A 135,785-nucleotide genomic window follows, 5' to 3' on the forward strand; every position below is an offset into this window, starting at 1 on the left:
CTGATACACCCGCCCTTCTGTTGCAACAAGCGGCGAAGGAGTTGGGGGATTGCTGGACCCGACTAGAAGTACTAAAAATACTCGCCGTGACCGGCACATGGGTCACGCGCATCGCGCCAGTGCCAACGCTGAGCGCAGCCTTGTGGCCGTGGCAGAGTGCAGTGGCATTACCGGTACACGTGCATTGCTTGCAAAACACTCATTCGACCGTCGGGGACGCCTTTATGCAGGCAGATTTGCTGTTGCGGTCCTGGCAGTAGAAACGCTCACAACACACATGTATTGTAGGTATTCGGCAGGGACGGTTAGAATACTTCGTTGTACACGTAATTTCGTTGTTGTGGTGTTCCACCGTGCGCGATGCTCCCGCTCGATCTCTCCTTTTTTTGCGCTCTTTGGTGTTCTTAGCTTAACCCTCCCAGAGGACATCGCCATCTGCCCAAGTTTTTTGGCCCATTGGTTCTGTATTGCACCATCGGCTTCCAGCAGAACGTTCTGACATGGATAGGAAGAGATGGTCTTCAGAAGAGTATAGGCTTGGGCTGGTTGGTAATACACAGTTACACTGGAAGCAAAGCGCGGGAAGGACGATCTACAAAAACAAGACAGGACAAGCGCTTGTCCTTTCTAGTCTGTCGAATGTCCTCTCCGCACTTTTCTTCCACAGGAAGAGACGACAACACACGCTGGTGTCATCGTCCCTTCGCCAGCATGTGTCTCATCGCCAGCGTGTGTTGTCGTCTCTGCCTGTCCGTGTCAGAACGTTCTGCTGGAAACCAATTGTGCTATGTCCAACCAACGAGCTCAGACAAGCCCTGTTCTTCGGTTCTATAGGATACACCACAAGCCACTACGGCTCCATTACGGTGCAACATGTCGGAGCCTTCGCCCACTTGCATTGCACTCACACGAGTCGGCCGCTCTCCCAGACTCCGTAAAGATTGCCAAGCTTCAACGCACTCTAAAAAAACTGCTTTGCTGGGCCACAGAGCTCAGTCTTAACCTTAAACGACCGGATCGATATAACCGAGTCCCCTGCCGAGTCTCCGCAGGAAAACCACATATGACAGCACGATGCTGTACCCGAAAAACGAAAGGATCAGCCTAATCAATGCATCTTACCAGAAGCACCGGGATGGTTGCCTTTCACTGATGTTAATTTAACGTTTCCGTTTCTTTCTCTCTATCTCAAAGTTGAGTGAGAGCTCAATGGTTAGTGCATCCGGAATAAAACTGCGCATAGTGTTAGGGGCATGAATTCAGCCCCCAGAGGCAAATATTAGGGTAAGTTTTCGTCTAAATATGGTTCATAACCATTGCACGGGATTGGCCGATAATAACATTGTAAGCATAAAACAGTAAGTGAATAAAAAAATTCGGTAAGCTGAGACCAAAAGTAAGATAACGTGTTGGGTGGTGGGCAAATGCCTTTATTTCAGTAAAGAGGAAATTGGGGCTAGTTACGCGGGGCAAAGTCATCAACTGTGCTTCCGTCCGGACGGCGAACCCCGAGGTGGCCGAGCAAGTGGCCATTTCACTCGCCATGCAAGATGGTCGTAGAGAAAGGGTGTATAGTGATTCGAAAGTGGCCGTCAGGGCATTCCAGAAAGGACGGGTAGCTCAGCAGGTAATTCAAATTCTGAAAGGCGCCAAACACGGCGACACCTCCATACACTCCATCCTTGGGTTCCCTGCCCACGTCGAGGTGATTGAGGAGGTTCCTCTCAACATCAATGAGTCTGCCCACGAGGCTGCGCGTGTTTTACCGACCGCGCTGCACTCGGATCGGGCGACTCTCTCGCCGGACACAGAGACCCTCCTATCACGCACAATGAACTTACAATTTTTTTTTTACTTAGAGAGAAGGGTTTTCCCGCCGCCTCACTCCAAGCTAAGCAGGCCGCAGGCGGACTCGCTCAGACTCTTGCAAGAGAACTCCTACCCAAATCCGGCGTCCCTTCACAGAGTATATCCCGAGAATTATCCGAATTGCTCTTGCGCGGCCTGTAGTGAGGTTGCTACTTTGCCTCATACGCTCTGGGATTGCCGGTCGCTGGGCCCGAAGTTCACCAAGGAAGAGCCGGACGCGCTCCTGCGGATTCCCGTCTTTGAGGACCAAATCTTGGCCGTCCAGCGCGCCCGCGATTGGGCCGACAGACTAGAACTGTCAGTCCCGTCGTGGGATTAGCTGGGTGCGCGTTTTAGCGTGTTTTGCTGGACCCAATAAAAGTTTATTCACTCACTCACTCTGGCATACTCGATAAATCAAAGCGCACATAGACATGAAAAGACTGTAGGAACGAGACAGGCTGAGTGTTTTTTGTTTATTGGATTTGTTTTGTGCCAAATTACCAGGAAGAAGCTATGAATGATGATGACGTCCTGGCGGCGTCAACATGATGACGACTTTGCAACCATGGCGACTTCAAGGAACGAAAACCATGTTTCCAGATTCTGGAACCTGTCGCGTAATAAAACATTTACTTACGCTTCATATATATATATATAGATATATGCATATTGCGCTGCAGTTTAGCTGTTTCGGTAAACTGAAATGAATCCAGTACTTTGGCTAAAGCGTCTGATGTGACACGCTGCGGCACTTTCCATACTTTCCTTTATAGAGGAGAGCGAATGGAGCGGTCGTTTGGCATAATTCTATGCACAATATCTTATAATTGCTGCTGTAATAATAGGTGCTTCTTTTATAGGCGCTTTGCCTGGGGTTCGAAACAAGAAGGATCAATGCCGAATTATAACTGTCCTCCGCAGAAAATGACTAGTGCGCCAGAGACAGTTGTCTAACGTCGTAATGAATGAGCGTCAACTCGCTGAAATTTCGATTGCAATGATCATGGAATGCGCTGCTGAAGTCGTTTGAGGTTTGAGGTTTATTTATTGATTTCTTTCTGTACATCAACAGAAATCGAAGCAAAAGCAAAAGGCTATACAGCCTGACAGAGGCTTTTGACAGAGGCTGTGTTAGGCTGAAACCCGGGTTGGAAAAAGCAGCCGCGCGTAATTATCTATATTTATGGCACACTTTAATGCAGCATTGGTTAACTACTCTCGCTTATTTTCTTCCCACAAGAGCCTCGGGAGTGACACTGACGGGCAATCAAAGCTTTAGCGGCTTGTCGCCTGGTGAGTCGGGACAATGCGGACCCGAAGTTCTTGCAACTGTGCCCCCGAGCGGGTGCCTCGGGCGCAGAACCTCCACTGCCGTCGGTGACACACCTCGCATGCGATTACACAAAGGAGAGTGGGACACAATGTAGGGGTGCGCCATATGCTCACAGCCCGGCGACCTTCTGCTAAGGTAGCCTCGTTGAGGTGGCGTTACGGAATAATAGCCAGACCGAGTCGTGGTACGCGCCATTTCTGGGCTCGTACCCATCATTCCACAGGCCCACGGGGAGTGGCCTGTCAAGGTGCCGTTGCGTTTGGCGGATAGCTGGTTCTCTTCCGAGTGGCTGGTCGCAATCATTTGCGTGGAGGCGTTGGAGAAAAACTGCGAGTCAGTTCGTGAGGGCGGCGCCAATCGTGGCATGACGGACACTGGTACGGGAAACGGTACGGGAATGACGGCATGCGATGGTGAAGGCGGCAGGGATGGCATGAATATGACGGGTTTCGATCGGCGCCGACGTCTTTTGGGTTGTATTACAGGAAACGGTTCCGCGAGCACGATATTCAGCTTCGCACCTTCCGATGGCGTCGGCTGTGGTGGCGTGCTGGGCTCGGGAGGCGGAGCGGGTGCAGGTTTCCGTGGTGTCGGTGTCTTCTCTTTCTTCTTACGCTTATATTTGTTCTTCTTGGTACTTCGAACCAATTTCTTGCGCAACGGCTGTCTGACGCTCTTCTTCTTCACTGGTTCACCCAAGGCCATGAAAATGATGGCGATAGCGGCAGCAGCGAGAGAGGTTACAAAGCCGAAGAGTGCAGCGAGAACCATGGCCATCCAGTGTGCCAGCAACTCGTCAGTAAAAAGCGGACACACCGATACCATGTCCGTGCTGATGATCTTGTACGGGTAGAAGCAGTCGCCGATAGGCTTTTTCTTGGCCGCGCCTGATGAGGGGCGGACTGCTTTCGGGCTCTGCGGCTGTTTCTGCCCCTGGAACTCTATCACGGCGTCGTTAGGAACGATGATCATAGCCTTGGCGGCGTACTTCAGTGTCGCGCACGCCCCCAGTTTTGTCAGAGGCGTCTGGCCTTTCACCGTGCACGTCTTCAAAAGGGTGCTCGGTATCAGGCGACAAAAGGGATCCGGCCTATTTGCCGGCGGCCACACCATGCGAACGCCTTCGTCTAGTATGGTGTACGAGCCGTCGCGGTATGGACCGCACAGGTATGTGTCGGCCAGGACGCAGACGGGCAGCCAGCGCGCGATCATGGGAAGCGCCACGGACAAGTGGATGCAAAGGAGCACTGTGGCTACAATTGCACTGAGTGACGCGAATATGGGGCTGTTGCGCCCTTTAGCCAGGTTAGACCTCCGCCTCGACCAGGCGCCGCAAGAAATCAGCGCCGCGGCCACCGCGGTCGCCAGTGCGAAGCCGAGCAATCCTATCTGGACCACGCTTGTAACGCCGGTGAGCATGGACTTCAGGTTGGAATAGCAGGAGAACTTGCCTTCCCATTCGGAGAGGTTACTACGCAGCCATTTGATGCCCGCAGCGGTCGTCGCTAGGGTCCTGTCCAGCTCCGGGCGGGTGCTGTTGGCCTCCTTGAGCATCTGCACGGTCAGCGCGGTGTAGTTCCGCAGAAACTCGAAGGTCCACTCGTACGCCAACGGTGCTTTTTCGCCGAGACCGTCAGTCATGCCGTGCCAGGTGCTCAGCAAGGTCAACATACAGAAGAGCTGGACGCCAGCGGAGGCCAGCAGGACGAGGACGCAGAATACCCACGGTACAAAGCCCACACTGGCTGCGTAACGCCTCAGGCCCAAGGCGGCGAGGGGCAGCAGTAGGAACAGCACGAGCAACACCAGGCCGAGCAGGGCGTAGCAGAGTGAGGCGATGCTGCTCACTGACGACGAGCTCTCCGATTCGATGTAGCTCACGAGCGTGTCCATACTGCCGTCCAGCGCTAGTGCGCGGAAAAGACCAGCGGTGACGGGCCCGGAACTCAGGCTCGCCACGAATGAGCGGCCTTTCCTGTTGAACCATGGACTCGAACCGCCTTCGGTATACTCAAACTCCATTACTACAAGGCTGGGTTTTTTGGCTGCGGCGGGTGCCGCTGGCCGAGCCATTGCGCCCAAGGACTGCCTCTTGAAAAGCGATCGATGGCGTACTTTCGTTCTTCTTCTTCTTCTCCTTAGCCTATCAATTAGGCACGAGCCGCGGGTCTAATATTAATGCTCTGCATAAGTTCATTGAAGTGTACAGAACATTATGTTGCTAAATTTGGTTTGGTGCCTATGCATATGGCTCAAGCCACTACGGGGGATCGGCCGTGAATCGGGAGGCAGTAGGTAAAGAAGGGAAGAGTATTTTAATCGAATTTTATAATTTAAAAATTATAATAAATAATACTAATATGTAATATTAATTTTCACGTTATATTGTCTTAAAATTATAAGTTAATATGTTTGTGTTGATATTGAGGAAGGTAAAACCATAAAGTTAACAACGGCAGTCTATTTGTTTCACTTACAAAATTAAATATGGCATCACATAAATGCCCATTGCAATGTCCTAGAGCCAATTCCTCAAGAAACAGTATCACAGGAAGCGTAATGGCCAATCCAAGTAGACGAAGGTGACCTTGAAGCAGTCATTTTCTGTGCACGCCGAAATTCCGATGGTCTATAATGTTCCATAGTTTCACGTTCCTTGCTATAGAAGACATTGAGGGGAAAGCGCCAAACCGGGCCAGTTGGAATAAAAGTTAAGGATTGGTATTCAGCAGAGAGAGAAGAAACTTTTATTGTCAAGGTTAAGGGAGTTTTCTTTCCCAGCGGTGTGGGCTAGCGTGGCGTCTGCTTCGCCGCGACACTATCAGCCCATTCCGCCAACCGTGTCTGGTCTTGCGGGTTGGAAGTTTTCGGCTTCATCTCCCACTCTTCGTGTGAAGGAGCTCGCCTAAAGAGTTCTCTCGGGGGAGGGTTCTTTTGGCATCCCCACAAGATGTGATCTTGGTCAGCCAGGGGGCCGTTGCAATGTTTGCAGTTTCGTGGATATTCATCACCGGTCATTGCAGCTAGCCTTTTTGGACTAAGTACACATCTAGTCTGTACCCTCCTGAGGTTAGTGGCTTGTATTCTTGTCAGTGTCTCGTGCGGGGAAGGATATATTCGCCTGGATTTGCTGTAATTAACGGTCATTTTGTTAAAGGTGTAGATACGTTCATGGCGGTCAACTCCGTCGGGCGAGCCCACCTCCCGGTTACTAGCTGCTTGGGTGGCTAGGTGGGCGGCCTCATTGCCAGGGTTGCCCGCATGAGCGGGTACCCACACGAACTTCAATTAATTGAGTTTTTTGTTAACGTTTCTGAATGCTCGAGGGGAAATAAAACCTGAGGTGTGGTTACGAATCGCTGTTTTCGAGTCAGATATAATAATCTCGGTGCCCGGGATGGAGGTGCCCATGGAGATGGCGGCCTCTTCCGCCTCCACAATGGAAGATGTGTTTACCGTCGCACAGCTGATGGTGTGTCCGTCGCCAGTAGTGACGGCTATGGTGTGTCGATCATCACTGGTGCGAGCAGCATCCACGTATATGGCGGGTTGGGTTTTGTAGCATTGCCAGAGTACCACCGCCCTGGCTTTGCGTCTACAGCTGTTTTCAGTGCTCATGTTTTTCGGAAGCGGGGAGATAATGATCTTGGTCCGGATAGTGTTAGGTATCCGCTATCGTTGCGGAATGTCTAATGCTGGGCGATACCCCAAGGTGTCCAGGATCCGCTGTCCCACGTGTGTGCCGGATAATCGAACTGTTTGAGCCCATTTGTGGGCCTCTATGATTTCCTCAACGTTGTTATGCACCGCTAGACTCAAGAGTGCCTTCGTATTAGTCCATTTTGTTAGCCCAAGAGCCTGTTTGAATAACGTTCGGATTAGACCGTTAATCCGTTCCAAGTCCATCTTCCTGAGATGAAAGTGAGGGCAGACATATGGCACTCGACTCAGAAAAAGAGCCTGGATTAGTCTGCAGGCATCTTTCTCCTTAACTCCGTGCCGTCGGTTGGAGACCCTCCTGAGAAGGTTCTGTAATTGCCCAGCTGTAGTTTGGAGTCGTGCTACGGCCACTTGGTTGTGCGTGTTTTGCTGGACCCACAATACCAACACTCTGATTTTAGAAACGGGTGGGACCGGTTGCCCAGCTACCTGCGCCTGAATGTGTGCGGGCATATTGGCAGCCGGATTTGCCGCGTTTTTGTTTCGGACTATAAGTAGTTCTGACTTTTTCGGTGAACAGTTGAGACCATTGTTGCGAGCGTGTTTCTGCACTGCGTCAGCCGCTGCCTGCAGTGATTCTGAAATTTCTCCATTCGACCCAGTGCACGTCCAGATCGCCACGTCATCGGCGTAGATGGCGTGCCTCATATGAGGAATCGCTTTGAGCTGTCGGGATAAGCCACTCATGGTGGTATTAAAGAGGAGAGGAGAAAGTACTGCTCCCTGTGGTGTACCTCTATTGCCGAGCTCTATGGTTCTGCTTTTAATATCGCTTATGTTTACGGTGGCAGTACGCACCTCGAAGAATGTGGTAATATAGGTATATGTTCTCTAACCTACGTTCATGTTGGATACGTTTTTTTAGAATGGCTCGATGTGGGACATTGTCAGACGATTTTTGTATGTCTAATGCTAACACTGTTCGAGTCGCGCGTATAGGCGCTGGGTTAAGGATATCATTTTGTACTCGCCACAGTATGTCTTGGGTGCACAGTTTGGGTCGAAAGCCGATCATTGTCTCTGGTAAGAGGTGGTTGGTTTCGGCATAGTCAACCAGCCTATTGAGAACCGCATGCTCTATAGCCTTACCAAGAAAAGGGGTAAGGGATATGGGTCTGAGGTTCTCTAGACTGAGTGACTTGCCCGGTTTAGGAATTAAGACGACGCTAGCGTGCTTCCACACTAGTGGGAGTGTACGGTTTTGCCAGTGCTGATTTAAAAGCTTGGTGATCATTGTTATGGTAGGGCTATCTAGATTCCTGAGCATTTTGTTGGTGATCTTATCTTTACCTGCTCATGATGTCGTGCGTAGGCAGCTGAGAGCGGCGCGTACTTCGGCCTCGGTGATGTCTTCGTCTAATGTTGTGTTTTCGTCTCCTCTGTGCTCTATATATGCACCAGGCTCCCGTTCTGTATTAAGATATTACCCGAGCAAGAGGTTTACGAGATCAGAGTCTGTTCCCGGGAAACTGTGTACGATTTTCTGAATTCTTTTATGAGCAGCACTTTAGAGTGTTGTGGATCTAGCATGTGTTTAAGCAGGGTCCAGGGGTTCTTTTTGCTCAACTGGCCATTCATGCTCTCGCATAATCGATTCCGTTGCATAGTGCTGAGCTCGCTAGAGTAGTCCTGAGTCTCTTTCTCTAGGGCGGCGAGTTCGTGGCAAAGCGTGCGGTTGATCTTATTCTTTAGCCATCTCTGCTGAAGGTCTTGATGCTTTTGCCATAGACTTAGGAGTTTTGAGTCCGGCACGGGGCCTTCCTCTTCTATCGGCGCCATGGTTGTGGCATTGTCCACATCCTCGATAAGCTCATTCGTCCACACAGTGAGGTCTGCTATATCGGTGATCTGTTTGCGGTTTCTTATGTATCGGAATACATCCCATTTGGTATGTGAAGTTAGCTTCATTTTCCTTTTATGCCCTTTGGAAGGGATAGTGATAACAACGAGACAGTGATCGCTCCCAAGACTAGTTTCGGTGTTATACCAAAAAGCCCCATTGGCATTTTTGACGAAGCATAAGTCGGGTGTGGTCTTCCTGATTACACAGCTGCCGATACGCGCGGGCCTATCTGGGTCAGTGATGAATGTGAGTTTTAAGTCACTTGTCACTGAATATAGCGCATTGCCTATCCTAGTGCAGTTTAGGTATCCCCAGATTGTGTGCAGAGCGCTAAAATCTCCTACAACAACGAGTTGTTCCTTCTCTGCGGCTTTACATGCTTTTTTCAGGAGGGCAATAACTCTGCGGCTTTTATCTTTCGGGTAGCTGTACAAGTTAAGGATGAATACACATCTTTGTTCCTTTTTCCTAGGCAGTAGCTGTACAAACGTGTGAGGAATTTTGTCTTCGTCCAGATGAATTTGCATTGCCGTAGAAGGTTTGTTGTTGGCTTCAGTTAATTCATTGAACGTGGTATACCCAGTAATTTTGACTTGCGTGCCTGTTTGCTGTAACGCTACAACATCTACCTTGGGATCAAAGCTAGCGAGTTAAAACTACAGTGCTGCGCTCTTTTTCTTAAAGGATCTGCAATTCCATTGTATAAACTTAATAGTTTCAGCCATCTTTTTTCGTGTACGGTTTTGCCGTTACCGGCAATACACATGTCATTTTGAATCCCTTTGTGTTGAGCACTTTGGTGGTTGGGGTGGCAAGGGGGAGAGAGAGAATAACTTTATTGAATTGGGGAAAGGAGGATGAAGGATTAGGAGCTTGATGGGTGGCCCCCAAGTCCAGGGCTCCACACTCTAAGAACAGTTTACACCCTTTGGAGTGCCCCTTCTGCCCCACAACAACAATCGTCATCTGCCGGGATGCGTTTCCTTTCTTTAACGCTGCGAGCCCGGCACTTTCCAGTAACGAACGGCACGCGCGTTATCAGCATGATAGCATTGCCGACCGGAAATGCTATATTAGGTGCCATTGCTTCGTCACTTAGTCCTACCTGATGGTTTAAAACTGATTGCAATGAATCTTGAAGTTTTCTAAAATTAACACAGCTGCGGACATGCTTACTGACCAAATTAGTTTGGCACGCGATTTCAAAAATTACTCGAAGACTGTCAATAGCCCCATAATACGTGGTGAGATTTGAAATCACCAGCTATGGGTATATGCTTTCTGCACGCTGCAACCATGGCATCAACAGAATCTGCATTCATAACTTAAATAGGAAAATAAACATTGACTATCGAAAATGGGGCCCATCCAGCTAGCATTACGTCCACTGCCAAAATTTTACTTTCTGCAGAGAATGACTGGTGACTAATGTTAGCTCTATTACAAATTTTCGATAAATGAAAATACTAACCACCTTTACGAGAAGGGCGATCCAGATGAAAACTAAGATTATTCTTTAAATGAAAGCTCTTTTAGTGGATAACCACGTTCCTTGCAAAATAATCAAATGAGGAGAAGGTTGTTCCCAAAGATATAACAAATCAGTGGTTGCAGCCAAGTGGAGCGACATTTCCACTGCAGAACATTTAAGGTCCCTACGTTAACAATATACTGGATTATTAATCGTAGTTTGTAGAATGCTATCTTTTAGGAAATAATCCTTTCATAGGTTGTCATTTTGCCTCTCTTTAGCCTTTAGTTTATGAAGGATAGTATTCGTCGGGGAGTACGGAGAAGCAAAACGGTTGTACGTTCGAGCATCCAAATCCGTGTTCTCAATGTTTCTGAACAGGACTCGTAACTGTTACCACCCTCGGGTTAGACATCAGATGCGGAAAGTTCAGTGTCGTCAGGACTAAGGGGCGAGGCATCTGGGGATGGGCCTTTGTTTATATTCTCCTGAAACGCTTTAATAGCAGAAACGACACTTGGTCCCGCAACAACCTGTAGAAGTGTTGACTTATGAGCAGTGAAAACTTGCCCAATGGTCCCTGAAACCTTTGAAAAAAGACGGCCAATGGCTCGACATAATTTTTTCCACAGCAGCAGCTACATCACCAAGAGATGCATCCATTGCTTTCGAGCGACAAGCAGCAGCTTCAGCGTATCCACATTACTTCTCAAATACAATAGCTCGAGCGACACGACGGGCACATGGCTTCCTTTCTAAACCTCGTAGAATTTGAAGCTCTTCGCCTTTCGCAGGAGATTTCGAACAGTCAGCAACGTGGGAACCTTCGCACAAACAGCATCAATCGCACTGAGGGGGACACATCCTTGCATCATGGCCTTCTGCGGACATGTTGCACCGCAGATCTGATGTACATCCCTTAATGCAATGCAAGTGTTTACGCTGTGTGTTAAAGGCTATGTCTTGATCTTTGACGGCCTAGTTGTCGTTGTAGAAGTGACAAAAGTGCTCTGTGGTGACTGACTCGCAGAGACCCGTGAACGTCGGTGGACGGATATGACACTTGCCGTGGAAAACATCTCCAGCACCTCGGTAGCACACGGACTTGTGTCGACTCTCCTAACTAGTCCCTTAACGCAACCTGCATCAGCAGGAGTAAAAGAGATCACGCGGGGCATCCTAAGCACTTCGCCGGACCAGACCAGCGGTACTTGGCGTCTCTGCGTTGAGCGCGTAATTAGCCGCACGGTGAACTAGCCCTGGAGGTAGTTGGTAATAGTGGCGGCTGTTCGACGCGTTGTCACTTTGATTTCGGCTGCGGAGTCGAATCTCGGCAGAACAACTTCCGTGGCATTATTCACTCCGACCTTCTGATGTGTGGAATGTTCGCGGATCACCGGGTGATCCGCGAACATTCCACACTTTAGAAGGTCGGAGAAACAGGTCTCATCCGGCCAACTGCTTAGAATGCCCCCTCTTACAAATTTTTCGACATCGGTTATGCTCTGGAAGTGCGCAGTAGCTTTCGACAGCTTTCTTTGAATTGTCTTTGGATTTTTCACGCTGATTAATCCCCCAATTGTCGGCACTAGGGCAACTGGAACGCTCTGAATGACACTGCGCAAGAAAGCCTCTATAGGGATATCATTAGTGGTAATCGAAGCCGTCCACAGAAAAGACCGCTGGCCACGAGAAGAAAGATACATTAGGGACTCACTGTGAGATCAACGAGGTAATAAGAGGAAAATACTCAACAAAATTAAGGATAAGAAAACCACCCAATACTTGACCAATACCCGCAACCCGATGCCTGGGGATCGAGGGCGTCCGTATAACTACCAAGCCATCCAACCAACGAAGAGGGGCCGTAAGAAAGACCAAGGAGCGTTCGAGATTGAACCCGTTCCGCGTGGGAGTTGTTGCCGTGCTCTCGAGTGCCGCACAGTACCGACCGTGCTGTATTGTATTCTACTTTTTTTTCTAGGCTAGGAATGAGCCCTTCCTAAATCCTTGTTATGCTTTTTTTGCGTCATGTTTCATTTTGATTGTTTGCTTTTACTTTTATTTTTCTTTTGTTGGGTGCACTTTTCGGGAAATTCACGTAGAAACTGGTCTTGTAGTTATCTAAGTATGCGTAAGCATAACCCACTTGCTAATCTCCCCGCAGACCTGTGTCATTGTCAATGTTATGAAACTTGATACAACCAGTACAAACCCTTATGAAAGCTCATCGACCGTTATCAACCCTGACTTTTATCTTTTATTTTTTTAACCTGACTTTTATCAACATTTATCAGTCCTAATGAACATAGATGTCGCGAGTAGCTGTTGCAAAACTACCACTAAATTTGCCCAGGTGGGGGCTATGCAATGTTTTATTGGCGGATCGAATGCGTGTATTGAGCTTGTTATTTATTGAAATGGATGATGTTCTTTGCGTTGTATGGGTAATTTCAATTAATGTATGCTCTGCTAGCTTAATATTGCTGAGCGCTTGTAGCTTGCTTCCTATTTACATGGGTCTGAGCAATTGTATATTTTACATGCTTATGGCCATATGAGCCATTGAGTTCGTCTTACGTGATAGATGCAATTCTCGTTGGGTAGGCATAGAAATGCTTACGCATTTAACAATCCATTGCGTATGAGCCTTGTGTTGAGCCTACACTACAACAACATTATCACTCCTTTGCGGTAGCTCGAACTCAAAGCCGATATCGATGATCTTGAACCCTTGCGTAGATACTACGGGAGACTGGCTATGCAGCAGGCGCTAATGACTTGTCAGATAACAGAGATTATGCTTAACTGAATAAGGGGAAAATAAGGCCTTCATTTAAGCATTAGAGATCTGGCGGAAAGGATCTCCCTACGAATGTCGACGTCAGTGCGATATAGCATCGAAGCAATGTAGCGACGCACAGCCGTGTTGCCCCCGCCGGTATGCGTATCGCGCTTCCCCTCTAGACACGCTGCGCCATGAAGTGATGCCGCCGCCATGAAGTCCACGCGCGGCACTTTTGCGAAGTGTTCCCAGTTTCACATACCCAGAGACTGAGGTTGATCCGGCTGTTGGTTTCGAACGCGGTTTCCACACCGTCGCTGCCCACTGAACTACACATTGCACTACGGACTATCAAGTGACCAATATAGCGAGAAATAAGCTAAACGTTTAGAGGTGTAGACATCGAAAAGTGCGTGAAGTATCCCAAGAATGCTCATCGCAATAAAATTGGCAGTTTTGCCCGTACTCCATGTATTTACTGTGACAGCAAGGTTGAGTGCTGCGCTTGAAGCGCCTCGCACCGCGTTTTAACTACATGCGTTTCCTAGATCTTTGCGCGAAGCAGTAGGCGAGGCGACTTCAGCGGGCCCGAAGGGGCACAGCCCATGGCAGCAGCCAGGAGTCTCACAACGCTGGCGTATACCGGTGCTCGAGCGCCGAAGGCGAGCGCGTAGAAGCACCCTACGCTGGCATGATGAAGGGACATCTTCGACCGCACCACTTTTGAGAGGAAAACTAGCGCAAGAACACAGACATTTGCTGACTACTGGCGAATTTCATTACAAGGAAGCAGGGACTTGCATATTCTACAAATGTCACGCGTGCAGCCCGCACATGCACACACACACGCACGGGCTGTAACGAGAGGCCAGGGGCTAGGATTTCTTTTTCTTATTAGGATTGCAATTAAGCACCAAACGCCGGCAGAGGGGACGCAGGCGTCTCAGATCGATGGCGCACGAACTGGTACCGACGGGACACTGCCGGCGTTAATCAGCGCCGGGCGAAATATTAAATTGCAACGTTAGCTTTACGTGTACTACCTGCTCTATTCAGAGCCGTGCGTACACACAGCTTTTGAACAGGTATACATGCCCATACAGTGTGTCTGAGCACAAAGCTCAGGTCAGCAGCGCCAGACCGAATTCTGTCCTGGTTCCCCCTCCGAGGTAATTTGAGTGAAGCGTTGTTCTCTTCCTTGCCGTTTAGTGTGGTGAATTCCTAGGAGGTGGAGTCACAACACTAAATACGATGGAAAGTTCACATGAGAATGGACAAAAGGGAAAAAGAAGCAAGTGCAAAAATAAAAAAATAAATATTATGCAACTTTTGGGAGGCCTTATTCACGCACACACACACAAAAACAAGAATAGGCAGATACAACGCACATTTTCGAATCTGTAAACCGAAGCTTTCATGACCCACTTAATGAAATGTTGCAAATTTGCCCATTTCATTGCTGTCTCTTTCGCGTAAAGCAGAAGGAAACACGCGCATACGTTCTCGCGCACCCGTACTAGGCAATGTCACAGCTCTTACCGACGTAACCTAGAACTTCCCTCCACTCGACACTCCCGCTCAACTCAATGATGATGATTATATTTATTGGCATCCCCTTTGAAACGGTGCGGAGACCATTAGCTGCCTAGCCTGCTTGATTTATAGAGTTTTTACCACATTTATAGATATCTGTAGTTTGGCCTATCTGATCTGAGTATTAACTTTATTATATGACACCTCTACCCCTACGTCGTACCATTGTCTACCCTTGCAATTATTCCGATTTTATCAATCTCTTCCCTGATTATTTTTTCCACCAATACTGTAATCGCCTCAGACTTATCTCGGCTGCTGATCAGTTGTATTCGTCCATCTTCTGTGAATCCCCCAATTTCTGGAAGGTTGACACTAATTTCGAAGTTGTTGCCAACGCCGTGCCTCGGCAAAAGAGGTTACTGCGTTTCTTTGACACTTGGCGTCATGTTTAAGAAGGGTAGCGTCTATATAACTAGACGGGTGGCGTTGTGCTCATCTACGGAGAATTTTATACGGAAAGGGTTCGACAAAATGACTGGGTCAAGGAAAGACAGGCGTAGGCATGATAATTAGGACAGGCATGTTGGGAGCATTTATTCGTTAGCTGCATATGACAAAAAGAAAGCCGTGGCTGGGAGAAGCTTGGCTATGCGCTAGTAGTGATTGCATCGATCGACATGGGGAATTGATTGACCGTACTAGAAACAATATTATCGAGTTCAGAAAATCAGGCCAGATGATATTAGTTGGAGATAGGAATGCGGAGATGGAAGCTCGTGGATATCTTCATTACAATCGTTCTTTTGCGCTGGATTTGTTTGAGGAACAGAACGTGGTAGCAGTTAACGGGGAAAATAAATGTCAGGAACAAGTAACGTGGCTGTGCGTAAATAGGCCGTCATATATCGACTACGCCTTGGCCTCAAATTCGGTTTACGAACGACTATAAACTTGTAAGACCAGATCACAAAAGATGAGCAAAGAGCAGATAGCCTGGGTAGCGATCATAAACATATAACGCTTACTTTTGGGAAACACACCGACGCAGGACCGGAAAAAACAGCTGCAGAATACATAAAACTAAATGACAAGCCAATAGCAGAAATAGTAACAAGCGTAGACAACAAAATGAAGACATTTTCTACAGCAGTTTGAGATTACAAGGAACTCGTAGATCTCTCATGCAGCATTAAATGCTATAAACACATCTAAAAAATTGTTTGAGTTGAAAGGTAAAGCCATGCAAACGGTGAAACAATGAACGCAACCAAGCTCTAGAAGTGCATAAGCCGCCGTCTAGGGATCATCGAGAATCCAAAGAGTTGGGATTACACAAAGCGGAGGCACTGCTTAAATGGAACGAGTACCTAAAAAGAAGTGTCCCGAGTGCGCTAGTGCAGCAACAAATTGAAATATGCAAGTGAAAGTTTGCTGCATAACGTTCGCGAAAAAAAGTTAAAGGCACACGAAAACGTTTATACTACAATGTAGAATCATTCGAAACTCCCGACTAAGAATTCCCAAATGACTATAAGGGATGAAGACGGTAACCTATGCGAAGGAGACGACATGCTGCGGTACATCAAAGACGTTGTTATGGATATCTTAGACTCAAACATGTTGATCAACACAGAAGCCTGAGAGAACAGATTTTAGCGTAGAAAGGGTTTAATGAAAAAAAAAGAAGCTCAAGAAAATGTCCCTATTAGCAACATGACCATCATGTCCCAGTGGAGCCTATCAAACGGCTGGGTCAAAAGAACATGAGAGAAACAGATGTAAGCTTTAATGACATGCTATAACTTCAAACTGAACTGCTGACTAATGCCACGGAGCGACTGATTAAAATGAAGAAAACTTTACTTCAGCGGTATGGCATTAGGATGAACCTTATCTACAACGGTAAATGTGATAAGGATAATACTAGCACGTACAGTCGACGGTCATCGTGAGATTGATTCTATCATATATTTTAAATGTATGAGCTCTTCAGCAAGAAAGCAGCAGCAGCACCAATCGAGCCAGCAGTAACGTTTAAATATTTTCAAGAGAGTTTGCAAAGTATGCTTGGCATAAAAGGGAAAAACGAAATAACTCACATTTAGTTAGCCACACCTAACGACGTAACCTTCCGGACGCTTTAATAAAGTTATGCACGATAGCTTTATTAGACCTGTGGCTTGTACGTAATTTACTGACTCAAAAGGACAATATGTCTGATGCTGTTATAGTAAAGCTCGGAACAATAGTCGGAAACACTATAAAAATTCTGTGTGGGGAGAAATGGTGGTAGGAAAGAAAGATATGATCAATTGATTTTTTGGTCGTTACAAATAGAGCAGAGCTTAGTTATAAAAAAAAGAAGAGGCATCTATGACGGTAAAAAAAATTGGAGGCTCATCAAGGTTAAGCCCAGTGGAAGCGAAGCGCCGCCGCGTCGCGCGCGACGGCGCGAACCGAAGCGTGGAATCCTCCGCCGGGCGACGTCCGACGGCGCGATATGAGGCCCCATCTGCAGCCGGTGTGACGTCATCACGTTACGTCACATCATGTGATCTCACTTCAGGGTCAATGGTGGCCACCGCCGGGAGGCGACCGACGGCGCGATATGAGGCCCCATCTGCAGCCGGTGTGACATCATCACGTGACGTCACATCATGTGATCTCACTTCAGGGTCAATGGTGGCCACCGCCGGGAGGCGACCGACGGCGCGATATGAGGCCCCATCTGCAGCCGGTGTGACGTCATCACGTGACGTCATGTCACGTGACCTACTTGAAGGTCACTTGAAGGTCAATGGTGGCCACCGCCGGGAGGCGACCGACGGCGCGATATGAGGCCCCATCTGCAGCCTGTGTGAGGTCATCACGTGACGTCATGTCACGTGACCCCACTTCAGGGTCAATGGTGGCCACCGCCGGGCGTCGCGCGAAGGCCCGAAACCTACGTTAATATGCTTCGCATAAAAGTTTGACGCTGAATACTACCGCGGAAGCTTCGTAGCGGCTCCTCGCATTGTGAAAAGCATTTGCTCATATTCCACGGGAATTTTAGGCTCTTAAAATTATTAGAGGCCATAGGAGAAGGTTCATGGCACTTTACTAAAAACAGGCGTTCAACCCATAAGTGCCCAGCATAGTTCTAAATGTTCCGCATCACTTTACTTTGTAAATGAATAAAAAGATATAAACATGCTATTTTTCCTTAGCATGCCTTTTCGCTAAGAGTCGTCTTCCCAAGACAACTTCGCAGTTGTCTTTATGTGTGTGTACAAGCTGCAGCGCGTATTTCATCTAATCATCGCCATACTTGGAGAAGTACGGAACATAGAAGCGGCTGGCGAGCGCGCACTTTCTCTATCATTTGTCGTGCTTATTATGTGCTTCTCGAAGCACAATTTTGTATGCGGGTTTTCAAAAAAATGATGGCGTAAATGATTATTGCGAGACATTTAATGTGAAACGCACATTTGTGTCGTCTTAAGAAGATGAAGGCAGGCGTACATTATAAATTACGCTGAAGATGTGTATGCCAGAGAAACTTACTTCTTCAGAAAGTACATACGATGCTTTCGTTTACGCGTCTTGCGTCAAAATATTTTTGCCGACTGCAAAAGCTTGAAAGACTGTTGTAGGTAAGCCATACTCGTAGAACATTAACTTCATAAGCATTGTAATTGCTGCTACCTGTTACTATATTGGCACCGACAAAGATGACGATGCTCTTGTCTTCTCTCTCAATAATGTAGTTAACAGTGGTAAAGAAAATTTAGATAAATAAAAAATAGACATCGTATGAAGATGATTTAAAAAAGGAAACCATTTAAGCACGATTTTATTGCAATTTGGAAAATAAGTGGCGGGAAACAGAAAGCAACAAAGTCTGTGCACGCTGCTCTGGCATACGACATGAGCGATACACTCAAACTAGAGTAACTCGCATGGTGAAACCCGAGGTAAGCCCTGTCGCCTAATATATCAGAACGTTATAGCGAAAGTTTCACAGAGCAAGTTATACAACAAGATTCTAATGCAGGAAAGCGATTGTCGTCAAGGGAGAGGTCCTTAGTAGGTGGAATGTTTCAACTAACATTCAACCAAATGTTGAATGCTTCAGATTTGGATGCCTGCATCCTTTGCGAGATGTCTCCGACTTCATTTATATCATTGTTAGCATTGCCCGCGGCTCGAAAAGCAGGACCAAAGCCTTTCCCCGTTACCTGCTAAAGTCGCATGCCACACACTCTAATAGTGCAAACACATCCTTAGCGAGAAATATTTTCCACTAAAATTGTAATTTTGCCATCTGAAAGCTAAGCGGACTGCCTCAAGTTTTGTTTCACTCCTCATTGCAAGAATTTTTTTGTTTTGTTTTAGGAACCGCCACAATGACGCACACGCCTTGGAGAGCCTGTATACATGATGTATCGCTCGCATAATGAGCCAGCGCGTTTTATGATACAAAACATCCCAGCATTCGGCAGATTAAAGCGACATTCATGGAACTTTCGCACTGCGCTTACCATCTGAAAGGATCATCGCGCACCAAATCAATAAAATCAGTCTGGCACCTTTTTCTTCAGCTTTAATGGGTTAAATGTAGTTGCCACAATAACTGAACAAACTACGAATATTTAAAACCAGACCGCTTAGTGGTGACAATGCGAGACAGTCAGCAGACTCATTTACGATATCCCGCTTTGTATGGGCTCCTACACAAGGCGAATTTTGTTTTTGCAGCGTGACCCACTTCATGTGCCCGAAGACCCCTTTAGCCGCTCTCGCGCGAGCAATGCTTGCGCCGTCGAAAGCAAGATAGCTCGACGGTAGCAACGCCGACGGCGGAAAGGCTTCTCGAGCGTCCATATTACTGTTATCGCAATAGAACATTGCGCTATAGGAGCTGATGTCAAGTCGTTGTTGCTGTTGTGTTGAATAATTGTAGCACATACCCACAGTTCAAACCCAAATGGACGGAGTACGTTTAACTTCTTCTTCTTGTACATTGCGCATGTCAGTATCGCTGGAGTGGCCACAGGACAGGAAAAGAGATTTCATGACAATCACTGCACACGTGGTTGGCTTGTTGCTGAGTAATTAGTTTGTACGGATGTGTCCCCTACAATATCCAGCGGAATACATTTTAGGAAATGAGGAGTAACAAAACAGTACAAGAGGAAGAGTGAGCCCTAATTTGTGGAGTCGCCGCGCCGGTCTGCGGATGTTGAGATTTGCGTACTGCACCACGCCTTACTTCTACAGTCTTATATACGGGCTCACTCAGATAGGCACATTGATGTCTATGAGCGACTGCCTCAGGAATCCTGAAGCTCTTTCCGGGAAGCTCATGGAGGCTCATGGAATATCATGCGGACTTTGTCAGATTTACAACCATGTCTACGATATGCAAAACCTTGACCTGTTTTTGTTTTGTTTTTCATGTGGAGTAAAAGGCTGGCTAATCAATGCGAAAACAAGCGTCATTACCTGTACTATCTCTATAACTTCACGCCGTGGATGTCACAGTAATTTCTCAGGTTCGGCTCACTTTGCACACGGTAATCTCTCAGGACGTCATATATTTTCCTGAGTCGCTTCCATTTCATTGTAGTGCAACACATTCCGTATTCACGACTAAAGAGCCTTGACTCCAGCAAATGTCCTGCTCCTGCTGAAGATTTAGGGTTGTCTGGCCTTCCGCCATTCGTTTCTTGCGTATTTTCTGGCCCAACAAGGCTACTCGCAAGATAAAAGTTCAGGAGTTGCTATAAAATGAAGCACAATTAATTAATGCGACCATGCTTACAGTTTGCCTTTGCTGCTATTTTGATGCTGTCTCTCGAACAACTTCAAATTTACCTTATTTATTACTATTAATGTCTCAAATTTAACACTTGGCAGTCTAGACCAAATAGGAAATCATTGACTGCCATAGAAAGTTTTAGTTTTACACGCAGGCTCCTCAGCCGCTATTTTAGCGGTGCGCGAGGCAAATGCTTCTACGTGGCAGAAACATCGCCCTGAGGTTTCCATGAATTTCAAAATGCCGATTTCACTGCACGTTAACAACCCCAAATGGTCTAAATTTCCGGAATGCCTCACCACCGCGTGCCTCATATTCAGATCGTGGTTTTGGCATATAAAACCCGATAATATAATTTTTGTAAGGACGGTGACCTGAAAGGTACACCACGGTGCACCGACAGAAAGGTATCGGCGTACGTCAGCGTTTATCGAAATGAATATTGATTTATCTCGACGTTTACTATCAGTTCCGCTAAGACCAGTGCATGCAGCCAGGGTGTTGTACGCACGGACCTGCACAACAAGAACGATAATGTATGTGCGCACAGCGCTGATTCCCAGCAGTGGAAGCCAAATATGCTACCTCTGCTTCGACAGAACCCCCTGAGCGACAGAGTAGAGCGGGACATTGCGTTCAGCTTGATTTGTCAATTTTGCACCCAAATGCAATACGCGTCGCTCGATCCTCTGAAAATTCAACCTGGACACGCAGGGGCCCGCCATGTGCCGTCGATACAGCAAGAGCACGAAGGCCCCGAGGGTGTCCACGCACTTCAGATGATCACGTGATTCCCTATCGCTGCAACAGTACTTGTTATCTGATCACACAAGCAACGAATTGTTCAGGCACGAGTTACCAAACAGAATTCACTGGTAGTAGACTCTGCGGTGAAATTTTGTAGGTAAACGCATGACAAAATTGGACGTGTGGAGTTATGAAAGTTCTAATTTGTGCTACAGGGACCTTGGCTTAGAGGAACGATTGCTCCATGTATTCGCAGGAGCAATCAGTAAGCAACTAACCAAGAGTTTTTCATAAAGCACGCATAGAAGACTACAGGTTAAGATTTCCAGTTACAGCCCTTTCTTCGCACATAGAATTCCTAATCATTTAGTTTAGTGGATAATATTGCAGTTTGGCTAAATATTACTTAAAGGAAACGTGCCTGGCAACATTAGGTTACCAATACATTTACAATAAGTGAACAATAAAATTTATTTGTGTCGCTGCACATGCCATCTACTGGAAAACTTTCTTTTGTAACAGTTATTTTTTCCTCCTGGTGAATGTTTACGAAACGTAGGCTAGAAATAAAAATGACGTTTCATTCAATAGGGGGGGAACTATAGATCAATGTACAAAAATTACTAGAGGTAAGTGACGCTACGATTGTTTTGCTATCACGGGAATAGTGGTTAGTGCATCGACATTCCATATCTTCGTGTTTGTGGCTTCAAACATTCCTGTGATGTAATGTCATGGGCTTCATCTTTCTTAATTTCCAACTACTCATAGCTGTCTAAACAAAGCAGGAAAATTAGAACAGGGGTTAAACAGCGCGAAAAAGACGAGGACACAAGGAAACAAATACCACAGACAAGCGCTTATCTGAGGTATTTGTTTCCTCGTCTCCTCGCCTTCTTCGCGCTCTTTAACCCATGTTCTATGTACGAATCAACAAGCCCTCATCAAGAACTTACCAATGCAAGGAAATTAGCCTGCGGCCATAAGCGCAATCATTGTGAGTTGGGAAACTTCATAGGAAATATTTTGTCGAAAATCATTACTTTTCAAAATCAGAAGGGCATCTAAAGACGAAAGGACAAAGTCTAGGAAAATCTATGTGCTGCCCATTATTGCAATATGCTGGCCAAACTGTAACACTTGGAGCAGCTGTAGAAAACAAGTGCAAGAGTTTCCTGCAGTAATACTTGTATTAAGTGCTATGGGCAAATGAACTTGGCTCTTTCTACCAGCCGCCATTGACAGTTCCTTTCATGCAAACTGCTTAAGCGAGTGTTTTGGTTCGAAACAACGATTACAAAAGAAAAAAAAAAAGAATAGTCCTTGAGTTCTACAGTTAAGCAATAACAAAAGCCCAACACGCGGGAAACGTCGCCCACTGTGAGCGAGACAGCTTCACCCTACAGACAACACTACTGCGTTGCTTGAAGCTGAGAACCTGCTGCACTTCGAGATTTTTCTCTCTTGCTGCCGAATGAGAGCGGAGAATTTCATATTGTGTTGGCGTTTCGCCAGAAACCTCCGGCTGGCAGGAACGCTGACAGAAAGGCGCTGTCGGCGCAACGCAGACCTAATGTACATGAAGGTCACGTAGCGAGCCAAATTTTCACTGCGCTGGCACCAAAGCTATAGGAGGTGACTTAGGTGCCAGCATTCCGGTCACGGAGAGCTAATCATTACTGTAGGAAAGGTGCTGGAGAAATACTAAAGAAGCAGTGTTTGCGACTCCTGCTCAGAACAAATAATAATTCGGATCCTATGAACATATACTTTCTCAGACAGTGGTTATTACTGCGCTCCACTTCAGGCTGTCTTTATTATACTGCAAATAAGAAGTAAAAAACCAGTCGTGCGCTGATGAAGTTTCTTGAGAAAAACGTTGTGCGCGAGCAGGCATTGCTAGTTTTTTTTTCTTTTTTACGTCCTTTGTTATTTTTCTTCTCGCGTGTCTAGTCGACTAGCATCAGTCTAAAAAGCGGTACCTCAGCACTTCCAAATAATTCAGTGGGTTATTCTCTAAATATTTTTTTCGTAAATATTTTCTTATGCTATTAGCATTCTTCGTTTGCTTCAGCCATATTGAGCCTATCCATTCGTTCATCCATCCTTCCGTCCGTCCTTGGATGGATGGATGGATGGACGGACGGACGGACGGACGGACGGACGGACGGACGGACGGACGGACGCACGGACGGACGGACGGACGGACGGACGCACGGACGGACGGACGGACGGACGGATGGATGGATGGATGGATGGATGGATGGATGGATGGACTGATGGACGGACGGACGGACGGGCGGACGGACGGAGAACTACATGGCCTCGGTGCTTTGACGTGTAACTTCAAATATATCACCCCAATTCAGAACTGGCACTGTAGCCAACGTAGTTTGTCAGATTGTCATTCTGAGCTGCCGATAAATTCTTTTCCTCAGAACCCACGCACATTAAGGTATGTCATAGGTGACCTACCTGTGAGGTAGGTCGGGATAGCTCATCACAATACACAAGACGGCTTCATTAAGCTTCGAGCTGAGGCTTCCGGTGCATTGACCAGATTGACTTTATATATGACCGTGCTCTGCATCTCCATGTGTTCGTGCGGTGCTGACTCCCCCCCACCCCCCTCCTGCATCTTTCTGTTGCCTTTCTGTTACCTGTAGTGTAAAGTAGCACAGCGGAAGTTTGTCTGGTTTACTTGCCTACCTTTCTCTCTTGTTGCTTTGTCTCGGTCTCTCTTTCGAGGTGCGGACTTCAGTACAAATATGTTGAACTCAGGTTAATGTCAATTCAGTTATTTCGACTCCTTCCCTAATTCAAACACACTGAAAAGTCCCGGCGAAAAACCATACATTGAAAAACTTGTTTCGTTGGGCGCTAAACCTTACCTTGCCGGTTAATTGAACCCCCACCGGCGCCTCTTCATACACGGAGTGGTTGCTTCATTTAGGCTGCAGTATGTATAAATAAATAGTATAAATAGTTAATTACTAAATAAATAAATAAATATAGCATAGTGCTACGACTATATAGATATTTGTGACATCTTTGTGCTTATAATATATTACGGCTGAACCTTCATTACGCCTTTTGAAAATTAATTTCAATTGTATTTTCCAGGCTCCACCGTCGCCGGTTACTAGACGGGCCAAATGAGGCTAAAAACTAGCCTTTCCTCAAGTAAAACTCTTGCTTGGGCTAGTTGGTTCACGCTACTAGCCTACTAGCCCAAGCAAGAGTTTCACTTGAGCATATTTCTTCTACATTGGGCCCTTTCTTTCAACAAAGCTTTCGCACCAATCCTGCCATTTTGTGCGTCAACTTGATCGCTGTCTCAGCTTGCCAGTCTCAAGTAGCGCCGGTCCTGTCGTTTGTGTCCTTCATCTTCAGTCCTAGTCTTCTGCGCATTACCTTTACTAATTCTAGCTTTCCTCGCTCTTTTCCTGGGAAGTGAAATAGCAGGTGACCATGCAGAATGAACTTGCACCATGTAAGCAGTAGCCAAAGCTCCATACGGGTCATGCTGGTGGTGTAATGCTAAGACAAACCGCACTATTTATTTGTTGACTTATTCATACAATATTTATTTATTCATGTCTCATGAATGCTTTGCAGGTTTTCAGCATACAATAAGGTAAAATGAGGAAATATCCTTCCATCAAAGCAAACATGTTATTCGAAAAAGCATAATTTACGTAGCACAGTACCACGATGAACATTTTTTAGGCAACTAGTCTGCTTTTATATGAATTCATGAAAACAGCAAAATTTTTTTCACCACAACAGATATGATTTCATGAAACAGCAAAATTTGTTAATTTTGTTAATTTTGTTTTGTTAACCTCACAGCAAAAGCTGTGGGGTTAACAAATCTTACCAATGAGTAAAAAAATGAGATCACATTTCTGTTGGACCTAATACCATAATTTAATCTGGCAAAGTTGAGATACTATATGCTTCTCTAATATACAATCCCAAATTTCTGAGTAGATGCGCAAAAGTCTCCAAAATTGCAACAATTTTATGTAAGCTGTAAATTCATATATCAAATTTGTTGAATTTAGACATAGCAGATGGAGTCTGCAGAACTGCGATATCTGTTTCTGGCACAGAGACGTGGATTATTAAGGATCGTGATGTTATTTTTCTTAAACCTGCTAATTTTCCATAATTTTTACCTCTAGGTTCTAAATAAAATAGTTCTTCCTGCAACGAGTAGAATTTAGCTTTCTCAAATGTCACACACCTAATTCAAACCAGTCCTGTGGTTGTCTCAAAAGTATTTCTGTATTTTCGATGTATTTGAGTAGGAAAATTGACAGAATTAACGGAATTGTGCTAGTTTTTTTGTAATTTACAGTTACAAACTGAGTAAGTTTATTTCTTTTTTCAAGTTTTGCTATCTTCAGCAATTTTTGATTAGAATTGGTGGCTTTAATGTAAAAACAACGCTTCTAATTTTTTTTTTAAAGAATCAATGATAACCTCAACATATGCGGTCCCATAGTTGCCGAGAAAGACGATCTTACTGTTCGTGTGCACTACATAGGAGTTCCCGATTTCAATATTCTTTTAGGCATTCCATGTGTCGGTCTGGTTTGTATTTCTCACCGTAATTCTAGAATATTGCCTCTTATCTCAAAATTCCTTCCTTTACAACGAAATTCAAGCTTTTAAAATTTGTACAGCATATGGTGTACTTATCTATGAAGACCACGATATGCCACATTTTTGCAGAGACCACCAGTGTTATTTTTGCACTTAAACATATACTAAGGTGCTATGTGGTTTCGTCAGGCTGACACAGCATAGCAACGCACGTTCATATCAGTACTTTCAGGCTTTAGTATCCAACGATTTACTGTGCCCTGTTGGAACAGGTGGTCCTTTTTCTTTTTTTAATGGTAAGGTTTCTGGTCCTAGTCAAGCCTGCTATTGCCAGGTGTCAACTGTAATCAAGTCTGCCACTGATTTTTTTTTTTTTTACCTCATGTTTCTTGCGTTCGCACCACCAGCTTGACCTGAGAAGCATGTTGGCAGCTGTATGTGTGTTGCAAGTTGTGGTATGCAGCGTGTATGTAACATATATGAAGCATGTATCTAGTCTGAAGTGCAATTAACATTTCAAACTGAATACTTTGTGGCTGTAGCGCCAACGTTTTGCCAGTGCATTTACTGTAGTCCTTATTTCCTACAGCACAGTTCTTTAGAACCTTGGTAAGTTGCAAGCACTTTACACACATCGGCCTAGCTTCTATAGGCATTTTCCTTTGGGGACTCGAAAGCAACTGCATAGAAATTTTCGATATAAATTTGTCTTTAGCATCACTGAAGCAACTCGATAGAAATCTTCTATAGAAATTTGTCTTTAGAATCTCGAAAGTAACTCGATAGAAATATTCTATAGAAATTTGTCTTTAGCATCTCGAAAGCAACTCGATAGAAATGTTCTATAGAAATTTTTCTTTAGTATCTTAAAAGCAACTGCATACAAATGTTCTATAGAAATGTGCCTTTAGTTTTCCTATACGAATGCGGTGGCCAAATAACTTTTGTAACTCTATAGAAAAATTATATAGGCTATCAAAACAAACATAATATAATTCTATAGAACAAATTGAAAAGACTTTCTAAAAAACGCATTAAAATCTTTTGTAAGGGATATGCGCTACCTGACTCGCACAATTTCAGCTCACACGCTCGAAGCGAGATTTCAGCTCGAACTGAGCAGCCACAGTGTTCAGTAGTTGCACGCATGGAGCTTTATCAGCTTTCACTAACAGAACTGCTACCGGAGGTTTCAGTTTTGAGACGCAACGCGTTTTTCTCGCGGTCGTAAAGAACCCGGGGCGTTGTACTCCAAGGCAGGGTTGCCTTAGAGGCTTGCTTGCGTAGAGGCTTGCTTAGAGGCGAATGGTGGACGTTATTCACATTTGTACTAGTAAGGCACCCCCCCTCATTTGCATAGAAGTTACCTTGGTTTACCCCCCCCCCCCCCCCGCCCGAAAAAAAGTCCTGCGTACGTGCCTGATATATATATATATCGGTAGTGATGCGTGCTATTGAATGACAGACGGTGTCCTGCCTAGCAGATGCAACCTGCACTTCCAGTGAATTTTCACTCTTCACTTCCAGCGAATAGCGCATGCGCTACTGCTGCTGAGCTCGTCGCTTCGCGCCGTTATAAGGCACTGACCGGACGGCCAGTCGACGCTGGCGCGTTAATGCGAATGTAAACTGTACTGTTCTACGGTGATGTGTAAGTTGGCTTGCCTGCAGCGCGTTTTCAGTCTTCAAGAACGAATCAGTGAGACATAGAAAGCTTTGGTTTAATAGGAAACGCGCGGTCGTTCGCAGATTACGAATGCCGAGGCCGACTGACCCATCATTCGGGCGTGAAGAACGGTGTATCGTGCCAGTACTCGGATTCCTGCCATGAGTTCTGCAGTGCTCATTCCGGTGTGAGGACATTGCTGACGCCTCTGGAGACATCGTCCAGGGTTAGTATATTGCCTTTTACGTTGTGGTAAGTAAGTTGGAGCTCTACTCTGTTGATGCTGACCTGCATCTTGGCGTATTCATTGTCGGCCGTGCGTGCAATGATTAAATTTTCGACTCTCTGCACTTGTACGGGTACTTTGTTATTTAAGTTTTGCTGCGATAATACACTCGGCTCTGCCGATGGCATGAGACGGTATTCCATTTAGCAAGGTCGAGACCTGTTGGGGGCGGTAGACGATCTTAAAATCGTCGAGTCGCAAGGGCGGCATGCTGGGTCTGCGTTGTTGCTGCGGCGGGGCTGGATTGGAAGCTTGCTGATTGCTTGGTTTTATTGCCGGCATCTGTGCATTCGCAGCGTTCTTCTTGAACTTTTTGTTTGTTTCGATCCAGGCGCTTTCCCCTTCGATTGTTCGGCCGCTTTCAATGTCATAGTTCCACATAAGGTTCCCGCTGTTTTCTCCCGTCCAGTCCGTTTGCATGGCATTTGCTTCATCTGCTTCCTGGTTATGAAATTTCGCTTACTGCAACTGCCTCTCGGCTCATCGTAGGGGCTCTTTGCCGCCGCGTAGGCGAGTGTTCGTGTGCTGCTCCTCACGCGGCGCTTCCGATAAGATTCCAGGGCCTGGTTTCAGCGTAAGGCTTAAGTGGGCATACGCGCTGTCGTCAGGAATAAGGTTTGATATCCTGAGATAAGGTGCGCTCACCCGAAAGTTGCTCGTGTCTGCCAATTTACCTCGTCTTGCCGGTTCTATTGGTGCAAAACTTGGGTTCGTCATTGGCCCTCTGCTAGGTTCAGAAGCCCGAAAAGCGGGAGCCCACGTGAGACACGTCAGCTCTCCACGTCACCCATGCGGATTTCTAAAAAAAAAAAATAAAAAAATAAAAATAAAATTCAGAACCTACAGTTCGGCCCGCTCAAAGGCAATAAAAAGAACAATCGTCATCACTGCCGTAGAACTGCCTTGTCATAGTTGGGAACACATAGTGGCAAAAAGCCTGCAACGACAAGAGGAATGCCTCAAGAGGTTCGGTTTCCTAGGGGAACTCCTCGGCTCGTTGGAGAAAGGCCTCCAAAGGAAGACAAAGATAGGCACGTACGGTGAAGAGAGACTTGTCTCTCAAGTGGGGGGACAGTAGCACTGCCAAACTTTCCCGACTTCTGCCCCGCCAAAAAAAAAAAAAGAGATGTGACCTTCAACTGTGCAATGCCCATTGTTTGCTCATCACGTGAAAAGTAGGAACGCGTTTTTCTGAGAGCCATTGGGCGCAAGTTCAGGAGAGCCTGCACAAAGAAGCACGCAGAGCCTGTTTTGCATGGACGAAAACGCGCTCTACACATGGTACCGCTTTTCCGCGGTGGGTGACACATCGGTCAAACTAGGCAGTCGATTGTGGTAGCACCGCGCATCACTTGAGGCGCCGGCAGTGGTGGTATACTTGATAAATCCCTGTCGTTAGTGACTGAGCATTCCGGCTTTCGTCACTATGCATGTACTACGCAAAGGCAAGCGCAGGCAATCAGAGAAGTTGTCCAATTCATAGCTATCAGCAACCACCAAGACAAATGCTGTAAGTTTTTGTGACAGGGCTCTGTAGTAGCGCTGTCACGAAAGACAGTTACAGAGCTTGAATATACGCTTTACACAGTGCAGTCGGAATGCTTTCTTTTTCGCTCTGGTTTCATTTCTCTTAATTGTTTCCACGACAACAATATCTCCTTGAAAAAATAGTCGTGGTAGCCGTTCTCAGACTCGCTCGTATAATGTTAACTGCTGCGTGAAAGAAAAGTAAAACAAACTGGTGTGATTTCCATAGCACGTCCCGTCTATTTCTATACGGCACGCTTTCTTTCTTTTATCTTGTCTCCAACTTTGAGGGGCTAATATGCATGGAATCTGCAGCAAGCAACTATCAGGTATCACTGACTCGACACCCTTGCAAAGCTATGGCTACTCTGCGCATATGCAAAGTGACTCGAGGGCACCTATTTTTAGAGCTTTCTTATCACTGAGCAAGAAAGAAGAATATTAGGCCGGGAGCTTTTCTGACTGAGAAGTATACAATAGGCAACTTGCTCTATGTGGTAATGAGCATGTTTCCCGTGAGAACTGTGAAATGCTGATTCAACGAAATGCCACATCTACAGTGCGGAATACGTGCTAGACGTCTTAGCCTGTAACAGAGCTTATATGTAGGCGGTTTTTTGTGAGAGCGTATGGCGGAGATTGCTATACGGAAACTCTTTCGTCGTCATTAGGGAGTTTTATTTTTGTCCGCGTAAACATCCTAACGATTGCGTCATAAGGGGGTACCGAAGCTGTTGACAAGTGTGGCTTATCTGGTAGCGAGATGTTGTGGCGTTTTGTCCAACTGCAATGCCCGTGCTTTCTCTTTTTCTGTCACGTCCGTGTTAACGCGAAAACTTCGTAAAATAAGTGCATGGGAACATTTTGTCACTGTGAACGTTTTCCGCAAGTAACAACTTCGAATATTTAGGTCACTGCAGCATTAACTTAGTGTGCTCTCCGGTTGGACACTGCGTCATCAGATGTCGTTACCAGTGTTGTTGCTCCGTATGTCTCTTTCGGAACCCGTCATTACGCAAACGGCATTGCATTTACGGGCACGCACTACTTCAGCCGGAGTTCTCATGGAGAATGCACGGTAGGTGCGACATCAGCTGCCAAGTGTCTGATTATTGTCAGTAGTCTAGCCAGACCAGCCTCCCGACCTACGTATAAACATTAGGCGACAAAATTAACTGCGTGCTTAATTTTGGCGCGAGTAACATTATCGCAGCAAAAACGGTAGTGCGTGTTTACCTTGTTTTTGAGTGGTGGACACAGTTGGTAGGCTTGACTTTTGCGCCGAATCGGTTAAATCGACGACATCTTGGTGCAAAATTCCGCGCTTTTCTACTCAGCTTTTATCAGCAAACGCTGGGTAATGGAGATACCTCTTGATGACCTCTGCCCAATGTAGTCAGTTGCCGACACACTTTCGCGGTGCTACTCGTTCAGGTAACTGCTTGTTTCGCCAACACATCACCTGCCACAGAAATACAGAATGCGCTATATCGCTCCTGTTTTGCATCTAATCAGCTGGGCAACATGTAACGCAGTTCGCGAGCGATCTCAGCGCCATCTGTTTTGTCGAAGAAGGACTTTGCGGCAGCCGACTGCAATGCAATAAACGCGAGCACTTCGTTTTTCACTTCGGGATATTAGGTTCAAGCCAATAAATCTACTAAAATATATGCTAGGGGGGTAATGCCGCTGATCATGTATCCGAATCTACAGTGCGAATCATGCAACAAGCATAAGTTCTAAGACAAGATTAACAGCAAACAAATCACCATACCTAAATACTTACACTAAATCATAAACAGTTGATACTTTGTAATGTGAATATACGTTGTTTTAAATGAAGTATACAGAGGAAACTTACGTTAAGTTAGCCTAGGACAACCGACTCTGCAAGTATGCCTTGATAAGCAAGCGCTTGAGAATATTGAGATCTCTGTCTGCACTCTGCCGGTAGAGGTTAATGATCAGCACGTTTCCGCTGTGTTCACTATGCCGTTCGCCAACGCAGCCAACTACTTAACCACAAGGGGACCTGCCACAGGAGATAGTATCCGACAATCACATCTCCATTCCACTCCATCGTATATACTATACACATAGGCCAGTGCCACATACAGGAAAGGATTCATGAATGATCACAAGGACAACACATTTTTCAGGCCGTTGATACAAGTTTATTATGTTGATGTGGGGGTAGAAAATGCATATTGACGTGCAATGAAGTGTTTATTGAAAATATGTGAGCTGCTAGTAAGTCCATTGAAGAAACACTGGAGCATTGAAGTCAGTAGTTTAACTCCTGAAAAAAATTAATGAACAGATCTCAATGAAAAAGGTATTGTAACTTTCTTTTATTTGCAGTAGCACTGGCATAACATTTCTTTCGAGTTATTTTTTGTGATGCGATTGACGTGCAGAAATGAGCTGTGCCATAGTCAAAGGAAGCCCTACACAACGAGAAGCATACATCCGCGCCGTTTTCTGTAATGTCGAGCAGACTGTTCTTTCACTGGTCTCCGGCGGAAGGCTTGGTTTAGAATTTTTTCTAGTTGCTTATGTCAAAGAGGCGGAAATTGTATGCCTTCATGTTAAAGTGCAATGTATATGTGTTCAAAAAAAGACATTTACTAAAAGTTTTTACTTATTCACTTGCGAGCAGAATTTTCAATAGTGAAATTGTGGTACCGAAGTATGGCGGAATCAAATTTGCTGCGCCTCAATAGTCTGACCAACACAGATTTTGAGGTAGCTTGCCTTAAAGGCACAATAAAGTCAAACATAATTTGAGCTGCAAAAATTTGTGGCTACAGAAAGAGAAAAAGTTTTGAGGAAGAGAAAAAAGAACAAGGAACTGTATACAATTGCTAGAATCAAAAGCATGCCTCAATAACTCAAGCAGGCTAGGTGACGAATATTCGCCGCCCCTTTCAAAGGAGAGACCAATAAAACATCATCATTCATCCCCTCCTGTTGCAGCAAAGATCTGGCAGCAAGTCAGAACACCCTAATGTAATGCGAAGCTATTCATCGAGCGAGACCAACAGGTAACGTACACCTTCCAGAAGTGATTGGATATCAAGTGAATGGAAGCATCCACTGTTCCGCAGTTGAGATACACAGGATACGTTTAGAGTATTGGTGGAAGAAATCAGAGAAGGGATTGATAGAACCAGATCGGTTCCAGGCTTAGTATAATGGTATAATGCACCAATAGAAATTTTAGGCAAGAGAAAAAAGATTAAGATGCAGAGAAAACGTTATAATTAAGAAAACTTGCAATAGCATTCCTTATTCACTGAAGCAGGCTAGGTGAATATTTGTCACCGCCCCATATTAAAAGAGATGTCAATAAATAATCATGAACAGCAACACTGCAAATATTGGCAGGAGGCTTTGTGAGTGCGAAAACGACAATCAGCTGGTGACGGCCCCTTGAAGGTCCCGCGCCCACACGACGTGACGTCATGGATATTGATTAACGCAGAAAGGTGGGCTAGTAGGTGTTTATAATGTTGCTCTGACAGAGCTACTAGCATGAACATGACTAGTGGGGTAAAAAAGGGGGGAACTGGACAGCGCGCTCGATCCTGTGCCATCTTTTTTTTTTATTCGTTAGCCTTGTTCACGCTAGTAACCATGCCACAGCAAGTGGATTTTGATGACGTCTGATCGGTGCTATTTAAATGTCATTGGTAATTATACAGTACATTGTGTTCTATAAGCGGGAAGGATTGAACTTAATTCCAGGAAATTTCAGCAAACGTAGGGAAAAATTGTTTTGAAATCTTTGACTTCACACTGAAGTAGTGCCGCTAGGTACAGTTGCGGAGTTTTAAAGGATGAAACTGTGACCCATCATTCTCTATTGTATTAAAACCTCTTACCGCGAAATAAACAACAATAGGATTTTGAAACAATGCGCAGTCTGAAGGCGTTTGCTTTTTCACATTTCTGCTAAACGGATGTGCCAGGAGCCTCCTTGGCCTCAGTTTGCAAAATATAGTAAAGAAGACTTGCCCACACATAAAACTTGCCATACTCAAGTTCGTCGCGTTCTTTTAGTACATAACTGGAAAAGCTGAGTGATTTTTGAAAAGTCTGACGGCGCGAAGAATGGAGAGTGACAAGGAGGGGGAAACTATGTTGAGATGACAACACTGTGATTTATAGTCCTCTTAGTGTTGCGGTTTGAAGGTAGGGGATATCCTTAGGACGGATAGGGGACTTGGAGCATTTGTCTGCAGGCAAAGCACACCCCTGAAAAGAACGAGCGCCAGGCACGGGGTGCCTTATGCATCGGACGGTGCATGGTTTCCTCTTTAATAAATTGCTGCTGTCTAACGCATATACCTTCTAAAATTGTGATGCCTGTTCATTGCCCTATGTTGCGATGTTAGCGTTATACCTGATTTCTTTTTTTTCGTAGCTGAGTAATTCGAAGCTATATTCGTCAAAAATATTAACTTATCTACACTTCACTTGAAACAATGGGCAGAAGACATCTTTCTTTTCCAATTTGTTCCTTTGCCTACCCTACTTCACCCTGTACGCAAACGCAAAACACGCTTACATTATTGAAAACATCTAAGTGATGTGGTTCCAAGCCATAGCGCGTTGTGAAGTGCCTGGAAGCACTACCCATGCATACGCAGCAGTCGAAAACTTCGCAGAGGAAAGGAAGCCTTTGGCTTCGCACTTATTGCTGCGTCCAAAAAGCATCTTGGGTTATGCAAGGGACTTGCGTCTCATACCCAGTGTACTGAGCACGCAAGTACCAACTATAGTTGCTTAACTTAGCTATTTTTAAAGCACCCCATTTCAACACTGAATAATAATAATTTTAGTTGCCAGTAATCAGGCGCTTAAAGCTAGCGACATGGGAGTTCATGAGTTCTTGTTCTTCTGATTTCTTTTCAATGTCCGAAATAAAAAAGGGTACCCATTTCTCTACCAATAGAGCTGTCGTGTTCACAAATTGTCAACACTGGGTCTGAAGCGCATTTGCAAGACTCAGCGTTTTGTAGGCCTAGAATATTTGTACGTAGGTCCACGGGGGGGTTAGAAACGTTCGCGATGTAATTTCGAATTGACCCAGGACCGGAGTTTTTCCCGCAGGGCGAACCATTCCCAGTGATAGCAAGGTTTATCCTAGGATTGGAACTCCCAAGACAGGGCTCTAACTTTACGCCGATCCGACAATACACCGGGTGCGATAGCAGATGCGCCGAAGCTTCTTTTTTCTTTATATGTGTGGTTTTTGCATGCCAAATGCTCCATATGATTATGAGGCACACCTTCCTGAGAACTCTGAATTCATTTCGACCACCTGAGGTTCTTTAACGCGCTTGCAATGCAAGGTACACGGGCGTCTGTATTTTTCGCTTTTTTATTTTTTTTTTTATTTTCTTTCTCATTTGGTCCTCATCGAAATGCTGCCGCCGGTGCCCCAGTGCGATACCGTGTTCTGGGGCTTAGCAGAGCAACGCCAAAGCCACTACGCTACCACGGCGGGTACGCGCCGAAAAGTTTCTGGCACCCTTGAAAACTGCAGGACGCCGGGAAAAAGGCGTATGACGTCATCACTACTGCGCCACTGCCTGGTCCGCGGAAGACACTTCTGCCGGGTACAATGACAATGAAATTAGTGCAAGTTGAGATTGTCATCCAAATATTGTTTTGCAATTGATATTTTTTATTATCCAAACATCTTTAACATAAAGGGCATACGCTGTGGATGAAATCTCTGAAATGAAATGCGTCATCCGAAACGAAAAACCGTGATTTCAGGCGTTTTGTCATTACAGTATTTCAGCGTCTACCTAGTATATAGGTCGTGCCAGTAGATATAGCGCGTATATAGATATATATATATATATATATATATATATATATATATATATATATATATATATATATATATATATATGTGTGTGTGCGTGTGCGTGTGCGTGTGCGTGTGCGTGTGTACGTGTGTGTGTGCACGACATACGCTGCATATATGAGCGTCGTCACGGTTATTCGGCCGCGACACGTGTGCAGGAGAGTTCTAATATGCGGCGGTCAAACATCCAATTGACCCGTATACTTGAAACGTGCAACACTGTTCCCATCAGAGGCGTATCAAGTGTTAAGCGGCGGGATTTATGCAACAATATACTCTCAAAAGTAAGATGTGACTCATATGTTGGGACAAGAGAAGGACAAACCGAGGTGATATACATATGGCATGGCGCGTTGTTCCGTCGCGTCTAGTTTCGGGCCGCTTGTCATGATCTCTTTGTCAACAATATTGCTAATTATCACGGGTACTTATTTCTTTCGATCCTGCTCGGATTGTGCACACACCACCTGGTGTAACTAAATATACTTGGCAACTCAAAGCACCGCAACCCTAATTCGCGAATAGTGAGCACTAGGTAGCTCGATCGCTTCTTTAGTTTAACATCTGTATTAAATGCAAAGGCATCAAATGAGGCTCTACACTTACGTGCACGATCCGTTTCATTATGAAGTTGTTTGAAAATTCAGGCATGCCGCCGCTAGTATCGGCTATCGAAACCACCGTGTCGTAGTTGGTGACGAAGATGACCCTGCTGATGGTCACCTGTATTGTGATTGTGACCTGCGATCTTGGAGGCTTCCCGAGGTTTTCGTTCTTATTGCCCTTGATTACACGTATGCTGGAAAGAAGGAAGCGTATTATTAAAAAGATTCTGCGATCACTTACTCCATACTTTATGTATGCAAGTAGGTAAATAATAAAGGATATTCGAAATTTGCCTATTAATCTGGCAACGCTTTGAAATGAAAATTTTTGTTTAGCGTTTGTTTTAATTTCGTGGTGACGCGCGTCATCCTTCACATTTGAGGTAATAGCCCTGTACGCACTCATATTTTTGACTCTGGCATATAAGGCATGCTCCTGTTGCACTACAAACCCCCGGGTTCGTTGCGTCCGCGAGAAAATAGGTCACGTTTCAAAAGTGAAAGCTTCGGTAGCAGTGCCACTGGTGAAAGCTGATCAAAGCTCAATGGAAGTCACTACTGACCACTGACCACTGTTCGACTTGAATTCGCGTTCCGAGTGTGTGAGCTGGAATTGTGCGAGTCGGGTCACGCATACGCGAGACAAGTGGAAACGAAGGAGAAAGGCGATGACCATTGAAGTGCAGGTCAGCAGTTGACTTACGGCCGATCGCAGGCCATCCGTGCCAGTGTCATGTTTGAGCAGGGTAGGTGGTTGAGCTATGTTCTCCATCCCTCGCTGTTCCATGCACTACCGAGCTCTGGCACTGCTTTTGTGTATCAGGTGCTGATAAGTGTTGACGAGTTCGCTGTTTACAAACGCACCGCCTTCAAGCGCATTGACATATATATATATATGAGGACCCCTGGAAACGCGCGTTTCGGAACACTAATGAAGTAGAAAACCAAAAAAACGCAGCCTCTTGAGCTCAATCCTCGCACGTCTTGTCGGTCTCTGCCGCTGGTGCAGTTTTCTCAAGATGTGTACAGCGGTGCGCACCGACATTGACCACTGTGTCAAATATACTTTTTTTACAATGAAGCTGTTTATGGCTAGGGTATTGTGCATTTTTTTTGTGTCCGTGGGCGATTTGGCGTGGGCAATATCACCGTCTTCTTCGACAACTATCTCCGTTGCCACTCATCCCTCCGGGGTAGAATTTCAATTCTTTTTTGTTGTAATGGGCAGGCCACCCATTTTCGGGGCTCCCTAAATGTGTGTGTGTGTGTGTGTGTGTGTGTGTGTGTGTGTGTGTGTGTGTGTGTGTGTGTGTGTGTGTGTGTGTGTGTGTGTGTGTGTGTGTGTGTGTGTGTGTGTGTGTGTGTGTGTGTGTGTGTGTGTGTGTGTGTGTGTGTGTGTGTGTGTGTGTGTGTGTGTGTGTGTGTGTGTGTGTGTGTGTGTGTGTGTGTGTGTGTGTGTGTGTGTGTGTGTGTGTGTGTGTGTGTGTGTGTGTGTGTGTGTGTGTGTGTGTGTGTGTGTGTGTGTGTGTGTGTGTGTGTGTGTGTGTGTGTGTGTGTGTGTGTGTGTGTGTGTGTGTGTGTGTGTGTGTGTGTGTGTGTGTGTGTGTGTGTGTGTGTGTGTGTGTGTGTGTGTGTGTGTGTGTGTGTGTGTGTGTGTGTGTGTGTGTGTGTGTGTGTGTGTGTGTGTGTGTGTGTGTGTGTGTGTGTGTGTGTGTGTGTGTGTGTGTGTGTGTGTGTGTGTGTGTGTGTGTGTGTGTGTGTGTGTGTGTGTGTGTGTGTGTGTGTGTGTGTGTGTGTGTGTGTGTGTGTGTGTGTGTGTGTGTGTGTGTGTGTGTGTGTGTGTGTGTGTGTGTGTGTGTGTGTGTGTGTGTGTGTGTGTGTGTGTGTGTGTGTGTGTGTGTGTGTGTGTGTGTGTGTGTGTGTGTGTGTGTGTGTGTGTGTGTGTGTGTGTGTGTGTGTGTGTGTGTGTGTGTGTGTGTGTGTGTGTGTGTGTGTGTGTGTGTGTGTGTGTGTGTGTGTGTGTGTGTGTGTGTGTGTGTGTGTGTGTGTGTGTGTGCACGCGCGTGCGTGCGTGCGCGCGCGTGTGTGTGGGTGTGTGTGTGTGTGTGTGTGTGCACGCGCGTGCGTGCGTGCGCGCGCGTGTGTGTGGGTGGCCGATAAAGACCTACCCATCAAATGAATGGTTGTGGGCGCGTCTACCTCGGGGATGACCGGCGCCACCCGTCAAGAGATAAAAATAAAGTTTGCTTCTATCTAAATTCTTTGTGACCTTTATGTATTGTGCTCGTCAGCTTTCCTTGTAATGCAGCGCCACAGCCGCAGAGTGGCGCTTGAATTATTTCGCATGGCGAAACCTATCCTGTTTAATTATGCTGAGCTGGCTGCTCTTTTCAATAAGTAAATCGCTTTAACAAATTAAGCGCTTCATCTGCCTGCTTATGCGGACTTAGGAACTTTTCTTACAGTACGAATGAAATCAGATACTTGTGAGAATCTCGCGGGATTGTGAAAGGTTCCTTGCATTTTAACTTTGTCAGAAAAAGTATGTAGAGTAAAATGCTTACGTGGCCGCTGCTTACCACTGGTTTACCATTTTATTCGCCGATTTGCATATGCCTTTAATATAAAAAAAGAGGCGTGACCAGCTTGTGGCCTGCGATGTCACGAAGCGCTTTTATCTCATATATCAAGAAACCGCAAATGCGAGTTTGCTGCAGCTTCTCTTTCTGAAGGTGCTACCCTCTTCTCATTCTATATTAGCGGAAACCGTCCGCGATAACCTGGAGAGGTTCCAAGAAAACTATAGACCCTATCAGTGGAGTAGTTTGCTCTAGAGGAAGGAGATGGCGCTACCGGCGGTGAGCCGCGCGTTGCTGCAGGCGAGAGCGTGAACAAGGGGGCGCTCAGACGCGAAGCCCATTACCGCTTCTACCCTGTCACTGCACGATCAGCCGTCACAATTGTAACTGGGTGATCGGTTACGCACAATACTCTATTGATGCCGCATAATGTGGGAAGACTTGTGGAGTTGGGGTCTCCAAAGAACAGTAATTGGCATATAAAAAGTATGGAAAGAGTCTGTGCGATTACGTTCGGGGACCTAAGCTGCAGGCCACTGCTACACAAAGACTGCTGCTTTCGCTGGTCCTTGGCGATACACAGCTTTTCTCGAGAATAAAGAAAAAAAAATCACTCATCTGCCAGTGTTGTATCGATAACCTTCAGAGAAAGGACTTCAAACTCGGAACGACGGCAAGAGAGAGTACCGCTCGTCGCACAGTGACAAAGGGACGAGCATCGTCTGCCTGGTTTTGTATGTTTCTCGCACGTTATCTGCACACATCCACCCAGACACACATTCAAATTAACGCCAGTCATATGGCATGAGAACCAGCAATAAGTGCATGAAATCAATCCGCTAAGACTGGACGTTTCGTGGTGGTTAAACGAATAAATGATTGACTAGCGATAATAAGTTTCTGGTACTCGCTATTGTAAAGTACAGCACATCTATGTTCCAAGCTTTAATTGTGCGCACCAATAGAAAATGTGTCGTAACTCAGCACTCTTCTGAGCGGCAATCATCATCATCATCATAATCATTATATATTTATGTCCACTGCAAGGAACACGGCCTCGCCCTGCGATCTCTAGTTGCTTGTGTCCTGGGCAAACTCATTCCAACTTGTACCTGCAGAGTTCCTAAATTAATTCAAGCGCGTGAGTTTCCCGGTGCTTTCATTAATACCCCGGGCTGTGGCATAAACTCATAAAGAAGGCGGGATTGATGAGGTTTCCGGGCGTCGTCTGAGCGAGAGCATGATTCCAATACTGTCCCTTTTAAGTCATTCAAAAAGTTACCAGGAAGGTTGACATGTTTGGCTACGGGGAAATTCAAAAGAGTTTTTGCGTGTAACTGGCGGGCATTGCATTGTATCCTGAAAAGTGCCTCTGAATGACCAATATACTGTAGATTACTGATATTACGTTCAAGAAGGTAGGCCACATTGGCTGTGTCACAGCTAAAGTTTCCTTTAATTTGGACAGAGAAGTTAGACGCGGTGCTGATTACTTTCCGTGTATTTGTAGTTTCCGGATAGACCTGGTAATGTGATTTGTTTCAAGGCATAAATCCGGTGCCACGGCTTAGGATTAAAGTCGGTTCGATCAAAGTATGGCGTAAATATTTTTTGCGATAGCAAATATATGGACACTCGGGGCGCATTTCTGCCTCCGTTGTCGCTGTGACGTTACGTATAAAGTCCATAGGCGATAACATCGTAGCCGTGCGCTGTATGCTGTATGCGCGAGCGAAAATGTGCGAGCGTGAGCCGACGATGGAGGCTAAACCTTGCGCGCGCAAGGGAGGAGAGATCGGGGAAAGCGCGCCGTATTCCGTCGCTAGAAAGGCACTAGGAGGAGGGGAGGGAGGGAGGAAAGAAGGGAAGAAGGGGGCATCTTACCCTGGGGCATGCCGCGTATGGCGTGGCCTCGAGGTGCCTATTTTGAATGTGATCCGCGATGAGGACATATATAGTGCGCCGACTGCTAATGGTTTCGTGTGCGCTGTGTTTCCACCGCTTAGCTCCTTAGATCCTGTCCTTGAGCTCAGGTTTAAAATCTTCAGTAGTTTCATAAGTGAGTGTTTGGTAGAATACACAGTAAAAACAATGGTCTGTGGACCTGCTTAGCATAGTCATCCTTGTCCATTATCACCCAGGTGCTTTCCCCATCCGCTGCCGTGGAAAGCATGTTTTGTGTTGTTGTTTTCTTGCGCTTTTTTCGAGGTTGAGGAGTAGGCTTCCTCTTCCGTGACTCATCGCCACTACCCTTGTGCTCCGTTTTGCCCATGTGTTATTCCAGCGTGAAAGAAAAAAAAATATCCGATTTGCGTTGCTGACGTTTTTCGCTAGCATTTTCTTTTTTGAAGCCAAATGTACTTCATACGTGTGTCTCTTTCCTCTTCCGACATTTTGTGAACGAATTGGTTCTGTAGTCTCCTTCACTTCCATCAAAGCGGAGTTCTATTACGGTTCTCGTTAAATATGTGAATATTTCATTCGGGACAGTTTTTGCACCGAATCTATATATATATATATATATATATATATATATATATATTGACTTCACGCAATGCACTGAAACATCTCTTCGCATGAACTAAAATGTCTACTTGGCTGTGCTATCCGAAGCCAACAAACACTGACGCCAAGGCCTACTTAAGGGAAATTACTTGTGCGTGATAAATCAAGTAAAAATTTTCTTTACTTCATTTATTACACAAACGTAATTACCCCTATGTTGTCCTTGCTGTCAGTGTTTGTTGGCTTCTTATGATATGACATAAAAATAGAGCCCCTCTGTTAACTTCCTTTCTTCTCGTTTACGTCGCTGCGCTTTTTTCCTGCAAAAAAAATTTTTGTAGATTTTGCGAATTTTCATCGAACGCGTAAGTTACCAGCCGTTGTAAACATCAGAAAGCCCTTATTGGTGTACAAAGGGTGCTTGGTCTATCTCATTGCATTCACGCTAGCGCTTAAGGGGTGAGAACCAATCATTGATGCTTAGGAGTAAATAAAAACGACCACTTTTCATGGGTAGCCCACACGACGTTAGCCGTCGCAGCACAACGAGAACACACAGCATGAAATAATTTCATGCTTGCACTTTCTAACTCCCGTCAGATATGTCTGCGCAAAAAATAGGTTCCTAAAATTATTAAAGAACTTTTCAACTATTTGATTATTGGAACTGTTTTCACAGGTGTAGTTTGAGTTAGCCGTCATGAACAATATTTCTTTCTTTTTTACAGCTCTAAGAGTTGACTCTAAAAGGAGCTACGCCATTTGAGGCGTATCTTCGTTCCAGAACCTAAAACGCTGGCTTTCCTTTAGCGATGCGTGCCCGGTAATCACTGGTCACGAAAGACATGCGCGTCATCGGCGTGACATGACATTCTCGACAAGAAATTAGCGAGCGCAGAGTTTTCAAGAAAATGCAAGCAAGTATGATGGCAAAAACTGATTTCTACCAGAAGTACATACCAAGGAGAGCATACCTTTTTAGATTGCAAGAACATTAGTCATTGTACAAACCAGCCCTCTAAAGGGTGCAAACTGTTTGAAGTACATGGCCAAGTGATTGGACTAACATAGACTTTAGCTCATAAGCCATCCAGCTAACTTCTCTGCACTTTTAAATGGAAAATAAAATAAAATAAAGAAACTATTAATTCCAGCAGAAAATTTCTATCTTACGGGTCTTTTCCGGTGTGAACGCCGATGCAGAGAGTGAAGGTACCAGGGCTGAGCTCTACCCGTTGTTTCGCCAAAAACTCAAAACGGTGCTGAAAGAGTGCGAGTGAATCGGTCAATGCTACGGCAAAATTTCGTAAACATTTACCATAATGCTCAATGAAGTACGCTCATGCAATTCATACGACATTGTTTGCATAGGAATTGCTTAAGCTTACAGTATGAGTATAAAAGTGAATGAAATTACCTTCGCCATGCTGACGTACCAACTCAACCCAAATTTTCATTTTTGCTAAGGTGAAAAACCTCATTGGGCAGTACACAACAATGTTACATAAGGTATTCCTTCTGTTGTCGCATAAGTGCCTTCGCATTGAAATTTCTCGATGCAAATTCCGTTAATTAAACATAAGAAATGCGAATCATGAAGTGGTCGCTACGACTTACCTCTATTCAACGAGTGGTGAAGTTTAATTCCACCGTTTAGCACTCACGTTATGCAGGTAATTGCCTCTTTGGATATGGAACAAACTGCATGCAACGATGAACTGCTGATTCGTATGCATGTTTATACCCACAAGCAATAAAAAGATGCTAGGGCGGAGCAAGTCCCGGCATGCCTCTGCAAGGCTAGACCCGTTTGTAGCTTGCACCATCCTTTTCCTACTCCCCCACTTCCTCCTACCATTACTACCACTACGACTTTCCCGGCCTACATCATCCAGTGACAAACCAACTCCTCCGCCCCGTGTCGTCCCAGAAGTGTCTGCGTAATAACATCAACAAGGATATTTTGGGCTTTCAGTGTTGACTTTGCCGCTCTACAGTAATGCTGTGCAAAGAAGCATATACAGCATATCGTACTGAAGAGGTGGTAATTTGTGCAAGTACTAATGGTACAGCACGTGTCCTAGTTTTGCATGCTTTGACGTGGCCCCCGTCACACCGAAGGAGCAACGGGGACACGAAAATTGGTACCCTGACTGGTCAGTGGCTTAAGAGAAAGAGGGGGGGAGGGGGTCACTGAGGCTTCCGCGCGCCCCATATGCATAAACCTAGCCAAGCGATGAGTGCATGCAAAAACACGCCCCTGCCGCTCCTCTTACAGCCCGCTGCTCCTCAATCGGCGACCACAATCCATGGACGACCCAGGCTCCATCTTTGAGACCCCCGCTGCCCCTTCGGTGCAAGTAAGATCCTGCGCCGCCCGGTTTATGAAAACCTGAGCCTGACCGGAGTACATATGTGCGTTCCATAAAATCAAATGTCCCTTATAGGCTTGGCCACAGTACCGAAATGCACAGCAGTGAAACTTATAAAAGCACATTCGCTGATTATGCAGCGCACAGAAGAGCCTTCCCCAAGTATCTTTGTCAAGGTTACGATACCACGATACGCACATACAAGGTACATTCGACAGCACATATTCTGAGTCCCGCACATTGAGTGGGACGAATAAAATATTCATTCATTCATTCATTCATTCATTCATTAGGGTCTTTTTTATGTTCACATCGCTGTGCCTGCGCTAAAACAGTGTAAAAGATGTGATTTTCCAACAACTACATACAGCCACCCTAAGTGTATTAGCAGTTCCAAAGCGTTGTATCTCTTTTGTATCAGTGCATTCACTTCGATGATCGTAAGTTCAGGCGCAAGTGCCAGGCAAATGTAGCCAATAGGATAACTAAATTGAAAGGACACTAAAGCAAACATTAAGCCAAGCAAAAGTGATAGGTCTACGCTCGAGAATCTCTAAGGCTTTAATGTTATCCCGAACAGAGCCTTAATAATTCCTAAATTCAGGTAAATGCAGAACACGATTTGAGGTTCCCCTAGGAAATTCATATAACCAGGATTGCCCAATGGCAAAGGCAATCCTGGTTTAAATTCCGACACTACTACTCAGCCACTCGTTATAAAAACATCATTCTACTGCATTAGAAAAAGATGGGAGATGCTACTTGTCCGGTTACATTTCGTATTTCTAGAACAAAAAAGTTCTTGACATCACCCTTGTCAATTATGCGGGCTATCGAAAGGTATCATTCTCGCTCGACTCTGCGCCAACCGTGCTTTCGAGTTTCAGTAGTTCCGTTATTGCGTAGTGCTGTGCTGGTTCTTCCTGGCTCGTGAAACTCGCGCAAGCTAAAAAAGGCATAGAATTCCGCGTCCATGCGATGTCGCAGGATGCCCGAACGTTCCACCCTACTTGACCAAAAGCAGCTGCAACTGCAACCGCTTTGTCTTGGCTCGGTTTACATTTTCAGCAAAAAACCGTGCCGCCGTCTGTCGGGCGCTGTATTACTCACCGACTGCAGCAGACGGCGGTGATGGCGTATAGAACGTCCCACTCCCTGGTTGGGTGGCGGGACATATGAATTCCGACAAAAGCATTCGGGCACTTTTGATGTAAATTTTTCGTAACTAAAGTCTTTTCCTTGGCATGAAACAAGCGCTGCGAGGTTTCTGTAATAATATTTAAACATATACTTAGTGTTTGCCTTCAGTGTCCCCTTGCGATTACTGGAGAAAAACATTCGTTTACGTTGTCCTTACGAGCTCCTAGAAAGTGGTTATCGAAGCATGGTAATGACAGGTCGCGCTATGTCATAGTGACTGTGGGCGTTTGGGTGTCTTGTATGAACAGTCTTGAGCGTAGGGCGAATAGAAAACGAATCGGTTAAACTGGGTGGTTACGAAAATATTAACATGGAAAGTTGCATTATTCAATGAATATGACAACAAGATGCACTTGTCTTGGCTAGAACTATTTAATATGCGCCCTCATGCCCATAGCCACAACCCGCAGTTTACAATGTGTCTAGCCATGTATCCAGGGCGGCTATAACGTAAACCTATTCGAATATGTTTCTATTAGAATTCTGCCGCTAGCCCTCTACAATTGGTTAAACATTTTTCCAGGTCACCCCCACATTGCCTTCCTATCACGTGACGTCACGAAAAGAACGTAAATTCCGCATTTGACATGACGTGTACTGACTGGTTATGCGTGATTAGACCGAGAAAAAGAAAGAAAATAGACCTTGCCGATGATACGTCACTTTTGCCATTAGCCCTCCCTATTGATAAAAAATTTTCGGGCTGCCCCCACCTCACCTGTCCGTCCAGCGACGTCACAAAACTGAAAAAAACTGACCACGTCGAAGCGATGTATACGCACTGAAGGTACATTAATATGCCGAACAACACATGCCCTTCTATTTTTTTTTTAATTCTCGGAAGAGCCGGTGACTTTCCCGTTCCGAACAGAACAAGTGGTGGTTTCCCACTGATCGCCTCCCACCGAACATGTGTACAGCTATGCTCCAATTTTGCATTAGGGAGTATCGTAATCGCCGGAGGAGGAGGGATAAACGTTTAGTGTAAGAAACACCGAAAAGGTGTTCTTTCTTCGCCCTAGGTGGGCGGCTCTCTTAGTCCAGAAAGCCGTTGGCTAATGCCGCACCCCGGGCCCGGTTCGCCAGACTTCGCTGAACTTCCAGGCTCTGTGCCTTTAACATTGCCTCCCACGTTTCTTCGATCGCTTGTAGCGGTTCTGAGGCATCATCTTAACTGTTTTTCTCGCGGCGTGGGCACACTAACACCATGTGTTCGAGGGTGTCTGGTACATCACAATATCGGCATAGGTATGAGAATTTGGTGGGGTGCATTCGGTGCATGATAATTCCATGGACATACATATTCGTTTGTAGTCTGCGGAGGGCGGTGGCTTCTTCCTTGCTAAATTCTAGAAGTGGTAGAGGATATTGTCATCTTTCCAGTCGGTAATGTTGCAATATTACGGCGTAGTTGATGGGAATGTCTTCCACCCTCGTCGCGTTCCGGAGACCGTGCGGAAAGAAATCCCGGCTGCTATGCTTTCGGGCGACAGCATGTGCTGCTTCGTTTCTTGCCAGGTGTTCGTGACCTGGGTTCCATGTGACGTTGGTTTCGGGTAGTTCTTGGCGTCTTGTTATTTCTCTCAGAATCTTTACTGCTGCGGCAGAAATTCGGCCAATTCGTAGGTTTCTACATGCCGTTTGCGAGTCGCTCAAGATGATTGCTGTGTCTTTGCATGTGGCGATGCCGAGGACGATGGCCACTTCCTCCGCCATTTTTGAATTCCTGGCCGGTACGGTGGCAGAAATTAGCTCCTTCCTTTGGTTGTTGGTCACGGTAATTGCGTATGCTCTTCTACCTGTGTATTTGGCCGCATCTGTATATCTCGTGTTGAGGTTCTTTGAGTATTTCTTGCTAAGCGCTCTAACTTTTGCTTTGTGGTATGTTGCATGCATGTTGCGAGGTACTGGAGCAACTGAGATAGAGTCACGAAGAAGTGGCGGCAATCTGGCTTTCGCGTCTGAGTCTGCTATGAGGTTTTCACTATATGCGAGTTTGCGAAGTACTGCTCTGCCTGTTTGAGTCAGCTTAAGGCGTTCCAGCTGGCTGGCTCTGCGCGCTTCACTCATTTCTTCCCAGGGGTTATGGAGGCCAAGTTTGAGGAGTGTCGTGGTTGAGGTCGTACTGGGGAGTCCTAGTGCGCCCTTGATTGCTTTTCTAATGATGATGTTGAGTTTTTCAATTTCAGCTTTCTTGAGGAGTAGATACGGGGTGCCGTATGTAATCCGGCTTATAAGGAGTGCTTGGATAAACTGGACGGTTTCTTGCTCTTTAAGGCCTCTTCTTTGGGTGGTTATACGCCGAATGAGATGGGTTACTTGTGTTAAGGTCTTCTGAAGCTTCGGAAATGTAGCTGCGCCAGAACCATTTTTATGTATTATGAGGCCACGGACGCGGAGGGAGCCAACTTGAGGGATATCGATTCCATTCAGTCTGACGCTGGGATCTGGAGCGACGTAGGCGGGTAGTCTTTCCCGGGTCCTTGCCTTGAGTATACGTAGCTCTGATTTTTCAGGGGCGCACTGGAGACCGCATTTTGAGAGGTCGGTTCTATCTGATCGATTGCCTCTTGGAGGGTAGTTTGCTGTTGGCCTGTTGTGTACGCTTTTGTCCATAACGGTATATTGTCAGCGTATATTGCATCGATAAAATCTTCGATTCCTTCGAGTTGTTGTGGGAGCTTAATCATGGCGAAATTGAACAGCAAAGGTGAAATGACTTACCCTTGCGGAGTTCCTTTGTTGGGCATTTCGAACTTGTCGCTTCGGATGTTGCCGATACACACCGTAGCCGTGCGATATTTGAGAAAGTCGTGCACGTATGGGTAGGTCCGGATTCCGCATTTTGTGTGTTGGAAATTTTGGGAGATTGCTTCATGCTTCACATTATCGAAGGCTCCTTTACGTCTATTGTTAAAATAGAGAACTTTTTGTGGCGTTCTAGGTAGTCGAAGAGGTCTTCCTTGAGCTGTAGTAGTATATCTTGTGCTGAGAGGAGCTGTCGGAAGCCAAACATTGTGTCGGAAATGGGTCCTGAGTCTTCGAGGTATGTGGAAAGGCGATCGTGAACCATGTGTTCGTGAAGCTTTCCAGCACAGGAAGTAAGGGAGATGGGCCGTAGGTTGCTGATTTGTAGTGGCTTGTTGTGTTTGGGGTCATAATGACTTCTGCGTGCTTCCATTCTGCTAGGAGCTAACCTTTTTCCCAGCAGTTATTCATGTAGTCGAGAAGTCCATTTAGGGCCTTGTCTGGGAGGTTTCATAGGATCTTGTTGGTCACCTTGTCATTTCCTGGTGATGTGTTACGGGTCAATTTGGCAAGGGCGGCATGGAGTTCAGGAAGCGTGAAAGGGCTGTCGAGGCTGAGATTTGGTTCGCCTTTGTACGGTCGGGGATCGGTAAACTTGGGGGCAATGTCTCCGAAAAGTTTACGCTTGATTTCTTCCAGAATTTGTTTATCAGTTCCTGGATGGGAGTTAATGATTTTCTTGACGTCACGTCTTTGCTGGGTCTTGGTTTCGGTGGTGGCTAGAAGGGCTCGCAATATATGCCTGGTCTTCTTCGTGCTGAGTGTGCCTTGAAGTTGGTCGCACAGCTTGTGCCAGTTCTGACATTAGAATTGATCTCCGTATTCTTCTGCTTGCTTTGTTATGTGAGCGATTCGTTTCTGCAGTTTGCGGTTAAGTTGCATCTTTTTCCACTGTCTCAGTGGTCCTCTTCTGGCATCCTAAAGATGTAGGAGGTGAGACTCTACGGCCGGCGTGTCCATCGTGAGTTGGATGACTTTAGTGTGCTTTTCCGCCGTCTTGACCACTTCGGTGCGCCACTCTTCAATATTTTCGATGTTTTCTTCTATGTCATGTTCTAGGAAGCCCTTCCAATCCGTCAGCCTTGCCGTTCCGGTTCTGCTTGGCTTCTTATGGTGCACGATTTCAAGCTGAAGGATGTGGTGGTCGCTGCCGAGGTTTTCTTCCAGTCGGGTGCATTCCGCCTTGGATATTCCTATTGTAAAGGTGAGGACGGGATTTGTATCCCTGGACACACTGTTGCCTATTTGAGTTGTTTGTTTAGGATAATTCCAGAGGGTGAGGTGAATCTGTGGCGCCGAATCGTGCACTCGCGCTCCTTTCTTGTTCGTGTGCTGGTAACCCCATGCTGTATGGGGGGCATTAAAATCCCCCCTTATTGCGACTTTATAGCCTTTAGATAGTCTTCTGGCTTGCGTGATGAAGTTTACAAAGTCGGATAACGGACCCCTCGGTGGACTATATAAGCATAGTACGTATAGTCTTTGGTGTGTCTTCTTCTCAGGTAGCACTTCCACTAGGGTGTGTTCTACGGTTGTTCCCTGGATTGTGTGATCTTGCGTGGTGAGATTTTTCTTCGTCAGGATGGCTGTTCTCTGAGATCCGGTATGTGTATCATATCACTGTATGCGCAGATTCGTGTGATAAGTTTCTTGGATAGTGATGATATCTAGTTGTTCCAGTTTGGTCAGTTCTTGCAGGTTTGCTCTTTTGGTTCGGATAGAGCGACAGTTCTATTGCCACAGCTTCATTGGGAGTTGTGGTAAACTCTTCTTGGTATTACTCGCCATTTTGTTCGATATCGTTCTCTTCGCCCCGGGTCATGGATTCCGGTCTGGCTGTATTGTGGAGGTCTTTACGTGCTTTCTTGCGAGCCCTGTCGGTGTTGTTGAGTAGCTTTTCTCCAGTGGCTTTCGTTACCTGGTTCTGCTTGACATAGAACATGGAGCTGCTGAGGTCTTGGAGGGTAGCATGGATAGGGGCCAGCTGAGCGGTGATGTGTTACTGGAGTTGTTGTGTTATCTCCTTTGCAACAGTGGTCATGGCCTCCTGTATCTGCTTCCACACCTGCATTGTTACAATTTCCTTGATTCTTTTTTCCCTAAGGGGTGGTGGGATGTTTGGCATTCCTTGAGGTTTCGAGGCTTGATTTGCGGTGTTTTGTTCTTTGCACCTTTCTATGAGCTCGTCGATGAGGGCTTGCTGATTTTGGAGTTGTGCTCGCAGATCGCGTTGGTCTCCGTGGGATCTTGTGCTCGTCTATTTCCTCCTGCAGCGTCTGTATACGTGACTCACTTTTGTGGGTTGCGTGCACGGGATGCAGACCGTGATCTTGACCGGGGTCGATCGTTTGCTTGACCACCTGTTGATTTGGAGTCACTTCTGGATCTGCGTGGACAGTTTAGTGAGGTTCTGCTTGATACGGATAGTGCCGGGAAGTCTGAGTCTGAATTTGAGTTCCATCTGCGTTGCTGCTCTTGGAACTTGTTTTCCCATTGCAGTCTTATCTTGTACGGTGGTGGATTTGGTTTCAGTTTATGTCGGCACCCCTTTCCTGCTCTCTCATGGGGTTGTTGACAGATTTTACAACTGGGTTGGCAGTCACGTTCTTCCAGTTGATTTTCCATCCTGCATATGTAGCAGAAGTTGATAAGGGGTTTCGGGCAGCTATCTTGCCGGTGCCCTAGTTCTCAGCAGGTTCTGCAGTATTGAAACGGATTTCCTGTATGGTTTGCCACGGTAGTCACAGCATTTATATATGATGTTGTATGGGAAGCGCGGTCCGTTGAAGTAGATGAGTGCTGTTGACGATCTTCCTATCATGCGTGCTGCGAGAACCGTGTATCTTGCGGATACTCGTAACCCTTGTAATAGTTCTTCTTTGCTAGTTCCTGGCGGTATGTTGTACATTACGCCTTTGCTGATGCCCTCTGGTGTCCTGACATGTGCTTTACCTTCGTAAAAGGACCCTCCAAGCTGGATGCTTGTGATCTTGAGGAGCATTACGTAAGCTATGTATTTGTTTGGTGTACTTGCGATTATTATAATCTCGGCATGTTGCACTTGAATCCCGATGTTGTCATAGAAGTATTTTTGGGACAACTTGCGAGCTCGGCCGATGGCATGTGTCACTGCCACCAATGTCCAATTGGAGAGTTCCAATCCCGCCTTAGGTCTGTAGGTGATCTTCGTGTCGTCCACTGGCAAAGGCTGAAGTCTCGGTTTTCTATAATGCGGCATGGTTCCTGCAATAGGTATTGTTGCTCCGGCTTGCTGCGCTCGTAGTTGATCTGCTTCGTCGGCTGTGGGTTTTTTATGCACCTGATCCTTCTTGCCTCTCCTCTCCCAAGTGTGCAATTTTTCTGGATTCTTATCACTTTTCCGCTGCTCTCCTCATACGTCCACTCCGCTTCCAGTTGCTGCTGCTCTTGTATCGTATCCACCTGCATTTCAATGCTGTTGTTTTCCTGGTTCAGTTCTCGTGAACTTCTTGCTGCGTTCCTGTGAGTTCCTGTCAGGAACTCTCGGAACGACCAGTACGTGGCGAATACTACCAAGCATGCTAGACACGATGAGCACGCGTACTGAGAATAACAAGAAGCTCCAAATTATAGCAGACAACTTCGAGGGTACAGACCAAGATCTCGTTCATGCGCTTCAGAAAAAGTACATAGGACCCTCACCTGCCACGGGATCGTCGTACGCGAGGAGACAATACGCGGGGGAGGCGAACCCTAAGTTAGACGAAGATATAACGCACGCGGAAGTGTATGAGGCGGCACAATCCGCTGTTAAAAACTCGGCACCGGACCCAGACTCGATCACAAATGCAATGATTCGAAACATGGATTCGGCAGCCCTAGCGAAAGACTTGCCCCAAGAGTGGAAATTGGCTAAAATAATCATGATCCCCAAACCAAAAAAGAATCCCTCGATTGATACACTACGGCCGGTGTCGCTCACGTCCTGCCTAGGTAAGCTCTATGAAAGGGTTATCCATAGCAGATTGCAGCGATACCTGGAAGAGCGGAGCTGGTTCCCGGACTCCATCATAAGATTTCGCACGGGTTTATCTTGCCAGGACGCGTTCCTCCTACTTAGAGACGAAATTCTAACTAATATACCGTACGGCGACGAGAGACTAGTCCTAGCACTGGACCTTAAAGGAGCCTTCGACAACGTCTCTCACGCCGCAATATTGGAGGAACTCGAACTCGCGGGTTGTGGTGAGCGCACATTCAATTACTTAAGAGCGTTTCTTTCCAACCGCGAGGCGAGCATTAGTATTGGCCAAATCACTTCGGATTTATTTAAAATGCCTGACAAAGGAACACCTCAAGGAGCTATATTATCTCCTCTTCTCTTCAACATGGCGATGTGTCGCCTCGCGCGCGATCTGGATCGGATACCCGACCTAGGTTACACGCTCTAAGCAGACGACATCACGCTGTGGACGAGCAGAGGTTCACTAGGGGAGAAGGAATATACGCTCCAAAGTGCAGTATTAGCGGTGGAGAAATTTTCTAGATGGAGTGGCCTGAAGTGCGCACCCGAAAAATCTGAGGTTATCCGGACACACGCGAAAGGCTACAAATCCAGAGGATCGATTAACATCGTGGTTGACGGCCAATCAGTCCGAGAGGTACCCACGATGCGAGTCCTGGGTTTGTGGCTTCAGAGCGACGGGAGAGCAGTACAGACATTCAAGACGCTCAAATCCACAGTCAACAACATAGCCCAAATGATACGTCGCGTGACGTATCGAAAAGCGGGAATGCGAGAATGCGAGAAGACGATACCCTAAGGCTCATACAGGCTTTAGTGGTTAGTCGAATAACGTATGGCTTACCGTACCAAATCCTGAACAGGGAGGAGGAAAAGCAGGCTAACACAATAATCCGAACCGCTTTCAAAGCTGCTCTGGGCCTGCCTAAATGTACTTCAACGGAGCGCATGTTAGCTTTGGGAGTGCACAATACTTCCGACGACCTGAGGCAAGCCACCCTGATGCGACAGAGGGAGCGCCTCAGCTTCACAAAAACTGGTAGGGCAATATTGGCTAGACTCAATATCCCAGCATACCCCATTTATATCACAGAGCAGGCCGTACCTCCCCCTCCTTCGATGAGATCCAAAATTACAGTAGCCCCAATTCCAAAGAATATGCATCCCGAGTACAACAAAGAAAGGCGCAAAGCACGCGCACAACACATTCAATCAGCCTACTCTAATAACCATAGGTACAACACGTACTACACGGACGCAGCTGTGTATGCAGAAGCGACCGGGCAGCGCTACCAAAGGAGGTACGCCCTGGCAGTCGTGAACGCTATCAGCCAACAGCATATTACCGCGTCGGCCACGGCGGGATCCCCCACCTCGGCTGAAATATTAGCAGTGGCGATCGCACTTGCTCACGCGGAGCGTTCGAAAAGGGACTCAGTCGTGGTCACGGACTCCCAGGAGACATGTCGCATGTTTCTCAAGGGGCACGTGACTGCGGCTAGCCTCGCCATAATCTCCAAATCTTTCAACCACCATCATCACCTACTCTGGTGCCCGGGCCACGCGGGGGTACAGGGGAACGAAAAGGCTAACGCGTTAGCTCGAGGGTTCACTAACCGAGCGACGGCGTCCTCTTCTAACCCCAACCACCCGCACTACCCCTCACACAATTCCACCAATTTAAATGCCAAAGACATCCTTGCTTATCAGCGTGGAGTCCGAAGATAATACCCGCCGCCTCACCCACAACTTAACGGGGAAGAGGCCGCCGACTGGCGTAAAATACAGACAGGGGTGTTCCCCTATTTAAAGTTGCTAAACTCCATGTATCCCACTCGTTATAGGGCCAACTGTCCTTGGTGCGGTGGCATACCTACCCTAGTACACATAACCTGGGAGTGCACTAAGCACCCTCATAGGATTAGTACCAGTAGGACAATGGAGCAGTGGGAGGCACAGCTCACCAGCTCCGACCTGGCAGGACAAAAGTCCTTAATTAGCCAGGTCAGGCAGGCGGCAGAGGCCAGTGGGGCCCTGGACTGAGAGGCTCCGACCACCCCTCCTTCAAATCTTTACAATTTCAATAAAGTTTCTCTCTCTCTCTCTCTCTCTCTCTCTCTCTTGCTGCGTCGGATGCGTCAGCCATTGGTACTCAGCGGCAGCGCCGAGTCGCTCTCGAAGAGAGCGAGCGGCGGCTCACGAGCGCTCACGGGACACGCTCCGCGGGTCACGGGTCACGCGCGTTCGGCTGGCCGCTTAGCCTTGTAGGGTTAGCTAAGTTAGCGTGGCGCGAAATTTTCAAACAGCAAAAAATGATGGTAATTCCACGTACCGAGCTCATAAACTTGATATCCTCCGGTACCACTTCCGTGCCGGTTCCGTCGACGCCACAGTTTTCGATGAATAAAAGCAGGTGTCCCGAAAATTGCCGAAAAATGCAGGAGCCCATGCGAAGTGCGTCAGCACTGCTTAGCCCCCAAGGGGGCATTTTCTAATCGTCGGTGATTTTTTTTAAATGCTAATCCTTATACCAACGGAGTCTGTAGACACCAGTCTGACAACGTCCATCCCATTGTTTTTTACCCTAAGATACGACTGGGCAAACTACGACTGCTTCTACGTGTTGGCCATGGAGGCATGGTTGTCGGCCTAGTATGGCACATTAGTACCTGAACGACTGTTACTCCACCTACAACCCCAGCTGTCAACGTCAGACGCTTCGTAGAGACCTTACCTGTATAGGCTCGTGCGAGTCGTTCGACTGAGTGAGCTAAAGCGAATGTGGACGCATTCTGAAGCTACTAGAAGGAATCGGCAGCAATGTTGAATTGAAACATGATTACGGATTGTTTCAATATATTAGTATAGCGGGATTGTCGACGCATTGCCGGTGAGGTACCGGTGCACCATGTTTCTTAGCGCAGCCTGGTACATGTAGACATGGGAGCTGGTGAGGGTGAGAGGAAATTTGAGAACATAATTCTACGAACAGAGTTCGTATAAATGAGTGCCTGCAATTTTCCTAACCCACTTTGTTTAGGTGTTCGCGGTTTTAGGCTTTTTTTTTAAATTTGTCTAATAACTTGCCGTGTCATGTCCTTTCTAGCTCACAGTACGTTGCGCGCGACTGCAGGTATTCTTAATTGCACTATAAGCACATACATGACACATTTAGTTATCACATTACATGATACACGCATGACAGTAAGTCAGTATTGTATGCACCATGAAAAAAAAACCAGAGCCTACTGAACTATTCGGAACACTGGTTCCTTGAATCGCCACAAGGGAGTGCTAAGGGCTGTCATGCCCTGCCCTGCCCTGAAGCATCTTGTATACCTAAATGAACATTTTAGAGGTTCAATTGATCAATTGCTACATATTTGAGCAAAGCAGGACGCCTTATGATGTAGCTTAGTAATTTTGAATTTGTTTAGATAAGAATTTCCGCAAATCGTAAATTACATAGAGGAAAATTTGCTACCAAGGGTGCTTGCTTGTGCCATTTCCAACACCTTTGAACTTTAGGTTGTGAAAAAAGATTCTGTACACGACAGCGTACTTAATCTACATCTGCATTGAAAAACCCTGCAGTTGAAAACTGTATATTAAATTCGACTACCTGGTGCACGCTAAAATAACTTATACGAGGAGAGTTTGACGGTGATCGCTATGAAAATTAATTTGATGCAGGTATTGCGTTGGCTGTTCCCTGATTTCTGCAGTTTCTGTGTCGTCAGGTTTGGCTCAGCAAAAGAATGGCACAATAATTCCGAGAGAAGTCATCTCACGATGAATGTCGACGTTCCTGTGATTATCATTGAAGAAGTACAGGAACATCACCTTTGCGGGCACACAGTATCGCCAGCTCAAAACGTGTCATGTAGGAGACTTGTATGCACCAGGGTTACTCTCTCTGGTGCCTCCCAATCGGCGTGCTGCTCGATGCTGCTGTGCCTCAAAGAAGTTCACGCGCGGCCTCTGCGATGCATGGTGCGTTGGTGCGCGCGAGCTTTGACAATTCTCGCCTCGCAGCCCGCGTGCATTTGTCGGCCGCTGCACAAAAGGGTCGGGCTGGGGAGCTTCAGGAACTCCGGCGACGCGGGTTTATACGGCGCTGCACTGCGGAAACTTTAAACGACTTTTTAACAATGTTGCGCGGGCCCATTATGGGGGTTTGAGTAAAATCAGCACACACAGACCAAGTGGTAACATACTTAGTAGCATTTATCCGGTGATCACTATGAGAAATATAATACCGGACTGCGAGCGCCAAAACGCTCATGTATAAGGTATGTAGGCGGCAGGCTTCTCTCTTACGCTTTTCAGTGGAGAGGCTGTGCAATCTAACGCTGAAAACGCGCTTCCGCGAGGTCTGCTAGTGGGTCGTACGTGAGCATGTATTGAAAGAAAAAATATATTTTTTCTGCTAAAGTGTTAAGTGGCTCTTGAGCGAAAATCGTCAGTAGGAGCGAAGCGGCACCTAACTTTCTATTGCCTGCGGCGTCAAGGCGCCCTCTTGGCGCTGGCTCGCGCTTGCTGCGTCGGGCCTCGACCGAGCAGAGCAGGCGTAGGTCACAACCTGCTGCCGCGCTTTTGGGTGAATGGACAGGGCCGCGACAGCACGTCACCCTCACTCTCGCCCTCGGAAGCTTGTGTTATCCGTGCCTTCCTTGTCCGCGCAAGCTCTGGCCTGCGTTCCAACTGCGCCTCGGTAAGGCCAAATGAAAGCATGGCGAGCGTATCAACGCATGAGCTTTCCCGCAAGGAGTTCGTAGCTCGAAGGACGGCTCAGCGGCTTTCAAATAAACATTAATGCTTTTTCTTTCGTAATTCATAGGAGAGAGAGACAAAAGGGGAGGAAGGACAGGGCAGTTAGCCAGTGTAAGTACCGGCTGGCTGTAGTCGCCGGTCAGTGTGGACGTGTCCGCATCTAGCTCTGACAACTTCGCCTATGCGTAGTGTCACAAACCTGGACACGTGATCCAAACCATGCACATCGGATTCAGCTAAGTGTGTTGCATCTGCGAATGTCAGTCTCGCCTGTAAGGACCGCCTTTTGAGAATTTTACGACACCTTTTGCACCGACGACGTGTGAGCGAGCCTTAAGCCTTGTGGTAGGCTCAGGGCACAAACCATCTTGCCTGTGGTTGCGGAGGGGGCGTCCGTGTGTGCCGTGCGCTCGCCGAGCTTCGCGAGCGCACGGCACACCAACGATCGCGCACACGGCTCTTCAAGGGGCCAACGAGAAGAAAATTGTGAGCAACAGACATGAAGAATTCTACCATGGCGGCCGCGTAGCAAGGAGCCCTTGAAGCGCTACCGCCGCCGACCGAGTTATCGAGCTCGCCCGCTGACAAGCCACCAGGCAATGGCAAGTACGTCACCACTAGGAAGAAGAGAACCGATACACATAAGACGCTGCCCAACCCACGCTTATCACGTGCCGACCACATGATTGTCGTCAGATGGCGTAATTTCAATTTACGCACCATGCCACCCGCCACAATGCCGGCCACATTGTGCTCGAAAATTCTGCCACCAACCTGGACTACTGGGCAGGCCATGGTCCCACGGTTAAAGCATTGGGCTGCTGGGCTGAATGAACAGAGTTCAAAAGCAACAGCCGAATCTAATTGAGTGAGATAGTATGTGGTATGCGTACCTATGCGCCGCCCTCCAACGGACCTCTTTGACGTCGATATAAGTGACTGAGGATGCGGAACCGGATACGTGACACAAAGTATGTACGCGATCTTTAATAAATCTTTTTCACGCCAACTTGGAGCAATCGGTATGTGCCTATGGGTATGCGAAGCTTTTCAGTGAACATCTTGAACAATTACTTGGGTCGCCGGGGTGTGATCCACTGAGATGCGCCGGGCTTCAATAAGGCTTCTTTATATGTCAGCTTGTGACACTGGGTGTGCGCCCCTGACTGTGTGCAGCTTTTGAACGAACCTCTTTGTCGCCAACTTGGGTAACTCTGGGCCATTTAGAATGGCAAACCTTGTGCGATATCAAAACTGTAGCATGATATTTCTACACTGCTTTAACGGTATCGAACCCGCGTCACATCCATTCAGAGAAATTTTCCTGAATATCTATTCGCACACACTTCGTGGCAGTGCCGTCGAATGACGCGACCTGTTGACGAGTAAGTCAGAAGAATGTGGTTCCACACACCTCATACACAACGCACATCTGCGGTAGCAATACGGTCTGTCACTGCATTGCTTCAGTGCTAATTGTAATAATATCAACAATATTCATATTGAAGTGGTCTCCGCCTGACTTTTCGGTTCCGTTGAACAATTTTATTGCACACTATGCCGGTAAGATTGTTAGCCATGGCAAAAGCCAGAACCCTTGAGGGCGCGAAACATTTTACTGCAAGTCAGTGTCGTAACTACAGTAATAAGTGTACTGTAATCTGTGAGAAAGGTATCGGTGGGTTGCCCTCGCTATTCTTCGTGTCTGATGTTCTCAGCATTGAAGTAGATCAGTTTATCACGAGACATTTTCATCATTAAATTATGAGGTTTTACGTGCCAAAACCTCTTTCTGATTATGAGGCACGCCGTAGTGGAGGACTCCGGAAATTTCGACCATCTGGGGTTCTTTAACGTGCACCTAAATCTAAGTACACGGGTGTTTTCGCATTTCGCCCCACCGAAATGCGGCCGCCGTGGCCGGGATTCAATCCCGCGACCTCGTGCTCAGCAGCCCAACACCATAGCCACTGAGCAACCACGGCGGGTACATTTTCATCATAACGACACGTTTGCTCGTTACAGAAAAACAACGTAGCCTACTACAGTTGTAATTACGTCATTGCAAAATGTAGTTCCATTACTGTCCTCGCAACCTTCACTACGTTGCACAGATCCTGTATATATAACGAGCTAGCACAGCTTTATTGGCACGTCCATTACAAGCCCTTAGATGTTGTTCCAATTCACTAAGAATTCCTTTTCTAATTTTTCGTCCGTCATATTCTCTCTTGCCAAGACTCCACCAGTGGCACTGTTAACTCCCCTTATGCGCACGCGGGAGTGTTGTGTTGTAACGCAATAGAAGCTAGTGCACAAGCTTGTCGTTACTGAGTGCCAAGATGCAGGCAATTAGGTTCTTTAAGAAGCACGTCTCTGTATTGTTGCCGGATCTTGGTGAATGCGCTCCCACTGTACGGGTACTGACAAGCTCGAATAATCGTCACCAGGTGACTTCCACCTTTGGAGGTCACAAGTGGCTGTCACTATCGAGCCACTGCTCGACAGTTCAAGCCCACTGCCCACCCATGGCGGTGGTTTATCATGAAAGAATTACTAAGCACACAGCTTTTAATCGTGTCTGAGCATGGCCGTCCGCGTGACACTGACGCAGTCTTTCGTCAATTGCCCCCGCCAAATCCAAGTACGCAAAGCAGCGTTTCCTATAACAAGCGCATTTTGTCGGTATAATAACGCGTTATGTGGATTTTACTGCTCACAAAAATGTAATTGAATTAGCGTGATAGTTGCTCAGTAAAGACAGTAATCGATCAGTCACAAGAATAGCACATATGTAATTGTTCATGTATTTAAGTTTGTGTAATTCGTTACATGCAAGCCTGATAGACGTTATCCGTTCCACTAATAACATTTGGCAGATGCCGCATTAGCACATCACAGCTGAACTGCATGGAGCCCTATGTCTGGCCCGAATTAGCTCGTTCGCGCAAGTCTGTCAGCCGACGGAGACAGAAGTGCTGACAAACAGTGGCCAACAGCGTACGTAACCTTTCTATAGTACTTAGCCGAACTAATTTTTTCTAACTTACTTTATTGTTGGGATCTGGTCCACTTAGATCGTAAAAGTGAACTGATGTCAGGATGTACTTGTCCTCAGGACAATAAATCCAGAGCTTTGCATCTGCACCGGAAAGACACATTATTTCATGTTAGGAGTATGTTAGCAGACATTCTGATTGAGGTGAGAAAACCCTCACGCTACTTCACCACATGAAGGGACGCTAAAGATAGTCACTGTACGTTATCTATTCTGGCCCTATCTTTAGAAACCTATCCCAGTACGTGTACTACTCTTGGCCGGGCAACGGATTTCAAGAGTAGTAACTTGTGATCGAAAAACCAGTAGGATTGCCTATGAGTGTGGATGAAAATGTGCTTTAATCGATTTCAATTTCTGTTCCTTCAGATCAATAGCATTCAAGACAGTTCATGAGTGAACACGCGTTTGTGAAGCAGCACGCGTGGTGTGGGGCACTCACTTCGAAATACACTTCAGTTGTAAAAGTCATGGCCAGTCAACCAAAAACAAATTTAGCACATCCGATCGAAATTTCTGTCTGCCTTAGCCGTTGCTGCATAAAAACAACAATACAAACTCTTCAGAAGCTGTACAATATGGGATCGCGCATTTAAGGGTTTCTTGAACTATAGACACATCAAGGTTTATCTCACCTTGCGGTTTAAACCGGATCACTGTCTCGTACAGTGCGCAAGTCTGGTTAGTGCCATCGAGGTTAGTTGCGATACCACAATGGTTCACAACAGCATCAAGGCGACTTCAAGGCAAAACTACCTTTGCGAATCCCACCATATATTTTTTCTGATTCTGGCTGCCGGCTGGTTGGGTGGTGATGTTGATTTACGACCCCCTAGCTAGCAAGCAGAGCAGCACTGCAGCCTTTACAGCCTGTGTAGTCTCCCTGGCTGCTTGCGTCGTTCACTAGGGAGTTACTCAGTGACAAAACAAACGATACCCAAATATCACCACTGAAACAAGCTTAGTTTATCAAGAGCACAATTCATTCCATAAAGCAAACCTTTCCAGCGTTTTTACGGCTATTTTCCTAATCATTAAATCACATCTGCTAGTATACTTCTATGTAATTTCTAACTACTTCTTTGCTATATGATCGCCGTGCACTGATAATGATGATGACGATTTCCGTACTATGGCACGTACCCACAACGGGGCATTGGAAGTGTACTGGGGCTCTATAACCTAAAACTAGTCGAAACTTTTCTATTCCAGTTCTGCAATCTGCCCACCGCAATTGGTCAAAAAGGTTTTCCGACCACCCCTACTTCACCTCTCTGTCACGCGACGTCACGAAAACCGCGATAGCTCCCCATCTGATGTGACGTGTCCACAGTGATTACGCACAATTTGACCGAACAAAACAAAAATAGTTATTTGTGATTCGAGGCCTTTTTGCCATTAACCCTCGGCTATTGGTCAAAAGTTTTCCGGCTGCACCCACTTAACCTGCCTCTGACGCGACGTCACAAAACCGCAAAACCATTCTGCGTCAAAGTGACGCGTACGCGTTAAACATACATTAACATTTTGAACAAAACTGAATTTTCTTTGGATAGCCCCATTCTGAAAGGAGTAAAGGTGGCTGCCGCTGATCGCTCCTGCACTTGCTACTCGCACCTGCCGGAGAGCATAGGTTTATTTGCGTGTAATAAAACTTGTTGCGTGGCCATGTCACGTTTTCGAGAACTTTCAGCACGTTTACGACCTCGTTCTGCCAACTCTTCTTTGCTGAGCATCCGTTTTAGCCCCATTCTTAAGCTTCGGTTGCATGCCATCGCGATTGTCGACGAGCCACTGCAAGCTAAGTAAGAAAAAGCGGACCAATCGTCCACGCCGGCACCACCCTTTTCATGCGGTTATCGATATTCAGTGCGCTGGCTCGGCCCCATCGAATCCCTCTCCACTTGAGCATGCTCCTCGCCTCTTGTGAGCCAATTAGATAAGCCAAGCCGGTCAGTGCAGGCAAGGTTATTCGCTTCTCAAGCAGACAAAAGCGACCCCCTATGAATGAGGGGAGCATTTGATTGGTTTGTTCAGACAACACTCTGGGTGACCGCCCGATGCTTGCGTGGGCGGTTACGAAATGTTGACGTCCGGAAATTGGAATAAAAACATATTGGAATAGTTTTACGTTATACGGCCCCTGAGCGGTAGGTTCAAAATAAGGAAGAAAAAATGAGACATATCAGGCAGGGTAAGGGCTGTCCTGTTGCGTAGTACGAGTGCGCGGGAGGACAGGCACACACGCCAGTATTTTTTCTTTCTATTTTTTACGCCAGTGAGGCCGAAACGAAATGAGCAAATATATCGCATATTTATTAACCACTTCACCAAAACCTTCGCCTCATGTAGATACTAAAGTGCTCGTTGGACCTGCAGCCACACCTTCCCTTCCGCAGTTCTTGTTAAGCAATCAGAAGAACAAACTAAATGCTGCAGCCCACATTAGCACAACTTAAGCAAATATTTTTAACGTTTTTAGAGTCACCAGGAATTGCTTCTTTTTTTACTCGGGAAATATATCTTATATGAACACTTTCTTTAGCAAGAAAATCCCACAGAAGCAGTTTTATACGTTTTCTTCTCTTTATTTAGCGTGAATAGCTTTCTTTCGCTCTCTCGGCCGTTTACATGGTCATCGGTGGAGAGACGTCCCTCACCGATATAAGGGCGTCGATGGAAATGGCGTTCACCCTACCGCAAGCTATAGTTTACAGCTGACTTCGCCGCTCTTCGCCTCCTATTATAGCTCTTTGCGAAGCGTCTGCTGTGGTGCGAGAGCGTAGGTGCCCCTGAAGGTATACAGAAAAGGTTTTCGATGGCGTACTAGCAAGAGTGTGAGCCGCGGCGCTATTCGCGACACCACGAGCTACCTTGTGAGCTTACCTAAACGAGACGTTACGTAAGCACACAAGATTTCATGCATAGCAAGAATCCTTGAGCGGGTCTTTGTTTTTGCTGCTGTTCAGTACGCGATAGCGTACGTCCTGACTTGCTACGCTGTCAGCGTGCCATGACAGTACTATTTGCGGCCTTTCTGCGCGTGTAATTGGGGTATGATTGGCTCAGTCTCCGGACGAAAGGCGAACGAAGGTAAACCAGTACCGAAAGTTGCGCTTCGGACATGGAAGAAATGTGATTAGACAGTGATCACGCGTGAGCCTCGATTTCGTAACTTCCGCAGCAATTGTTCAGTTGCGGCAAGTGCAACGAGGCTGCACCGAACTTGACGGCCTTTATGACTTGTGTAACCAGGTGCTGTGACACTTCTTTCTGCGCAAGCTGTGCAACAGAGTGGCCTGAGGAAGCTCCGAATTGTTCCCTCACTTGCTCCCCACTCAGTGACGCATATTCAGTTAGCCAAGTTGGCGAGGGGTGCATTAAAGGGAAGCACATACCAAGTGCCTGTATGGCGCGGCCCACTAAGGGCGCGCTCCAATTCCGGCGAGTACCGGAAATTAAGCAGATAGCCAAAGAAAGACAGCGAGGGTTCAAGACAGAAGAGACAATAGGCCATAGAAGAGAGGAATAGGCCATAGAAGAGAGGAAAGACAGGGAGGTTAACCAGACGCTCGTCCCGTTGAGCCCACCGGACGAGGCAAAGTAATGCAACACATTTCCTACCGTGTGTAAGACATATGGAAGAAGCTTCTGCGAAGCGAGGCCACCTCACGGCGACAAAAAAAAAAAAAGGTGGGAAAAGGACACATTCCTTCTGTATTTGAAGTCTTTCCCCCTGCGAAACTGTAAAAAATGTGACAGTCTCGTTCGAAAACCGAAGCATCTATTGCGATAGCAAATTGGTGGATGGCTATACAAAGTAAGCACGGTAGTTTCATCAGCCGTTTAAGCTTAAAAAATAGGCATACTAGCTAAATTGAAAAGCATGGTTCTCACGCGCGCACAAGCGAAAAGCAAGCATCTCACTCGACAACCTCGCAAACCCGCTGTCGAAACGATGCTGTTAGGAAGCGCGGCGGCAGCAGCGGCCGAATTGACCTTAGCGCTCCCTCTCGCATCAGCGCCAATTTAACAGCGAAAACACAGCGCATAGCGGACTCTCTCGTCGTCGTTGATTGCTCTCGGGATAGAGGGGTCCCGCTCGGCGCGCCTTGCCGCCCGCGCTGCCTGGAGTAAAACGATACCCCCCTCCCCTCTCCATACCGACGATGGACCTTGTCCGCGTCGCAGATGGTTTGCAAGGCCCAGCGGCCTGCGCGCGCGCTCGCAACCGTCCGGTGTAGAATGCGCCCACCCTACTAAGCCGCGCGAGATGAAATACGGCGCTCTTCCTCCCCGCTTTCCTTCCTTTCGTGCGCGAGATTTAGCCGTGATCGCTGGCACATCCTCGCCCGCTTTCACTCGCACTCACTTGACGATTTTATCGCCCTAGGCCTTCCTACTGAACCTGACGGCGACGCCGACGCCGACAGCAGATATGCGCTTGTAGTGTGCATACAATTGCTATCGCAATAAAACGCTATGTGACTTGCATTAGGAGGATAGGAAAGCGTATCTACATTTTCTTGTGCGCGGATAACGTTCCTGTCGAGTTTTCAAGCGTCCTGGTTAGCGGACATATTGTTTGGACTCGCAAGTAGCCTGCATCGTTTTCGACTCCGATGCTATCTTCTCGAAGCCTTCTACTTTGACGTCGACGTGAGAATTTGAAAAAGTAGACGGCAGCTGTCCGCTTAGCCGTCTACTTTACCCTTCATTCGATAACAGCCTAAAGCGTTGGACTGAAGGACGTTATTTGACAATCCGAGCATACCCGATGCATTTGTGGCAGAGATTACTGAAGCGTCGAACACCGGGTCTGATTCCGCTCAGCAAGGGAGCAATTTAAGGGTACTTTCTTCCAAGGTATTCAATCCGCATTGTTTGCAAGCTGTTGGAAAAATATTTACTTTTCGATTTCATTTGCTTTGTGGCATTAACGGATTCGTGTTGTACTGGACCTCAAGGAATATTATTCGCATATCAGTAGTGATATCGTTCTTTTAATCATCATCATCATTATCTTCATGATCGCCTGGTCTTTTCACTTGTTAAAAGTCAGGGCCCTGAAATTTAATTAACGCTACTATGATTCAGAACTAGTAATCTATATTTAGACGATTATGAATGCGTTTTTGATGATTGTGTTAGTATCGCAAAATAAACGTGCCAGCTCACCAGTGTAATCCATATCAACACCACTGAGATTCGTTTCGAAGAAATAGTTCTGAAATGGAAAAGAAAAATCAGCGACAAAGAGTATTTTGCTATGGTCCTGGTGAAGTATTTTCTGTTGTTTAGTAACGTCTGTACCGAGTAAAGAGCTTCTGAAACTCTTATTGCAACTGCTCGAAGAAAATACCTGCTCTGGAAAACGTGCTATAATATTGAAAGGTTGCACAAGTCGGCTGTGTTTTCTCAGTTCCCCGCTGAAGCTCCTCAGTATCAAATAAAGTTCACTGTCTGTCTGTCTGTCTTGAGCATCTTCTCAAGCTTCCGCGCTGTCCCACAAATTTCAACCCGAAACCTAAGTACTGGAATAATAAACGGATTTCATTGGCAGGATATTATATATATATATATATATATATATATATTGTGAGACGAGGTTTAGGCAGCCAGCCTCTTCTTCATTCCCTCCAGTGAGAGCCCCACCACCAGGCCCCAAAAAATCATGAGTATGTGCAGGTGAGAATATGAAGCGTATGAATAATGCTCGCAATAATTTTCCCGCGCGCGCAAGCGGCCAGCCAGGCCGCGACTTAGCCAGGAGGGTAAAGCCGAACGAATCGTTTGAGGCGCGAAACGTAAGCAATCTCCGAATCACGATAACGATGGTCTGAAGAAACGTCTACGGGCGTAACGCGATAGTTCACGGGGGATGTTTGTTCATTAATAATGTAGGGTCCAAGGAAGCGGGATTCAAACTTCTCACACAAACCGGGCGTACGAATGGGCGTCGATAAGAGCACTTCGTCTCCAGGATGAAAGGAGACGTCGCGACGAGAGATGTCCTAACGTTGCTTGCGATCTAGCTGACTGACTTCTGTGTTGAAACGAGCACGTTGATGGCATTCCTCAAGTCTCGAGACGAACTGCTCGGGTATACTGGCCGGGGTATTCGTTGGGGCATTGAAGAAAGCGGCGTCGATGGTGAATGTTGGTGAACGGCCGTAAACTATGTAGAAAGGTGAGCACCCCGTAGTTCGTTGGATGGCGGTGTGCAGAGCAAACGTCACAAAAGGTAAATATTTGGCCCAGTTGTCCTGGTTTGGCCGCATATACATGGATATTATAGCTACTAGTGTGCGACGAAAACGCTCGGTTAAGCCATTTGTTTGAGGGTGATATGCATATGTCGCCTTGTGAACTGTGCCATGCCACAGGCTCCGAGTATTTCTTTGATCATTGTTGACAGGAATGTATTGCCTAAGTCACTGGGCCGACTAGGTCTATCCCAACGATGGCAAGAGGTGTCTCGGGACATGGGATAGGCTGTAAAAGCCCAGCAGGAGGCGAAGTCGGCCGTTTCCTTTGTTGACTGTTGACATTGGACGCACGAAGCGACGTACTTGGCCACAAAGGTAGACATGCAGGGCCAAAAGAAACGGCTCCTAACGCGTTGGTATGTCTTGTGGAAGCCCCAATGGCCAGCAGAAGGGCCTTAGTGAAAGGCTTCAAGGACTTGTGTACGCAGCGAACGTGGAAGAACAGGCACCCAGCGGTGTCCGTTGGAGTTGTAAATGTAGCGGTGCAGCACATCGTCGTCGAGCTTAAACAGTCGCAGTTGTCGACGTAATCTGGCATTTGGTGCAGAAGTAGTTCCGCGCAGGCGTTGGATAATACCGTTGCAGTAGGGATCAGAACATTGACACGAGGCGAGCTGAGTGACGCGATTGGAAGATAACGTGCCAGTAACCGCTAGAGGTAATAACGAGAGTAGAGACTTCGTCTCATCGTCAAGCGGCGAGCAATGGAGAGATGTACTCCAAGGTAATAGTTGCAGGGGGCTGCGAGAGAGAGCGTCGGCATCTTGATTCTTTTTCTCAGACTTGTAGACAACGTCAAAATCGTATTCTTGTATTTGTGCAACTTGTGGAGCGGCGACACCATGGCAGCAAAATGACTGATGAAGCTTCGGAAGTAGGATGCCAGGCCCAAAAAACTTCTTAATTATTTGTTATTTTCAAGAACGAGGGAAATGAAGCACGGCAGCAACCTTGTCGGGATCTGGTCGAACGCCATCTTTGCTGATGAGGTGGCCCAACACTTTGATGTTTTTCTGGCAAAATGGCATTTCTTTGTATTGAGTTGCAGTCCAGCGTTGGAAATACATGTAAAAACTTCGTCCAAACGCTCAAGGTGCTGACGAAAAGTTGTAGAAAAAATAACAATGTCATCTAAATAGCACAGACAGGTCTTCCACTTAAGGCCACGTAAAACCGTGTCGATCATGCGTTCAAATGTTGCAGGAGCATTGCATAAACCGAAGGGCATGACGTTGAACTCGTAAAGTCCGTCTGGTGTTGCAAAGGCTGTCTTGTCCTCGTCCACTTCGTGCACGGTGATCTGCCAGTATCCGGATCGGAGGTGTAGACTAGAGAAATATTCTGCACCCTGGGGGGAGTCAATGTCGTCGCCGATTCTTGGCATCGGATATACGTCTTTGCGCGTGATCCTATTAAGCGCTCGATAATCGACGCAAAAGCGTACAGAGCCGTCTTTCTTGCGAACCAAGACAACAGGAGACGACCACGAACTGGACGATGGCCGAATGATGTCTCGTTTGAGCATGTCATCAACGTTATCCGCAATGATTTTCCGTTCTGCGGAAGACACGCGATACGGGCGGCGGCGTACAATCGAACTGCCTTCGGTTTGGATGCGATGCACTGCGATGGAAGTGCACCCCAGAAGCATGGAGTGAACGTCAAATAAGGCGCTGTGTTGGTGCAGGAGTTCCAAAAGGTCTTCTTTCTGCGCAGCGGTCAAATCAGGATTTATCGCGGCCTTTAAAGCAGCGGCAGGAGTATGATAATCAGTTGTGGTAGACAAAGGTGGTGATTCGTTGTGAAGCGGTACCAGCGAAACAGGTTCGGTGTCAGTAACGCAAGTCACAGTAGTGCCCTGGGAGAGCACAACTGGCGAAGAAGTAGGGTTACCAATAACGACGAACGCTCTACCGTCCTGAAACCGCACCAGGCTAGGAGTAACGCTAAGCCCACCACATATGCATTGACCGCTCGGCGCAAGGAACACATCATAATTAATAATAGTGTCGGAAGTCAGTGTGAGAATATGTTCATTGCCCACGGGAGTGAAACAGTCGGTAGACGTGACCAGACGTAGGCTATGAGCATCGATTGCGGATGAAGATTCAGTGTCCGTCAGATGAATTCGCTGACGGCAAGAGATGAAAGCTGAGGCGGAGGACAAGAAGTCCCATCCCAATATCATCGCGTAGGTACACGAAGACAGCACGACCAACTGAATGTGGTGAAGGATGCCATCAATGAAAACACGCGCAGTGCAAATACCGGCGGGCTGAACATGAACTGCATTAGCACAAGGAAGGGGAGGGCCATTATACGGTGTCTTAACTTTTAGCAATTGAGAACACAAGTCAGTACTAATACTGGAAAGCGATGCACCTGTGTCAACCAAGGCTTCGATTCGGACACCTTCAACACACACCAATAGTACATTTGACTGGCGCTCCGGAGGAGTTTCACGTTGTCCAAAGGAGGCAGCTTTCCCTGCTGAAGTTGCGGTATTTAGTTTCCCGGGCGGTGATCGGAGGACAAAGTAGCCGGTCGAAGAGGAAAAGAGGAGCGCCGCATCAGTGATGGAGAGCGACGACGCGGGGAACGCAATGAATCGGCAGTGTTGGAGTCCTGTAAAGATTGGGAACGTCGTGGATAGTAATCGTAGTAAGGACGCCGACGTTGGGGTACAGGGCCATAAAACTCATCCCTTTCAAACCCGTCATAGCCACGTCTTTCATCTTGCTGACGGCGTTGGCAAAACCTTGAAATGTGGCCACGGATGCCGCAGTAGTAGCAAACCGGTCGAGCTGGGCTCCATGTGTTGTAAGATGAATCAGGTGGCTGTCTTGTAGTGATGGTATTCGGGGACACGTGCGGTGCAGGTGCCTGTTGTGGTGGCTGCTGGGAGGGTGGCACTATAGAGGCAACCTGAGCATATGTTGGTGTAGCGATAGGGTGCGGGATCAGGACTTGCGAGCAGGTCACGGCAGCTATCACTTCCCTCACAATATGGCGTAGGCCGCCACCAAGAGATATCAGATTGATCTCAAGAGGGTTTGCCGAAGCTTGGGCATGCAGTTCCTCATGGACGATGGAGCGAATCAAGGCACGTAGCTTGCGGTCATTGGACGGCTTGAAATCAGATGTGTCAGGGTGTAGGCTGAGCATGTGAAGCTCATCGAGACGCTGACACGTACTGATTATGTCTACGACGGTGGTGGGATTCAGCACTAAAAGAGCATTGAATGCCACAGTCCCAATACCCTTGAGCAGGCGGCGTACACGGTCACTCTGTGCCATCGAGGTGTTCAAGCGGTGGCAGAGGGCGAGGACGTCTTCTATGTACGAAGTGTATGACTCGCCCGAGTGCTCAACACACGCAGCAAGCTTCTTCTTGGCGATATCGGAGCGGACAGACGAGTTCGCAAAAATCTGGCTTAAGTTGGTTAAAGGTGCTCCAGTTGACGAAACCCAGCTAATGATTGTAAAACCATGTTTTCGCAACGACGGTTAGGTAGAAGGCGACGTGAGCAAGTTTTGTTGATTCGCTCCAGTGGTTAAAGTCACTCACGCGCTCGTATGGCTCCAACCAGTCTTCAACGTCGTCACCTGGAAGCCCAGCAAATACCGGTGGGTCTTTCTCAGGGTTGGTGACTGTCCAAGAAGTGGTTCCCGCAGGAGCAGGCAAGGTGGATGTAGTGGTATTGGTCTGATGGTCTTGCGACATGGTTCAGTGCAGTTGGTAGAGGCGGCGACCCCAGCGGAGCTCCAGGGATGTAGCGCAGGTGAATCTGGAGAGAGACCGGGAGCGAGAGGACGAAGGAACTGGACCGCACACTCCACCACTTGTGAGACGAGGTTTAGGCAGCCAGTCTCTTCTTTATTCCCTCGAGTGAGAACCCCACCACCAGGCCCCGAAACGGTGCTACTGAGTATGTATCACTGAGCATGTACAGGGGAGAATATGAAGCGTATGAATAATGCTCCAACTATGTATATATATATATATATATATATATATATATATATATATATATATATATATATATATATATACATATATATCACACGTATAATAGATTGACAGGCTATGCACAGAAGGAGGCTTCTGATGTCACTCAAGATGGCTACCGAACCACGTGAACGACACCGAGCGTCGTCGCCTTCTCTCTGTTCATCATCGCTGACAGAGCCTGGTAGCATGACCCCCCGGCTTCGAAGGCGCCGTCTCTGTGCTTGCTGGGTTCATGTAATATGGCTTTAGTCTTGTGAGGTGGACGATGTCAGAGGCAGATTGTGCCATGGTGACATCGAGAGGTTTGATTGATTGATTGATTGATTCTTTATTGGTTTATCACATATACATGTGATGGGAGGCGAAGGGAAAAGCCATTCAAGGATGGCTTGAGGGAGTCCTTCGCCCCCACGCTGGCAAAGACAACAGCAGAGGCACACACGTCCTGTTCACATGGTCGTACACTTTTACAAAACCATCATATTAAGCACAAAATTGCCATAAACCTTGACAAAAACATAGAATTAAACACATTAGTTACTGTCCTACGTAGGGCATCATTCGTTAACATACTTTACTTCACCTCAGCATTGAATGACAGCACATTTCATAACAATGTACGCTCAGTAATAGTGACATTGAAACAATATAATTAAATAGCAATCGTAAACAGTTCTAGTGGTCAATGTTAGGCTAGAAAGAATGTGTACAAGTCAGATAATGTTGCTTAGCGAATATCGATTTGTTTTTTATTAAAATCATTTAGTAGTCGTGGAAGTTTGTTTTGGAGCATTTGCCGACTATAGCCAGTGTGACAATATGGAACATTCCATATTTCTGTTGTTCTAGTGGCATATCATGCTTCCTTCAAACGGATATTCACCAAACCCATCAAGATAGAATTATGACAGTCATAGTTAAGGCGATATTCACGCAATAATTTATGCTCATATGTGTCTTGTACTCTAATTATTTTAAATTTTTTAAAGATCTCCACAGTAGAATGCCGGAGTGGCACATTCTCAATTATTCTCAAAATTCTTTTTTGCATTACTAATAGCCGCGAGAAATTCGATTTTGTTGTAGTCCCCCAGACCAAATGACAATAGTTTAGATAGGAAGCGAAGAGCGCGTTATAGATTAACAGTCTTATTGACTTCGGAATTAAGTAGCGGTTTCTGTTCAGAATTCCCGTTATTGCACCTAACTTTTGTAATATCGCATTGATATGCTCATCCCACTGCAGTGATTCTAAAAAATGCACACCAAGTACTTTAATAGACCTAACTAGCTCTATCTCTGAGCAGCGATAAACTAGGTTACGTACTGCTGAAACCTTCCTGCCTATAGAATGATACATCACAGCCTTTGTTTTTTTTGTATTTATCTTTAATTGGTTATTATCTGCCCACGTGCTTAGTTCCTCTAAAATGGCATTACCTTTATGAAAAAGTTCGGCATCTGATGAAGACGAAACAAATATGCTAGTGTCGTCAGCATAAATTATAAATTTATCTTCTGAAGATATATGGACTATGTCATTTATATATAAATTAAAGATCAAAGGCCCGAGAATGCTACCCTGCGGTACTCCTGAGATTTTTTGCTTTCTGTCAGATACCATTTCATTCATCGGCACGAACTGACGTCTTTCCGAAAGATAACTTTTCAGAAGCATCAGGGGAAGCCCACGAATGCCATAGTGACTTAATTTGTCAAATAAAATTTTATGATTTATGTAATCAAAGGCTTGCGTAAAATCAACAAAAACACCAAGAACAAATTGTTTTTGTTCAAATTTCTCCAATATATGTTCTTTCTGGTCGAGAAGAGCTAGTTCTGTTGATCTATTTTTTATAAATCCGTACTGGCATTTCTTTATCACGTGCTTGTTACAGAAAGGATATAGTCGATTACAGATTATTTTCTCGAAACCTTTAGAAAATACGGGCAGTATCGACACTGGTCTATAATTTGAGACGTCTTTTTTGTCTCCTTTCTTATATAAAGCCACTACACGAGCCACTTGCATTTTGGATGGAAAAACACCGGTTGAAATACATGAGTTATATATATATATGTCAGCACAGGAGCAATTTTATGATGAATTTTATGAAACATATGATTTCATATGTCAGGTCCGTCAAATTGCGCATGCCATGATACGGACCAGAATATGGTAAGATCAACTTCTCAGAAAGACCACCACGTCTTAATGGTGTCTAGAGGAGGACCATGTCACCCTGGCTGAAATGGGAATCGCGGGGGCGAGCGTCTAAACACGTGGTTTCTTTTTGTACGAAGCGTTGAGAAGCCAGCGGGCAAGTTCATGCGCATCGACAGCTCTAACAATGACATCACGGGCGCATTCTCACGTCGTGTGAAGAGCAGCGGGAAGGAGCGAGCAAAAAGTGTGACGTCTCGACCGTATGAAAGAAAAAGTGGAGAGTAACCTGCATAATTATGCCGGTATGTGTTGTAGGCAGATGTTATAAAAGGGAGTGTGGCATACCAGTCCTTATGGTGAGCGGACACCTAGATGGCGAGCATGCTCGTGATAGTTCTATTAAGACGTTTTGTAAGCCCATTGGACTGGAGTGATACGCCGTAGTAAATTTGTGTTGAGTAGTGCAGGGGTGCAAGATGTCCTCGACAACTTGTGCGAGAAAGTAGTGTCCTCGGCCGGTAAGCAGTTGTCGTAGAGCGCCGCGGCGAAGTATGACACCTTCGAGGAGCAAACCAGCCATGTCGGCTGCACAGCTGCTAGCGAGAGCGCTTGTAATTTCATAAGGGTTTGCGTAGTCTGTAACAATTGCTATCCCTTTCTTTTCATTGACTGAGACAGGAAAATGGCCGAGTCTGAAGACCGACTCTGAAGAATGGTTCTTCTGGTGATTCAACGGGCTGAAGGCGCCGAGCTGGAAGAGCGGCTGGTTTCTTGCGGTGCTGACAGCATTTGCAGGAAGAAACGGAGCGGAAAACACAACGGTAAATTCCGGGCCATGAAAAGCGAGATCGAAAGCCGTCATAGGTCTTTGAAACTCCTACATGACCAGCAATGTGAATATCATGCAACTAGGCGAGGACGGTCTGACGCATGTTCCTAGGAAGGACGACACGGAGTTCAGGTGCGTCAGGGTGCATGTTGTAACGACATAAGATACCGTATTGGAGAGCGAACATGCGTAGAGAAGAGTCAGTTGTCGAGACAGAAGTTTCCAGCTTACGTATGATGCCTCTTACGTAAGGATTACGCCGTTGCTCGTTTCCGACGTTGGCAAATGTGGTAAGTGAAAGCACACAAGCAGACTCGTCGCTGTCGGGAAGTTCTGGTGGATGAACCGGATGACGCGACAAGCAATCAGTGTCCTCATGTAAATGGCCTGACTTGTACACAACTCTGTAAAAGTACTTCTGGAGTCTGAAAGCTAATCGCCCAAGACGACCAGGTGGATCTTCTAGGGACAAAAGCCAGCATCAAGCGTGGTGATCGCTCACAACTGTAAACTCTCTTCAATACAGATAGGGGCGAAATTTGTCCAGTTTCCAAAGAAGTACGAGACATTCGCGATCCGTGGTCGAGTAGTTGCATTCCGCTGCGGACAGAAGACTGCAAGCATACAAAATGACACGGTCGCTACCGTGCTGTCGTTGAGTCAAAACAGTGCCGATACCGTAACCGCGGTCATCGCTGCGCACTTCTTTTTGAGTGGATATCTCAACATGGTCGAAAACTGGTGGTAATGTGAGTGGCTCGGTCAGCTTGGCGATTGCATTAGCTTATTCATGACCCGAAGCAAAAGGCGCGCCTTCTTTTACAAGTTCTGTGACAGGGCATGCAAAGTGAGCAAAATTGCTTACGAATCTGCGAAAGTAGGAGCAGAGGCCAACAAAGCTTCGAACGTCATTGGCACAGCTCGGCACAGAAAATCCTTGACTGCACAAACTTTATCGGGCTCAGGGCGAACGCCAGAAGAATCGACAAGGTGGCCGAGAACAGTAAGTTGCGGGCGATCGAAGTGGCATTTTGAGGAGTTCACTTGGAGACCGGCTTTGTGGAAACCTGAAAGAATTATCGAGAGACGCTCGAGATGTGTTTCAATAGTCGGCGAAAAGACAATTACGTCGTCGAGGTAGCACAAGCAGATTTACCACTTTACACTGTGAGGAAGAGCGTTCATGAAACCTTCGAATGTAGCTGGGGCATTCCATAAATCAAATGGCGTTATATTGAACTGATAAAGGCCGTCAGGTGTAATAAAGGTGGCCTTTTCACGGTCCATGTCGTCAACAGTAATCTTCCAATATCCCGAACACAGGTCTACTGAAGAAACATATTTTGCACCCTGGAAGCAGTCAAGGGCGTTATCTATCCGTGGCAGCAGGTACACATGTTTCTTCATTACCTTGTTAAGAATCCGGTAGTCTATACAGAAGCGCCGGCTGTTATCCTTATTTGTTACAAGAACGACAGGGGCAGCCCATGGACTTGAAAAGGTTCAATGATATCTCGGGCAAGCACCTTGTGGACTTCCTTTTGTATGACTTGGCACTCAGTAGCGGATACACGATAGGGTCGTCGGTACATCGGGCTTGAAACGTCAGTGCTTATGCGATGCTTCAGAACGGATGTCTGGCCTAGTGCTCGGTCACTGTGTTGAAATATGTCCCAGTACGATGCAAGAAATCGACAGAGCACGTTCCCGTGGGAAGCCGGAAGGTCTGAGGCGATCTTTTTGTCATGCTTCTAACACAGTAGCATGATCCGAATTGGGACTGGTAGTCGACGGTGCAATACAAGTCAAAGCGCAAATATTGTAGCCACAGGCTGGTTCACTTCTTGCAAGGCAGATACCCTGAGGCAGCAGTTGAGGACATAGGCCACAGCAAGATTGCGCAGGCGAATGCATTCGGCAGAGCATTGCCGACTAGGCTTCGGATCAAAATGCTCAGCGTCATACGGGAGGGCAAGTTGAACAATGCTGCCGAAGCAGTCAATAAGGGCCGAATGTGCAGATAGAAAATCGAGTCCCATGAATATTTCATGTGGGCACTGTTCCAAAACATAAAACAAAACAGAAGTACGGCCTTCAGCAACAGTAATACGGGCGGTAGACGTACCAGTAACAATCGGAGTTGCACTCTCATTTACAAAACCTACAGTGATCGCAGCTGGGGTGACAACTTTGTTAAGACGAGCTCTGGGAGGATGCCGATGAGGTTGGTCCACGTCTATGTTGATGAGGTTGGAATGTCTAAGTAGCGCGCGCAGAGCAATTTCGGGTCGAGTCGTCATGCCAGGCTCACCTCTCGTAGCTGCGAACGTTTATAGTTTTACGAAAGTCGGCGGGGGTGGGCGGGAGGAGAAAAGCGACGCGGATGGGGCGACCGGGACTGGCCTCGTGATGGCGACGGAGGGCGGTTCGGTCGCGAGGGCAATGAGGGCGGAGCATTATCGTAATGAGCATGCGTCGGATGCGAGAACCGTCAGCCGGACGTCGAAAATTTGAGTACGGCTCGCGAGGTTGTGAGCCCCAAGGAGTGCGGCAATGGCGGGAAATGTGTCCGACTCATCCACAGCAGAAGCAGATAGGCCTATCATTTGAAGTGCGCCATGTTGCCGAGTTGGTTTAACGAGGACGAGCGTACGTGCGTCGGTATGGATCAGTTGATAGAGGTGGCTTGTAGTGCGGTGTGTTGACTGGGCAAAGCGACTGTTGGAGTTCGTAAAATTAACTTGTGCCGTTTCCGCAAGGTAAAATATTAATGTTGGCTAGCATGAGTGCATGGTCCCAGTTGTTGTCTGCTTACCCGTTCTACATTTGCAGCCAGTCTTCGACATCGGTGTTGTCATTGCCAGAAAACACAAGTAGGCTACGCGATTGCATGAGCACAAGATGGCGGTTGGTGGAAGTCGGTTCAGGAACGGTCGGTGAAGTGTCTGAAGTACAGTCATCATCGTCTTGATCAGGCATGGCAGACGGAGCCAATGACGTCCACTGCGTAGATCCGCCTTGAGTGTTGAAGATCCCGCACTCTCCATCAAAATATTACCGGGAGCAAAAGACGTATAATATATTGACGAGCTATATACAGAAGGATGCTTCAGACGTTGCTAAATATGAGAACTGAACCACGAGTATTGGATTGGATTGAATTGGGTTTCCATTTTCGATGGCGCGTACCCACTGCTGGGGATTGGCCAAGATTTGAATTGATTAGGGAGATGTTGGTTGTACAAAAACTGGTAAAACTGTCATGTGGAAACGGATAAAAATAATGTTTGAAGAACTTAAGAATAATGTCTTGAAACAAGTATGAGTTCCTCCACGGCTGAGCACACACCCCTGTTGTAGTTGCCAAGAGAGGAGGGTCCTACGGAAAGGATATTGAAAATGGAGAAACGTAAACCAATTTCCGTGAGGGTGCGTTGTAGAAAATTTTTCCTTAAAGCGAAAAAACGGCGGCAGTATAAGAAAAAAAATGATCGGTGGCTTCATCTACTACAAAGAATGCGCACAGAGAGGAGGATCCCAGACCCGCCCTGTGACGGTAAAAGTTTAATAATGGTGTTCGACAGCGTAACCTGGTAAAAATAGCTTCAGTTTTTTTCTGTGTGAGAAAAGATTTTTGGGCCATGCGAAAACAAAGTGTCGATATTCTGAAACATTTGCTATCGCTGGATTCAAAAAGTCAAGAGAATTTCATGTTTTCTGTATCTAGTAGTAAGTAGGCAAGCTGATGCCGCAAATTATGATAGTACAGGGCCATTGAAGGCCGCTCTCACGAGACTGTCAGCCATCTCGTTCATTTATAATCCCCTATGACCAGGCGCCCTAAGTAATATAATTAAATTTATGTGGTCAGGCACTAGAAAATGAAGTGTACGTGAAAGGTTAGCACCATTACTTGTTGTGAGCTGTGTACATAAAAATAAAGAATCCGTTATTGTCACTACCGCCCATATTGATGAATTTAGCTTACGTAAGGCTAATACTACAGCTAGAAATTCAGCCTGAAATATGGATAAGTAGTCCGGAATCCTAATTGAGCATGACCAGTTTAGAGCGGGAGCGAAAATGCCAATTCCACATTTTATTTCACACTGTGAGGCGTCTGTTCCAATGACCGTATTTATACCTAAGCTCAATAAATGATCGCGCAGTTGTTCGTTTAATATATTTCGAGAGAGAAAATTTGCATTGTTAGGGTAGATGTCATCACAAATGATTTGTAGACTCTCTGGCACATCCCAAATAGCTGGCGCCTACTGAATACGTATATTTAACGGGCTAATCAGTGCTTCTACAAAGACCACCTGTTGTGTATGAAACCGAGGCCAGTGTATTCCTAAAATAATTCAGGCTGGCAATTGAATGTTTTCCAATCGTCTGATTGGGGATTCGTACATATTTAAATATGTTTGCACCGTCAGCAACCGAAATTTGCAGAATATTGAGGGTAACAGGACTTCTTGATTTAAGACAATATTAGCCACAAATTTCGGCAATCCGCAACACAATCGCAGGGCTTCCCGCACAATCAGTACAAGGGGACGTAATTTATAAGCTGGCGCACCAGAAAAGAGCAGACATCCAAATTCTATAATTAGCCACACGTACATCTTATAAATAATTTGTAGTGGGTCTCTCCGCATCCCCGACCAACTGTTGCATAGCTTGCTTAGCATGCCAAATGCTCTCACTCCGTTTTTAACTATATGGTCACTACGACCAAGCCAACTGAGGGAGCCGTCATAGGCTACACCTAAGTATTTCACCGACTTCACTTGAGACATTGTCTCGAGACGGTAGAATAGCGATATATTAACGGGGTTGTTATGAGCGAAAACCAATGTCGAGCATTTTTTCACATTAAGTGAAAGGCGAATCCATTTTATCAGCAGGTTTCTATGGCGAAAAAATATTTCTGAGTACATAATGTAGAGAGTGAATATCACTGTCCGATGCATAGAAAGCAATATCGTCTTCAACCTCGTCATTAGACGGTTCAACCCCGTCATTAGAAGGGTGGGTACCAGAACTCCTATCCCTAGTTTGTGGCTTGAGATCAACTGTTTAGATCATTGTATGACTAAGACAGGTGCCTTGCATCAAATGAGATAAGTTAATAGATGACTTGCGATACACATTCACCAATGTTCATTGCCAGCCATTCCGCAGCTTTCTTACCTGCCTTTTCCACAGCGTCCTCTGTAGTTGCTGTTAGCGATGCGTCCGAGGTAGGAATTTGCCTTCCAATAACACCCGCGTAACCAAGCGCCCTTTCTTTCACGATGCCTACCACCTCATTCCTGGGACAACGTTGTCTGTCAATTATTTCTACCACCGGCAATTCCGCAGCTCTAACAGAGAAGTTAGAATAATTGGTCACTTCCATCACAGAGGCAGCATCACTCATCTTCGGCACTACAGTCACCTTGATCGTGGGCTTCCCAACATTTCCAACAACGCTTGCATCCTGCACTACTATAGTCGTATCGCCAGCGATTAAGGCACTGTAGCAGACGCGATACAAGAGGTTCAACTCTGAAGACAAGGGGCCACACCTTTAGTTCTTGTGGATAGGAAGTTCCTGCGAATGTTGCAATCACCGATTCTGTTGGGACCATTTTATTGTCTGCCCCTTGACTGCAGCGATAAACAGTTATTACTTCTTCCAGACAATCTCTCTGTCTCTGATGTAGATAGATGAGCATCCACACTTTTGAATATTCCCTTGGTGTATGCGAGGTGAGCAGGTGCAAAAACACTCATCGGCAGTGAAGCGAATGATGAACACTTAAGCAAAACCACGACACAGGTGTGGTCTGGTGATCTGCACACGATACCTCTGCGGCCGAACTGTCTCACTTCTATGATGATCTGGTATGCAGAGTTAGCAGTAAGGAGAGATTTCTGCATAGCCGGGGGGTTGGCCAACCGTATAAAGCCTCCATTGGAAGGAGCCAGAACCAAGGGTATGCTGCTCACGCCATTGCGAGTGAACAAATCCAAGGGTAATTCGTCTGTCAGAATAGATACTGTCGAGGGGGAAAGCCCCTTCCGGGAGGTTTCGTTCACCACACTAGGATGAAGCACGCCCAAGAACAATGGAAAGATCAACCAATAGGCCTAGACAAGCTTAATACCACCAAAACCTGGCCAAGTAACAGGAGCCGCAGAAAGGTCCGAAAAACGTTCGAGGAGCGTCTTTCAACGCGAACGTCATCTGCTTCTTTCTCTTCATCTCCATCGCTAACACTGCTTCGTAGTAATATGTACAGGATGTCTCAGCGAACACTTGCAAAATTTTTTAAAGTTGCCTGTGGTAGATAGCTCAATTCAGTTTATGAGCCGGTCTACTGGAAGCGGCGGACACTACTTGCACAAAAAATTTGAAATTGAAAATTGTGTAATTAACAAGAATTCACTAATTAAATTTTAAGCAATTACATGATGACCCATATTGCAATTCACAAATTCTAGCAGTGGACTTCGCAAGGCGGATCCACTTGGAACGAATTCTAAGGATGACACCAGTTTCGAGATATAAATTCCCGAACTTTGCGGAGAAATGCATTGGCGTTCCAGGTACTTCTGTGCTTCAGTGCATGAAACGACATTTAGTTAAGAAATTCTGTGCGTGCGTGCGTGCGTCGTGTGCGCGCTTGTGTGTATGTCTGGGTGTGTGTGATGTTCTTTTGAATATTTCATTTCCTAACATGAGCGCTTCAGCCCCCTTTTTATTCATCAGGAAATTGATTTACAAAGCGCTTGTATTCAGATAGAGTTCTTGCACCCAAATTTTTCTTCAGAAAAATATTCTAGCCAATATTGATACTGGAAGCATCATTCGCGAAGGCGGCCAATGGAAAAAAAGGCAGTTTACGAATGGCAAGCTAGGTTTGAGAGTATGGCCACCATGTCTTTTTATTCCTACTGAACCGTAAAAGGTGCTCATCAACTTCGTTAATTCTATTAGCGCGACAGCCTGTTTGGGTTAATATATACTGGGAGATGTCAATAAAAAGAAAGGGCGTGGTAACTCGTTGCAGATAACTAATGAATGGCAAGGTACAAAAGCAAAGAAACGATTATAAGGCAATATATCTGCTAAATGAACACTGCTGTTTACAACGTTTCGGCTGCGATTACGCAAGGCTTCGTAAATGAAAGCATTAATCGCTCTCGCAATCGGAACAGATAGGCTCGCTCAGCCGAGCGGGAACCAATTGACTAGTGACATAATAAAGGTCATTTTAATTTACAAAGGAAAAAATGTTTTTTACACAATGAGCGGAATGAAGGATCTGGCCTTTTGAGGCTAGATGATTCAGGGATAAATAACATGTCGCGATTGCCTTGGATTACAAAACAATAGTAAAAAACAACCAATAAACTAAACTAAAATACACAATAATCCCGCACATTTTATCAGCATGCTACTAACAAATGTGTCGTGACAAAAAACACAGTCGAGCTCGAACAGTTTTAGGAGGCACAGATGGTTACACCTTAGTTGCATTGTTGCTCCATTAAGCAGATTTTGAAGCCCCTATTTCGCACTGCTAAAGCTCTTCCCAAATAACTGCCAAAAATGCTGTACCTCTGTGCTGTTTGGGTCCATGTGTAAGGTGACTAACTCACCCAAATATGGCTAGACTTTTCGGTTCCGAATCTCAGCGCCAGAGAGAAATATTCGTCGGTTTCTGTTTTGCCTGCCGAGTAATCTGAGTAGGAAGGATAAGTGGCACTAGATGTCTTGTTATAATAGCGAGGAACTCCTTGTACCAATTCGGTGCTGGCATATGCGGCATCATGCGAAGCTCCTATTGAAAACCTGCAAAATGCACGCGTAAAAATATGTTATATTAGTGCCATGAAACAGGTCATCAAGGTTTCTGGCACAAAAATAATTCGAAGAAAGCAGATACGGGTAGTCCATCTCTTTCTTTTTCTAATTCTGTTATCTTTTGTAAGACCCTTCTCATTGCGCGTGCAGTCCACTGTAAATTGCGCTACGGCGGTGGCCGTACCAGCATCTACACTCTAAGGTATTCACGTGTGTTTCCCCTTGCGAGCGTTAGTCAACGCCACTCAGGCCATCGCGGCGAATGCGGGCCACGCTTCAGACCGATGACTCCACGTAGTAAATGAACATTCATGAGCAGGCACCTGACCAATAAATGCTTGTATGCTACCTGAAGGATCAATGGATCCGGGAGCCTCCCTATAAAATGAACGAGAAGAATTGGGGAGCGGGACTGAGTGGTCCGATTACCAGTATTGAAAACCATATGAAGCCAACTGATGATAAAGCTACCTGGCGTTGTCGCGGCGACGTCGCACTGATGTCGTCGATGCTTGCGTCGTTGTTCTCCTACAGCTACCTTATTTTCAGCGCAACCTCTATTGTGGTAATGTGCTGCGTTTCAGACTTATTTTCACTGTTGTCACGTAACAAGCATGCGACTCACCCTCACGCATAATCTTCGTTGGCACGCCATGCTCCGTAGCCTGCCAGGCTCTGTAGGCAACATTGGTCACCGCACCGCAATAAACACCGACGAGCACAGCTGCTCGGCAGTCAGTCATCGTTCAGCACCACCACGCTACGGAATATCCGCCTAACGGAGGGTGCCTCGAGCCCTCCCTTGTTCACAAACCCGGACGGACCGTGACATTGGCGACGAGTACCCACGGATCGTCCAACGCCGCCACGAGGAGCGAAATACCGCCCCCCGCTGCCGCCATGCCGTTGTACGGAAGGCTCGAGCCGTTCGAGGGAGATGGGTCCGCCTAGACAGTTTACGAGGAACAAGTCCACATGTTCTTCCGGGAAAACGACACACGCGAGGCCAAACAGCGGGACATTTTCCTGGCCCGCTGCTGGACCCGCGTCTTCAGTATCCTGCTTGCCCTTGTCAAACCAGCCACGCCACATGTTAAGACGCTGGGTGGGCTGCTCGCCATACTGCGCTCGCATTTCAACCTCGCACCGTCCACACTAGTGGACCGTTTCCGCTTCAAGAACCGGAGCCGCCGGGAAGGAGCAACCCTCGGGCAGTTCGTAGCTGCGTTACGAGGGTTAGCGAGTGCCTGTGTTTTAGGGGACCAATCGGACTCGCTGCTCCGGGACCATTTCGTCTCCGGCATCAACACCCTCGCCACGCAGACGCGACTGCTGGAGTTTCCCGACATCTCGCTGGACGATGCCGTTAAGGCAGCGCTAGCAATGGAAGCTGCTGCCAAGGATGCCGTCGAGATTGCCCGCGTGACTGGCTCACCGTCGACGGAAGCGGCGGTAACAAGTTGGCGACAAAGGGCAGTACCTGCAGTCGCTGTGGTGGTGCCCACTCCCTCTCACAGTGCCAGTTCTCTCAAGCACAATGCTTCACGTGCGCAAAAACAGGGCACCTGGTATGGGTGTACCGAAGGGGCAAAACGAACAGCAAACAGCAGCAGCAGCCTGGTTCAAGCCCAGATGCCACACAAGCGCGCGGCCAGGGTAGCCGTCGCAAGTGTACGCGGCGAGGGCGTGCGGTAGCAGGCTCAAGTTCTACCACGGCCAGGCTGCACGTCTTGGCCGAGGACACGCCGATTTCCGACATGTAGCACACAGGCTTTGTACCGTCGTCTGTACCGCCGTACATGCTGACCGTCGAAATCGCCGGGCACCCCATTTCCATGGAGCTGGGAACAGGGACCAGCGTGTCTGTCATGGCTGGGAAACGGTTCAAGCGTACCTTCCCCGGCGTGTTCGTCGAAGCTTCGGGCGGGATGCTATGCAGCTACTCCGGGCCGCTCTCCCAGTTCCAGGGTCGGGCACAGGTCAGCGTTCGTTTGGTGAGAGGAAGGCAACCCTTCCCCTTTACTGAACCAAGGTGTCGTCGCCGACGCTGTTGGGCCGAAACTGAATTCATGCACTGGGCGTTCGTCTGCCAGAGTGCCATGAAGCCAGCCTGCATGTGGTGAAAGACGTCCCGAGCCTCATGACCGAGTTCAAATGCCTGTTCCAGTCAGGGGTGGGCGCATTCGCCGGATGACAGCTGGCATTTATGTACCTTATTGAGCCCGGCCACTTTTTTCAAGCCTCGCCCACTGCCGTTCGCCCTGAAGGACGGGTTCACCCAGTAGCTGCAACGGTTACAGCCAGAGGGCATCCTGGTGCCCGTTAAGACATCTGAATGGGCCGCTCCCATCGTGCAAGTCCTCAAGCGAGACGGCAGTGTCAGGATTTGCGGAGACTTCAACGTTACGATCAACCCCGTTGCTACCGTCGAAAAGTACCCGTTGCCCCAGATTGAAGATCTCTGGTCAGCGTTGTCCGGTGGACAGAAGTTCACCAAGCTCAACCTCAGAGAGGCTTACCAGCAGCTGGTGCTCCAGGCTGCCTGCCGGAAGTATGTCACACTATCGACAACTTTGGGGCTCTTCCAGTACATGCGCTTACCGTTTGGCGTGGCCTCAGCCCCGGCCATATTTCAGAGGGAAATGGACAACCTCTTCAGGAGCATGAGGCACGTGGCGGTGTACTTGGATCACATCCTGGTTACTTGCAGCGACGACGGGGACCACCTGCAGAACCTGCACAACATCCTGCCACGACTGCAGGACGCCGGCCTCAAGCTCCAGCTGGAAAAGTGCATTTTCCTGGCCCCCAGTGTTGAGTACTTGGGACATATCATTCCCGAGGCTGACCTAGCCCCGGCTCCCTGCAAAGTTGATGCTGTGCTCAAGGCGCCTAAGCCCCAGAACATGGAGCTTCAGAGCTACCACGGCCTCATCAACTTCTACAGGAGCTTCCTGCCGAACCTGTCGAAGCATCTACAGCCACTCCATCTTCTGCTTCGAGATTTTCAGCAATAGTTCTGGAAGAAGGAGCAGGACCGTGACCTCCAGCGCAGCAAGGAACTAATCATTTAGGCTCCAGTGCTGGTAAACTTCAATCCTGCCAAGCCTCTCATCCTGAGCGTAGATGCGTCGCCATACGGCGTGCGAGCCGTCCTGTCACACCGGGACAGGATGGCTATGAACGCCCTGTGTCGTTTGCTTCTCAACGGCTTCATGCTCCAGAGAAACGCTACAGCCAGCTGTACAAGGAAAGTTTGGCCCTCATGTTCGGTGTCGAACGCTTCCACTAGTATCAGTAGGGCCTGAAGCTCGAGGCAGTCCCGGACCACAAGCCGCTGTTGGGACTACTGGGACCTGACAAGGAAGTCCCTGCGCAGGCATCACCTCGAGTGGTAGGCTGGGCCTTGAGGCTGGCCTGATGACTGATGCCTGGTGCATGATGATGTTGCAGAACTTGCTGAAGTGTTCATTCCGGAGCATGCGTACCCGGAGGTGCTCTCAAGATCTGCGGTATCTCAAGTGACCAGCCGGTACCCAGTCCTGCCTCAGGTGGTCAAGGTGGTGTTCCGTGGGGCGGAATTATTTCAGCAGGCCTATAGTCACAAGGCCGCTGAGCTGAGCTTGTAGCAGAGCTCAGCTACACAACCGGACCGGAGACATTGTGATTCCACATTGTCTCCGGTCCAGGCTCCTGCAGTTGCTGCACGCGGGTCATCCTGGCATGGAAAAGACCAAGATAGTTGCCCGGTCCTATGTTTGGTGGCCTGGCCTGCACCAGGACATTGCTGACAGAGTGCAAAGCTGCCAAATCTGCCAGGGGCATCAGCGGGCCTCACGTCATGTGCAAATCACCCCCTGGCCGTTCCCACAGAGACCCTGGTCCCGCCTACATGTAGATATTGGGGAGCCCTTCAAGGGCCATTACTTCCTGGTAGTAGTGGACGCCTTTTCGAAGTGGGTGGAGGATTTACCTGTCACCACTCCATCAGTAGGCGTGACCATTGCAGCGCTAAGGCAGGTCTTCGCTGCCCAGGGGTTGCCGGACGTCATCGTGTCTGACAATGGTCCTGTTTCGCCAACACAGAGTATCTGACCTGGCTGACGAAGAACGGAATCCACCGGGTGATGGTTCCGCCGTACCACCCTGCTTCAAATGGTGCAGCCGAGTGGGTGGTGCAAACCATCAAGGACAAGCTCAAGAAGAGGCAGATTGGGGATTTTCGGACTCAAATTGTCCGGATACTGCTTCAGTACCGGACCACGCCCCACGATGTGACTGGCCCTGCCCCCTGTGAGCTCCTGCTGGGTCGGATGGCCAAGAAACCTTTGGAAGTCTTGCATGCGGACCTCCGATCCACAGTGCTCCTGAAGCAGCTGAAGCAGAAGCTGGCTGCTGACAAAGGGTGCCGTCCCGGGCCTTTGCCGGAGTCGGGAGCTCCAGTTTTCACCAAAAACTTTCGTCTTGGCCCACCCTGGTCCGCCCTGCAGGTAGTGTCTCCTGCCAGCGCTTCATCGCTGCTCGTCCGCATGCCAGATGGGGCCACGTGGCACAGACACGCCGAGCATGTTAGGCCTCGCCTCGGGACCTGACCAGCACCCTTGACTGCCACTTCAGAGTTTCAACCCGCAGGAAGACTAGAGGCAACACCAGTCGCGTTCAGCGGAGCACCACCAACCTCAGAGGCGGCAAGCGTTGCCGGTGGTGAGGTGCCTGTTGGGCTGGTGTCGCGCCCGTCACCACTCACAAGGCCGACCACTGCAGACCCTCCGGATGGAGCGAGGCTATCTGAAGCAGCACCCGGTGTTGCCACACCCGACCTGTCAACACCAGTGTCCAGGCGGAGTACTCGACGGCGGAGGCCAGCGGACGGTTACTCGCCTGGGTAGCAGGCACCCTCGACCCGGCTAGGATGGCTCCAGAGCCTTATGCTGCGAACTCGGACGTTTATTTTAGGTTACAAACCAAACGGGGGTAAGGGGGTGTAACAACAATGCGATGCCCCCTCGTGCATAACCTTCGTTGGCATGCCAGGCTCGGTAGGCAACATTGGTAACCGCACCGCAATAACCCCCGAGAAGTACAGCTGCCTGGATGTCAGTCTTCGTTCAGCACCACCACGCTGCGGAGCGTCCGTTTAACGGAGGGTGCCTCGAGCCCTCCTTTGTTCACGAACCCGGACGGATCGTGGCAGTCATCAAGGTTTGTGGCGCAAAAAATAAATGGAAGAATGCAGAGCTGGGCAGTCCATCTCTTTCTTCTTCTTGACCGCTTTTGTGTATTTTGATCTCTTTTGTGATACCGTTCGCCTTGCACGTGCAGTCCACTGTAAATTGTAATACTGAGGTCGCTGTTCGAGCATCTACACTTTAAGGTATTGTGTGTTTAACCTTGGGAGCGTTAGCCAACGCCACTCAGACCATCGCGGCGAATGTGGACCACGCTTCAGACAGATGACCCCACGTAGCAAGTGAAGATTCATGAGCAGGCGCCTGACGAATAAATCCTTGTATGCTGCCTGAACGATCAAACCTGCTGGATCCGGGACACTCGCTATAACATGAACGAGAAGAATTTGGGAGGGGCACTCAGTGGTCCGATTACCGTTATTGAAAACCATACGAAGCCAACAGATGATGAAGCTAGATGACATTGTCGTGGCGATGTCGCACTGATGTCGTCGATGCTTCCGGTGTTGTTCTCCTACAGCTACCTTAATTTCGGCGCATCCTCTAGTGTGGGTATGTGCTGCGTTTGAGATTGGTCTTCACTGTTGTCCCGTATGCCTTCTTAGCAGAGTCGTCGTTGTTCTCGCGAGCAAGACAACGAAGCATGGCACTTACACGAATCACCATCTTGGCCATAAAAGACCCAGTTTCACCCGAAAGGCGAAGTACCAATTGTGATAGCGTATTATTAGATAGCTATAAGAAGTAAGGATAGTAGATTTATCAGCCGCATAAACTTGTAAACATTTGCTTACTCAGTTAACAGTGATCAAATGTTTAACAGGCGACTGAGCGAAGACGCAGAAAGAAACAGACACAGAGAGACAGCGCTGTCTCTGTGTGTCTGTTTCTTCGTACGTCTTCGATCAGTCGCGCTTGCACATTCCATCATGGATTCAAACCAAATAGCCTGCCAACGTCTTTTAGCTAAATTAATAAGCACGGTGTCACGCACGCACGGGTGAGTTCCCGCGCTTGATGAGCCCGGAAACTCCCTGTCAAACTGCTGGTTTGATGAATCGCGGCGACAGCAACGATCGGATTGATATTGCTGCGTCTCTTGCTTATCGCGAACGAAACGTAGGAACCACTGCGCCTCCGAAGCTACCGCCACTACGCACCCTCCGCAAGCATTGCAGATTACTTTCAAGATGAGCCCAGCGCGGGCGCGCACATTGCCCAGGTCGCTTTGTAGATACGGCGCATGCACGGACGCACCGTAAGCAGCGAAAGACGTAGAAAATTCCCCTCTCCCGCTTCTCACCCCCGTGCCTCGCGCGCGCCAGGGGTGGCGCGCTTCCGGCCTGCCTTCCTCGCTCGCCCACGCTAGAATAAGCGGCCGTTTCCCGCGCAGGATTTCACTCGCATATGCAGCATACGGCCCCCAGCGACAATATTATGGCCTTTAGATTTTATGCGAAACCTCACGGCGACGCCAACAACAACGAGAAAAATGCGCTTGTTGTGTCCATGTAATCGCTATCGCAATAAAAAGTTCTATGCTGTGCAAAAATAAGTGGCAGCTTCCCCGAAAACCGAAGCGTCGATTGCGATATCAAATTAGGGGAATATCATGTAATATGAAGTAAGCTTAGCAGATTTATTGGCCGTATATCGTTCTAAACATACTCATCCTAAACATATAACAAGGACGGTGTCACGCGGGCACAACATTTCAGTTGATTACCGCGGAAATTGCTGTCGAAAGGCTGAAGTGAAAAGCGCTGCAGCCGCAGGGAGCGAATTTGCGTTCGTGTTGCACGAATATGGCTACGCATGGCGTTCGCCAAGTCTTTCGCTTTCTGAATCGGATGGGCCGACGACGCCTTGTGCGATGACTGTGGTAACAAGGAGACTCTTCAGCACCTTCTCTGTGACTGTCCTCGCTATAATTTACAGACACGATCGCTCGCAGCCGCGATAGCGCGCTTTGACCAAAGGCCTCGAACAGAGGAACTTATTTTAAAATGCCGTCATCACAAGCCATCGCAGCAGAGGGTGACGAGGGCACTGTTGCAGTTTTTGAGGGCAACAGAGTTGGACAAGTGGCTGTAGCCTGAACAGATGTTTATAGTGCTGCAGGTGTTACTGTGCTGTACGATGGCTGTATGCGGTGACAGTGACCGACTGTGATTGCGTGTCTAAGTGCCTTTCTTTCTTTATCTCTACTTTGTAATCAATTACCCTCACCCTCCCCTTTTTCCCCAGCATAGTGAAGCAAACCTCTCTCCTCTGGTTAACCTCCCTGCCTTTCCCTTTCCTATGTCTCTCTCTCTCGCATCAACTAAAACTAAGCTTCGAAAACACAGCGCGCGGCGGACTCTGTCCCCGTCGCAGATGCTTTCAAAATAAAGCGGCGCATGCATGCACCCGCGGCTGCCCAGAGTAGAAGCGCCCCCCACCCTCCCCTGCCTGGGGGACTTGCGCGCTACGAAATACGGCACGTTTCCTGCCGGCCTTCGTTCTGTGAGTACGCGAGAGGCAGCCACGATCGCCAGATCATCCTCGTACGTGAAGGGAAACTTGGCCGGCTTCGTGGTAATGCATGTTTCGAAAAGTAACAGCGCTACGCATACAAGGACACAGGCCAACATTATACTGGCACTGACTGACGACTGAAAGTTATTTCCACTATCACTGTTTATTTATACTGGCAGTGGTTGCCACTGTCATGTGGGAAAGCTTATGTGGGCCACACCGGTCACTGCGTGAACATTGGAATAAAGGAGTACTTATCATTAAATGGTACGGGCACTTTGCACTTGCCTTTGCATATTAGAGTGTGTGGGTGGCGACCGATAGGGGATGAAACTGTTGGTTACTTCCGGCACAAGGATCCAACCACAAGGAAGCTTATGGAGGCCATTCATATCGATAGGGAAGGGAATGTGTGTTAGTAAACCGTCTGTCGCACTAGGAATAAAGACAAGATATCGACAAGAATGTCTATCGCGTAAGATTGTTAAGTTGGATAGGGATGCCTTTTTTTTCCTCTATTTGTTCTTTTTTTGTTATGAGGCACTGTTTTATGCGACCTAACGACCCCTGGTGAATTCCAAGTCTGGCTCGACCCATCACCAGGATGGCTACTGCTGTGCATGTGCAGTCGAATTAGTAAATATAGATGTGACTTTCACCTAAATAAACTTCAGTTGTGAGTCAGCGTCAATGCCGTGTTCTTCTTTGCCTGTGTTTTTGTTTGTCTAGTGGTCTTACTTTTCAAAACATGAGTCACTCTCGTACGCTTTCACTGGCACATTCAGCATACGGCGCGCGGCGACGATTTTATCGCCCGAGTATTTTATACGTACTCTTACTGCAATTCCGACGGCAGAAATGCGCCTGAAATGTCAATTTAGTTGCGATCGCGATAGTAATAAAATCTCTGACCTCTTCAGCATTCCCCATACTGGCCTCCGAAGCACATGCACCAACGCTACTGCTGTCGGAGGCTGTGTGCAACGCAAACCTTTGCACTACAAGTCCCCAACTCTGGCTATGCGAATAACATGATGATTACCATGCTTGACTCCCAAATGTTCCCGACTTCAATTGTATGACACCGAATCCTAGAGGAGCGAACTGTGAAATGGGTTCGTTCTTTCTGACGTTGTGCCGAGGGCGCCACCCTTTATGAGCGATAGTTGTCAAAGTGAAGGGGGCACAAGCTCCAACACTGGAAAAGCAAGCACCTCTGTTCGGCATGATTTGGTATGAGGGATCACGTGGACAGAGTGGCCACGTCGGCTGCTTCAGAAGAACACAAGCGAGCTGAAAGCGAAATCATAAGCTCCCACCTACAGCGCGGTTCTGATTAAGTGGTAAAGTTTCCCAGCTGGGGTGTTTTGCCAACAGCGCTAGAAAGCCCTATATTAGGTAACGATGCGACCTCGACCGCGTGATGGGGGTCTTCACCGCAAGAAACAGGAAACTACGACAAATAAGGCCGTCGTGATAATGAAAAAAAATTGAAAGGATTGTATTCACTTCATTCGTACATGGTGACGACTGTTATCCGAGTCTCGAGCAGTTCTGTTTAATGCCAGGTTCAGTACGGCCTTCAATAAGACCTTGCGTTCTGTGGTCGTCGCTATCTTTTTCGGCAGCCTAGTGCTTTCTTTAGGTCCTGCTGTCGAGCTCCTGACCTTCGTGTTTTCTTTCCTTCGTCCTTCCCTTTGTGTCAGCTCGGGGAATAAAAGATTGACGCTTTTTCGGAGAAGAGGGCAATTATGTCGACATGGAGACGCCCGCTTGAACGCTTCTCACGCTTGACAGGTCAATCATGCGTAGGCTAACACAGCCTCAATTACCCCTTGCGGGCTTGTGGTTGCTGACGTCCTCCCGGGGAGCCTGCGGAAGCATTAGTGCATTCGTCAGGCTCTGTCGTCTTCGGCCTAACGCCCTTCGGTTTGTCTTGTCTTCGTCCATCTCTTTCTTTTAATTCGTGGAATAAAAGAGGTGACGCTGTTTCTGAGAAGAAGGCACTTTTATTGACACGGGACGCCTACTTGAACGCTTCTCACATTTAAGAGGTTGATGTCCAGGCTTACCACAACAGCCTTTCCTGGGACGAGGCAAACCATGTTGCCATGGGAACGTACGCCTGAATGGCTCACAAATACGACGGCTCATTTATAAGAGCCCGCCTACCGCCACAAGGGGTCTCAAAGGGGCTGCAGTATCCAAGCACCTCGAACAGACCGGTAGACCTCGTGCCTCTGCTTTGTTTCACCGACCGTTCCAGCGCCTGCCTGGTGACAGCTTCTGGAAATAAACCACTCCAAGGCCACGGCGCAACAAACCGTGAGAATCCAGCCAACCACGAGAAGTGCCAAGTTCACACGTTCTTCACATAAACACTATCAGAATCGTACCTACAGGTCTTGTTCCATATTTCTGAAAACTACCACCGGAGAAAACCAGAATTCAGTAAGCATTGCAAGTAGCCTGATGCCTAATATTTTTGTGTTTCCTTTGTTGAGTAAGCCACCGTTGTCGAGAGATTGATTGAAACCCGGCAATAACGGCGTTACTTATAAATTCACAACGAAAAAACAAAACGCCTTTGAAGAAAAGCAAAGAACGAAACGGAGCCTTTTTACAACAAACACGAAACTTATGGATGCGCCTATTTCGACAAGTATTACTTCTTAATGCGTGCTCGATTGGATCGCTGTCTGAAGGCCTTCGGGCCACGCCGAATTCAAGGGCCCCAGGCATACGATGCAGCTCCCTCTGTCGTCATATGCGTCATTGTTTGCTCGCGGCTTCTTGTCTCGTCCCTGAAGAGGAGGCCGTAAACATGGGAGAATTGCCAGCCTCCTTTTCCCCTCACTCTCGTGGCGCATTCTACTGCAGTGACAGTCTGACTGGTCCTGTACGGTCTCGCATACCGCAGCCCGGTTGAACCTTTAAGCCGCACCCTTACTCGAAGAGACGCGTTCTGATTTGTTGCTAGGTGATGCGTTCGTTTTTTCACCCACCACAACGATCCCATTGAAGTTCTGCGTGATGGCGTTTTCCCTTCTTTTATGGGCTGGGCTGTGGCGGCGTTCTCTATTCTTCGTTGAGCGGAATGATTGGCTTGCTTGATCTTGTGCTGTCTAACCAATTTTCGTCATGCCAGGCGGTCGCCTCATGCGACTCCAGAGTTCCCTAGCGTAGGGTTTCTGTCCTGCTTAACAGCCCGGGCATTCTACTGTCCTATTCACGATTCCTGAAAGTCGCCCAAGTGTGGAGATACGCGAGAGTTTTTCAGCGCCTCCTTGAACCTTTTGGGGCTGTTTAAATTGGTCTCGTCTCTGAAAGAAACGTCCTTCAGAGGAAACGTCTGCTAGCTCTCGCTGCCGTAGTGTCACTGACCCGGATACCTCCTCGCTGGCGCTTTTTTCACTGATTTCACAAGCTATGTGTTGTGCTTCCTGAGTGTCTCTATCAGGAGGAATATTTTTGGCTGTGATTTATCTCCGCCGGGGTTTCTTCAGCCTTAGAACGCGTGAGAGCTCGGACCGTATGGTTGTTAAAACTCAGGCCCCTTTTTTTAACCCCATTTCCGAGCGATTTGAAAATAAGTAGTAATAGCGTTTCGACAGATTTGTCGATACTGCTGCTTCAGTCGGCGCAATAGTCCAAACGGCCTTTCAGTCTTCACTTTGGCTATGGTCAAGCCAACGCTATTCTACTTTTTCAGAAACTTGGGTTAGTGAGTATTCGGCAATGTGTGCGTATGTGCCGCTCTTCAACGAATATATTTCTTGCCAAGATGGTTTACACTGCACGATGCGTAACTGTATTTGCACCACTGTTCGAAGATACTCTTTGACTCTGGCTTGAAGCACAGATTATGTGCCACTCGGTCTGTGCTGGTATTCTATGTACGTTTTTGGTGCCAACTTGGGTCACTGGGTATTTACTACTAGATGTGTGCTGCTCTTCTATAGATTTAGTTGGCTCGGATTTGGATAACCATGTAAACACCACTTTGTAATGATGAAAAAGATCCCTTAAATTTCTCCTATGCCGAGTGGAATCAAACCCAGGTCACAAGAGATCCTGAAGCACAGCAACCCAATGCATGAGCGGGCTGCGCTGCTCACACATGTACTGCGTATGCGGTGATTTTCAAAGAACGCCTTTCACGCCAATGCTTCATCGAGCTGCGCGATGAATGCATTTGGTGTGTGCCGCTCGTCAATGTGCCACTCGCGAACTTGCGTCACTGAGTACGTGGCACTTAGCGTGAGGCAAGCGTTGGAACGATTCTCGGTGTTCGCAGGCACCGCGCTGCGCCACGCTCCTAGTCTCAGAGGCCACGCTTGGAGCTATCGGCAGTGCCACTAGATGGCGCCGCGTGTCCTGAAAGAAGAAGCGCGAGAGCGGAGCCCCGTTACAGAGTCACGCGTTGCTCAGCGTATGCACACACGGCACGCGATGAACTTCGGAGGACAGACTCAGGCTTTGCGGTGGCGGCGCTAGATGGCACTGGGTATTATTAGGCAAGCGCGACAGTAGACTCCCGCTGCCCAGTACCATTGCCTGATACATAACCCATTTCGACGATGGCAATGCCTTGCGTTAATATATTGATTCAATGAAAACGCATTCATGTCGACAATCAAAGTTAGGTAGCCTCTGCTGTTTTTTGCGAATAATAATTAGCTTAATATACAGAATTAAATCAATAAACTTTTATTGCTTGCACGATTACGGAATACTGAATGTCAAATTCTGCATCGCTTTAGAAAACAACATTTTCAACAGTTTCCAGCTCGATACATTTTCTACGCTTGTTTTTTCCTGGAATTCGAAGTTTTTGCTGAAAACGTAAAAAAGTCCGGCCCCAATACAATTGGTTCCACTTGTATTGCAGGCACCGCATAGTACCACTGATCTGATACCACGTGGGACACCAGTACTTCCGCCAGATCTACTTTCGGGATCGTCGAACATTTTTAGGCTGCACAATTTCCGTGATCAGCCAAATCAGTGGGCTAGAAACACAAGGGATACGGTGAAGTGGGAAGAAAAAAGTAAAACTATCCTTAAAAAGCACATAGACTGCATATTCAATTGGCTTGTACGTAGCCATTCAGAATACTCACCCCTACGCGAATCTGTTCTCTAAGGAACAACGCAGTGAAACTCCAAAGAAAGCATCAAATCCAGAAACTTTTAACTGCAACATGCCCGCTGTCGTTGCTTAGTGGTTATGGCGCTGGGCTACTAAGCAGGAGTTCGTGGGATCGAGTCCGTGCCACGGCGGCCGCATTTTGGGAGCGAAATGCGAAAACACTCCTGTACTTACCTAAAAGTGCACCTTAAAGAAACCCAGGAGGCCCAAATTTTCGAAGTCCTCCAATACAGCTTGCCTCATAATAAGATCGTGATTCTGGCGCTTAAAACACCATAATTTAATTTCTTATCTGCTAGAGATAAATGCCTTCAAGTGCATAATTGCATAATTAACGAGAAGCTTTCTGTGGCTTCTGTCCCTGCGTTTGGCCCATTTGCTCAATGGTGTTCTGCAAACTAAAGCGGACTGATCCTGGAAACAGTGTAATACGTGTAGCCTGAGTCGCCTGGGTCTTTATGTGTTTCATAACATCTAACTAACCACTTAATGAAAGCTTGACGTAAGACAGACATCAGCAGGGGGCATAAAATCTGCATATATGCATCCCTGTCGTTTGTAGGGTGGTACAATTTTTTTTTATTTTTTTATTTATCAATAGTGTAGGTCTTCTGCAGACCCATAGAGGGAGGGGGCTTACATTATCATAGGCATGTAATAAGATTCAACAAGTTCCCAAAAAGACAACCGGAAAACTTGAGGTAGATCAGAATACTTTTCAACAAGTGCATCAATAATATATCACCTACATGGTTACGCTACGCGTACATGAGAACTAAAAATCTAGCATCAAATATCGTATGCTATACATGAAAAAATGTACAGCCGAAAACAATACCACATACGAGATACGTTCTGCCGTTTTACAACAGGAAAAGTAGTTATACAGGGTCCATTAGCTGCTCCACTAGAGAACAAAACTTATCTAAATTTGACTATTTACAGCTTCGCTTGGTAGCGCATTGCAAGCGTTCGCAGCGCGAGGGAAGTAGGAAATCTTAAACGTATTGCAATGCGTAATAAATGACCGGAAGCATTTATCGTGGTTTGTCCTACTAGACCGACGGCCAGGCAGATTAATTTAGTCATCGTTTCTGATTTTGATGTGTCCGTTAAAGAGGAAATGAAAAAACTTCATAGATATTCAAACTTTCTTAACAACAAATCAAATTGTCACTTCTCGATTCAGTACTTCTATATAATAGTCCCTATTCGTCAATAATAACTTCTTTAATAGTTCTTGAAGTCTCCAACCGTGCAGTAGGGTTCTGCCCGTTGGTCATGCTAGACACATAGGATTAGTAGAAGTCACATAGTGTAACATGCTACATGCGCGCAGGCTGCCAGAGTTTTGCACCTAACAGCGATCATTCGAAGTCGCCCAAGAACCTTGATGTTTCGAATAAACGCCTTGTTCGTTCCTTATTTGGCATTTGTACTTTATAAACTACTGCTACCGTATTGAAGTGGTCAGTAGCCTGACATGCGACTCCTGCAGGTTCGAAGAAACTATCCAGAAAGAGAATGCTTATTACGTTCATTTAAAGGTTACAAGGCAGGACAAAAACGCATCGACAGGGGTCTCATAGTCAGCGACTGCAAAGAGACACGAGCACATGTGTGTCACTGCTTGCTACGGCATCCAGCACCTCCGCTCTCTGAACAACTTTAAACCGCCTGGATTCTGGTCGACCTCCCTGGCTTGTTTTCCCTCTCTTAATGAACAACACTTACTAACCTGCAGAATATTAATAGAAAGTGGTTAATGTGAGTGTACTAGGATGTGAACACAGTTGCTGAGAACGGCTATTCGTTTAGCAGAAAACTATTCGAAAAGCACTCGGTATTCGATTCGATTCTGTTCTCGCACTGTTCGATTCGTATTCGATTCAGTCTCAAGGAACTGCTCGCACACTCCCTATCTGCTCCCAATGCACAAACCCTTAAGCAAAACACATTGAGACAGGTCACGTTTGAGCGGCCATTGAGTGCGAGCGATGAGCTAGCCAAAGCCGGAGTATTCGTTGATAGGCACTTTGTGACATCTGTGTTAATGAATGAGACGAAAGCGGCGCCTTTACTCACCTGTCCTCTATAGTTAGAGTGATTGCAAATGTGCGAAAGCTGAAACCATCAAATCCTTTCACTTTGGTTTCGGTGATGGTCTCTCTCCTCCCCATCTGTAATGGGAGGCGAAATTGTAAGTGCTCGAACGTAAATCAGAGAGGTTCCGAATTCAACATATCGATAACCTGTTTATTGGTCATTCATAGTTTCTACGCATGAACTGCTGCTTTACCATCTAGTAGTATTAGGGAAGTCGTGTGAAATTTTACAGCTCAACAGTGACGTTTGGCAGGCGATCTTTGGGTCGATAGTATAAACAATCAAATAACGCTAGTGCTTATCAAATAAGAACGCCGAATGGCAACGCTAATACAGCTGAGCAAACTGCATTTGAAAGAAAGTACAGTCTTGGTAAAAAAAAAATGGAGGACGCTTAAGCTTCGTCTTCAAGAGTGCCACGCGATAGCGTTATTAGCGTTGAGTCACACAACGACACGCGGTGAGCGCCGAACAACGCAGCGTTCGGCGCGGCAACGACACGTGCGCGTCAGCAAGCTGGAGAGAGAGAGGAGATTCTAGATGATGGGGAGGAAAGGTTGGGGTAAAGTGCAGCAAGCTGGACGAACTAAAGAACTCGGTGTCTCGGAGAGAGAAACGATTTACGCAAGCCAAACGTCGTGATCGGCACGGATAGCCGGGCCGCGGCGCGCCATGAAGGCGGACGCGATCATTGGGCTTACGCCTCGATGGGATCGTCCTCTATCTCGCTTGGGAATACCACGAAGACGCATGACTCCTCGCCAGCAGCACGTCAGACATCGCAGGGGACGCTTTCCCAGCGGACACGCTACGGCGCAGCGATCACGTCAGAGGCGTCCCGCATCGGACGCTGCACCTTGGAATCGCGCTGTGAGCTGAGAGGAGCCGCGTCGCCTGAACACGAGGGTTTCGAGTGACGCACGCTGCAAGTTCGAAGGGAAGAGAGCGAGAAAACTTGTTAAACGCAAGGGTATTGGGGCATCCTCGCCCCGGTCCCCGCACGGCCGCAGTGCGCTCAAACTAGACAAAGGCGAGATGGATGGATCGATGGATGGATGGATGGATGGATGAGTGGGTGGATGGATGGATGGATGGATGGATGGATGGACGGACGGACGGACGGACGGACGGACGGACGGACGGACGGACGGACGGATGGATGGATGGATGGACGGATGGATGGATGGATGGACGGATGGATGGATGGATGGATGGATGGATGGATGGATGGATGGATGGATGGACGGATGGATGGAGGGATGGATGGATGGATGGACGGACGGATGGATGGACGGACGGATGGACGGACGGACGGACGGATGGACGGACGGATGGACGGATGGACGGACGGATGGACGGATGGATGGATGGATGGATGGATGGACGGATGGATGGATGGATGGATGGATGGATGTTATGAGCGTCCCCTTTGGAACGGGGCGGTGGCTTGTGCCACCAAGCTCTTGCTATTATACTGCCTAATGTCCTACCTAGGTTAACCAATCAAAAAGAAAAAAAAAAACTCCATGAACTACCACACCCAAATTTTGTGATCCCCTATTGCGAACTGTGCTTTTGTACGTCTCCGTCTTTTGTCGTTTCCCTGCTTTTCTTCAACCAATCCTCCAATCGCATCTTGCCTCTTGTTATTTCCTATTGCCTATTGCGCCTCTTGCCTATTGCGGACATGCTTGCTTTACCACTGCTCCCGCTGAACCCGAGGGCTTAGTAGGCCAGTGGTGCCTAAATCGACCGCTGGGTAGAAGTCTTCACATTCTAATAAAACATGCTCCATAGTTTCCCTAGCTTTACCGCAGCAAGTACATGCTTCTTCTTCATTCTTATATCTCGCTTTATAGGTGCGTGTTCTAAGGCATCCTGATCTCGCTTCGAAAAGTAATGAGCTCCCCTTATAGTTATCATAAATGGTTTCTTTCCTGATTTCGTTTCTTCCTCTTAAGTAGTTACTCATGGCAGGTTTCTTTTCCATTGCCGCCACCCATGAGATTATTTCAGCCTTTCTTACTTTCCGCTTGACCTTCTTTGTTGCTGTGTGGCTCACCCTACAGGCCGCATACTTGCTGGTAAGCTTTCTAGTTCTTTTTCTTCACTGTGACTCAATGTTTTTCCTCTAGAGATACCTGAACACTCACTCAGCCCAATTACTTTCTTCCATATTCGTCAGCCGTTCTTCATACTCAATTTTGCTGCGTACTTCCCTCACTTTAAAACTATTCCAGCCCATATCACCCTGCACATCTTCATTTGTAGTCTTCCCGTGAGCACCCTATGCGAGGTGACCCAGTAACTGGTTCCCGTCGAGTCCTGATCGTACCCCTGAAATAAAGCAAACAACCGCATTTCCAAAAGCAAGTCCTGGAACCATTGCACCTTTCCACATACATCGGAGTACCTCGTACCTATTGTTCCCCATAGCGCTCTGTGCTTCATTATGGCTGAATTTCTCTTCCCCTTTGCTGTTATTGTGTTTTCCTGTGTTTCCACGTATCTATTGCCTTCGTTTATCCATATACCAAGGTATTTATATTCTGTTACCCGCGGTATTTCCTGGCCCTGTATCTCCACTGTCCGTTCACTGTTTTCATTAAATATCATAAGACCTGATTTTCTAACACTAAATTTCAAACCTAAATTATTGCCTTCCTGTCCTTAGATATTAGCCAGACGTCGCAAATCACTTTGCTTGCTAGCTAGCAACACAATGTCGTCCGCATAAAATAAACTTGGGAGATGCTGCTTTACTACTGTACCCGCCTGTTTGTATGAGAGATTGAACCCGATAATACTTCCTTCTAGCGCCGTCTCCATCCTCACCATGTACATCATAAACAGCAGTGGGGATAAAGGGCACCCTGGTTCAGTCCCTTGTTGACAAGAACTTTCTCCTCGCCCCTTATCCCTTCCCATTCAATGCAAACGGTTTTTTCTAGATAAATATATCTCAAAAGCTGTAGACGATCGTCACCTAAGCCTTTCCCTTCCAGAATATCCCACAAGATGTTGTGGTCTACGTTGTCATAGGCTCCTGTAATGTCTAAGAAGGCCACATACAATGGTCTATTTTCTGCCTTTAATATTGCAATACACTGAGTAAGAACAAACAAGTTATCTTCCAAACGCCTGCTTATTCTGAAGCCTTTCTGAAGCTCTCCCAAAATGCCATTTTTCTCGGCCCATGCTGGAAGCTTTAATTTCATTGCCTGCATTGCTAGCCTGTATATTACCAACGTAATAGTCAACAGACTATAAGAGTGAATTCTGTCTTTCTCCCCCTCACCTTTCAAAATTAAATTCATTCTACTATGTCGCCAACTGTCTGCTATTCGTCTATCTTTTAAAGTTTTTTCCACTGCTTTCACCAGAGCTTCCTTACTTTTTGGTCCTAGTTCATTGATCAGCCTAACGGGAACCTCCTCTAGCCCTGTGGCTGTGCGCGTAGGAATTTTCCGCTTTCTTCCAGTTGAAATTTGTCAGCACCAGCTCCTTTTCCACTTGGGTCTCTTTCATGCTCTTTTTTTTTTTTCTTCAAATACAACCTCGTCATATCCTTGGAAAGATTCGGCTGTTATTCTTCGGATATAATTTATTGCCGCTTCTCCTTCCAGTCTGTTTTCATCTTCGTCTAGGATATGTTGTTCCATTGTTGTTGACTTCCTGCCTAATAATTTTATGTGGTTCTAAAATATTCTAGGTGCGGCCTTCTTTTTCTAACGTATTTCTGACAACCAACGTTCACTTTCACCTTTTAATTTTGCTTACACCAGTATTTGAACCATAGACTTTTTCTCCCGGTATATTTCCCATTTACTGGTCTCTTCATCTTGTGGCTGTTGCGCCTTCTTTGCCTGCCTGTACTCTCTAGATGCTTTCTGTCGTTCGGCGATCGCTACTCGTATCTCCCTGTTCCACCAGCTTTGCGGTTTCTTTCTTCCTTTCAAACGAAAATGTTGTTTCTCTTTCCATATTGCTGTCGTTATTACACTTAGAAGCTCACCACAATTCCATTCTTTACTTGGCCATTTGCCATGTTCTTCCTCGACTCTAGTGACTATGTTTGCTATTTGTTCAACGTTCAAATTTGCACTGGCCATTTTGCACTCCTTCCTCTCTTTCCCAACGCCATATCCCACTTTCAAAATGATGCGTTTATGGTGGATCGCTATGCTGCTATTGCCCTTCTTCATCAATGACCATTTCTCTCAACTTATCATGAATTCCTTCTGTCATCAGACAGTAATCAATGGTCGATTGCCGGTTTCCCATTTCCCACGTGATCTGCCCTTCACACATGGGCCCTGTGTTCACGATAACGAGGTTATGTTGCTCACAAAGGTCTACCATTGACTTCGCGTTGTTGTTGGTATAGCCATCTAAATCCTGTATGTGGGCATTCATGTCACCTAATAGGACAGTTTCAGCACCATTCCCAAAACCCTTAATATCAGTGCTTATGCATTCCACTAACTCCTCATTCTTCTCTGTTCAATTTTTTGCGGTCCACAAATACGTAACGCCCAGCCAAGTTTTTTCCTACTCATTGTACCTGATAACCAAAGATGCTCTTGACACTGTGAACTTACTCTTTTCCATTTGGCTCCCTGATGAATGAGCATTCCGACTCCCCCTCCCTTTCTTTCCGACTTAGTTCTGTTGCATCCTTCCCAAACATAATTTTCAAAACTGGCGGCTCTTCTGCATCTCTAAGGTGCGTTTCTGTAACCGCATAAACTCCTACTTGTTCGATATTTAACTGCTCCTCCATCTCTGCCCTCTTTTCATTTCTTCCGCCGCCCTACATGTTTATGTAGCCTATTGCATGGCGAGCTCTCTTTCTTGCTTTCCCCCTGTTTCCATTATCGATGGTGACGCCGTTCTGAGTTCTTCATTACTACCCACTCTGGCCTCCTGAGCGCCCGCGGGCCCCCTAAAAAAGCTACAGCGCGACCACCAAGTCGCCAGCCCACTCCTCGTGCCAGTCTGTGATTGAAGTGGATCCCGTCTTGTTTAAAACCACCACACCTTCTCACTTCCCTGTTTACTTCGACAACCTCGAAGCCTTTCTCTCGGCTCAATTTCCATATTGCCTCATTAGCAGCCACTATGGCTCTTTGTACGTGACTGTCACGCACAGGCACTTCCAGTACCGTGCACACCACGATCTGCACCGGAGGGGATAGTTCGCGCAAGTCGTCCACCCCCTTTGCCAAGCGCTGGCCTAGTCCTGCCCCTTTCCTGTTTAGGACGTCATTTAGCCCACCTGCTACCATGACAAGGTTGCGCGTGTCGGCATTTTCCGCGAGCTTTTCTTTTTCTTGCTCTATGATAGAACCCAGTGTCCGCCCTGCAAATGTCCCTACCGCCACTCTTTTATCGCCTTTCACCCTCTCCACAATTGCTTTTGAGCGCCCAGCCAGGTTTGAATCGCTGGCGATAATCACCTTTTCATTCTCTCCCACCTCTCCCTGCTTCCTTTATCCTTTTTCGCGTGATTCGGACTAGACAAAGGGCATTACCCCCTGGGCTCCTGCTTTTTCCACGTGGTGGCTTCAAGGTAAGTGCCGGTCTTTCCAGCTAACTCTTCATCACGCTGCACGCATTCCACGTACTTCGCTGACACTCCCTCTTCTGTCGCGTCGGGAGTGTGCTTTCCATTGTCACGCACATTCTCGTTCACAATGACGGCCCTGATCAGCTTTTCCTCGGCTGCTTCAAGTCTCTTTTCAACTACCTTTCGTGCATCACGCACACTGTCTAGCACCTTTTTGAGCTCTTGCACCTGTTTGACAAGCTCTTCCTGGAAAGCCTCCATTTTCTGCAGCCTTGTATCGACAACACAGTGTGTGCTGGTTGATTTGATGCCCTCTCCATTCTCATCTGTCTTCTCATCTGCCTTGAGGGAGCCCCGCGCACTGCTTGCTTTCCCTGCTTTCACGCCGTGTATTGCACAGCTTTTTCCAAATACTCCAATACTATAATAATGCTAATACTGATCATCATCATCATCATCATCATCAGCTTGGTTACGCCCACTGCAGGGCAAAGGCCTCTCCCATACTTCTCCAAGTATCCCGGTCGTGTACGAATTGTGGCCATGTTGTCCCTGCAAACTTAATCTCATCCGCCCACCTCACTTTCTGCCGCGCTCTGCTACGCTTCCCTTCCCTTAGAATCCATTCCGTAACTCTTAATGACCATCGGTTATCTTCCCTCCTCATTACGTGTCCTGCCCATGCCCATTTCTTTTTCTTGATTTCAACTAAGATATCATTAACACACGTTTGTTCCCTCAACCAATATGCTCTTTTCTTATCCCTTAACGTTACAGCTACCATTCTTCTTTCCATACGTCGTTGCGTCGTCCTCAATTTAAGTAGAAGCCTTTTCGTAAGCATCCAGGTTTCTGCCCCGCACGTGAGTACTGGTAAGACACAGCTGTTATAAACCTTTCTCTTGAGGGATAATGGCAACCTGCTGTTCATGATCTGAGAGTGCCTACCAAACGCACCCCAGCCCATTCTTATTCTTCTGATTATTTCAGCCTCATGATCTGGATCCGCAGTCACTACCTGTCCTAAGTAGATGTATTCCCTTACCACTTCCAGAGCCTCACTTCCTATCGTAAACTGCTGTTCTTTTCCGAGACTGTTAAACATTACTTTAGTTTTCTGCAGATTAATTTTTAGACCCACCCTTCGGCTTTGCCTCTCCATGTCACTGAGCATGCGTTGCAGTTGGTCCATACTGATACAAATACTATAATGCTATGTCATTGCAAAGTACGTGCCTTTTAGCGAAAACTGATAGGCACAGGATCCAAATCCTCAAAATGCCGCAGAGCAACTCTCACCACAGTTTCAAAAGCAATCAATGCTGCGGAGACCGAGGGTATGACACGCTCTCGCACGCGCTCAACCACGCGGCCACGCTCTCATTTTTCTACTAAAACACACACAGTAAAACCACTAATAGCCATTAGTCTTGCCAGTTCCAAGTTACCATTCAAAGACTACAAACACTTAAGGTCCCACCCGGCTGAACGTTTACAAGCACGTGGCGCGAAAGCACGCTCTAACCATCCTGCAAAACCAAATATACAAGAAACACACCAGCTCATCCGAAATACGGGAGGCAATAAAAAAAAAATAGAAACAAAACCGCCCAAATACTATTTAAAGGCCAAAAGTTAGCAAATAAAAAAAAACAGAAGCAAGCTAAAAGCATGCACAAAACTTATGATTTCGTCACCGCCACAGAGCCCCGAAAAGCACGTCCATTCGCCACAAAATCCTGTCTATGTCTCCTGTGAGAAATCCTGTGAGAAGCGGCCGAGTGGCGCGCCACCTTCCAGGGTAGCGCCGTACATTGCGAGGAGGGGGTCTTCTGTGTTTGCCGCAAGATGTCTGTGCGTGTGCGTCAAGAGCAGAAGAAATGAAGCGGAAACGTACTTCGCTACTCGTTGAACTGCGACTTCTGTAAATTACATGCTCATAATTACCGATATACACCGCAGTATAAATTTGTACGGCACGTTTTTAAGGCAATGCCGCATTCATAGAGGCGCTTTTCTCCCGCTTTGAGGCATCGAACTCATGTCTGAGTGGTAGCGTCTCCGTCTCACACTCTGGAGACCCTGGTTCGATTCCCAACCAGCCCATCTTGCATGTTGTTTTTATTTATGAATTGCCTTCCGCCATTTTTCGCTCACGGTTAATGCCGCCGACGACACCGGCTTTTCTGCGACACGAGCTCCTTGACGCTATCGCGTGAAAACTTGAACCCGCTGTGAAAGGCCGGGGAGCGGCTGCGCTAGGCTACTGCGGCGCTGCCACCGCCGAGGCGCGTCGCTGCTCGCTTGCGCAGATGATAAAGAGGGCAAGGGAAGCATATCCCTTACTCTCAAGCATGCTTTGATAACAGGGCTCGTAAAAACAACTGCGGCGTCGGTTGTCTTGCGGCCGCCGTGGTATGGCGCTCCGTGCGAGTCAATGCGGTGGCCTGGGCGGAACTGCTCGGCTTCCATGCAGCGCATTATAGCATAAAAATTTTCCTAATCGTCGAAACTACCTATTACAAGTTTATCCTACACATTGAAAGGCGAGAGCCTTCGCATTATGCTTTAGAGAAACATTTTGAATCTGTTTTTGGGTGCGATCAAAACAAAAGATCAAAAATAAACTAACATCTCACTGCTGTCTAGCGTTGTTTCAGGTTTTATTGTAACATGCGGGCAATTCAATCATTGTTGATTTAGAAAAGACCAGAAGCAGTAATTTCGACTACAAAGGCTCTGTTCGAAAAGGGCCTGTAATCACCGTTACAATATTTCAAATACGTTGACAACACTTCTCCATTAAGGAACGACCAAACAAGTGTGTTTGGCGTTGAAGTTCTTTAAATAAACACACAGTGAGATTACGAACACTTTTCGGGAGTAGAAGACGTTTTCCCTGCCTGAGTAGCCGATAGAGTTAGACCCATTCCCTCGGCATTGCGGAAAGTGCCCACTATCTCGCCTTTTTTGGTATCTTCGTGCACACTGCCTCATTGTCGTTAGGGCCCACTTTCATGCACACATGAGGCCAGTGTAAGTTCAGCCCGTTTGCACTGGGTATCACGCGTTTGAATCGCATAAGGTAAACCAGGACCACGAGATTATAGGATTACCGTATATTGAATGCATCACACCGGCATTGCTGTCACTGTCACGAGTTTACTGGAAGAAGTATATTGGATATAGTTTACTGAGGTATCGTTCGTCTCTACAAGAAAGGGCTTTACAGGCAGTTTTAAAAAAAATGGGTTATAGGTAGCGTCCTTTCAACCAGTGACCTTGGGTAGTTATTAGTCAAGCAAATGGGCAAACTGCAATTGTTCGGGGTAACCACAGGCCAAGCCCAATGCCTTGAATGCATGCTCCCCCCTATGATTTCGTCGAGAGATGCAGCTGCCACCCTGAAGTGTATGCTTTCTTGATTAATTTGCTACTTGTGACATTCATGATTACATATACGACATGGCACTGTGGCATGTTATTTAATATATCATTAACCTGCTGAAGTCAAAACTTACCTACGATCCTTGCAATGTGCCCGTGTTCGAGCATGCGCAGAACTATTCGCACAGCTGTTCCTTTAATTTGGTCCCGGTAAACAATACCTGATGCTTATGATACTCGGAATTGTGAAATTTGAGCGTATCGCTTTTGACAGCGATCGCCAAAGACCCCCGCCCACTCATCCAGCATACGCTGCAAAAGCCATGCAAGCCGGTCGGGTGGTTTCCGCTTCGCCACCGTCGCGTTCGCCGCACTACTTTTTCATGAGCGCTGTTATCAAACGACGCTTGAGAGTAATAACATCAGGTAAGAACATGGTACCCTCGCCCTCTTTTTCCTCGACGCAAGCGAGCAGCGGCACGCGCCGACGGTGGCAGCGCCAGCGGGTGAATCTCGGCATGGCTGCCATTGGCTGTTTTCGAGCAGACGCTCTTTCGACGCTAGCGCCAAGATGCCCTTCAGTTACGGTCCTAACCGTAGGGTGACGCAGAAGCAAAATGGCGGCGCACACGATTGTTTAAGTTCTAATGGAAACAGGAACAGCAGCGCGACGCCTCCTCTCCCAAACGTTTTTCTTTTCTTCTTGTTTTATTATGCCTACTCACTCCACTCCCTTTCCCCCATGCCGCGCGCGCCGTTTACTTTTTTCGTTTTTACCGGTATGCATGCATCTTTTTTTTTTTTTTTTTTCTATGGCGCGTGGTGCGCCGTGGGCTATGGGTTGGCACGCACGCAGTTTTGCCCATACTTATATTGTACCAGCATGTGCCGGGACATAAAAAAAATATTGCACTTCCAACACAACAGATCTTTGGTCTCGCTTTATTGGCTTCGTTTCCGAAAACAGATTTTTCTTATAACGTGGTGTGATACACGCTAAAAAATGAGCAAAAGTGAAAGGTGCATGACACGTACAAGAGTACTGAACACAAAAGTTCACAGACGGTGAAATGACAAAAAAGCGCTAGAAAACCCGAAGGCCATTTCTTTTGCACACACATACAAAAAACTAGATTTTTATACGCCCTCAAGACCGAAATGTAGACGAGCTTCTGATATATGCACTAAGATATCGCACAAAACTGGACGACGTGTGTGACATAGTCATTGACAAGTACAGAAAGGGAAAACTCACTGGTAATGGCAAAAACAATGACACGCAAAGTACCTAAAAAATAGAATAAAATGCTAGCATTGTTTAATTGACAGCCATACCAAAAAAGAGCTTACGTATAAACCTGCACGAAAGTATATGAAATGCGTGACATGTTCATTACTACTTAACTAATTGAAAAAGACATGGCAGAACAAAAATTAGATTGTACTGAAAACTGAAATACACATTATCACTTTATTTTGCACTTGGCCACATCTTGAGTAACGGTGGCAAGGGGAACAGAAGGTAGCCCGCTTTTGCAGCAGCACATAAAAAAACAGTCGCGGAAAGGCCTATTCCTCAATCAAAGACCAGGTAAAATAAACCAAAAACACGACTTCTCTTTCGCCCTGAATGCAGTGCTTAGCAATAAAATTACGTCACTTAAGGTCGTACCTACTGGGCACTCCTTCGTATAATAAACACGAACTGCAAAAATCTGCATGTAGGACGTACACTTGCAATGCTCATGCTTTCCAGAAGAAAAAAAACTTTTCATGCCTACGCATGAAGGTTCTTCGCGCGGTCTTCCCGTCGGTGATTACCGAGAAAATACACTAACACGAACAGTAATTTTTCAGCTGTTAGTATGTTCTTAGAACGTGACACACAGAAAAAGCCCTGAGGGCGGTATGGAAAGCTGGGGAAGTTACTGAAGTTACAGAATGAGGCTTGGCACAGAAATGCACAAGTCATAGACCAAGTGACAATGAGAAGGAACATCTATCTGTCAGGTTTCTGTACCGGCAAGAGGGAAGTGTAGCACAATCAAGGCGCAACGACGTCCGGAGGCTCATGGCGCACATACATGGACAGGGATGTGTTCGTGTACATACATGCGCCTTCTGATGTACTAGGGTCTGCGCGCTCACCTGCTGTCTTTAGAAACCCGGAAAAACCTCGCAGGGCTTGTTTTTGCGGTATTTGTGCAGCACTGTAGAAAGCACGAGCGGTACGCGTCGTGAAACAGGTGAAACGTCGCGGAGCACAAGCACACAGCTACCGAGGACCAGGAAACTGACGAAACTACCCACGCCAGTCGACGCGTAGCAGTGCACGCTTCTCGATAACAGCAGATTACGAAACATGAAACGTCATGCAGCGGGCTAAGCTGGCGCCGGGCCGGCGGGGCCTCACGGCACGGGCGCGGAGAGTGTCGAAGGTGATGGAGTAGCCAGGGAGGGTGAGAGGCGAGGAGTTGAAGGGGGGGAAGGGCTCGGCCATCTATCGGCGCGCGTGCGCGCGATGATCTACGAGGCCATGCAAGGGAACGAATTTTCGGGTTCGCCCTGCACACAGATGGCGCGAATTACCTCTGCCACCGAAACAGGGGAGTTTCCCCCCGCTGGCAGCGCTGCGACAGCGGAGCGCAGCTGCTCCACGGCCGTTCACATCGATTTCAAGTTTTTTGACCAATTCTGTATTGAATTCCAAAAGCAAACCGAGGAAAATGTTGATGGAAGGCGTGGTTGTAGTTCAGTACAGAAAATTTGTGGCAAATAATCCGGAAAATGAGCGTACAGAGACCCTTTGTATTTGCCCTTGGTCATTTCCAATTGACAAAGAACAATGCAGGATATTGCTACGGCACAATATGCGCGATCACGAAAGGCCAGCAGTGCGAAGACGACGACGACGATTAGAAGCTAGCGCGGGCTGTTGCCTCTTGGCCAAGCGCAGCGTATTTTCCTTGTAAATATATTTGTACATAGCTTTTCGTCTGCGTCTTCCTACGTAACATATCTGGTGGAGGTGGACGTTCCCTGTACCTCGTCACGGAGCTTCGCAGTGGACGGTACGTCGAGCCTTCCTTCATGGCTCCCGGCGACGACAACCCGACTCCGCCGGCTCCGACACCTGCTGCCACTTCGACGACCTACATCACTCTCCCCGCTCCCCGTGATCCTGGCGTATTCTCGGGCCAAGATGGGGAAGACGTCGATGACTGGATCAGCCTGTATGAACACGTCAGCCGCAATAACCGGTGGGACCCTACTATTATGCTCGCCAACGTAGTCTTTTACCTCGGTGGCACACCTCGAGTTTGGTATCGCACGCACGAAGATGAGCTCACCAGTTGGGATTCACTTAAGACACAGCTTCGAGACTTGTTCGGCAACCCCTACGGTCAACAACTTGCCGCGCAGAAGGCGCTTTCCGGCCGTGTGCAGACGTCAACAGAGCCCTATGTAACGTACATTCAGGACGTCTTGGCTCTGTGCCGCAAAGTTGACACCCACATGACTGAGTCAGACAAGGTTTCCCACATCCTCAAAGGCATTGCCGATGACGCCTTCAACTTGCTCGTTTGCAACAACGTAGCGACGGTGGATGCTGTTATAAGAGAGTGCCGCCGCCTGGAACTCGCCAAAAGCCGACGTATCGACCAGCAGTTTGCCCGTCTGCCCAACACCCCAGCGACATCTTCCTGTGCCGACGCTCCTCGTCCCAACAACACTGCCGATGTTACCAGGATCGTCCGGCGTGAGATCGAGGCCGCCTATCCGGCTGCCTTCGACTCCAGTCCCACCAACACATCTGCAGTCACGGTCTCACTGATCCAGGCAGTTGTCCGCCAGGAGTTTGAAAACATGGGTCTTCACACCATCTGCTCGGCCCATCGCCCTAATACCCGCCCGGCTTCTTCGATTTCGCCCCGTCCCGCATCTTCTTACCCACCACGTTTCCGCAACCCATCTGAATGGCGCACTGCTGACGACAAGCCTATTTGTTTTCACTGCCATCGAATCGGGCACATTTCTCGGCACTGTCGTAGTCGCTGGAGTTCCCCGAGCCGGCCTACTTATACAGCCTACTCTCGCCCCTCAGGTGGCCCTTCTCGTCCCTATGCCGCACGCTCCGATAATGCCGCCACTGATTCTCCTGCAACGAACCGCCCCTATTCTCGTTCGCCTTCGCCCCAACGACGACAATCTCGCTCTCCCCAGCCCCGTCGCTCCTATTCGCCGACTCCCTTCGGACGCCGCTCCCAGCCGGAAAACTAGACGATGCAGCGCCTCGAGGTGACGCTGCATTGCTCCCTACGCCGCCAAATCCTCTACTGACTTTGCCCACTCATCTGAACCTTCTTGACGTGCAAGTCGACGGTGTTTCTGTGTCTGCTCTCATAGACACTGGGGCGCATTTGTCCGTAATGAGCGCTGACCTTCGTAACCGGCTCAAGAAAATTATCACGCCCGCCACGACGCCTGTTGTCCGTGTCGCCGATGGCGGAACAGCTCCCGTAATTGGTATGTGTACCGCCCGCGTCTCCTTCGCCGATCGCTCAACAATCGTGCTATTCACAGTCATCGCCCACTGTCCCCACGACATCATCCTCGGCTTAGACTTCCTTTCCGCACATTCTGCTCTCATCGATTGTTCCGCCAGTACTCTCCGCCTTGACCTGCCTGTTCTGGATCCTGCTGAACCACACCCCAGTCGCCTCAGTTCCGCCGACTTCGTTCGCTTGCCACCTTCGGCACTGACCTACGTTGACCTAGTGTCATCCCCACCAGTCCCCGACGGTCACTACATCGCGGCTCCTATGCAAGACGTCCTCCTTACACATGGGATCACAGTACCCCATACAGTTTTATCTATTACGGCGAATTGCGTCTGCCTGCCAGTGGTCAACTTTGGCTTGACGACACAAGTGCTGCCACGTGGGATGTCTTTGGCCCAGCTTTGTTCATTCGAGGATCACTCAGTAGCATCCATTGCAGTAGACGACACTTCATCCGATACTCCTCTACCATCGCAGTCGGCAAATTGTACCATCGCTGACTTACGGAAAATGATTGCCCCCGACTTGCCCTCCGAGCACGCTCGTGAACTCTACCGCGTTCTGTTTTCCTACCACGATATTTTTGACTTTAACGATCGTCCTTTAGCCCAAACTACAGCTGTCAAACATCGCATTAATACCGGCGATGCCCCTCCTATTCATCGCCACCCGTATCGAGTGTCACCAGCTGAGCGTCAAGTTATTCACGCAGAAGTTCGCAAAATGCTTGCCAAGAACATTATTGAACCATCATATAGTCCATGGGCGTCACCTGTAGTACTGGTCAAAAAGAAGGATGGCTCATGGCGCTTTTGCGTGGATTATCGGCACCTTAACAGGGTTACCAAAAAGGACGTGTATCCCCTACCTCGGATTGATGACGCCCTTGACTGCCTCCACGGTGCTCGCTATTTCTCTTCTATTGACCTTCGCTCCGGCTACTGGCAGATTGCCGTGGACGATCTCGACCGCGAGAAGACTGCTTTTGTCACACCCGACGGTCTTTATCAATTCAAAGTGATGCCGTTCGGTCTATGTAACGCCCCTGCCACTTTTGAACGCATGATGGACTCCCTTCTTCACGGTTTCAAATGGTCCACGTGCCTGTGCTACTTGGACGACGTTATCGTATTCTCCCCAACGTTCGCTACGCACCTCGAGCGCCTCTCAGCAGTCCTGGACGTTTTTCGGCGAGCCGGTCTGCAACTCAACGCATCGAAGTGCCAATTCGGCCGTCGCCAGATTACCGTCCTTGGGCATCTCGTTGACGCGAACGGAGTGCAACCGGACCCAGGCAAGATCCATGCTGTTACGCACTTCCCTGTTCCGAAGTGTGTCAAGGATGTGCGCAGCTTCATCGGCCTTTGTTCGTACTTCCGCCGTTTCGTGAGAAATTTCGCCGCCATAGCACGACCACTAACCGACCTTTTGAAAAAAGACGCTCCTTTCCAGTGGGGCGATAACGAGGCCTCTGCATTCTCTCATCTAATCGACATTCTCACAACGCCTCCCGTTTTGGCCCATTTCGATCCTTCTGCGCCTACCGAAGTCCGTACTGATGCCAGCGGTCACGGAATTGGAGCAGTACTGGCACAACGCCAGCGTGGCCACGACCGTGTTATCGCTTACGCCAGCAGGCTCCTCTCACCCGCGGAGCGCAACTATTCCATCACTGAGCGTGAGTGTCTGGCCCTAGTTTGGGCGGTTGCGAAATTCCGCCCATACTTATATGGCCGATCCTTTTCCGTTGTCACAGACCATCACGCGCTTTGCTGGTTATGCTCACTGAAAGATCCTACAGGAAGACTTGGTCGCTGGGCCTTACGCCTCCAAGAATATTCGTATACTGTCACCTATAAATCTGGCCGACTACACAAGGACGCTGACTGCCTGTCTCGCTACCCGGTCGACGAGCCTGACGACGCCGACAGTAGTAGCGCCAACGGCATTTTCTCTGTCTCTGCCTTCGGTAACATCGCCGATGAGCAGTACCGAGACCTATCGCTGCGAGCACTTATCGAGCGTCTGCGCTCTACACCTACCGACGCATCCGTTCGCCGATATGTCCTCCAGGGTGGCATTCTGTATCGAAGGAACTTCCTCCCTGACGGCTCTGACCTTCTTCTTGTCGTGCCAAAACAGCTACGACAGACTGTGCTCTTTGAGATGCATGACGCACCCACTTCAGGACATCTTGGGGTAACCCGCACGTACGACCGCGTCCGCCGCCGCTTCTATTGGCCTGGTCTCGCTCGCTCCGTTCGACGCTATGTTGCTGCCTGTGATCCCTGCCAGCGTCGGAAGACACCTCAGGTGCTACCTGCCGGTCATCTCCAGCCGATCACCGTCCCTGTGGAACCGTTCTTTCGTGTTGGATTAGACCTGCTCGGTCCCTTTCCCACGTCATCTTCTGGGAACAAATGGGTAGCCGTCGCGACTGATTACGCCACCCGATACGCTATCACTCGGGCTCTCCCTACCAGCTGCGCCACTGACGTCGCGGACTTTCTCTTGCGTGACATTATCTTGCTTCATGGCGCCCCGCGACAGCTGCTTACTGACCGTGGTCGAAACTTCCTCTCGAAAGTTATCGCTGACATTGTGCGTTCCTGCTCCATTCAACACAAACTGACTACTTCATACCATCCTCAAACCAATGGCCTGACAGAGCGGTTAAACCGTACTCGTACCGATATGCTGGCCAAGTACGTTTCCAAGGACCACCACGACTGGGACATTGCCCTTCCTTACGTAACATTTGCGTACAATTCTTCCCGGCACGACACCGCCGGATTTTCTCCCTTTTATCTACTGTACGGTCGCGAACCTACCTTGCCCCTAGACACGGCACTTCCTCCTGCTGCGGTCTCAACAAGCGAGTATGCGCGCGACGCCATCGCCCTCGCTGACCATGCACGCCAGCTTGCCCGTGCTCGACTGACGGCCTCACAGACCACTCAGCAGTGTCAGTACAACGCCCGCCATCGTGACGTACAGTTTTCACCTGGTGCGCTCGTGCTCCTGTGGTCGCCCTCTCGTCACGTCGGACTTTCAGAGAAGCTCCTTTCGCGATACACAGGGCCCTACCGCGTGCTGCGCCAGGTGACGCCTGTGACTTACGAAATTGCTCCTGTGGCCTCAACCTCGTCCTCTCCTGTGGCATCTAGTGATGTCGTACACGTCAGTAGGCTCAAGGCCTACTACACTGCTTCCGAGTCCGATCTTTAGTCGCTCCGGGACGGCGCTTTTGCAGCCGGGGGTAGTGCTACGGCACAATATGCGCGATCACGAAAGGCCAGCAGTGCGAAGACGACGATGACGATTAGAAGCTAGCGCGGGCTGTTGCCTCTTGGCCAAGCGCAGCGTATTTTCCTTGTAAATATATTTGTACATAGCTTTTCGTCTGCGTCTTCCTACGTAACAATATTGTGAAGAAATTTGTTCAATATTTGACAGAATAGACGTGTTTTGAAGACACGCGGCTCCGAAATGAAAGCTTCCATTGAGTCTACATTGTTCCCTGTCTAAATTTTGGGGGGTATAGGGATGATCCAATGGGACTGTGTTCAGTCTTGGACCGTGCACAGCTCTCTGAACGCGCACAACTTTATATTCGTACGGTATTCTTCACAGTGTCCTTTCACTTTTTTGCTTATTACGTGAGCGTTAGGAGTGCCGAAGTGGAAAAAAAGCCATAGCCCTGCGCGGTACGCGAAACAGTTACAGCGTACGCTGGAGAAGCGGTTACACACGAGATTCATTTTCGGCACCACGCACTACAGGGCCTTTGCGGCAAAGACTCTCAGAGTCTTTTTCGCGAGAACGATTTCACCGGTCCGTCCGGCGCCGACGGCGAGTTGCGATTTCTGCTCCGCCTTGTCGTGCTCTCTGCACAGCGGTCTGCACAGTCTAATGTTGCCTGGTTGCAGCCGGGTGCGTAGCTCTATGATTCGCTTTTTCAGCAGTGGTTCGTACCATGCGAGGAGGCGGCATAACGTGTACATAAGAGTAAACACAGGTATCCAGACCACATGACACACATGTCACATCCCTCGACCCGTGGCACGCTATGTTGTTGTTGATTATGATGATGATAATAATGGGTCATTGGCATCTCCTTCTAAAAGGGGTCGTGACTAACTGCCACCTAGCCTACTTGAGTTAACTAGGCCTAGTTACATGCACCGTGCAACTGCTATATGCAACTGCTACATGTTGCGAAACCTGGTGGAACATAACCGAACTGCAATACAAAGCTTGCACGTATCGACTCTACGCGGCGCGCATGTCACATCGCGTGTCGAATGCCACCATAACACGCTAATGATGATGATGATGATTTAATGGCATCCCCTTCGAAACGGGACGGTGGCAAACAGTCACCTATAGTCTACTTGAACTAATCAGATATGTCATGCATGTTTTTCATTACTACAATATTTATACATTTCCATGATGTTCTTTTGCTTCTCAAGGCTTCGCTATCTACCTTGTACCGCCACCCATGCAACTGCTGCATGACATGCCACCTGGCATAATAATATCCCACTGCAATGCAAAAGGCGCACGTGTATAGACACTATCCGGCCCGTATCTCATATCGCAAAAAATGTGGCACAATACGATGTTGATGACGAGGATGATGATTTATTGGCATCCGCTTTGAAACGCAGCGCTGACACGGTCACTTAGCAAGCTTTATTGATTGAAGTACACAATCTATATTTTTTCCACCATTCTTGTATACATGTTAAACTTAATCTTCTTCCTCAAACCTTCTTTAACTGCCTTGTATTGCTACCTGTGCATCTGCTACATGGCGTTCGACCTGGTCTAATAAAAAGCAACTGCAATGCAAAATGTGCACGTATCGAGGCTACGCGGCGCGCAAGGACGTTTTTATAAAGCGCTTTTCCGCTGCATCCTAGCAAGCGCTGGTGTGGAGCAGTTGCAGAGTAGCTAGCTGACTCCGACGAAGCGGCCCCTGACTCGTTGCCCGCGATTATTGAATATTTTTTGTCTCGTTCGGGGCGATAGCTGCTATGGACACCGGTGGCGGACACATTCGCCAGCTGAAGCGGCTGTTGAAATAAGGCCACAACAGTTTACGTTGTAAAAAGTGTATGTCTCTGAAGTGTGCGAAGCCGGTGACGTGGTAGATGCAGAGTGGGCACGGGCGAGTTCATATATTGTGCATATGATGGTGGTATACTCGGTCTATTGTCAGCTGTACTTGACTCCTCGAAGAGGCAGGACGTGTGTCGAGTGAGCTCTTTTGCAATATGGCGAACAAGCTCTAAGTAATTCTCACGTGCTTCTACATGGAGTGAGTTCAAGGTGTTAAACATCTTACAGTGCATTCATCGCTCATTAAGTAGCGGGTTTGGTAGCGTACGGTACCGACGTACAGGCCATGCGATACTACAGCGAATGACGTACTCTTAGAAAACATTTTACGTGAGCTTCTAATACGTAATCAACACTGCGAAGCCAACACAAGTGCACTAAGGGTGCTCTCAATTTTACAATTTGGCCGGGCATTTCTGGTTGACCTTGTAACGAACACCAATTCTGGTTGCTCTCTGTCGCAGAAACTACAGACCATACTAAATGAGCTGTATGGGTACCTTCAGCAGCCGATCGAGGGACATCTGATATATTGCAAGTTAGGCAAAATAACTGAGAAATACTAAGGTACCTGAACAAAACACCATAAAATTGGCTGTGGGTGCATAAGGCAGCCCGAAAGTTCGAATAATATCCATATAGAAAAAACTATTCTTTTTCTAAAGGGGCCAGCCTTTCTATTGGCCAGCAGCAGCTTCGTATTGAATCTGCCAGAATACCAAATAAACCGTCCAGAAAAGTGTGAGATGAAGGCTTCGGTAGGAAATGGAGCGCTTGAGAAAAAGGTGGCTTCGGGCTGCACTTGCGAGCTCCCGATGCCGCGCACGACTGCAAAAGTTGAATGAGGTGTTCACAGCAGCTTATGCTATCCGTGGACAGCTTTTCTCGCCAAGCCTGTGGCGTAGGCCAGGACCCTTTTAAAGACCTATACATGCAACGTGTCACTGGGACCATAAACTTCATGTTTGAATATGCAGAGTAAAACATGTCTAGGACTAGGGCACCGACCGCTACAGGCAAACAAGGGGCTTACTTGGAAGCGACAGCATCCGCCGCCCTCCTTGAAAGTGGCAACGAGCACGAAGACTAATCTCTGACCATGACAAGATGACCGTCACGGATGGCGAGGAAATCAGTCGACGACTTTCCTGGAGGAACCGTGAACAGCTTTGCGGAAGGAGCGCGAACGAAGTCTGTTTCCAAATTGCCTCGTCCTTCCTCCAAAGGTTAAATATAAGAGGCGGAGACCTGCGAACTTCACGACCCCTCTGATTGGCAGCAACAAAATTGTCTAAATATCTTGTGTAGTGTACTTCGCAAGACGAACATTTTAACAGCGGACCTTTGATGCATTGAGAGGAGCTGACGTCTCCTGACGTCTGCAGACACGCTTGGCCGGACTAGAATGGGACTACTTGTGTGAATATGCAAATAATCTCAAATAAACCCCGCTTTCCTTCAATCCTACAGCCGGACATACTCATCCTTATGGCGTGGAGAATCCCGGCGGTAACGCTGCCCCGAGTGCCAACAATATACGTATATATTTCTTGCGCAGTAGAGGCAGCACCAGCCGAACCACCCTATATATATATATATATATATATATATATATATATATATATATATATATATATACATACACAGTTACGGAAGGATGAAAGAAGAAAGGGGAAGACGACGATAGGAGATGCTGGCTTCTGTGCGCTGTTGGTGGTCAGCATTCTCAACTCCTCTGACCACCAACAACACGCCGCAGCCAGTGTCTTCGATCTTCCACCTCCACTTTCATCCTTCCATGAGCATATATATATATATATATATATATATATATATATATATATATATATATATATATATATATTTGTGTGTGTGTGTGTAGCGGGGGAAAGAGGAGCGGGGTTCGCCTTCTACTGTATGTAGTAGGCGAGAAATGGAATACGTGGTCACAATAATACTTCTTACGGAGCATGAATGTGAACGAGCGTGGTCGCAAAAATAGCCATCTCGTCTAATGATTTAGAAGGCTAATTAACTGACACTGGCCCATTAACATTTTGAATATTAAGGTCATGTACCATGGGGCAAATGGACGATGGCAGCTAATCTTGACCTCAAAACAATTCAGCTTTAAAATACATCAAGAGTCCTCTTTTTATCAAGCGCGTTTGCCTGCACTTCACTTTCCAAAGAAGTCACCATTTAACAGATTTGAGCATTTCAGCAAGAGTGCAAAAAGCGGAATGGTTGCTAGCCCTCTATAAGGAAATTGGAGAGAGAGGGAGAGCAAGATATACAAATTACACAAAGGCAGGGACGTTAACCAGAGTTAAAGCCTGCAGTTTGCTACCCTGCACTATGGGAAGGGAAAGGGCAACTAAAGACAGAATGAAGAGCGGGTACAAAAAGAAACGCGGGCAAACAAAAAGGATAGGATCATTATACGAGGAAACTTGGCAACAGCTTGAGGGGTGCGATGTTACGATGATATTCTTGTTTAACGGATAACAAAATGCCACGTACCGCATGGTTACTTTGTCTTTCTTGTTTTTTTTTTCTTTTTTGAAGTAAGCAGTTGCGGCTAAAGTTTGGTTTTTTTAAATGATAACGACAAGAGGAAATGCTCACTTTTAGAATGTGAATCGCCTTCGACAGCAGTTGCTCTGCACCTCATGCAAAGGCACACGCTCACGAAGTAAATGTTTGTTTTACTGGTTGCAGCTTACTTACTGTCATCTAGATACTACTGATTGCTCGTTTAGTCATTGTTTCCTGTTGAGTATATAGTGTACTCACCTTGAAAAGGATGTGTAGGCCATTTATTGAAATTATTTTCTCCCGAAGTTCCAGTGTATTGGATGGAATGGGGTAGTATGGACGAAGGCTCATCGTTTCGCTTTGCAAGATTAGATTGAGGAAGACGGCTCAAGGGGTATGTTTCACGAGCAAGATGCTTCCTTTAGTTGAGCGGGAGCAATGAGCAGGGGATACAGACAGCGACTGCAGTGCAACTGACGTCGAATTTTCTGGATTCGCTCCTTCGCCTGTAATCTGTTGTGCAAAGAAAGGTTGTGCCGTAAGGCTATATACATGTCATCAGTCTGTGATGCTCAGCCTAGCCCGGGTATTCTGCGTTCGAAAGAGGAAATATTTCGCGTCATGAGGCCAAAGTAAAGACCTATCTCACCAGAGCCTCTTCAATGACTACAGGTTCATGGCGCCGTCGGTCAACATCAACCGACAGCGACGTTCATATTTCGTCTCAGTACGGGCTTCATGAGCGATGTGAAAACAGTACAATGAAGAATAGAAGCCACACCCTGCTTCAACCACTGTGAAGCAGAATGTTTATGCCCCGTTCATGTGCCTGACCTGATTGACAGCGATGCAGCAAACGACACAATCAAGTACTGAATATCAAAGGCTGCTTGTCTTGAGGAAAGGATTAATAACTCTGACGTGCGTGAAATACGAAGTGGCTGCGGCCAGTAAGACAAACAGGAGCGGGTAATTTTGAATTCTGAATATATCCTATAAAGGCACTTCCCTCTTAATGCGACTAATTGATGCACACATAATTCTTAAACGCTGCATCTTCGTAATAGATCTTGCCCAACATTCACCGCTGGACCCGATTTACTTGCCCTTACACGTGGAGTGTTAACTGGGCTAACATGGCTGCGTAAAAAAATAAATTTATTTCAGTTCAATAGTAGCGACAATTTCGGATTTGTCGCCTTTTCTCAAAGTGTGACACGAACAGTGTCGCATCATTGATATGTTTAGAAGATAGGATAGGATATGACGTAGTTAATTATCATCATCATCGTCGTCATCATATTTTGTTCCCCGGGAAGGAAGGTGCATCTCCCATCGATTTCCAATTCCTCCTGTCCTGCGCCTGCTGACCACACCGTATGCCTACAAATCTCGAAATTTCCTAGTAGTACCTAGTTCCCTACAATCAAGGACACCGCTTTCCTGTTCTTTGCACCCATCACATATTAACGTTCACGTCAGCTAGCGATTAGTAATCTGTAGTGTACGTTACAAATTTATTCATCAGTACATCGTGGAGCATCGTAAAGGCTCACTAATTTTTCATGGGGTAAGCTATTGGCCCGTGATAATTTACAAGATCTAACGCAAACATCTACTTGTCAAAAAATAATCACTTTAATCAGTTTAAGTGAAAGAAAAAAAAACAAAGTGGTACAATGCAGTCTCATCGTTGTGCGGTTGCTACGTCGCTCGTTCGCTGCTTTTCCAACGACTTGTGTCCTGCTTATTCTTCAAGAAAGCGTACAATTGCGCCGTCTGCACTTTGTTGCAAGTTTTCTGAAAGGCACGCTCCCATGATTGTAGATATACTATTAATGACCTGCCTTCTAAGCATGTAAGGCGTCTTACGGTGAATTTCATAACTGCTGCATTGTTAGTCACAGGAGTGTATTCATCACTACTGTGATACCTAACTCTCCGGTCGCTTTATTGGCTATCAGCCCTGCGGCGCGGACCACGGGAACTACTAGCGAAGAAGCCGATAACGCTGCTCGGTCGGCTCTTCGAGGCGCCAAAGAGGAGTCGATACCTTTGTAAAGGACAAACGCCGCTAGAAGAGTTGAAATGCGCGCACGGTAGTTCAGGTTCCTCATCTGGAACGCCCAAAGTTTACTGCAACGCAACCGGCTGCACCACCTAGACTCTTCTTCAGCTGGGATCCCTTCGCATCCCAGCTGCAATCGGCTGGCGCCATGCTACCCTGCTTTCTCGAATATGGCTAGAAGTAGCGTTTACAAAGTCTTTTGCTTTCCAAATCGGTTGCGCCGATGGTATCTCGTCTGAAGACTCTGGTAGCGAGGATTCGGTTTAGCGCGTCCTCTGTGACTGTCCTCGCTGCAATTTACGCAGACGATCACTCGCAATCGCAACAGCGCGCTTTGCTCAAAGACCCTTAACAGAGGAAAGCATCGCACGCGTAATGCGAAGCCGTCGGATCGTTCCCCACCTAAGGCAAGTTGTTTTTTCGTGCATTTTCATTGCCATTAATTTATTATTTCTTTAATTCAGTTAGCTAGTGCAAGTAATGTCCCCGATGTTGTCCTTGGTGTCTTTGTTGGCTTCTCAGGATATGATAAATAAAAATCTGTCCCCTTGGCTATCCCCAAAGATGCCGCTCGAGTCCAAGAACTTCGAGACGTCACCTGAGGCCTCCACATCAAGAACTGCCGGACTATTCTTTACTAAACTTTCTTCTTTTTCTTCTTGGCTATCCCCCTTTATTCGCGATCTTAACAGAGCAGGTAATTTTAGAATGCCGAGTCTAAGGGACCAAATTGAATTTAAACTGAGTTGAATACATTTGTATAGAAGTTCGCTCCTCCAAAAACAGACCTCCATTCCTGAAGGCAAGCCAAGTGAGCAACTGTCAGTGGTACAGGATAGATAGTTTTTGCTATGTGGGCGATATCAACACTGGACTTTCTCACCTTCACTCGATTCTTCCTCCCCTTTCTCCTTCCTCTACCGCAGGGTAGCCAACTGGGCTCGGTCGCACTTGACCTTCCTGCCTTTTATTTGGTCTTCTCTCTCTCTATTTCACGGAACGCGTTCTCCGCATATTTCAGATTACAGGGGCACATAGACCAGATTTTTTATAACCTCATAACGCGAGTGTCAGCCGGCCGCTACTCTCGACAGCAGCTGCTGCCTTCTGGCGAGGACTGCAATGACTGCTGCAGACGGGTGAACATGGCTGCACTTCGGGCCCGTCTTCGCATGCTGTGTATTTAGACGTGTCCTTGCCGCATCTGCTGAGCTGTTTGCTTTCGACGTGCTCTAACCGCATCTTTTGAGCGATATGTACGAATGTTGTTCGTTATTCACCACAAACCAGCGAAAGAGAAAGCTGCTCATGCAAGAGCCCAGCGATCGACCTTCATGGTGACACAAGAAGCCTGTGTCTCTGTGGAGTTTATATTCACCGCAAAAGTTTCCTGCAGCGCCTCAGAAATTGCGCCATAGGATAATTGTTTTAAACAGAAAAGTCTTCGCGCGCGAGCAGCTTGCTTGGGTGTGCATTCGTTTTAGTGTAAACTACACGATAGCGTGCGTCCTGCCTCTCCGTGGGACGGGCTTGTGATAACCACACAACAGAGGGATTGCGACCTATCGGAGTCTTTATCTTGCGCCTTCTCCGTTCACTTCCTGGCTTCTAAGCCCCCGGAGGCCGACCTGTGCCAAAAACTGCGCGAAAGAAAGGTAAGCAGGAAGAGTTCGGGTGCACCTGTAGACTGATTGTTCCGTAACGGCAAATAAACGATACTGCAAGGAAGTTCACGGATGTGGTGTCATGTGCGATTAATGCGCATGAATTAGCCGCATTCTAGTACACTCTTCGGAAAAAGGAAGTGTACTTTTTACTACGTTAGGGTAGTAACTGTTTGTTACATTTTTTACTACCCTGTTAGTAACTGCAGTAAGTTATGGTAAAGGTATTAACTGTTACTGCTCTTGCCCTTACTAAAGGCAGTTAGTAATTATAACTACCTGTGGCTTTATTAAACGCAGTTAATAACAGGGTAAGAACGTATGTGACAAGCAGTTACTACCCTAAGAGTAGCAAGCACCCCTGCCATAATTTTTTTTAGGTTACTAGCCCAATATTTTTTCGCTAGGTGCCCGGGGTCTTTTTCTGCTCCGTTCGACCTTCCATCTAGTGTCCTAATGAAACCCGCACCGCCATCTAGGATTCAATAGATGAAGTTATGTGAATACACATACATCCCGTACTCTTACCGCCTCCTGCTTGTGAGCGCACAAACCTACGATGTGATATTTTTTCAGTCAGCATGGGAGTGATGTTATTACACATATACTTGCCTATACTTCGTCCTTCTGGCTTCAAGCCGCTTTGTGAACTCATTGTTTTTAAACAAAGTACTGTTTTTATAAAAATCACCGCCCCTTCCTGTCCGCGAAGATGGTCGAACCGCGAAGCTGTGTTAGCTACACATAGTGTTACACCATGCAACTGAAACATCGCAGGCAGTCTATATTATAAATGTTTTGTTTCACCATTCCTTCAGGTCATCTTCCATTTTGCGTGCTTCGCGTGGTGAACGTGCTTTAGATTGCTTGGATGGATTTGACCATTGACGTCTTTGTGTTTCTTAATGAGGTTACTGACACCTTGGGCTGAGAGAACGACATCAGACCCGGTATGCCCGCAGTCCGCCGTTGCCGCTTGCGTTCGATGTCTCGAGTTTGCTGTATTGCAGGGTTAGCAGCATCCGCCCAGCATTGCCGCTGGCTATTCTTCAAAATCGAATTGTTTCAAAATTAAATATGTCCGTCACGTAATACAAGGAATGGCTCATACCCCCGTAAACGCGGGTTCCCTAGTACGAGGATATACGTAGCCAAAACTGAGGCATAGCATCGTTAGCCTTGGTTAATCTTGATTGTAAGTCCAGGTTAGTCTGGTTGTCTAGCGATGTTGCGGCGTTTGGCCAGACGTTCGGCGCGCTGTTCGTCTGTTTCCTGGGCGATTCGTTTCCGCTTAATCTTGTTCCGATGTCGATTCCGGGCCTCCTCATGCTTATCAGGATTGTCGCCGTCCATACTGCCGACTCAACTGTGGTTGCGGCGCACGCGAGCTCACCTTTTCAATTCTCCGACATGTTATCAGGCATGCGACGCAGCTGGCAAAGCGAGCCGAGGCGAGCGCAACGACGAAGAACGCGATGTGACGTCATACCAAACGGCGGCGGTGGCTTTTTCGACTGTCGATTCGACAATTTTTTCCATCGTGGCGTGACTATTCTTTATAAAGGCTCCTTGAGATATCAGGAACCTTGCATTTGCTATGGCTTCCAAGTCGGCCTCGGTCAGTGTTTCTCCCGACAGTCTGTGTTTTGTAGCTCGTGGAATTTTGGATGCAGCTTGTCTGTGAGTCCTTGTTGATCCTTGCATTTTGAAGCATTTTGTTGGTGAGCTCTTGCTGTCTCAGTTGACTACGGTGTAGCTTGTCTATGAGGTTTCGCTGGTTTCGCAATTGGTTGCGCTGATTCTGCAGTTTGATCTGCTGGTTCTGCTGTTTGTTTTCGAGAACCCATATGGCTGCGGTTTCGGCCGAGGAGTCAAAGCTGCTCGTTCCAGCCAAGTCACTCGAGCCGTTTACCGCGTCGGCGTAGCTCACGTGTTGGACCGAGCGGGAGCGAGATCGAGAACGGGAGCGGGAAACAACTCGCAGTATTGACCTCGAACTGCTGCGCCAGGGCGAGCTGTCCAAACTGACACTGCTTGAGCTGGTGGCCGAAGTGCCCAGCTCCACGAACTCTTCACTGGTCGAGTTGCAGAGGTTGTCTCTTTCTTGTAGCCTGTTGAAGCGATGTGGCCGTACATTGTAGGATGGAGGGTTTGGCTTCAGTCTCTTTTTTCACTCTGTACTTGCAGTTTCGTGCGCTTCTCTTCAGAGCTTGCAGGTCGGTTTGCAATCGTGGTATTGTGGTAGTCCTGTCTTGCTCCATTTGCAGCAGAAATCTGGCACCTGTTTAGGACAGACGTCTTGGTGGAATACCGTGTCTCCAAATCCGCGGCCTTATTGGACGTACTTGCGATATGGTCTGCAGCGGAAGTCTGCGCTCTGGAAGATGATGTAAAAACCAAAGCTCTTTCCTTCAAGAAAGATGGTTGAACGCGAAGCTTTCCCACAATGCAAACAGTCCAAAGCCAACAACCATGCAATGAACCCAAGAAATGTTGACTGACCCGATGCTGTGCACATATTATTTAAGCCTTGTTTAGGATTGTATTTTTTGAACGTTTAAGTTGAAGGAAGACACGTTTCGTCAAGTTGCATAGCCTTTACATCAGATAATGCAGCCTTTGAGTACGCTCACACACACACTTTCAGGACGAGCATACAATTGCACTGTGTACATATATATATTATGATAGATGGTGTCCTGCCTAGCAAATGCAACCTGGACTTGCGTTAACTTTGTGCGCATGCGCTACTCCTGCTGAGGTCGTCGATGTGCGCCGTTATCAGGCAGTGACCTGCCGGCCAGTCGACGCTGGCGCGTTACTGCGAATGTAAACTGTAGTGCTCTGCGCAGATGTGTAACTTGGCTTTTCTGCAGCGCGTTTTCGGTACTCACGAACGAATTAGTGAGACATAGAAAGCTACAGTTTCGTAGGAAACGTGCGGTCTTTTGAATATTACGACTGCCGTGGTCGACGGACCCATTCGGACGTGAACAACGGTGTATCGTGCCAGTGCTAGCATTCCTGCCATGAGTTCTGCGGTGCTCATTCTGGTATGAGGACATTGCTGACGCCTCTGGAGACATCGTCCAGGGTGCGTATGTTGCCTTTGACGTTGTGGTAAGTACGTCGCAGCTCTATTCTGTTGATGCTGACCACCATCGTGGCGTCTTCCTTGTCGGCCGTGCGCGCGGTTATTAAATTTTCAATTCTTTGTACTTGTGCGCGTACTTCATGGATTCAATTTTTGCTGCGATAGTACACTCGGCTCTGCCGATGGCATGCGACGGTATTTCATTTGGCGAGGTCGAGACCTGCTTGCGGGCGGTAGACGATCTTCAAGACGTCGAGCGGCAGGGGCAGCATGCTGGGCCTGCGTTGTTGCTCCGACGGTGCTGGATTGGAAGCTTGCTTTATTTGATTTTATTGCCGGCACCTTTGTATTCTTGGTTTCCTTCATGCCCTATTTTGTTTTGATTCGGGCACTTTTCGTTTCGATTGTTAGGCCGCTTTCTATGTCATTGTTCCAGGTAAAATTCCAGGTGATTTCTTCTGTCCGGTCCATCTGCTTTTCATTTGCTTCATTTTATTTCTAGTTTTTTGACATTTCGGTTGCAGCAACTACCTCGAGGCTCGCCGTAGGGGTTTTTCGCCGCAGCATGGGCTAGCGTTCGTGTACTTCGCCTCACGCGGCATGCGCCGCTGCGCTATTTCTTGCGATGCGATTCCAGGAGCTGGTTTCGGCGTTAGGCTTAACTGAGCGGACGCAATGTCGTCCGGAATAAGGTTTGATATCCTGAGATAAGTTGCGCTCACCCGAAAGTCGCTACTGTCTGTCGATTTATCTCGTCTTGCCGGTTGTATTGGTGCAAAACTTGGGTTCATCACTGGCCGTGTGCCGGGTTGAGAAGCGCGAAAAGCGACAGCCCACGCGAGACACGTCAGCTCTCCAGGTCACCTACGCCGATTTAAAAAATATATATATATATATTAAAAAAAAATAAAATGATAAATCAGAACCTACAATTCGGTCCGCTCAAAGGCAATAAAAAGAAGAATCGCCCTCGACCGCCGTAGAACTGCTTTGTCATAGTCGTGAGAACACATAGTGGCACAAAACCTGCAACAACAAGAGGAATGCCTCAAAAGGTGCGGTTTCCTTGGGGAACACCTCGGCTCGTTGGAGAAGGGCCTCCAAAGGAAGACAAACAAAGAAAGGCACGCATGTCAAAGAGAGACTTGTCACCCAAGTGGGGGGAGAGTAGCACTGCCACACTTTCCCCACTTCTCCCCCGCAAAAAAAAAAAAAAAGTGACCGCCAACTGTGCAATGCCCGTTGTTCGCTCATCACCTGAAAAAGGAGGAACGCGTTTTTCCGCTTGTCATTGGGCGCAAGTTAAGGAGAGCCTGCACAAAGAAGCACGAAGCGCGTACTTCGCATGGATGAAAAGGCGCTGTACACAAGGTACCGCTTCACCGCGGGAGGTCACACATCGGTCAAACTGGGCAGTGGATTGTGGTAGCACCACGCAGCACTTGAGGCGCCGGTAGGGGTGGGACACTTGATAAAGCACTGTCTCCGGTGACTGAGCCTTCTGGCTTTCATCGCTGCGCATATACTACGCAAAGGCAAGCGGAGGGGATCATAGAATTTGTTGAATTCCTAGCTATCAGCATCCACCAAGAAATATGATGCAAGTTTTTGAGACAGCGCTCCGTCAGTAGCGCTTTCACAAAAAACAGTTACACTGCTTGAATGTATGCTTTACACAGTGTAGCCGGAATGCTTTCTTTTTCGCTCTAGTTTCCTTTTTTTTAATTCTTTCTACGACAACAATATCTCCTTGAAAAGATAGGCACGGTAGCCGTTCTCAGACTCGTTCGTACAATGTTACCTGCTGCGTGAAGGAAATGTAAAACAAACTGGTGTGATGTCCATAGCACGTCCCGTCTATTTCTGCATGGCACGTTTCATTTCTTTTACCTTGTCTTCAACTTTGAGGGGCTAATATGCATGGAAGCTGCAGCAAGCAACTAACAGGCATTACTTCTAGACACCCTTACAAAGCTATGACTGCTCTGCGCATATGCAAAGTGACTCGAGGGCACCTATTTTTAGAGCTTCAATATCACTGAACAACAAAGAATAATATTAGGCCAGAAGCTTTTCTGACTGAGAAGTATACAATTAAGGCTGTAGTCAACTGGCTCTATATGGTGATGAGAATGTTTCACGTGATAACTGTGACATGCTGATTGAAAGAAATGCCACATCTACAGTGCAGAATACGTATTAGACGGTTTAGCCTATAACAGAGCTGATATTTAGGCGATTATTTGTGAAAGCGTATGGCGGACATTGCTAGACGCATACTTTATCGTCGTCATTGGGGAGTTTTATTTTTGTCCGTAAACATCCAAACGATTGCGTCATACTAGGGTACCGAAGTTGTTGACAAGAGCAGCTAATCTGGTAGCGTGATGTTGTGGTGTTTTGTACAACTGCATTGTGTTTGCATTCTTTTTCTTCTGTCACGTGCGTGTTATCGCGAAAACATCGTGAAAGAATTGCATAGGAGTGTTTTGTCGCTGCGAACGCTTTCCGCAAGCAATGAGTTCGAATATTTAGGTCACTGCAGCGTTAACTTAGTGTGCTCTCCGGCTGGACACTGCCTCATCAAATGTCGTTACCAGTGTTGCTACTCCGTATGTCTCTTTGGAAAACCGTCATTCCGCAAACGGCATTGCATTTACGTACACCCAGTACTTCAGCCGCAATTCTCATAGAGAATGCACGGCAGGTGCGACATCAGCTTCCAAGAGTCTAATGATTGTCAGTAGTCTAGCCAGACCGACCTCACGACCTACGTATAAACATTCGGCCACAAAATTAAGTTCATGCTTAATTTTGGCGCAAGTAACATTATCGCAGCAACAACGGTAGTGCGTGTTTACTTTGTTTTTGAGTGGTGAACACAGTTGGTAGGCTTGACTTTTGCGCCAAATTGGTTAAATCGCCGACATCTTGGTGCAAAAATCTGCGCTTTTCTACTATGCTTTCATCAGCAAACGCTGGATAATGGAGATACCGCTTGATGACCTCTGCCAAATTTAGTCAGCTTCCTACACACTTTCGCGGTGCTACTCGTTCAGGTAACTGCTTGTTTCGCCAACACATCACCTGCCACAGAAATACAGAATCCGCTATATCGCTCCTGTTTTGCATCTAATAAGCTGGGCAACATGTAACGCAGTTCGCGAACGATCTCAGCGCCACCTGTTTTGTCCAAGAAGGACTTTGGGGCAGCTGGCTGCAATGCAGTAAACGCGAGCACTTCGTTTTTCACTTCGGGATATTAGGTTCAAGCCAATAAATCTACTAAAATATATGCTAGGGCGGTAACGCCGTTGATCATGTATTCGAATGTCAAGTGCGAATCATGCAACAAGCATAAGTTTTAAGACAAGATTCACAGCAAACAAATCACCATACCTACATACTTACACTAAATCATAAACAGTTGATACTTTGTAATATGAATATACGTTGTTTTAAATGAAGTATACAGAGGAAACTTACGTTATGTGAGCCTAGGACAACCGACCCTGCAAGTATGCCTTGATAAGCAAGCGCTTGAGAATATTGAGATCTCTGTCTGCGCTCTGCCGGTAGATGTTGATGATCAGCACGTTTCCGCTGTGTTCACTATGCCGTTCGTCAACGCAGCCAACTACTTAACCACAAGGGGACCTGCCACAAGACACAGTATCCGACAATCACATCTCCATTCCACTCCATCGTATATACTATACACATAGGCCAGTGCCACATACAGGAAAGTATTCATGAATGATCACAAGGACAACACATTTTTCAGGTCGTTGATACAAGTTTATTATGTTGGTGTAGGGGTAGGAAATGCATATTGACGTGCAATGAAGTGTTTATTGAAAATATCTGAGCTGCTAGTAAGTCCATTGAAGAAACACTGAAGCATTGAAGTCAGTAGTTTAACTCCTGAAAAGAATAAATGAACAGATCTCAATGAAAAAGGTATTGTAACTTGCTTTTATTTGCAGTAGCACTGGCATAACATTTCTTTCGAGTTATCTTTTGTGATGCGATTGACGTGCAGAAATGAGCTGTGCCATAGTCAAAGGAAGCCCTACACAACGAGAGGCATACATCCGCGCCGTTTTCTCTAATGTCGAGCAGACTGTTGTTTCACTGGTCTCCGGCGGAAAGCTTGGTTTAGAATTTTTTCTAGTTGCTTATGTCAAAGAGGCGGAAATTGTATGCCTTCATGTTAAAGTGCAATGTATATGTGTTCAAAAAAAGACATTTACTAAACGTTTTTACTTATTCACTTGCGAGCAGAATTTTCAATAGCGAAATTGTGGTACCGAAGTATAGCGGAATCATATTTGCTGCGCCTCAATAGTCTGACCAACACAGATTTTGAGGTAGCTTGCCTTAAAGGCGCAATAAAGTGAAACATAATTTGAGAGAGAGAGAGAGAAGAAACTTTATTAATGAATGGCCGGCAGTTTCATTGTGGTGGCCTCAGGTGGCGGCTCCAAGTCCTTGGACTCGGGCGGCATCTTTGGCTTGCCGGACGGCCCAGAGCTGGTCTGCCAACTCTGAACTTTTCAGAGCCGCCTCCCAGCGGTGGCGACGCCGATGGAGAAGGTCCCCGGCGGGCCCCGCAGCCGGGGCGGCGTCGGGGAGAAGCGAGCTCGAGGCTTCCCGTACTGTGGTAACGGCCGCGATTACGGACGCGTCGCGAACGGATGTGGTCCCATTACCGTGGTTGCCGGCACATTCCCACAGCATATGTCGCAGCGTTGCTCGCTGTCCGCAAGCTTTACAGGCATCTGTTGGATATAAACCTGGGTAGATGTGATGTAGGACCGCGGGGCTAGGGTAGCTGCCTGTCTGGAGCAAGCGTAATGTTACGGCCTCATTCCTATTTAACCTGTCGTGTGGTGGCGGGAATGTGCGTCTTTGGAGTCTGTAGTGTTGGGTGAGATCTCTGAACGTGGTCAGGCGATCGCCCCACGCCCATTGTGATTCTTGTTGCCGCATTTCTGTTGTAGTGTCCCGATCAGGCAGATCCGATGCACTGCTCTCGGGGGCGGGGGCGGCGGCCACATAATCTGCGGCGGCTCGGCGTGTGAGACCTCGAGCCGTGGCGTGGGCCGCCTCGTTGCCCGCGAGCGGGACATCGGTGTGTGCCGGGGTCCAGAGGAGGAAGACTGTAGAATTTTGGGGTTGCGAGGGCGATGACGAGTCGCCGTCGTCATAAATTTGGAGTATGCGGACCGCTTCCCGCGAGACGCGACCGCGCGCGAAGCCGCGGATTGCTGCTTGCGAGTCGCTGATCACGATCGCAGCACTAGGCACCGTGGCCAGTGCTAGGGCTATTGCGGCTTCTTCGGCCGCCTCCGTGTGTCCCGTGGTCACTGTAGCGCTCGCGAGGCACTTTCCCGTGCGGTCTACAACCGCGATCGCGTGTGCGTTTTTCTCTCCTTCATATCGCGCAGCGTCTACGTACACCGCCTCGTTGCTGTTGCCAAACTTCTTCTGAAGGTCTCTTGCGTCGGGTGCATGTTTTTGGGAAGCGGCGGGATGATCAGGCGGTCGCGGACGGAGGCCTGAACCGCCATCTTTTCTCCATGCTGAGTGTGGTACGCGATGCCGAGTGCCTCGAGGATGCATCGACCTGTCTTTGAATGAGATAATCGTTCGTACTGCGCAATGTCGTGCGCCTCGATTAACTCGTCAAGTGAGTTGTGAAGCCCGAGCTCCAGAAACTTGTCGGTGCTCGCGTTGAGTGGAACGCCGACCGCCCTCTTAAAAACCTTTCGTATCATGCATTCGACCTTGTTTTTTTCGCACCCTATCCACTTAAGGTAGGGGGCAACATACGTTATGCGGCTTATCGCGTACGCCTGCACGAGACGGATCACGCAGTCTTCACGCATACCATTGCGTCTATTCGTGATGCGACGCAAGAGTCGGATCGTGTCATCTACCGAACGACGAAGTCTTCGCACCGTCTCTCCGTTATGGCCATTTGCCTGCAGGTGTAACCCCAGGATTCTAATTTTGTCTACGTGCGGTACGGGAGTACCATCTGCCAATATAATACGTATTTTGGAGTATTCCCGTTCTTCGTCGCTCAGGGTTTTACGACCTCTCCTTGTGGGTTTGTAGATTAACAGTTCGGACTTGGTAGCCGAGCACTCGAGGCCCGTTCCACGCAAGTAATTCTGGACCGCATCTACCCCTGCCTGTAGCGTTCGCTCGACGTGACCATCACATCCTCCCCCGGGAACCCAGAGGGTGATATCATCCGCGTATAGACTATGATGCAATCCTTCTACTTCTGTTAATTTCTCGGGTAGACCGAGTAGAACTAAATTAAAGAGTAATGGGGATATGACGGATCCTTGCGGCGTGCCGGACGGACCCGTCTCAAATTCCGGCGATTCCTCGTCGCCAACGACGATGCATGCACGCCTGCACGCGAGGAAATCTCTAACGTAATTATACGTTCTTTGGCCAAGTCCTAACGTTATAATTGTTTTTAAGATTGCTTCGTGTTTAACGTTATCGAAGGCCTTTTTAATATCTAGGCCGAGGATTGCCTTAGTGGAGCTGGTAGTGTCGTCTACGATCTGGTGTTTAAGCTGAAGCAATACGTCCTGTGAGGAGAGGTTGCGGCGGAATCCTAGCATGGTGTGCGGGAACGCGTCACGATCTTCGAGAAAGTCGGTCACGCGGGTGAGAACTGCGTGTTCCATGACTTTTCCAACGCAAGACGTTAGCGAAATCGGTCTTAGATTATCGAGGGTAACTTGCTTGCCGGGTTTTGGAATCATGATAACGCGGGCCCGTTTCCACGCTTCGGGAAGGGAGCCCCCTCGCCAGCACTCGTTGACGTAGGTCGCGAGGCGGGAGATCGACTCGTCGTCTAGGTTACGGAGAGTCTTGTTGGTAACCCGGTCCGGGCCGGGCGCCGATCGGGTGTTTAGTTCGAACAGGGCTATCCGAATTTCTGCTTCGCTAAATTCCGCGTCCAATTTCTCGTTTGCGACGCCGTCGTATTCAGCATGTTGGATGCTTTCGGCCTTCTTAAAGTAACGATCACGTATTGCGTCGAAGAAGTTATCACCTTTGTAATCTCTTACTAGTCTACGAGTCTTGTGGCCTTGAGCGGCCCTAGTTTCCTCCGGATCTAATAGGTGCCGAAAGAGGCGCCAAGCGCTCGCCCCGGCCATCTGCCTCTCGAGGCCGTTGCACGTGTCTTCCCACTGTGCCCTGGATACCTGGAGTGCGTGTTCTTCGATCTCTCTGTCTAATTGTGCTATGCGTTTGCGCAAAGCCTTATTGTGTCTTTGACATTTCCATCTCTTTAGAATTGCTCGCTTTGCTTCCCACATATGTAGCAGCCTGCTGTCAATTATCTTAAGGTTCGCCTCGGGCGGAACTTCGCTCGTTGCCGCGTCTACATCCCTTCTGAGCGTCGCGGTCCACTTGTCTATGTCCGTAATCGGCTCGTCGCCTCGCCCCGCTTCTTCTCGTTTCTTGCGGAACGTGTCCCACTTCACAAGTTTGAGTTTACGGCCTTTGCTTACAGGGTTAGTCTCACGACCGCTCGGGCCCGTGCCTATCGTCATATCGATCAGCATGTGGTCACTTCCTAAATCTTCTTGCGTGTTTTGCCAGTGCGCTGTGGTTACATTCGAAACGAACGCGAGGTCAGGTAGCGTGTCGACACTCACGCTGTTCCCTCTGCGTGTAGGATCGGCGGGATTCGCGATCAGTTCAAGCCCCTGGTCTTGCGAGTCTTCCCAAAGGTGTTTGCCTTTGGGTGTTTCTCGGGCGTAGCCCCAGGCTCCGTGGGGCGCATTAAAGTCGCCCGCAACAACTAGAGGCTCGCCGCCGGAAGCCGCGCGCGCGCCCCGGAGCAGGTCCCCGAAGCGGTGCTGCAGCGTAGGTTTACTGTACACGTTAAGGACGAAGAGTCCGCGGCCACTCTTAGGAATTATTTCTACGAATACGTGAGGTATCTTTACGGAGGGAAGTTCGCGCTGCGCTACAGTGACGTTACGCCGAACGAGCACGGCGGCGACCGGCAACGGGCGGGGCGGGGGCGACGGCCGGCGCGCCACCACCACCCCTGGCCCAGCGCCATCTGCCACGTGGGGTGTAGACCGTTTCCTTCTTTGCCTGTTGTCCGTCGCGGTCGCATCTATGGCTTTGTAGCCAGCTAGTTTGACCGGATAGTTTGTCTCCTGTAAAAGAATTATGTCCGGTTTCGTCTCGCGGCTGCGTATGAATTGCTGGAGATTAGCGCGCTTCCTCCTGTAGCCCCGGCAGTTCCACTGCCAGATGGTGTATTGTTGTTGTTTCCGAGTGTTAGTGTGGTTCGTTGCGTGTGTAGCCATGATGATGCCTGTGTTTAATTTAACCCGTCGCCATCGAGGCGACTTGGTTGCTGCTGCGGTTGTGTCTCTACGTCTGTGAGCGTGCTTTGCTGCGGCTGATTGTGTTGTTGTTGTCTAGAGTACGGCTTGCTCATCGTTCTTATTGGTCTACCCGTAGCTGGCGGCAGCCTCGCTTCTATGTCGTCTATGCGCGTCAAGTGCGCGGCGAGCATTTGTGTTATTTGCTCAGAGAGCTTAGCCACCGCGTTATTAAACATTTCGTTCATATGTGCCGTCTGTTTTGCAAAACGTTCCTCGAGGCTCTTCTCGATGCTGTCTACTCGTTTCTCTAATTTCTCGTAACGGCCGCATGGCTGTTTGGTGTCGGGTCTTGCGGGATCTAGTGCGATCCTTTTCGCGGTAACTGGACGATTAACCCGTTCATCCGCCGTCTCCATCGAGCTACCCTCGTCATCCGTGTCCAACCCGGCCGGCTCAGGCCGAGATGGAGTCGGTGATCGAGGCACCGAGGATGGCGGCATTGTCGTGTTACGTTGCTGTGGTTGCTGCGATTGTGGAGGCTCGCTTTTCAATTTGAAATTTTCCTCTCTAAGGAGCGCGTTTTCGCGTTTAAGCTCGGCAATCATCGATTCTAATGGTTCTAGGCGTTGTCGTAGTACTCGCTCTATCGCTCGCTCGAGCTCGTTCCCACCGCCGCCTCCGACGGCGGGCCCGCCAGGGCGTCCCACCGGAGCGCCTCCGCCGCCGGGAGAAGCGGCGACAGCCGCCCAGCTCACCTGTTGCCCAGTGTTCCTGTGACCTTGTTGCTGCTGCCACGGCTGCTGCTCCTGACTTTGTTGATTGATGTGGCCGACAGCTGCGATGCCCGGACCGGCACCACCGCGCGCCATCGACGTGCTTCTCGGCCGCTGTGGCCGGTTGCGAAAGCGGGATCGGGATCGGGATTTTCCCACGGCGCCCTTCCCGCCGCGGCTAGCCGAGCGTCCTCTTCGGTTGTCGGTGACTAAATGGCGGTCTATCTCTGGGTAATTCAGGTAGTAGCATCCGTTGCCATTACAGTCGGTGCTGCTGTTGTAACAGCTGCCGTACTCTGCGGCCGCTTCTTCCTCTTCTTGTCTTTTTCGCTCTAGTTGGCGGCGCTTGACTATGTACGGGGTCTTGTATCGCGCCTTGCAGCTGCGGTCTCCCGTGAAGTGTCCCTTGCCGCATAGTCGACAACGCGGGTCGCATCGATGGTCAGGCGACGGGTTGTTGCGTCCGCATCCACGGCAAATCTTGTCGTTGGGGTTGGGGCACACGTCGGCGCGGTGTCCCATCCTGCCGCACTCGTAGCATACGTCAATTTGCTTCCTGTAGAGGGAGCATCTGACGAGCATAGGTCCGTAATATACGTATCTCGGTACGTGGAATCCGTCGAACAAAACGATTATGTTGTCTGTGTTGCCCATGCGTTTGGCGTGCAGCACACCGGGGTTGCGCTGCGTCACTAGATTAGCGATGACGTCGGCCGGGCTCTCGGTCTTTGTAATGTTCCTGATCAGGCCCTTGGAAGTGTTCTCCGGGGCGGCTTGATAGGCGTTCGCCTCGAACTCTCGGTCTCCGATGCAAAGCTTGCTAATAGCTCCGTAACGTTTAGCTCTGTCTTCAGACGGCGTGCTGAGCACCACAACGTTCTGTTTAACGTTGAGGCAGATGCTATCTTCCCCGGCCGCTTCTCTGCCTACACCCGCCGCGTTACGTAGGCAGCAGTAAATGCGATCCGTCCCGTAATCGCGTACGTTGAAGCCGCCTCGGGGGCGTACGACGATTTTGTAATCGTCCGGCGGTAACTCTGGCATTCGGCTTGCCATGGCAATCTGATGTACTTGCCGGGCGTACTTCCTTTTGTACTGCGCTGTGGTGGTTCCCGTATTCGACGTGGCTACCGTCCGTCGCTGCATGTGCTCCTGCTGGTTATCCGCCGACTCGGTCACTCCATCGGCCTGTTTCTTCCTCTTAACATCGCACCACCCCGCTCCCTCGCCGAAATCTTCCGGCCTGATCTCTGTTCCTTCTACCTGGACAACTTCCATTTAACGCCGGGAAAGGCCTGGCACGTTGCCGTCGGCGACTGGGAGCCCCAATGAGCTCCGGCGACAAGTTAGGCTTTGCAAGCCCCGCCGCCGTGGCGGCCAGGCAATGGTGACGTACGTGGAAATGCTAGGCTTAGCTTGCCCCGCTTGCGTGGCGGACAAAAGGCGCTGCGTATCGGCCAGAATATGGGCCCACCTGGCAGAACTTGATGTTGAAGGAGTCCTGAAGCTTCCGCCTGTCGCTGGCAAGAAGAATTTCCACGAGAAGTTCGGTAATCCGCCAAAAACATAGGAAAGTAGCGGAGCCGACACGAAGCACGTCCGCCTTGTGTGGTCTTCTTCTTCTTCCCATAATTTGAGCTGCAAAAATTTGTGGCTACAGAAAGAGAAAAAGTTTTGAGGAAGAGAAAAAAGAACAAGGAACTGTATACAATTGCTAGAATGAAAAGCATGCCTCAATAACTCAAGCAGGCTAGGTGACGAATATTCGCCGCCCCTTTCGAAGGAGAGACCAATAAAACATCATCATTCATCCCCTCCTGTTGCAGCAAAGATCTGGCAGCAAGTCAGAACACCCTAATGTAATGCGAAGCTATTCATCGAGCGAGACCAACAGGTAACGTACACCTTCCAGAAGTGATTGGATATCAAGTGAATGGAAGCATCCACTGTTCCGCAGTTGAGATACACAGGATACGTTTAGAGTATTGGTGGAAGAAATCAGAGAAGGGATTGATAGAACCAGATCGGTTCCAGGCTTAGTATAATGGTATAACACGCTAATATAAATTTTAGGCAAGAGAAAAAAGATTAAGATGCCCAGAAAACGTTATAATTAAGAAAATTTGCAATAGCATTCCTTATTCACTGAAGCAGGCTAGGTGAATATTTGTCACCGCCCCATATTAAAAGAGATGTCAATAAATAATCATGAACAGCAACACCGCAAATATTGACAGGAGGCTTTGTGAGTGCGAAAACGACAATCAGCTGGTGACGGCCCCTTGAAGGTCCCGCGCCCACTCGACGTGACGTCATGGATATTGATTAACGCAGAAAGTTGGGCTAGTAGGTGTTTATAAAGTTGCTCTGACAGAGCTACTAGCATGAACATGACTAATGGGGGAAAAAAGGGGGGAACTGGACAGCACGCTCGATCCTGTGCCATCCTTTTTTTTTCTTCGTTAGTCTTGTTCACGCCAGTAACCATGCCACAGCAAGTGGATTTTGATGACGTCTGATCGGTGCTATTCAAAATGCCCTTGGTAATTATAGAGTACATTGTGTTCTATAAGCGGGAAGGATTGAATTTAATTCCAGGAAATTTCAGCAAACGTAGGGAAAAATTGTTTTGAAATCTTTGACGTCACACTGAAGTAGTGCCGCTAGGTACAGGTGCGGAGTTTTAAAGGATGAAACTTTGACCCATCATTCTCTATTGTATTAAAACCTCTTGCCGCGAAATAAACAACAATAGGATTTTGAAACAATGCGCAGTCTGAAGGTGCTTGCTTCTAATTTCTGCTAAACGGATGTGCCAAGAGCCTCCTTGGCCTCAGTTTGCAAAATATAGTAAAGAAGGCTTGCCCACACATAAAACTTGCCATACTCAAGTTCGTCGCGTTCTTTTAGTACATAACTGGAAAAGCTGAGTGATTTTTGAAAACTCTGACGGCGCGAAGAATGGAGAGTGACAAGGAGGGGGAAACTATGTTGAGATGACAACACTGTGATTTATAGTCCTCTTAGTGTTGCGGTTTGAAGGTAGGGGATATCCTTAGGACGGATAGGGGACTTGGAGCATTTGTCTGCAGGCAAAGCACACCCCTGAAAAGAACGAGCGCCAGGCACGGGGTGCCTTATGCATCGGACGGTGCATGATTTGCTCTTTAATAAATTGCTGCTGTCTAACGCATATACCTTCTAAAATTGTGATGCCTGTTCATTGCCCTATGTTGCGATGTTAGCGTTATACCTGATTTCTTTTTTTTCGTAGCTTAGTAATTCGAAGCTATATTCGTCAAAAATATTAACTTATCTACACTTCACTTGAAACAATGGGCAGAAGACATCTTTCTTTTCCAATTTGTTCCTTTGCCTACCCTACTTCACCCTGTACGCATACGCAAAACACGCTTACATTATTGAAAACATCTAAGTGATGTGGTTCCAAGCCATAGCGTGTTGAACCCGCCGTGGTTGCTCAGTGGCTATGGTGTTGGGCTGCTGAGCACGAGGTCGCGGGATCGAATCCCGGCCACGGCGGCCGCATTTCGATGGGG

The 135,785-nt window shown here is 47.6% G+C and overlaps 2 protein-coding genes across 5 annotated transcripts in view; both read right to left on the reverse strand.

The window, feature by feature from the left end:
* Nucleotides 1-31,344: 31,344 nt before the first annotated feature.
* Nucleotides 31,345-117,690, reverse strand: LOC129384279 (uncharacterized). 2 transcript variants are annotated; one of them, XM_072289327.1, is made up of 8 exons: nucleotides 116,504-117,690; nucleotides 95,042-95,136; nucleotides 79,894-80,086; nucleotides 64,142-64,190; nucleotides 58,956-59,047; nucleotides 41,923-42,011; nucleotides 35,667-35,859; nucleotides 31,345-31,478 (listed from the first exon to the last, which is right to left on the reverse strand). In XM_072289327.1, the coding sequence occupies exons 1-8, from the start codon at nucleotides 116,594-116,596 to the stop codon at nucleotides 31,464-31,466; spliced, it is 819 nt and encodes a 272-aa protein (XP_072145428.1). In that variant the 5' UTR covers nucleotides 116,597-117,690; the 3' UTR covers nucleotides 31,345-31,463. The 2 variants fall into 2 exon arrangements, with proteins under 2 accessions (XP_072145428.1, XP_072145429.1); XM_072289328.1 differs by lacking the exon at nucleotides 35,667-35,859.
* Nucleotides 117,691-126,814: 9,124 nt separating this feature from the next.
* Nucleotides 126,815-135,785, reverse strand: part of LOC129385538 (uncharacterized) — a 139,981-nt gene continuing 131,010 nt past the window's right edge. Inside the window, exon 7 of one of the 3 annotated variants that reach the window (XM_072289332.1) lies at nucleotides 126,815-126,995. In XM_072289332.1, coding sequence (XP_072145433.1) covers nucleotides 126,989-126,995 — 7 coding nt within the window. In that variant the 3' untranslated portion in view covers nucleotides 126,815-126,988. The remainder of the gene's footprint in view (nucleotides 126,996-135,785) is intronic. The other 2 variants (XM_072289329.1, XM_072289330.1) reach the window with 2 other exon arrangements.

This window comes from Dermacentor andersoni, chromosome 7 (assembly GCF_023375885.2).
Source record: "Dermacentor andersoni chromosome 7, qqDerAnde1_hic_scaffold, whole genome shotgun sequence".
Lineage (NCBI taxonomy): Eukaryota > Metazoa > Arthropoda > Arachnida > Ixodida > Ixodidae > Dermacentor > Dermacentor andersoni.

Excerpts from the sequence above, each read along its gene's own strand:
- LOC129384279 (XM_072289327.1), bottom strand. The coding sequence starts at position 116,596 with ATGAGCCTTCGTCCATACTACCCCATTCCATCCAATACACTGGAACTT. Across the intron at positions 42,012-58,955 it reads GACCAGATCCCAACAATAAA|CACCGTTTTGAGTTTTTGGC; the intron begins GTAAGTTAGAAA and ends GCACTCTTTCAG. Across the intron at positions 35,860-41,922 it reads GTTCACACCGGAAAAGACCC|CATACGTGTAATCAAGGGCA; the intron begins GTAAGATAGAAA and ends CCTTCTTTCCAG.